The 144,179-nt window shown below is 41.3% G+C and overlaps 4 protein-coding genes across 7 annotated transcripts; 2 read left to right on the top strand and 2 right to left on the bottom strand.

Moving 5' to 3' along the window:
- Positions 1 to 11,974: 11,974 nt before the first annotated feature.
- Positions 11,975 to 20,146, bottom strand: RBP7 (retinol binding protein 7). Its single transcript, XM_065421374.1, has 4 exons — positions 20,074 to 20,146; positions 15,319 to 15,497; positions 14,889 to 14,990; positions 11,975 to 12,025 (listed from the first exon to the last, which is right to left on the bottom strand). The coding sequence occupies exons 1-4, from the start codon at positions 20,144 to 20,146 to the stop codon at positions 11,975 to 11,977; spliced, it is 405 nt and encodes a 134-aa protein (XP_065277446.1).
- Positions 20,147 to 27,559: 7,413 nt separating this feature from the next.
- On the bottom strand, positions 27,560 to 48,793 carry NMNAT1 (nicotinamide nucleotide adenylyltransferase 1). 2 transcript variants are annotated; one of them, XM_065421291.1, is made up of 5 exons: positions 48,715 to 48,793; positions 32,100 to 32,273; positions 30,222 to 30,405; positions 29,338 to 29,483; positions 27,560 to 28,143 (listed from the first exon to the last, which is right to left on the bottom strand). In XM_065421291.1, the coding sequence occupies exons 2-5, from the start codon at positions 32,215 to 32,217 to the stop codon at positions 27,731 to 27,733; spliced, it is 861 nt and encodes a 286-aa protein (XP_065277363.1). In that variant the 5' UTR covers positions 32,218 to 32,273; positions 48,715 to 48,793; the 3' UTR covers positions 27,560 to 27,730. The 2 variants fall into 2 exon arrangements, with proteins under 2 accessions (XP_065277363.1, XP_065277362.1); XM_065421290.1 differs by lacking the exon at positions 48,715 to 48,793 and adding an exon at positions 38,378 to 38,549.
- Positions 48,794 to 48,884: 91 nt separating this feature from the next.
- On the top strand, positions 48,885 to 61,661 carry LZIC (leucine zipper and CTNNBIP1 domain containing). Of its 3 annotated transcripts, XM_065421305.1 has the most exons (7): positions 48,885 to 48,973; positions 50,245 to 50,373; positions 53,303 to 53,438; positions 54,693 to 54,791; positions 55,521 to 55,616; positions 60,082 to 60,163; positions 61,264 to 61,661. In XM_065421305.1, the coding sequence occupies exons 2-7, from the start codon at positions 50,273 to 50,275 to the stop codon at positions 61,320 to 61,322; spliced, it is 573 nt and encodes a 190-aa protein (XP_065277377.1). In that variant the 5' UTR covers positions 48,885 to 48,973; positions 50,245 to 50,272; the 3' UTR covers positions 61,323 to 61,661. The 3 variants fall into 3 exon arrangements, with proteins under 3 accessions (XP_065277377.1, XP_065277378.1, XP_065277379.1); XM_065421306.1 differs by lacking the exon at positions 60,082 to 60,163; XM_065421307.1 differs by lacking the exon at positions 54,693 to 54,791.
- A 12,754-nt stretch (positions 61,662 to 74,415) lies between these two features.
- Positions 74,416 to 128,716, top strand: CTNNBIP1 (catenin beta interacting protein 1). Its single transcript, XM_065421475.1, has 5 exons — positions 74,416 to 74,542; positions 94,968 to 95,067; positions 99,587 to 99,705; positions 100,761 to 100,851; positions 126,470 to 128,716. Exons 3-5 carry the CDS (start codon positions 99,610 to 99,612, stop codon positions 126,526 to 126,528), a joined length of 246 nt encoding a protein of 81 aa, XP_065277547.1. The 5' UTR covers positions 74,416 to 74,542; positions 94,968 to 95,067; positions 99,587 to 99,609; the 3' UTR covers positions 126,529 to 128,716.
- Positions 128,717 to 144,179: the final 15,463 nt, after the last annotated feature.

Genomic DNA, 144,179 nt, shown 5'->3' on the forward strand with positions numbered 1-144,179 from the left:
TACAACCTCACTAGAAGCAAAGCTGTTTAACTAATGGCATGCGTCTGATTTCAGCATGGTCAGATCTTGTGGGGTGCAAGTCCAGTGCGTGGAAAAATCAATGGAAGTTTTGCCATTGACTTCTTGGGAGCAGGCCCTCATACCGCAGTGAATGGTAACAGTGAGCAATTGCATTCAGGTTAATCTGTCAGCAATAAGTGTTACTACCATGCCATAGTCAGGTTTCCAGAGTTTGTATGAAGGCCTTTCAACCTTTTATTGCCATTTAAATGGACCCCCACTTCTCTAGACTGCTTTATGGTGTGAACAAAAGGAGGAACAAAAGGATTAAATATTGCTCACTTTCTGTTCCATTATCTCAGCGTTTTTCTATTAACTAATTATATAAGTGTTATGACACCCCAGTTGGGTAGGTGAATTATCCCCATTGTACAGAGGGGGGAAACTAAGGCACAGATAAGTGAAGCAACTTGTCCTCAATCATGCAGCGAATTAATAGTGGAGCCAGAATAGAACCCTTGCTCTAACTTCTGAGGAAAAGTAATGGGGCAGATACCGTCTTTAGAGGCCCCTTAGCCATGATGCATTCTAACCCAGAGTTGCTCCAAAGAGACAGTCATGTTGAGCCAAACAATGGTATTGGTCTCTTGGGGTTAAATCCCATCAGGGGTTTCCACAGTGCATCTGAGAGAGGGCCTCCCACAGTTGAGGTATCAGGTGCAGTTGAGGTAACTTAGGCTGAGAACCTTAAATGGGACTGGGTCTCTTTTATGAGAGAAAAGAAAAAAGGGATTGCTGTCTAAAAACCAGGATAGAGTGGCAGAAAATCTGCTTTGTTTATGTATGGCTTATTTTGGAGTTTACAGATTTAAACTTCATAAAGAGAATGTGAGCAGGGTCTTGTGATTTATAAGTTTTTGATTGCATAAAAAATGTAAAATAAACTTGAAACCCTAGTGAGGGTTTTTCCTCTGCTTTATGTGAAATGCCTGCAAAGTTTCTATTGAATAGCATGGATCATGGTCTTGCCATGTCTATGCAGCGTCTCTTTTATATGAAATCAAAATAATCCCCATTCTATGGCCACTAACCATTCTGTCTGGGATTCTTCTTTAGAGGCATACCCAGGCCCGCCGACGGGGGGGGGGAGGGGGAGGGGAAGAAAGGGGGCAATTGCCCAGGGGCCTGGGCAATTTAAAAGGGCCAGGGGGGCCACCAGCCACCACCACTGCCGCCCGCAGCGCAGCAGAGCTAAGGTAGGCCTCCTGCCCACCCTCACTCCACGCCGCCCCCAGAGACAGCCAGAATGGCCCTATGGCCCCTGGGGGAGGGCAGGGGGTCTCCGTGCGCTGCCCCGCCCCAAGCGCCAACTCCGCAGTTCCGATTGACCAGGAACTGCGGCCAATGGGAACTGTGGAGGCGGTGCCTGCAGGCAGTGGTATGCAGAGACTCTCTGGGGCCCCCCACCTAGGAGCCGCTGCTAGAGGGATGTGCCAGTCGCTTTTGGGAGCCACCCGAGGTAAGCACCGCACCCCCTGGCCCCATCCTGCACCTCCTCCAGTCTAGAGCCCGCACCCAAACTCCCTCTCAGAGCCCGACTCCTCACCCCCTCCCACACCCAAACTCCCTTCGAGCCCGCAACCCCTCCTGCACCCAAGCTCCCTCCCAGAGCCCACACCCCGCACTCCCTCCCACACCCAAACTTCCTTCCAGAGCCCAACGCCTCACCCCCTCCCGCACCCAAACTCCCTCCCAGAGCCTGCACCCCGCCCCCCCTCACGCACCCCAACCCCCTGTCCCAGCCTGGTGAAAGTGAGTGAGGGTGGAGGAGAGTGAGCGACAGAGGGAGGGAGTATGGAGTGAGCAGGGATCGGGGCCTCAGAGAAGGGGTGGGGCAAGGGCAGAGTCTCAGGGAAGGGGCGGGGCAAGGGTCTTTGGATTTGCGCAATTAGACAGTTGGCAACCCTACCAGGCAGGCATGTGGAAGCCCTGGCCATGCCAGAAGAGCACAGGCGCAGCACCACCCAAATGTCAGGTGGACTGCATCCGTGCGGGCACGGATTGTGCATGCATGGGGGCCCATTGACTGTTCTGCCCTGGGGCCCAAAATTGCTGTTGGTGGGTCTGGCCATACCATTAACGTACTTCTAGCTTTCTGATAAGTGGCCTTTGTTTCAAATTAACATATCAGTGAGTTATATGTATAGGCGCACATTGATATTAAAATTATATAGTATTTAAATTTGAGATGTTTTATGAACATATAGTAAAATATATATATGCACACAATCATCTCCACCTCTACTTTGTAATATTGCTGGAAACAGCAATCCCCATCTGTCAAGGGGCCCTGAGTTGTTTCCTAGTAATCCCCTTTCAGTTTTCCTTCTTAAATATGGGCTAGTCTACACTACAAGTGCTACATCAGTGCAGCTGCACCACTGTAGCACATCTGGTGAAGACGCTCTATGCCAATGGGAGAGAGCTCTCCCATGAGCATAATAAATCCACCTCCGTGAAAGGCAGTAGCTATATGGGCGAGAGAAGCTGTGTCATAGCGCTGTCCACACCGGCGCTTATGCCGGTGTAACTTACGTCGCTCAGGGGGATGGCTTATTCACATCCCTGAGCGACCTAAGTTAAACCAAAGTAAGTTGTAATGTAGACCTGGCCTGAATAGACCTTTCAGTGGCTGTCCCTGATCTTTTTCCCTTGTGTAAGAATAAAAATTTACATATTCTCATCTACTTGTAGCTAGTCTCTCCATTCAGTCCTTTAATGGGGCTTTTAGTATCACCATAGAAGACATCCCCATTTTCCCCAATCTTTTTTATTTTTCCTGGCTTTGTATTTGAATAATCCTGCATTATAATGAGAACAAATCACTCAAGGTCTGTCTCTGCACTGGGAGACTGTGTGTTCATTTTCAGCTCTCTAGCTAAGATCAATCATTACTTTCCTAATCTATTTGGGTGGAAAAGAGGATTTAAAAAAAAAAAAAAGAAAGAAACCCAGCTCTTTTTGAAGAGGACAGAAGACAGGGAGTTTGTATCTTTGCGCTGACATTGTCTGCAGGTTGCACAGTCACTGTTCCCAAGGCTCTTAATAGAAAGCTGCTTGTAGCAGCCTAGCCCGAGTCAACTGATGACAGAAGCTTATAAAAGGAGGACAACAGGAACCTCCTGAGACAAAAGCAAGTTGGGCTACATGGACATAAAATAGAATTTAGCAAGAGTGCATATTACATGAGCACTATACATAAATTTCAAAACAATAAAAAGTTGCTGAAAATTGAAAGAAATCCTAGAATGTTTTTCAGATATCATGCCATCCCAATGCTGCAGCTGCAGTCCAATTCCATCATTCCCTAACTTGACTTATTTTAAGAATGTTTAAGAAAGGTGTTTCTCTGTGGAAACTGCTTTCTTTAGGAAATGCCTAGATCATCTTTTAAGAGCCACCACTGACAACCTGAAGACTAAACTCAGGAAGTCAGTCAAGGACTGCGTTATGGCAAAGCTACAGCTGGATCTCAGTCTCTAGTCTTTATGTATATAATCTGATTAGCTACTACATCATCATAATATCTAACTGACATTTATTATCTTAATAACTTTATTATATAGATTGACATACCTTCTAGAGTTGGAACTTGCTTTTGCTATCCAGGGCTCTTAGTGGTTATGTTCAAGAGTGTATTACTAACTATGGTAGGAAAAGGGATGATGTATGCCAGTGGAAGTCAAGTGCTAATGCCCAATAGTGTAATACCAGGGGTTACCTTGAAATAGAGAACCTTACAGTTGTAAGGTTGGGTCTGTAACTCAATGAGTATGTTGTTTTATATCTCATTCAGAATTGGTTTATTGGTCTTCATTCAGCATTTTTTTTTTTTAGAAAGGAATATCTATTTATTGCAGTGGGTCTCAAACTTTTTTACTGGTGACCCCTTTCACACAGCAAGCCTCTGCGTGCGACCCCCCCCCCCCAATAAATTAAACACACTTTTTTATATATGTAACACCATTATACATGCTGAAGGCAAGCAGGGCTTGGGGTGGAGGTTGACAGCTCACGACTCCCCATGTAATAACCTTGGGATCCCCTGAGGGGTCCTGACCCCCAGTTTGAGAATCCCTGATTTACTGTATTTTCTGCTGCCCTTTTTGTGGGATCTTTGTGCCAATCATTATCTTCATGTAGTTATTGGTCATGGATGCTGCTTAATCCTATATCCCCTTTTCTCCTTTGGATTATGTTTTTCATGATGCCTTTTGTATTTTTCCTCCAGGAAAAATCTTAATCTTTCAAATGTTCCTTTTAGGGATGTTTTCTTGAAGAACTGTAGTCAGACCTCTAGTTGTTTTACCTGATTTCACTTGACAGTTTGTTCGTATGCTGGTCTGTAAAGCCACCTCAACGTTAGCAACATTTTACATAATAGTATGTAAAGCATGTCGGAAAATAAGTAAGGGGCAATGGATTATCTCATCTCTGCACAAATTTAACATTGCTGGTTGTACTTGTGATAGCTGTTTTTGAAGACACAGTAAGAATTAACCCAAAGGACACTCCTAAAAATGGCAGGGAAAAAAGTTACCTGTTCTTCTTTGGTTTGCTTGTATTAATATCACTTGAAGCAAACTGAGTCCAGTGAAGAAGACTTTCTACAGTTCTGTATGCCATGCTCAACATTGCTTCCTTTCTGCACCTCCTCATCCTAGGAAGGGTTTACAAAGCTTATGTACCCTAGCCCTCTGCACAGTGAAGTGTTAAATTACTGTCCCTTTGTTTTTAGATGGTCTGTTTTCATTGCAAGCTCTGATGGGCGGGGACCTTATCTTCACATATCCGTATGTGATTGGTGTATGTGGAAATCATACAGTGGTCAGATACGGCACTGGCTTAGAAGCTGTCTCTGTCTTGGGGCTGTTGTGAAAATTTTGTATCCGCTTTGCAATTATTTTTGAACGACTGCTGCAAAAAGAGAAAAATTTCATCACCAAAATGGCAATCAGAAAATCTAAATGATCTACTGTGCCTACAAAAGAGACTGTTTTCTAATATTTTCACAATGGAGAGAAGGTAAATAGATTGTGTACTGCGACCTGTGCTGGAACAGAGGGTGAACAGTGAGGTGGCAAAATTTGCAGACTCTACAAAATTACTCAAAATAGTTAAATCCAAAGCTGACTGCAAAGAGTTACAAAGGGATCTCACAAAACTGGGTGACAAAATGGCAGATGAAATTCAGTGCTGAGTAATACACATTGGAAAAAATAATCTCAACTATACATACAAAATGATGGGTTCTAAATTAGCTGTTACAACTCAAGAAAGAGATTCTGGATAGTTCTCTGAAAATATTTGCTCAATGTCCAGCGGCAGTCAAAAAAGCTAACAATGTTAGGAACCATTAGGAAACGAATACATAAAACAGAAAATATCATTGTGCCATTATATAAACCCATACTACCCCCACAGCTTGAATAGTGCGTGCAGTTCTGGTTGCCCCATCTTAAAAAAGTATATTAGAATCAGAAAAGACACAGAGAGGGCAATAAAAAATTATTAAGGGCATGGAACAAATTCAGTATGAGGAGAGATGAAAAAGATTGGGACTGTTCAGCTTAAAAAAAGAGATGACTAAAGGGGGATATGATAGAGGTCTATAAAATAATTAATTGTGTGGAGAAAGTGAATAAGTAAGTGTTATTTACCCCTTCCCATAACATAAGAACAGGAATCACCCAATGATATCAATAGGCAGCAGATTTAAAACAAACATAAGAAAGTACTTCTTCACACAACGCACCGTCAACCTGTGGAACTCATTTACAGGGGATGTTGTGAAGGCCAAAAATATAACTAGGTTCAAAAGAAAATTAGAGAAGTTCATGGAGGATAGGTCCATCAATGGTTGTTAGCCAAGATAGTCAGGGATGCAAACCCATGCTCTGGGTGGCCCTCGAATTGTCAGAAACATCTGGCACTGTCCTTTGTCAGAGACAGGATATTGGGCTAGATGGACCATTGGTCTGACCCAATATGGTCATTCTTATGTTCCCTTGGGATTTTTCTCCTGCCCTTGGCTCCTAGAGCTCAACAACACACCTCTCCCATTGCAAAGAAAACATGCAGGAACAGTGTAGACTAGTTTATAGTGTCCTAATTTATTTCCTAGTCTGTTTGAGAGTAAAACTGTTTCCTTTCTCTTTTCACATAGTGACTCAAGCTGCTGAATTTTGTATCTAAAGGCTCTTCAGTCAGCTGGCATGTTGCTGAAAAAGTACAATCTGGTTAGGCAATTCTGTTTTTGTTGCTAACCAATAATTTCCTAATGTCTAGAATGTGCACGAGAGCTCTCAATCCTCTCATGAGTATCCCAGTTTGAGCTTCTGCACAGCAGCATATATCTGATTGCAACACTGGCTAAATAACATTTCTAAGTGAGCCTGTAGCAATGGGAGCGCCCCTAGCTGTCCTGGATGAGGGCTCTTTGGTATATTCAATAGTAACAGCTTCCCAAAAATGGTGCTTCACCGCACAAGGCCTGATTCTGCCAATACGAACTTTCTGATAGTAGTACTTTGCCACCTGGGAATCTTATGGGGGTGAGGAGGTCTGTGCACCAAAAATATTCTCAAGAATGCAATATCAGAATCCTCTTACATAATACAGACTGTCAGCTTCAAAGTCATTGCGGTTTATTAGTAGTATTGTAAAAAGAACAGGAGTACTTGTGGCACCTTAGAGACTAACAAATTTATTAGTCTCTAAGGTGCCACAAGTACTCCTGTTCTTTTTGCGGATACAGACTAACACGGCTGCTACTCTGAAACTAGTAGTATTGTGTTGCTTTAAAAAAAAAAAATCCTAATGCAAACCAAAGCCTTTTGAGGAAGATTCCGCATGTTGCAAAGATGCCACCTAGTGGAGTAGGGAATCCAGGGTGACTTGCAACCTCTTATTTCCATTCATATGAGTTGCTTACTGGATGTGACAGAGCTAGTTCACTGCTTTGAAGTTTAACCCACACTGAATTAGCGTAATGGTGACTTATCTTGACTTTGAATCAGTGTCTTTTTTAAATCAAATGAAAGCAGTTGTAGCTCAGCAATAGGAAGATGTATCAGGTTTTGTCAGCTACATGGCAGGATTTTTATGATACTTGTTTTTCCGCTTGAGAGAGAGGTTGAGGCAGCTCCTTTAGGGAAAACAAATGTACACTAAAGCTAATCACATCAACCTAACTAAAATGGGAAGGAGAGTTTTGTCTCGTGTATCCAACACTATCAATAAAATCTCAGACTTCCTCCTACTCTATGCTGCCTCAGTTGACTAATTTTGCTGTCTTTACCACATATTGAATAGTAGTGCGCTTTTCCTTGTTTTGATTGCCAGTTGAAAAGGACCGTCCTCAATGGGAAACAATTCCATGTAATTGTGTCTGTTTCAAACTACATCATATACACTGTAACAAACTTTTGTCTGTCACTGTAAAAAGGAAAGTCTCAAGGTCTTCAAGAAAAGTTTTGCCCACCACTCTTTGGCACACTCAGTGTAGATATTTGAAAAGGTGACCAAGAAAATGGTTTTGTACCATGTATGTTCTCTCTCAAGGATGCCAGATCCTAAATTTGCTGATGTTATATGTAAACAATGTTTTTTTTCTATCTACCCTACTCAACTTAGAGTGATAGTTCTTTTCTGCTCATGTGACAGCATAAGTAATAACTCTACCAACTAAATTATGGCTTAAGTGATGCCTCTGCAACCCATTTTTCCTGGTCCATCTGTAACCCAGGAAACAAGTTAGCCCTCCACTTATGATTTAGTTAACAATTCTGTTGATGCATAAGCCAGAACACAATCAAGCTTACTCTGCAGTAGCTGTTCTGTCTCTGTGCTACTAAAAGAAAGTCTTTTGTTAATATAGTGAGCTGAGACACGTGATGTGTCTGAAAACACATCAGGAGCAGAGCTGTTGAGTAAGAAAATGTCAAGTACAGTTCTAGCCTGAAAACTCTCTTTCAATTACTTTGCAAGCTGAAAACAGTTCGGATGTTCATTGGACCCCTCTTCATAATAGCCATCAAAGTGGCTCACCTATTGTAAAAATCCTTTTCCAGTACCACCATTTGGAGAATGGAGAAACTATATTGCAAATATAGAATTTAACTCCCTGGACTGTAGGTTGGTTTAGTCTAAAGCTCCTTGTTCAGAGTTCTTAGTCATGCTGATCAAATAATCAGCTCCCTTGTAGAAAGATTGGGGTCTTTGGATAGGTCTGGATTCAGACAGGATGTCTTAACTATTTGAGTCAAAGTAATATAAGCAGAAATCCAGTGCAATATATGCTGTTGCTTTGTCACTTGTAATTATGTACACCCACCATTAGCTAGTTATAAGTATTTACTAGGGCTGTCAAGCAATTAAAACAATTAATGATGATTAATCATGCAATTAAATAGAATACCATTTAAACATTTTTAGATGTTTTCTACATTTTCAAATATATTGATTTTGATTACAACACAGAATACAAAGTGTACAGTGCTCAATTTATTTTTGATTACAAGTATTTGCACTGTAAAAAACCCCAAAAGAAAGTATTTTTCACTTCACCTAATACAAGTATTGTAGTGCAATCTCTTTATCATGAAAGTTGAACTTACAAATGTAGAATTATGTAAAAAAAAAAAAAAAAAATTTCATTCAAAAATAAAGCAGTGTAAAATTTTAGAACCTACAAGTCCACTCAGTCCTACTTCTTGTTCAGCGAATCCCTCAGACAAACAAGTTTGTTTACATTTGCAGGAGATAACGCTGCCTGCTTCTTGTTTAAAATGTCACCTGAAAGTGAGAACAGGCATTCTCATGGCACTATTGTAGCTGGCGTCACAAGATATTTACGTGCCAGATGCGCTAAAGATTCAGATGTCCCTTCATGCTTCAACCACCCTTCCAGGGGACATGCGTCCAGGCTGATGACGGGTTCTGCTCGATAACAATCCATAACAGCGCGGACTGATGCATGTTCATTTTCATTATCTGAGTTAGATGCCACCAGGAGAAGGTTGATTTTCTTTTTTGGTGGTTCAGGTTCTGTAATTTCCACATTGGAGCATTGCTCTTTTAAGACTTCTGAAAGCATGTTTCACACTTCATCCCTGTCAGATTTTGGAAGGCACTTCAGATTCTTAAACCCTGGGTTGAGCACTAGCTATCTTTACAAATCTCACATTAGTACCTTCTTTGCATTTTGTCAAATCTGCAGCGAATGTGTTCTTAAAATGAACAACATGTGTTGGTCATCATCTGAGACTGCTAAAACATGAAATATATGGAAGAATGTGGATAAAACAACAGGGAACATTGAACTTCTTGGGGGAGAATTGCATTTTTTTTTTTTTTTTTTAAAAACAAGCATCATCAACATGGAAGCATGTCCTCTGGAATGGTGGCCAAAGCATGAAGGGGCATACAAATGTTTAGTATATCTGGCATGTAAATACCTTGCAATGCCAGCTACAAAAGTGCCACCATGCAAATGCCTGTTCTCACTGTTTGGTGACATTGTAAATAAGTAGAGGATAACATTATCTCCTGTAAATTTAAACCAACTTGTTTCTCTTAGTGATTGGCTGTAAAAGAAGTAGGACTGAGTGGACTTGTAGACTTTGAAGTTTCATTGTTTTGTTTTTGAGTGCAGTTGTGACAAACAAACAAAAAAAATCTATATTTGTAAGTTGCACTTTCACAACAAAGATTGCACTACAGTATTGTATGAGGTGAATTCAAAAATGCTATTTCTTTTGTTTCATTGTTACAGTGCAAATATTGGTAATAAAAAATATACACTGATTTCAATTAGAATACAATATATATGAAAAAGTAGGAAAACCACCAAAATATTCAATAGGTGTTCTGTTTAACAGTGTGATTAATTTTTAAATTAATTGTGTAAGTTAACCACAATTAATCAACAGCCCAAATATTTACTTTAATCTTAGATCTTCTACATTAGTCAACTAGAACTAATACTCTTAAAATACTTATTCCTAATTAAGTCTCCATGTAGTCTGTGGCTATAAAATCCATCCCAGGGCAGCAGAATTTATGTTCTTGAAAATTATGTCTAACTTTAGTGGTTGTAAGGGCAACCCTTCAGGAACTGACTAATCTGTGCTGTATTTTCAGTCTCACTCTGCCACTCATGTCTCCCCAGGAGAGAAATACCCCCACTGGTCTTCCTAATTGCCAAAACCTGCAGCTTTCCATTGTCAACAATATTTTTTTTTTAAACCACACAATGCAATGGTGTTTTCAGTATAAAAAATTCAATATGGTAATTCTACTCCTGTAGTAGAATACCACCAATCTATTATAAATTTTTACTGGACTGATTGCATTGATTTGAACATGAAAGTGTTGTGATCCTCCTTTTAAAAATTTGCATTTAGGGATGCTGCAGAAACCCTGCAGTTCTTAAAGGTTAACTAAAGCTTTGATCTTTACCACAGCTATTTTTGTTTCCAGTATTCAAATGAGATTTCAGAGTCCTGAATAGCTGTTAACACTACCTGCAACAAGTCCTGCCATAGACTTATTAGCTGAATAAGTTATTTGACATCACAATTGTTGAGTGTGTCAGAAGAGGAAAGAGTTTGTTCTTAAGCCTATTTTTAATGGGCAAGTAAGAAACTAGAGTAAAGGAGCTTAAGTATTATAGCATCAATGTCGTAGGAGGTCCACATGTTCCTGAAGAGTGGAAGTTGTAGTAGTAAGATATAGCTTTGACTGTTAGTTTCTATATAATATTTAAACTATATTCGTGTCTAAGAATACCTGAAAGGCAAATCACCTGCTGTCACCACCACATGATGCAAGCTCACTTATTTTTGTTGAGCAAGTCAAAGGGGAGGTTTGTCATCTCTGAGGGAAGGGGGGGGGAAATCCTCATGTGCTGAGTTTGTTTAAATAAAAGAGCCTCTGCTGCTTTTGAGGAGAATGTAGATGAAGTAATTTATTGGACCAAATTCTACTGGCTAAAGAGATTGATATCTTGGGACCAACACAGCAAGTCAAAAGTAGTTAGTTCATTTGGATTCTGTTCCTCATTGTCTCAACTGGAAGGGTGCAATTGAGAACCTCCATGAATAGGCTATTATTGAGTCAAAACCTTGAGAATGAGATCCTATGTTACCTGTATGAAGGTATACTAATCCAGACATGGCTCTTCATCACTATAAGGACAGCTAGTAAGTAAAAGTGGAACCTAGTCCACTTCCTTCCATGTCAGTAGTTTAAATCAAGACATTAAGTCTTTACTGATGTCTACAATATTCTATTGACTATTGTTTGATGTTTGAGTAGCCAAAAAGATGATTACTTTAGTCTACCACTCTTGCATACAATTAAGTAGTTTTGTTCCTTTCAGGTCATTGTTCAACCTCCTTTGAGGAGTGCAAGTACTTCTAGAGACTTAACTAAATGGCTGCCTCAATGACATGAGCTATTATCTGGACCCTCTGCACTGCCACAGGTGGTATAAGGCCATAGAAATTAGACCTTCCTAATATAACTGGTGATTTGATATTATCTTGACCTTTTGAATTCATAGGAGACTCTTCTAGAGGGCTGTGGGGATGCTGGCATAGTTCTGAGGGTTAGATGGGGCTTGAGTTACCCGACAGTCTCCCTTTCTTACACCCCCAAATGACAGCAGTACAAGTCAGACAGGATTGTTTTCAAGTGTTTATTAACAAGAGCAGAACTGCAACCCTAGTGCAAGCAGTTACATCTTCTCTTGATCAGAATACATACTGAGCAAGTACAAAAAAGATAGACATGCCTGATCAAGAGATGCTTAGTGTTGACCTACAGATATCATGTAGAAACCCATGTTCATGAAGAAATAAGTTCCATGAGGTCTGCTCTGTACAGATGTGTTTTTCAAGGCTGGAAAAAATCAAGCTCTCTTGTAAACCTGTTTGCATACTTGGTCCTCACAGCGGAGCTCCTAACAAGAAGGGAGAACAAATATGTTATTTAACTTGTGTAGCAACAGTCAACCTGACAGTTAGGTACTTGTGAAGTTGAATTGGCTTGCAGCAAGTCCTTTACAATGGTGAGCATCTTGTAGAGCTTGTGCCCTTGCTGCTAGTCTGCAACTAGTACCCACACAAGTTGTGGCTTACACTGTGCTCTATGGTGGGTTGTGGCAAGCGGGATTCCAGAACAAGAGCACACCAGCTACTTTTGAATTGCAGTGCAAGTGCAAGATGCCCCACATGCAGCTATTCATGCTCAGTGCTAGTCATCCCCACTTCATTCTGCCCCTTCACATGGAAGCCAGCGGGGGGGCCATGCCATTGCTTCCGGGAGCTGTGTGGAGCGACCCCCATCTCTGCTCCCTAGCTGGAGCAGGATAAGCCCTAGACCCTGCTCACCAGTGGGAGCTTGAGGGCCAGATTAAAATGGCTGGCAGGCCAGATGTGGGCTGTAGTTTTCCCACCCCTGTACTAGGGCAAGCCCCCCCAATGCATTTATGCTGCAGCTGCCTGGGGCTCTAGGGGTGTTAACCACTACAAATAAGACTAGAAATGGACTTTAAACAGGAGTGAAACTGACACGGTCTAGTCATTTTCATAGTATTGCCAACCAAGTTTAAAAAAATAAAATAAATAAATGAATCAGCCTCACCAAAAAATCATGATTGGCTTTAAGAAAAATTATGTAAAATAGATTGTGTTTTTATTTATATTCTGCTTTGAGCCTTTATAGAGCACAGGAGGGGGGGGTGTCACATTTTGAAGCTGTCTCCCACAGCCACAAGAGCTAGAAACTTAGCTTCTTTAAGAATGAAGGATGAAGTCATCACATCTCCAGCTCCTGGGGTCAAGTGGCTCTTTAAGGCTAATAATCATGAGATTTGGCAACACTGCCTTCTGTTTAGAGGCTAGTTACTTTCCAGAAGGGTCTTAAACACTACAGTTCTTCAGTTGCAGTTTTCACAGGAGAATATTTAAAACCAAACACCAAGAAAACTCCACATTTTAAGTTGAGGGGGGGAAAAAAATTGAGCCTTGAGGTCTCAGGGCCACTGCCCACAGGAAAGGAAAACAGCACAGGAACTCTGGACAGCTCTTCCTCTTGAAAGAGTAGGAGGTCAAGTCCTCTAGACAAATCAAATAAAACTATTGCCATCAGTGCCTCCACTCAGATATTAACATGACAGTGAACGTCAGGTCAACAACTATACACTTCATACTTAAATATCTGAGCCGTCTTACCCAGAGTTACACATCATATATGTATTGGCTCAGGGACAATATTTTCCCTGCTAGGTGCCTTTGAAAATCTGGCCTTTAGTCTGTGTGTCCTAGGGTGACCAGACAGCAAGTCTGAAAAATTGGGACAGGGTGGAGGTTAATAGGCACCTATATAAGACAAAGCCCCAAATATCAGGATGGACCCTATAAAAATTGGGGCACCTGGACACTCTAGTGTTTCTCAGTGCCTCATCTGTACAATGGGAATAACAGCACTGCTTTACCTGACTGCAGGGCTGTGATGTGAGGCACTCCAATACCATGGTGATGGGGCCACATAAGTGCCACAGGTAGAGTGGGAATTTCTCACTATCACTGCTATCCCTTTCCTGGGTTTTGGCCCACTCTTTTCACCTACCCCCACAGCTCTTTTCTGAACGTAAACTTGGCTCAGAGGGCTTGGCTGTATTTCTTCTGAGTCCCCTGCATTCTCTTCAATGCCTGCCCCCCCGCAGAGGGATTCCTGTTTTACAGGTTCATCTAATGCAGGGGTGGCCAACCTGTGGCTCTTCAGACGTTAATACACAGCTCCTTACATAGGCACCCACTGAGGCTGGAGCTACAGGTGCCAGCTTTCCAATGTGCCAGGGGTGCTCACTGTGCAAGTCCCCCCCCTCCCCCCAAGCCTCCTGCATGCCACAAAACATCTGATCAGGAGGTATGGGGAAGCACTGATTGGCAGGGCTGCTGTGGGTGGGAGGCACTAGGATTGGGGGCTACTGATTTATTACTCAAGTATCAGGGGGTAGCCGTGTTAGTCTGTATCTATGCATCCGAAGAAGTGATGTTTTTACCCATGAAAGCTTATGCCCAAATAAATCTGTTAGTCTTTAAGGTGCCACCAGACTCCTTGTTGTTTTTGATTTATTACTGTGGCTCTTTGGCAATGTACATTGGTAAATTCTCAGGCTAAGGTTGGCCACCTCATGCCAGACAATTATCTTGCAGAGGTCACTCGGTCTTTTGGAGGAACGGGGGGAGAAGGGGGGGGGGGAGGAGAAGAGAGAATACTACCCTGAGAACTAATGGAGCAAGTGAAGAGGGTGGAAGTTTACATACATTTCTCTTCCAAGGCTCATGTATCCTTCTTGCAATGCTTAAAGCAGGGCGTCTAGTAGCTTTTAATATTTAGTGTTATGTTCCAAGTAGTCTTTTGTCCCTGTTGCAATACCCAGAGAGAGACACTCAAACAATTGGGTGGATAGACAAGAGTCCCAACTCTAGAGGAAGTTCAGGAATGCCAAGCCCAGGTACAAGATTGAGACAGAAAACAAGTCAGATATTTTGATACTGAAATGCTTCCAAGCCATTTCAGAAGTCTACTACAGGAGAAGTCTCTTCTCCCAAAGAAGAGAGTCCTTGCCCTCTGTACCAACCACATGTATAGAGATTCTTCCTTTCCTGGTCATGTTTAGGTTAGTAGGCCCTACATCCACTGCACAGAGAATTGCATGGGAACATACCAGTTAACCCAAACCAAAGCAGTATAGAGCCCGATAGCCATCATGCAGAGTCATGAAGTGAATTCAAAATCAGAATACAACTGAATACCAGATATAGCTGATCTCCTTCAATCCAATGAGTCCAGCCCCTGTTGTTCTTGTCTCCAGTCTGGACACAAACAAGCTTGTCATTGTCCCAGGTAACCACACTCTGCATGTGAGAGAGAGACAGACACACACACTTAACTTTAGTCTTACACCACATTCTTGTAGCCCCTCTCCCTTACCTGGGTAAGTTGCTCCCCACAGTTAGTGCTTCTACATCATGCTCTGTAGAAAGTGGGCTACCTTAAATCTCACATGTATGCCATGGAGTAAATAAGCAGTCCCTATCCCCACCTCCCAAGAAACTTGAGGGTTCCTTCTTTAAGAGTTTCAGGACAAAATTTAGGTCCCAACACTAACAATTCATCATTGATCAGTTGAAGCAGTTTGGTGGATTTTTGCCTGGTGATTTGAGCAGGTACAGCTTTTTTTACCTTGCATTTTCTATGATCTAGACCTTTATTGTCTTCCTCAAACTCCTCTCCAATTTTGAACTGGACAAAGTAACTTCTGAAAGTGCTGGTGGTTTGGATGGAGAATGAATCACCTTCCTGTTCAATCACCTTCTGTGGCTTCAGCATTTTTGCTATCTTGCGAGTTGCAAAGTCAATACCTTAGGAGAGAGATTTAACATCATACTTTTTTTGGGTACTTGCCAGCCTACAAGACCCAGGCTACACTGTAATCAGTGCTGCCCACAAGAGTGCTTCCCAGAGCCAATCCAGGTTTGGGTGCTGCTAGTGTGGCTCTATGTCAGAGGTACATGAAAGGCCCCCTTCTCTCAGGCAGTTTTCTTCAACTATGTGTCTACCTAGTGTTTTACTCACAAGCATGGGACTGCAACTCCCAAGATAAGTTGCTGGGATTTGATTAGCCTGGTACAGGAGAGAGTTTCTCAACAAGATGGGTCACCTTACACTATTGGCCAGTCATAGTAGTATGCCACTGCTGGCACAGGTGTTTACTATATTGACTTCTGCTGTATTAGTACAACCTGATGGATGCTACTGCTGTGGTGGAAGTGAAGGTAAAGTTTGGCCTGTACTTAGTTATGCTGACCCAGATAAAGTTGACATCAGATGAGATATGCATGTGTAATAAAAATTTAAAAAAAAAATTTGGTCTTAGAGCTTCCTAACTGTGGGGTACAGAGCTCTCCATGTTATTGGTTATTCCTTTGTTACAAGGAACTGTTCACATCAACCTGTCCAACAGAGTATGCAACATGTACCCACTGTAGCTTAGACACCTATTGTGTAGTGTTATTTGCTCCATTAAGGAGCTGTTCAGCCTCACCTGTTCATCTTTGATGATTACCAGCATGATGTTTTCCCCACACATGTAGTATTTATAATCATGTAGAGGGCAAGGGGCTGTCAAAAGCAGAGTTAGACACTTATGGTTTTGGCAGCCAAACCAAGCCACTTAGCCATTTGTTTGAGTAGTTCAAAGAATAATCTTGCATTTTTAAGGTAAACGGTCTGTCCTTGCTCTCTAAACAGAGAGGGCACTACTGCTACCCATGCGCCACAAGAATCCTTACATTTCTTTCCCTAAGTAATTTTAACTGTTCACATGTCAGGACCATCACCAGGCTGATTGTTTAAACTCAAGCCATTTCCAGGGACTGCCAATTGCCATGCAACAGCTGCTGATCAGTAGCGAGTCTGCAAGATCAGACTCATTTCATATGGAGCATGAGACAACTACTCAGTGGCAATAGTCACTGGCAAGGGCCTGTATCCCTGAGCTGTTAGTTCAGAACACTACATGCATTAATGTTAAAGTTCACTGGCAATGGAGACATTCAGCTCAATCCAACACCCCAGAGAATGTTTCTTCACATGATCTTTTGAAGACACACATTTGTTTCTATACGTGCCATGTGGTCTGGGAGTTGAGACATGGCCTCCCAATTTCATGCTCAGAATACAAACTCTTGAGAAGGGGAGAGCCACAATAAGGCTTCCATTTCTACCCTGAGTGTAGACAGTTCAAGTGTTAGTTCTCTGCTGCCTAGGAACAGTGCAATTGGCATGGGTCACATGAAGCTCAGATAGCTTCACGTATCTGACCCACTGCTTTGGTTATATTCACCCATCACAGACTAGAGACATAGTCTGTCACCACAGCCAAGATAAAAAACCCACACAAACCCAGTAGGTCCATTAGATGGTCATCTTTATACCCACCACCACTTTACACTGTAGTTGTCCCTAAGTAGAAGGGTTAACTCTGTACTAGTAGCATATATTGCTGATCACTATGCTGCAGCATTTGACCATGTAACCTTAGGTATTAGAAGCAATTTTATTGAGAAGGAATGAAGAAAAGTTGCAGTTCAACTTTAACCATAAGATGTCAGGAGAAACTAGTGTGCTGGTATCCAGGCTTTTCTCAGCAGCATCATTCAAATTATTTTTGTGAAGGGATGTCCCATCATCCACCCTAGCCCTTGTTCCATGCTTTGGTAAAATTGCAGTTTCTAATTCTGTTGCTTAATTTTTTCCAGGGTCATCCCCCCAGCATTCTTCCCCTCTCCTTGTAACCCATGCTACAACCACTAGAAAGAGCAAACTACAGTTAAAAAAAAAAGTGAAGGAAAATCGGTTTGCGATAAAGGCAGAGAATCCGGATACGATTACTCTGCTGCAACAACTTTCTGGAGCCATTTATTGCAAGGGTGATTTCAACTCACTTCAGCACAACTTGGCTTTAATAAGTCTTTTGGGAGCAGCCATTACATTTAACTCAGCTGCTCCTCAGTCTCTTCAGAGAGACAAGACCAACTCCCATTCATCAAGGGGAGTCATGCAAGTTTCTACTCCCCTATTTAGGCAGGGTGAACATTCATTGGCAGGTTTCAGAGTGGTACCAGTGTTAGTCTGTATCAGCAAAACAAGGAGTCCTTGTGGCACCTTCGAGACTAACAAATTTATTTGGGCATAAGCTTTTGTGGGCTAGAACCCACTTCATCAGATGCATGGAGTGGAAAATACAGGAGCAGGGATAAATACATGAAAAGATGGGAGTTGTCTTACCAAGTGTGAGGTCAGTTTAACGAGAATTTAATTAACAGCAGGATACCAAGGGAGGAAAAATAACTTTTGAAGTGGTAATGAGAGTGGCCCATTTCAGACAGTTGACAGGAAGGTAGGAGTCACAGTAGGGGGAAATTAGGTCTAGGTTTTAACCATCCAACCACTCCCAGTCTTTATTCAGGCCTAATCTGATGGTGTCCAGTTTGCAAGTTAATTAGTTGCAAATCATTTTTCATCTATTGGCAGTTTCCCTGTAGGATAGGAAACAGGATGTCAACAACAGTATTTAATAGAAAGCATGGTATCCCCGCTCTGAGCTACTGAACTTCAATGCAATCTTCTTTGTGCTAGAGACAGTCCGAGGCAAGATAGAAAATAAACCTTCTCATTGCATAATTTGTGTCCATCCAGCTTCATTTAAAAAGGAGATTTAAAAATGTGTTAGACTCCCAGCCATGTGGAGAGGCAAGCAATAAGATACTTTTCAGTCTTCCTATGGTCATATTTTTGAGCTAGTAGACTCCAGTATAGGCTTTTATGCAGCAGAGGCTGAAAAGTCTCAGCCTACTTTATCTTGTTCCCTGCAACATATGGGCTTGCATGTGCAATGATTAAGACTTGGAGATAAGGACTTGTCTTCATTAAAGAGTTAGAGTATATTAGTCCTCAGAGGGGATTCAAGAACATTATCCTCAGACCAAGGATGTGGTACTACTACTAGAAGAGGATCCTTCAATATATTACCAATATTGGATAAAAAAAGTTCAAAGCCATTTAGAACATTAAGCAATGTCCAAAAGAGTCAAGTTAAGACCAACACCAAGCAATATATTTAAATTGAGTGCATAACTGTTGGAAGGAGTCAGGGCCATTCACCACACTTAGACACCTTAGGAGCTTACAAAAACAAAGTTTCCCAGTTTTGTTACAGGTTCTAAAGGCACAGCCTACACTTGCTGTTACACTACAAAAGTATTACAGCACTGAGGCCCTTTCTAGTTCCTCTCCCACATTCTCCTCATTATTGCATACAATTGGTCTGGCCCCATTCTTATCAGCAGTTCAGATGCTAGTTTCAGAAGTTAAAAAGGTTGAGAACCTTCTGCTCTAGGTTCTTTCTGAGGCCCTCCCCCCAACATGCTGTAAAAACTCCATGACCCACCTGTGCTACAACAATTGCTTTTCTGCATATAAAAAGCCAGGGCCAGCATTACAGGGTAGCAAGCCAGGCAATTTCCTGGGACCCCATGCCACAGGGGCCCCTACAAAGCTACATTGCTCAAGCTTCAGTGTCAGCCCTGGATGGCAGGGCTTAGGGCTTCAGCCCCATGCAGTGGGGCTTCAGCTTTCTACCCTGGGCCCCAGCGAATCTAATGCTGGCCCTGCTTGGAGGCCCCCCTGAAACCTGCTCACATCTCCACCATTTGAGAAACACTGACCTAAAGCATGGCAGAGAAAGGACTACTAAAGAGGATATGCTAATCATCCTATTCAGGGTCACCACAGTGAAAGTGATTTTGCAGCAGTGGTCTGCTAGACACGGCTCTTGCTGTATTAGAGAACTGGCATTTAAATAGTCAGATGTTTAGCAACAGGGAAGGTCAAGGACATTGTCACTGACAGAGAAAGAGTACCTCATAGCTTCCTTTTAGCCCTAGTAAGGATGTTACCTGGATGTAGAACATCTTATTGTGGGGAGCGCTTCTGAAAAAAGCCTTATTCTTGCAGATAAGGAAAGTGTATATTCAAAAGGAGTGACAATAGTGAGGGGACACAGCTGAAGAAGTCCCTCCCTCCCACTAGCAGGGGTCCACACACACACACACACACACACAGCAGTACTGCTAATTCCCCATGAGAAAGGCACCAACCAAGGACAGATATCAAACTTCACTACAGGGAGCAAGGACTTCTGAAAGTAACAGCATACTAGTGATTAGTTACATTGTATCCCACACCATACACTGATCAGGCAGGCAAGTGAGGGAATAGTCCTTTTCTTGCCTATGGGGAGGAAAGAAGGGGGAAAATCAGGTCCTCCTGTAAGGAGACAATAATTGCCCCCTCCCAAGAAGGAAAACTTCAACCACCCCTAGATTTTAGCAGAGTTCAAACCCCTAGGCATAGAATTCTATAATTTTCACCTACCCAAAGCCAGCATGTAACCTTCAAAGTTGTCACTGCTCATGAGGTTCCAGGTACCACTGAAATCCACAGGCATGGCTAGGCTGCTACAGCAAGAACCCCAAAGGGAAGTGCACACTGACCAGACAGAAAGGACTGAGAGGGTATCTCCCAGCTAGGCCCTATATGAGGGGAATTGTGGGAGGGGTTACAGCTGACAGCCTTGCTCGTGGGAATGTGCCACTGGCCAACCAAGAAGTGGAAGAGGGGGTGGAAGTACAATTAGCTTCAGCTGGGATTGGAGGGGAAAGTTCACACTGTCTGAAATCTTTGTGTGGAGCAAATGTTACTGACCCATGAGTCAAAGTGGGGAAACAAGTGAATAGTTTAACCTCTTCATGGTCACACAGTTTAAGAGGGGAATCAGGGACATATTTCGTAGTTAGTAAGTGAGGGCCAGTGCAGGTGCATCAGACCCAGGCTCCGAGATTGGAAACCTGCATGAGTCTGGGGAAAGTTAATCTCCTTATTATAAATATGACATGTGCTAACAGAGGCACAAACGACTGATCCTTATGCTGTGCATGACCTTCTTTTGGGGAGGAAGGTGACCTCCATACTACAGTATTAGAAACTACAGTGCACATTCCTCTTGTTTCTGAATTATGACAGAAGAATTATATTAATTCCTTTCGTGGATGTCTGGATGGGAATAGAAGGCAGTATAGTGTAGTGGTTAGAGCAAAAAAACTGAAATCTGATTCTGATTCTTGGCTCTACAGTGAATGATCTTGATCATGTAACCTCTGTGTTTCTCAGTTTCCTCTTCTGTGTTCTGAGGTCTTTTTATGCTGTGAATTATGTCCAAGACAACCTGGAATCCAGCTGTGTTGCCAGAGTGCACAGTGATTGCAGTAGCTTTGATCGCCACTTTTCTTGCTCAAATCCTTTCCCTGTCCTCAGTCTGGGAACATTGTCAGATGGGTAATGGGTCTAGTAGTCAGAGCAAGAGACTGGGAGTCGAGAGACCTAGATTTAATTCACAACTCTGTCACTGAATTTCTTTGTAACCGTGCCTCAGTTTCTCCATATGTGAAATGTGAATAGTAATATCCATATTTGAAAAACACTTTTAAACCCTCAGAAATAATAACAATAATTAATAATAAAAGTATAAAGTGCTGTCTTCTGTATAGATAGAAGACATGACCTGCTAGTTCTTTAATACATACAAAGCCTGATCAAGTAAAGGGAATGCACATGGTAACATGGATATGTTGAACAATTCATCCCTGTGATGCTACATCAAATGCCACATATGGAGGCACAGAACATAAGGATCAGAGCAGAGGGTGATTTCAGTAGAGAATTTCCTGTCTTCAAGTGGAGGAAGAGGGGTAGAGTGCAAGGAATCCTTTATCCTTAGGTGGTGGGACTTTACCTTTTTCAGTAGCTAAAGTAATCAGTATTCTGCTAAGCAAGTCTTTCTGCATGGAAAGGGGAATGTGAGTCCAGGCATGTAGTAATTGACTGACCTTGGGAGAATGAAGATGACAGAAGCCCTTACCCCTTTTACATGTGGAACTGAGGTGATTCCAATATTTTGATTCCTTTATTTTTCTGTTGTGAAGTGACCTTTCTCCATTGTGTATATAAATAAAAGCCAGGAGGCAGTATGGTCTAGCACAGTGTTTCTTTTCAGGTTATCAGCTTCTTATTCAAAGCAAAAAAATGTTCATGACCACCTTACATTTACTATGAGTATAAAACATATGAATTATAACAATAAACCTATATTATTTGTGTGTGTTTTGAGACTGCTTGACCTTGAAGAATAGGGCTGTATAGGGAGCAAGATTTTCTTGACTTTAGATTTAAATTTTTATTACAACATCTTGCAACTCCTCCTACTTCCCCGTGAGGGTCGCAGCCTATTGGTTGAGAACCTCTAGTCTAGTAATCACTAGTGGATTAAGCATGAGGCTAGGAGCTCCAGAGTTCACCAAAGATGTGTGTATGGGAAAGTCAGATCATTTTAACTGTTCTGCCTCAGTTTCCTCATCTGTAAAATGGGGATAACAATATTTTCCCTATCTCAGAGATGTGTTCTGAGGATTAATTTAGTCACAGGTGTGAGGTATTCAGATGCTATAGTGATGAGCGCCACAGAGGAACCTATAAATATCTGAAAGAAGAAAAATGATGTGGCTTTTAAACTTTAACCCAGACTGTGCTGCTGTTGTAGCAAAAAATAATGGTGAAATTGACATTTATATTAGTCAGAATCTTGAATGAGGAAACAGTCCCAACTACTATATTTATTTAGCTGCTGCTGAATCAATGAGTTCAGGTCAGGCTGAATTAAGAGCCAGGATTTCACAAACCTGGTTTCAAAACTCTGACCACATTTCTGGAGCTAACAATTGTGCCTACTTGACCCATGTGACCATGGAAGTAGAATACTGGGATGCCAAGCTATTCTTCCTCTTCTGAAAATGGTATTGTTCTCTAGCATATAGTGTAACAGGGAATGACCCAGACAAACAATTTGTAGTTTATAAAATAGCATTTCCCCCAGTCAAAGAGTTAAAATCTGCATATAATTTACTAAGTGGTCAATGTAGGAACCAAAAAGGGTTCTGTTCTTGCTTCTTAGAAAGATAAATGTTGCACAGATGAAAGGGTTATTTTGGCGTAATCCTTCCAGGCATCTCTCCCACAGTAAGGAGGGTTCAGCTGGGTCACTGCTTGGAAGGGCATAAGGCCCAGATCCGGGCTGGTATTTAGTCTCCTAGCCTCCATGGAAATCAATGGAAGTTAGGAGCCTAAATACCTTCAAGGATCTGGGCCTAAAATGTTATGCTGATGGGTGCTGCATAAGAACATAGACAAATAGGAAACTTCCAGAGAAAACTTACATAGTGTAGAAAGTTATGCTAATAGTTCAGTAGGTGGAGCTCTTCCCTTTAAATCAGTACCAAACTATAAGCCTAGGTATAGAGCAGGGGTAGGCAACCTATGGCACTTATGCCGAAGGCGGCACGCGAGCTGATTTTCAGTGGCACTCACACTGCCCGGGTCCTGGCCTCCGGTCCTGGGGGCTCTGCATTTTAATTTAATTTTAAATGAAGCTTCTTAAACATTTTAGAAACCTTATTTACTTTACATACAACAATAGTTTAGTTATATATTATAGACTTATAGAAAGAGACCTTCTAAAAACATTAAAAGGTATTACTGGCACGCAAAACCTTAAATTAGAGTAAATAAATGAAGACTCGGCACACCACTTCTGAAAGGTTGCCGACCCCTGGTATAGAGGCTATACTGCTTGAATTGCCAGCTTTAAGATGAGACATAAAAAAGTATCCTTTACAATTGAGCTCATTTTGTAAGCATAGCCCAGAGTGCTTGCCAAATTCCAATTTGAGCAATTTCATTCTGCCCCATAAATTTCCCTGTAGTTTCAAAGTTCTGTACTGTTGTGTAGTGTTGCTGTGCACAGCTAGGCAGCTGTTACATTCCACCATGGAGATGGTAGCATTTCAGTATTAGATAAAGTAATTCCAAGCAGACATATTGTTTGTAAAATATTTTAAGCTTCTTCTGGATGGATGAAATGTGTAGTATAAACATAATATTCTCATAAATGCAGTACAGCTGAGCACAATGAATAATTCATCTGACAAATTTAGCCTTTTTATCCCACTTGCAGCACATCTGTGAACAGATTATAATTCCTGTAAATGTATTTGTTATTTGAATTTATTCAGTGAACTGGATTATTTGTGTGAATACTAGATTTTCAATATTTTTGGGGTCTTTTAGGGCTGGTCAGCATTTGAAAATTTTACTGATATAACTTTTTAGGTTGGGGTGTGATATTTTGATTAAAATGGTTATACTTGTATAACTCCATGTGGACACAGAATTATGTATAAAAGTGACTTATACTGGAGGAGTAGTTATTGCCCTGCCTGTACAGGAATAGCAAAATAGCTCTCAATTTGGCAACTCCTCGGAAAGATGACATCTTTAATAGTTCAACACAACAGTGTCACATTTTGTCTGATACCATGTTTTAATGTGGGATCATTTTGCCCAGAGGCAAGAACGCAACCCACTGACCCATACTCACTAGCTACATCTCTGTTATTGTGGGGAAGGTAGCTATTCCAAAAAGCCCTCATAGCTAGGAAATTAATTATAAAAATGCCGCATCCTAGTCTCATTGAAGTCAACAGGAGTTTTGCCATTGATTTTATTAGGACCAAGATTGGGTAATCAAAGTAGAAATTGATGCTGTGTTGGTTTGTGGGTTCTAGTGGTACAATAGAAAGGAATGATCAGTATTCACAATAGAACTATGACTCCAGTCCAGCAAGCTGCTCTGCATAGGCAGACTGTTTCACCCATGCAGAATCCCATTGCTATTGGTGATACTCTGTGCTGGGTTAGGGATTGTCCCTGTGGAAAAGCTTCTAAGATTTAGGCTATCAGACTTTGATTAATGTTATAAATGCTAAACAAATTAACACACTTGCTTATCACCAAAATTTTTATTGAAACACCTATTACACATAACTGCATGAAAGACCAGCAAAATATAACATGTGTAGACCAGGCCACTACAGAACATTCTGTTTAGTGCACAATGCTTCTCTTGAATTATATAAATAAAGTATAACAAAACACACCAGCATCATGATTTACAAAGTAAATCTCAGACTTAAAGTACAATTTTACTCTGAAAAGTAACTATATAAACAGCACTCTCTCACAGAAAAGATCTGTTCTGTTTGTGTATTCAGGGTCACATCAGATGACTTTAATGACTAAAATAAATCTTTATTGCTTTTTATTCCTGTCAGCCCTGCAGAACCAACATAGCTAAAGGAGAGAGAGGTGAATTCTGTTCTTTCCTGGGCATTATCAGTAGAATTGTTTACTAAAGTTCCAATCTGTTAGCCCAGTTAAGGCAGTGGGACTGCCCAGATGTCACTGATTTGGACTACAGTATCTTTATTACCTATGATGATGCGTGAGCTAGAAAGAACCTAGCTTGACTGTCAAAGTCCAAGGTGAGTTTGCATAGCTGCCAGTGAGAAAAAACATTTTTAATTATAAACAGATCACATTTGATCTGGAAATCACTGAGAAGAAATAAACATGGAACCTCTTAGTGCCAATTTCAGTCACTTTTCAAAGTCAGAAGTGCACTTTAAGGTAATGTACTCACCTTATCACAAAGATTTTTTTTTAAATACAGTGTAGATGCTCTGAAGAAACCAATGGTTGCAAACTGGAACTAGCAGCAGCACACAGAGGCTCTAAAGCATAAATTAATTCCAGCATTTTTGTGTACATGTGGAGATGCCATGCATTGCTCACCTTGTCCAGAGCACTGAGAATCTCATGTTCTGATAGCATATCTGATCTGGTCAGTATGACAGATCTCTGTTGTGGAGGATGCAGTTCAACAGTTTTCTCATACTATCTGAATAATAGCTCCTCAAGCCCTGGAACTTTTGATAAGGCACTTAATTCACACACAAAATGGAGAGAGAGGAGTGTAGAATTCACCAGCATGACATTTATAGTGTTGTTCTAACTTACACACCCAATTTGCTATGCTCACTTCAGAACCAGACTTCTAGGAAAGAAAAATGACGTGTAGATTACATTGGAGCCCTAGTCTCTCCTTACCCTTCCTCCCCTCCAGTTACAGAAATTCTGGCTCAGAAATCAAATGTCTTCCTCATTCCAAAGAAAGGGCCCAAATGAGTAAGAATCACAGTGACACTCTTCTTAACGTTTAGCCATTAAACCATTCATTAAAATGAATCAGACTATTATATACTCCAGATTATGGAGTATGCTAGTTACTATGCATCAGTGATAGGAGAACTGTAACAATTGTGGGTTTTTTTTCATTTTCATGGGCAGACATTCCCAGGCTTTCAGTTAAAACATGACAGTGGAAGAAAGTGTAACTTTGCCTTGAAATGACCTTGTCTTTTGTTATAACACAATGAAGTGTTCAAAACATTTGTGTTGTTTATCACTTTACAGGTCATTCAGTTTGAACAGCGAAACTAAACAGGTCAATTTTGCTTTCTGTTTCTAGTAAATTTCACTTTCTGGTTCTAATGCACTAGTGCCTGGCCTATAGGTACACTACAGCTTAAGCTGACATAAATTATGTCACTCGGGGGTCTGAATTAGCTACCCCTTGAGTGACATAACTTATGCTGACTTAAGCGCCGGTGTGGACAATGCTGTGTCGATGGGAAAGCTACGGCTGCTCGTGGGGAATAGAGTAATTAAGCCTGATGGAAGAACTCTCTCCCGTCAGCTTAGAGCAGCTACACTAGAGAGCTTACAGCGGCACACCCCTGAACGACTAAAGTTTTAGTCAAGGATATCTGTAACATCAGAGTTTGTAAAACCCATTTTGTTTCATTTTATTATGCTCAGTTTTAGGTATCAAACTGTAGCACTTGATGCATAATTGTAGGGCCTGCTTCTCCACTGTCTAGCATCTTTTGTTGCTGTTCATGTGCAAAGAGAGTGTAAAACAGCAGCACAGCTGAGTGGCAGCATTTTGCACCCACTTTACTCTCAATTTGCACAGCTGTAAATGACAAGGTAAAGGACAGTGGAGGAATCCAGTTCCTAAGGCTTTGTCTTCACTGCTAAAAAATGTCTATTCTTAAATTTCAGGATAATGAATGAGTGTCAGCTATCCTTGAGGTAAAAACACTGTGAAGACAAGTTACTTTAGGCCTTGTCTACACTGCCACTTACAGCGCTGAAACTTTCTTCGCTTGGGGGTGTGAAAAAACACACCCCTGAGCGATGCAAGTTTCAGCATTGTAAAGTGGCAGTGTACACAGTGCTACAGTGCTGGGAGCTATTCCCCTTGCGGAGGTGGTTTTATTACAGCACTGGGAAAGCTCTCTCCCAGCGCTGCAGCCACGACTACACAGCCACATTAAAGCGCTGCCGCAGCAGCGCTTTAATGTCAGCTGTGTAGACATATTAGCTGTACTGTGAAGTAGACTTGGACTGTGTCTACACTGCCACTTTCAGTGCTAAAACTTTAGTTGTTCAGGGGTGTGAAAAAACACCCTTCTGAGCAACAAAAGTTTTAGCGCTGAAAAGCGCCAGTATAGACAGCACTTTATCGCCGGGAGACGCGCTTTGGGCGATAAAGCTACCACCGCTCATTCAGGGTGTTTTTTTTTATTTTTTTTAAATCGCCGGGAGAGCTCTCCCCCAGTGATAAAGTGTGACTACACTGGCCATGTCACAGCGCTGCCATGGCTGCGCGGTAATGGGGGCAGTGTAGACATACCCTTGGTGAGGTCAACAGAGCTGACCTTTCCTAGTTTATCTTATGGTCAAACTAAATGCCTTGTCCTCACTGTGTCTTTACCTCAGGATAGCTCATGCATGTTAGTTAACCTGAGGTAAAACATACTTTTTTTTTGTTTTTTGTTTTTTTAAAGATAAGACCTGTGCTGTAAAAGCTCAATCCCCATACGCACAAAACTCCCATTGAATTCAATGGTACTTACATACATACAAGGGCTACAAAATCAGACCTGATTTACTAGAACAGATTAAACATCTTCCCACGTTAAAGCATAAGGTTTTCACAGCATAACAATAGGCTAGATTACAGTGTCTGTTCCTGCTTACACCCCCTAGCATATTTCTGTAAAGGGGCCAGAATAACCTCAGCATTCCTGTCTTCACTTTCTGGACTATACAGGTTGTGTTTTTCAATGTAAGCCCGGACTGCATCAGGGACCAGGTAACGGACGCTCTGTCCTCTCCTCAGTGCTCTCCGGATCTTGGTGGAAGAGATGTCATTGGTGATCCACTCTTCTACCAGGTGAATGTTATTCTTGTGTTGCCAAAGCGTGTCAGATTCATAGATAAATTTCTGTGCATTGTTTCCAGCTCTGGTTATGCAGACAAGGCCATGGTTTGCCACAATTTCAGTGATGTCTTCCAGCTTCCACAAGTTGGGGATTCCAAAGGACTCCAGCATGTCAGCTCCGCAGAGCAGCTTCAGCTGTGGGACACCTAAAAAAAGGGAATGGAAGAAGATTCAGTTTTAGCCACTGCTATTTGCTGACTCAGCAAGGATGTTACGCTACCTCTCCATATCCTGGGTATACTGAGGTAATGGGATGAAATTAGGAAAAGGAACATTCGGACAGTGTATTAGAAAAAACATCCTAATAATAAGTTTTATTAGGCTATCCATAGAATAGTCTCCAAAGGGAGCAAAAAGCACTAGAAAATATATTCTAAGGAATGATCCTAACACTGGCCTTGTGACGAAGCAATCCACCACTGAAGATGAGAGAGGTCAAGGGGGGGAGCTACAAAAGGGTTAAATACAGAAGGATATCCTAATTTTATTAAAACCTTAGATGACATTCCAAAGGGATTCTCCTTAGAGAAAGAGAAACCAAATACAGAGCTGAAGAGGTCTGTGGACCTCAAAAGCTTGTCTCTTTCACCAACAGAAGTTTGTTTGGCTTGATAGTTTCTGCCCTTCATGCGTGGCTGGTGTTAGTAGGCTCTGGCCAGGGAAGACTAAGATGACAAATTATTTTTAAAGGATCAAAAAACCACACTGGAGAAAAAAAATCCATTGTGGAAAGTTGGAAGGGGCTTATTGGCTGAAACCAAAAGGGGGGGTGGGTGGGCCCAAGATACTAAGAAACTGGCAAGCTTGTTAGATCTTAGTTCATGCAGGTGCTCAGGTTAAATAGAGATGAATAATAAAATTACATCTTTGTAAGAAGTAATAATCAATCTGGATGTTAGCTGGAATTTATAAATCATGCTACTCCACTTTCATGGGGTTTTAAATTACACCTCTACCCCCATTTCTGGATATACAAGGGACTTCTGACTTATTGTCCTTCCTTTCCTCATTGAATAAAAAGAGCCTATGACTCACAATTCCTTAACTTCAGCTGTAGTGTGATAAATCTCAGTAAACTAAATGTTTTTTTTTCCAGTTCAGATTTCTGTTATCCTAAGGATTATTGTAAAACCCGATTACTTCACCCTGATAGTCTACTATTATGAAAGAGACTACTGATTCACGCCATAAAATCTAGATGTTTTATTTTCTTTACATTGTTCAGTAGGGAGGTCAGAACTGAGATCTAATATCAGAAAAATGCTTCCCAATGGCAGATCACCATGGCCTGGAAATAAGTGTGTGTTGCTATGGGGATTTCTTTCGCAAACATACTAAACCTTTTGTTTCTGGACTCAGTTGATTCTTTTTTACAGGAATGTATCTATTTGCTTCCTGTTTTCTCTTTCGGCCTGGCTTTATTAGAGGTACAGCATTCTGCAGACTGTTAGCAGGATTAGAAGATGCAAGTTTCTGATGATGGTATCTACAAAATAAATAATTTTTTAAAGAGTATTAAAGTTGTGCAATAACATAGGGAAGAGAACCACCTACTGAATCATATTTCATCACTTCCTCCTGCAGCAGCACCCTGAGTTTTTCATAGAGGTCTCTTGAGAACTTCCTCAACCATGGGCTGTGAGATCTGAGTCCTGTGACTGCCAACGTGCTGGCGCTAGACGCATCAGCAATTAAGTAAGTTTATGTTTTCAAAGGAAGAAATTGGATGGAGTTAGAGTGACACAAACCATATGGAGAGGAAGGGCAGACACAGGAGCATCATGGGGGTGAAGGAAGATTGAAAAATAGGCATTCCTTTAAGGTTCTCACACTACTTTTAAAAGTACGGAAGAGCAGCATTGTGCATTAGCAGAGCTTAGTGAGGGAAGCTTGGGCAGCATGGGCCCACTCTACTCTCGGCTCTAGTCACCATTATGAATCCCTCACTTTCTTCAATGCTAAAAAGTCATCAAAAATAAGTATGTAAATGATATGCCCTTAGAAATGTTAAAGTGTTCATAGTCTCAGCATATATGCGTGGGGGCCTAATCCCACAACCCTTATTTATGTGAAAAACTCTTGCTCATATGAATAGTCCCTTTGACTTCCATGGGACTGTTCATGTGATTAAGAGTTGCAGAACTGACCCTTAGCCATTTAAACCATTCCTGTCCTGATCCTACTAAAGGCATACGTGTCTTTTCAGTGTATGGCTATGCAATACCTTAGAACTTTGAGTGTCTCCAGCCACTCATTCTGGCTGCTTTCCCAGTCATCAACTTGCACCCAGTCTGAGCTTTCTGTAGCAAGCTTTGCCATGGTTACTCGGTGATTGGCACTGATCAAACTTTTCTTCTTATATGCATCACCCACTGGGGAAATGATTCCTTTGATTACGTTGTATTTTCCTGCGTGACAAACACACCCGCACAAAAACATAAAGAGTGACTGAGCAGATGTCAACTTCACTGTATTGTACATAAAGTACTTCATATGCATGGTCATTATGGTCTTTAAAAGAAGCTGAATGCCATTTTCCCACAGAGCCCCGTTAGCCAATCCACTGGAACTGGAAAAGTGCTGTGCACTCTGGCCGATGTATGGAGCACAACTATGCAAGAGAATTTGAATCATGCTGCCAAGTGTGGGTGACACAGACGACAAAAAGCTGGTGTGATAGTCTCAGGGTTTGGGAAGAAGAGGCTGTGATAGATTGACAATATGTCTGTGTCAAACTGTGAACTCCTTTTTGTTTTGTGGACCCCATTTTGTTTCTGTGTCTCTCTTTTGTATTATAACCTTTGTTTTGAAGTGTGACCTTCATGTTGTATTGCAGCCTTCTTTGTGGATTGGAGCATCCATTTTGTAGCAGGGGCTTGACACCTAGTGGAATAACTATGTCTGAGAAGCAATGACAGAGCAATCAAGGGCTATCAACATTGAATGACTCTTCCCTAGTAGAATAATGTTTTTTTCTATCATTAGGGTCTTTGACTCTGAATGACAAGGGAGAAGCTGTAGTCCCAAAACTTACCCAGCTGAAGCACATAGACAACAGGGAGACAGAGATTGTTTTAAAAGAGGGTTGCTTTTCTCCGCAATGGGCCAGGCCATTGGCACATGCAAAATGACCAGGCAAAAGAAGGCAGCAAAAGATGCATAGTTTAAAGATGCTGATCAAACCCAGGACTCACAGGAGGGATGAAATTTGACTTTGGGTTGGGGGGTGCATTCAGGATGTTGTTGTTTCTCAAAGATCTGTTACTCTTTAAAAGGCTAGAGAGTTAAGTGTCTGTGATTAAGAAATTCCTTTGCTAAGTCTGTGTTCCTTGACTATCTCCTGATTGACCCTGAAGGTTTTAATTAGAAACCAGGGCTACAACAGCCAGGTGGACTTGGGGGGAATATATCTAAGCAACTGAGGGCTCAGGAAGGCTGAGGCATTGGTTCCAGAATGTGGGATCCTACTGACCAAGAAGGGTGTCAGACCCAGAGTCTACCTCTGGGAGCTTGTCTGAAATACCCAGGGGTAGGAACAGTGACCAGTCACTACCCAGACCCAGGGAGGCTTAGAAACACATGGACCTAGGAGTTGGGGTTGCTTACAACAAACTGGTGCTGGTCCACAAGAGGGGACAAGAATACACTCTGACAGAGGCGACTGCCACAGATAAGACTGTGCTATATTCCCTGCAACTCTAGAAATTCTTCTTTGTCTTACCGGTAATTATTATCATGCATACACTCATACCCATCTCTACATCTTGTGAATTGGAATCCGAATATAGACACTGTCATAGCAAAACAATCGCAGATACTCACACATATGCACTCACCTAAATACACAACCACACACATCTCAGAAATAACAGGAGTACTTGTGGCACCTTAGAGACTAACAAATTTATTAGAGCATAAGCTTTCGTGGGCTACAACCCACTTCTTCGGATGCAGCCCACGAAAGCTTATGCTCTAATAAATTTGTTAGTCTCTAAGGTGCCACAAGTACTCCTGTTATTTTTGCGGATACAGACTAACACGGCTGCTACTCTGAAACACATCTCAGAGCTATACATTGAGTTAGCTAAGCTATTACTCCTACCTGTTTCATGCAAATAGTCTTTAGCCAGTTCAAACAGCCTCAGATGCATGTTGGTGATTGGATTGAAAGAACCACAGGCCAGCAGAACGACCTGTGTCTTGTTATCTGGATTCTCCATAGGATTTCCCTGAAGCCACAGGTCCAAATGAAGAACTTCAGAGTCACAGCCACAAACTACAGTAAGGGGAGAGGACAAAAAAGTTGTTTTCTGCTCCTATAGAGTTACTGAATAAAGCAGAAGATGGTTTGATTAGAAGTGAACAACCCGTCATGCTAACATCAATGTTTGCTCTAGAATCTCTTACATGATGCTCCACCTTTGAAATTAGGAGGTTAACACCAGATGTAATTCTGCTACCTCCAGAAGGTGTAACAGAGAAAGTGGGACCAGAGAGACTGGATGGGGCAAAGGTGGCTATCTGCCACAAGAAGAATGAGGACTCTTGTATGGGCCTTAAGTATGGGAAACGTACAGTTGGGGCTACTCAGGATGTAGAAGGAAAAGAGCAGGGGGAGACAACATGAGATTTGTGTGTAATAGATAGCAATGTGACTGTACTAAGGGACAGCTCAGAGCTTTAGTAAAGAGTACTAAAGTGTAAAGTGTATATGGTGAATAATAGCAGCACTGCCATCCCAGCATTCAAAAAACATGAATCAGGCCCCTCAAAAATGATGAGATTTATCCTTCTGGAATGTTGGTCCTTTTATTTGCATTTGGCTTTCTGAGCCATTAGGGTGCAGTCAATTAATGTTTTCAATACACTTTTCTCCACAACCCCGAGGGCTAGAAAACATACTTTAAAACCCCCCCAAAAAGCTAAGATTTTCATGCAAGCTCTTGATTCCAGTAGCTGGGGCTTTAATTAAAATAAACAAACAAATAAATAAATAAAAATCACAACACTCACAACAGAATTGTGAAAGTTGGCAACACTGCAATTTATCCCAAACCTGTAAACTCCTATGTTCCTGTCTAAAGACATCAGCAAGTCTAAATTATTGTACCACCACTCTACCAGCTGACAGTTAATGACAGAGGGAGACCCACTAACTTCCGCATTTCCCTCCCAGCATTAGCTTGCATCATAATCACGGTGAAGATAATACATTCTGTGGGTGGCTAAGGTTAAAAAAAACAGTGCTGTATGGTATAATTAAGGTTTAAAGGTCCCAGTGCTTATTTTTTGGCAGACTTGCTAGTAAATATTAGTTTAATCAAGAAAAAAACAGAAGCACTGGGTGTTTTAAACACATTCATTAAATACTGGCTTCAGTCCACAATTACCAATGTATAGTATTTTAAGCTGTAATTCTTTTCTATCAAAACTACTACTCTAATTTAGTACTCTCAAGAAATGTAGGGACAGATTCTTCACTCCATTACGCTGGTTTTACACCTATCGAACGTAGTTCTGTCCAGGGTGATCCATTCATTAGTGATCTATGACCTAGATTATTGCAACTCATAGTTAGGAGTGGAACCACACATCCTGAAAAAAGCTCCTATTGGTATAAAATGCCAGTCTGCTTAGCTGCGCAAGCTGCCATGAATGCATCACTCCAGTGTTCACTTTCCCACTTTCATGCTCTCTGTATGTGTGTATATATATATCTCCTCAATATATGTTCCATTCTATATGCATCCGAAGAAGTGGGCTGTAGCCCACGAAAGCTTATGCTCTAATAAATTTGTTAGTCTCTAAGGTGCCACAAGTACTCCTGTTCTTTTCACTTTCCCACTGTCTTCCCAATGAATACAGAAACTGCTTCAGATTGTGTCCTGATTTTCAAAATCCTCCATACGACTGATCTAGGTACTGAGAGATCGTGTCTCCCTCTGTGACTGTGACTTCCTACGACAGCTATATTCAGGTGAAACAATTAAACTATAGATCAACAGGAAGAGGTTCATGAGTCTCGGAAACAGAACTTTTGTAGGAATTGGACCTTGACTATGAATCCTTCTGCAAGAGATTAGAACAAACACATCCAGAACTAAATGCAAAATTCATTTCTTTAGGTTAGCTTTCCCCAAAAAAGTTATTCACACAGAAAGATACACAACACAGCACACATACAAACAGACAAACTATAAGCTATTATTCTCTTACACACTGTGAAGGAAGAGAGAGAGATTGTTATTTTAAAATATTTGGGAGGCATTCAGATACATGGGCCTCCATTGCTGTAGTAAGTATGAAAATACCAAATCACCACATTTAATACAGAAGGCAGCTCAAACATTACTACATTTGGACACAAAAATATAGCATCTAATGAACAATCCAATTTACCTGAACGTAGTGACAATGATGTCTATTAGTTGTATCATGAGGAACAAAATCTTTTCTAGTCACCTTTATCAGCTCTTCCTACCGAGACTGAGAGCACACAAAATTCCTTTGCTGGCAGCTTTGCGATTTGACCACAGGAAACAGAAGAGCTCCTCTTAGCTCTGAAGGTGAAGTTATCACCAGTTTACTTGTTCGCTTTGCTACTGTTCCGTTCAGACTGATCTATCAAAATTCTTTATATTACCATTCAGCTCCCTGCCTCTCATCTTCTATAATTTAAGCAATTTCGCTTTTTAAATTAAAAGAAAACAGAGAGAAAAAAATCACTGTTCCTGGAGACTCATGAATAGTTCAAAGTATCTAGACTTACTATTTAACAGCAATATCAGAAAGTAAAACAGGACAAACAAATTGAGTAAATATCCTTTCAAAATGAGGAAAAGAAGCTATAACATTAAGCCTAGTTTGCCACTAAAACTTAAATACATAATTCAAGATTCTTCAGGTTTTTTCCTGCAACTCTGCTAGTGGTTCCAAATTAAAGGATACATCTTGAAGATCTTATTCAGCTTTTACTCTACCCTTACTTGTGCAATACTTCCAAGGATTTTGTTAACGTTTTGTCTGAATAAAGATTTCAGGATTTTGCCCAACTGAGGAGCCTGTTTTCCCTCAAAATTTTAATGGAAATCCCATGCACACAACAAACGAATATAAAAACTAAATATGAAAGACAAAGGATCTGCTCTTAGCCACAGTGGTGTAAATCTAGAGTAACTCCATTGGTTTAAAAGGAACTGTTCCCTATTTACAAGTTTACAACCATGAGCAGAATCTGACCCACATAGACTGAGTCTGTTACAGGAACTTCCTCTACTGGAGCTGCTCGATCTTTGAGTGTGGTGTAGTGGTTTGGGTACAGCATGAAGAAGCTAGGGTTCCTGAGTGTGCCTCCAACTTGCTAGGTGGCCCTGGGCAAGTCTCTTGGCCAACTTTTTCAAAAGTGGGCTCTGATAGTGAGAGTCTGAGTTCTTGGTTGTCCCCGTGTATTTCCCAGGGGTAGCGTACAGCAGGGCAATCACTTGACCATGCTAGTGTCAGTGCCATCCCCGTGAAAGTGCAAGTCTCTTCCTTGCAGTGGTTTGCATCTCCTGTCTGGGAGCGTGTGAGCCGCTTGCACACACTAGCGTGACCAGGGACAGCTGCTGGTGAGCCTGCCCCAGTGGTTTCTCCGCTGTGCTTCCTGGCCCAGTCGCTGGCCATGGCCTGCCGGTCTCGCTTGTTGTGGCCAACTAGATGGTGGTGAAGGGCTCCCAGTGGTGCATGGTGTGCTTTGCAAGCTATGCAGATAACTCTCCATGCCTGGGGGCAGACACTGCCTGGCTGGGGTGAGCGGTGGCTGCAGGAGCAGCAGCGTTGGGCTCTCAGGGAGATCAAAGGGGATGGGGGGCATCATAGCCATGCAATTTGGGAGCTTAGGGGGCAGAGCACAGTGGAGGAAGGGGGGAGCCAGATTTAGGAGTGGCCCCCTTTTGCCTCCCCCTCCCAGCTGGAGCAACACACATGAAGCTCTAACTATGACTCACCCCACTAGCCCTGGGGAGGTAAATAAGGCGCCAAGAGCATAGGGGAGGAATAAGGTGCCCACCCATTGCAAAACTGCTACTGCTGATTGTGGTCGCCTGTATTTTTCCCAATAACTCCCTCAGAGCTGGAATCCTTATAGGGGCCACCTGGCGACAAGCTCCTGTTGCAGGCATGGGCACATGCCGAGCTAAATTCATCTCCACTGTAACTTACTTTACAGGATCATATTAGGAATGAATTTGGTCCAAGTATGTATGTGACAGCCACAGCCAGACAAGTGTCATGAGGTGAAGTAAGGCAGGATCCAGGAGCTAGGCTTTTTTTAATCTGAGGCTAGCAAATCACTGAGAAGCCACATCTGATTTTCAGATGTGCTGAACACCTAAAGCTCCCCAAGGCTCCCATTGTAGTTGTGGGTGCTCAGCACATTTGAAAAATCAGACATCAAGTGGGTATGTAAGAGATGGTGAACTGGTTGAGAAATTGAGTCCATTGCAAGAGAGTGAGGAAGACACTGTATGGAAGGCCAACTTGGGGAACAAAATATTGGCCCATCTGGGCTTCATTTAGGTTTAACCCATCCTTGCTTCCATAGATACCACTGTAGTTAAACAGCTGGAGGAAAGCTCTAGTTTCTGTATTGAAATAACTCCTTTCTATCCCATAAACTTTTTTATCTAAGCTGTGTCTCCTCTCTTTACCCCCCCACCCCCACCCCCCAAGAGTAGTGGTGCAACCACAGATATGGTTAGGATGTCAGTACAAGTTAAGATTTTTATTTTGTTCTTTTAAGGTGGGTTTTTAATTTTTTTTTTAACCTTTACTAAAATATTAAGAGGTGGGGGAGACTGCGGCATTATATTACCCCCAATTAAAAATTAGCTATTCTGCACTAATCCTGACAATTCTCATTACAATAAAGGGACTCCGTGCTTATGGTGACCTAAGGGAAGTAAGCTCCATTCAGATGAATGCTGGGCTTTTGAAATCCAAGGGCAATTGATAGCAGAAATGAACTAGAGGGCATAGAATTCTGTCACTCTTACCAGCCATGTATTACTGGAATTAAAACCTCTCTTAAATGGCACTTCTCCCAGATTCTTGAACATCTGATCAGCCCAGCTATGATTCATTACTGCCTGACTCACATGGCCTACCACCTGAGCTAATGAGTGCCCAAACACCATCACAGTTTAGATTGTAAGCACAGTTTTGTTTTAGGGCTATTTAATAGGGGTGTGTGTATCCATGGCAGAAAACAGGGCAATAGTTTAGAATCTCTTAAGTCTAGTAAAGGAGCAAAAATAATTAAAGCCTGAATTCTTTATCAAAAGGGTGAAGAGTTGTGTACAGGGTAAGTTGAGATATTGTTTATTAGCTTTTAATTATTATTATTTCTGAAAGGTGAATTTAGTGCTTCTGAACTAATAAAACTAATGGCACTGACTATAGCCACACAATGCTCCTCAATCCCGACTCACAACATCCTTGTCTTCTGAGCAGAGACCTATAACAATGTGGTACTTTTGTTAATGTGTTCAGATCCAGGTAGATTTCTAAAGACTAGGATGAGACCATTAAACTACTTTTACTTGTGAACCAAATTAAGATTCTAATCCAGTTCTCCAGAGGTGAAACTTCAATGTTTAATTCACTGAAACGCTTAGCCTCCATTGCCACTTAAAAGAGCTACTAATATTTAAAGGCAAATGTTGATTTTTACAAGATATACAGTAGTGCATACCATGTATCACAGGGTAGAATGGTGCTCTCAACATATATAATATAAAATACCTGTTTCCAGATACAGTAGCAAATTTGGCATAAACATCAATAGATATTGACTCTCTAGTGGGAAAGGAATAGAAGCTTGTGAAGAGAGGCCTACAAAATATAAAAATGGTCCAAATCAGGTTGGGACTAAAATACTGAAAAGCTTTGAAGGGAATATGCTCATAGGAGAGTACCTATGCCTTGGTTACCATGGGTTAGACCATGCTTAGACAAACAGATGATGGAATCAAATTTTCTATTATAACATCACATTGTCAGGAGACAAAGGCCTTGTCTACATTGAGAGGATCTGGATGATACAGTGGTAAAAATTCATGCAGCAATATGCCCTTCTGCTTGCACCATTGCTTGCAAAAGTGGAGCTGTGTTGGTGCTACATGGCAATGGGAGAACTCCTTAAAATTCTCAGTGCAGTTAAGGCCTTTGTCTCCAGATTAAGGTTTGCTGCTGCAACATCATGTAAAATACAAATTCAGTTCATCTGAGGCATCATCTAATAGTACCATGTCCCTTCCTATGAAAATGGTCCCCTCAGATCTTTTAATTTTGGACTTTCTAAGTTATTCCCAAACTGCTTGGGAATTGTTGGGTGCTCAGTACCTTTGAAATGTGGCTACAAGTCCTTTGCCAGCTTTAAATATGAGACCAAGAGTTGAATGCCTCAGGTAACCACGTAACAGAGTTGTGTATTGGTGGAATATTTTACTGTGTAGTAAGTAATGAATAATAATGTGACTCGTCATTTTCTTCTCATCCAGGTTATAGTGTTTGTTTTTGGAATCACTATTCCGCTCCTTCAGCTCTACATCCTACAGAGGTACAAAGAGGCTTAATTAGTAAAACTTGTAGAGGTTAATTTAATGCATGCATGATGAATTTTGAGAGGGAGAAATGAAGCAGGTGTCTTACCTAAAGAGCTGATTTGAGTATTCTGAGATGTTCTTGAGAAGAGCGAAATCATAGCCTGTCCCATAGTTTCTGTTCCCTTTTGACAAGGAGACTGGCAGCTGTTTTCACTCCCCTGAAGATCTGACAGCACAAACCTGAAGGACTGAAAACTCCAATAAAGGACATGGCAGGAAAGGCCTGTTGAAGGTTTAACTAGGTGGTACCATTTTCAACTCCTGTTTCTATATCAGCAGCCTGCTCATTTAAAGTAAAGTAGTGATGGCAGGGTGGTCCTGCAGCCTGTATTTTGGAAATCAGCAGCAGTCCAGTGTCACCAAAAGTGCCTGATAAGTATGTCTATGATGGGAGGGTGACAACTGAGATAAGTCAGGTATAAATGGCAACAGAGGGTCCTGTGGCACCTTTAAGACTAACAGAAGTATTGGGAGCATAAGCTTTCGTGGGTAAGAACCTCACTTCTTCAGATGCAAGTAATGGAAATCTCCAGAGGCAAGTATAAATCAGTATGGAGACAACGAGGTTAGTTCAATCAGGGAGGGTACATGTAACAGGAGGAAGAACATCCTGCTATTTCTTTCAAGCACATCTTCTGTTAGGAAACCTCTACTGAAGTTTCTCTGTGTTGGTGTGACAGAGATCTTTCTATTGAATAAATATAGAAGGATGAGACGATGGATATAATTTGGTACAGTGAAATTTCTACTAAGGTCCTCCTGTCTGATAGATAACTCCTTGTATTAAGCCATTCAATTATCCCCAAGGTTTTCAATATGGTTTTGTTGAACTTGCAGTTAAAATAACCTCTATTGACAATTGATTTTACTGGTCCATTGGGTGGCTACCTGAAGCAGCTTTCATTGTATATTTAAAAGTTGCTGGGAATAATACCATTCCAGGTTGAGCCTGGAGTTGCTACTCTAATGCTTCGCAGGCTTAAATCTAACATTCCTGCCATTCTTTGGTTTGTATCAAAACCTTAATGCTATTTTAGAATAATGTTCTCTAACAAGAGACTAATGTATACATCTGAAATTTGCAAATACAGACATTTGGAAACGCAATATTAGCTTTGTCTAGTAAAATAAAAATTAAAAAAGGATATTAATTCAGTGAATGTTTAACTGATTTCTTGGGGTTGCTTTTCAGACCGAGCTTGTCCCAGTACTGCAGCCAGCCACTTTTGAACAAGTTGGTGGTAGTATGTTTACTTTCTTCACCATTGGTGAGTTCTGCACGTGTCCGGGTTTTACAGTGAGATACGTGGGACAGCAAAGAAACAGGGCTTGATTCTCCTGTCACACTGGTGTAAATCAAGAGTGACTCCACTGAAGCAGGAGCGTGCGAAGGAATTTAAATTTGACCCTTTTTTGGGGGGTGGTGGCACAGAAGCTCGCTCTCCCCTCTCCTCACCTGGCCCCGGGAGGAGCTCACTTCCCGCCCCCCCCCCAGCACTTGGAGGAGCTCACTGCCCCCCATCCCCACCCAGACCCTGGGGAGAGAGGACTCCCCCAGCTGCAGGGCTGCAGCTCTTTCCCTGCCATAGCCCTGGGGTAGGGGGAGTCCTCTCTCCCTGCTGCAGTCCCAGGGCAGGGGAGTACTGTGTCCCTCGCTGATTATTGGGGGTGCCCCTGCTTGCTGCCCCCTGCGCACGCCCCTGCACTGAAGTCAGTGGAGATATCAGTGTAAAGAAAATTGAGAGGAGAATCAGGCCTGTGATACTCCCCTGATTCTCTTATAGGCAGTATACTCAATTATGTAATTCAAGGGTCATGAAACAGCACTGAGATGCCAGGACTGAGAAGTAGGCTGAGAAAATCTACACCCATTGTCAAAAAGAGTTAATGTATCTGACTTATCTGTCATACAACAGCTATGTTTATTACCACTTCTGTCCTTCGACCCTTCACACATACTTGGATTACATCAGATATCTGGCTGTTTTGGATCCATAGGAACACACCAATTATCTGAGAGAGATGCGCTGGTGTTATGAAGATAGCTTAGGAAGAGAAAATGAGGGTGAACAATATGTGGTTGATTAACTTAGTGGCTTTTTAACTTTTCAACATATTTTAGGTAGTTAGTTCTGTGTGTCAAGTGTAGTGACAAAATAATTTGCCTCTCTCTAGCTATGCTTTTTAGAAGGCAAAGGTTGTATAGACTGGTTCTGCAACACAGTGGACAAGATAACGATTTCTCAAAAGAGGGAAGCTTATCTTCTTGAAGTTTCTCATTGGGAAGGAGTTTAAAGAAGTGTTATCTTGATCACTCTCCTATCTTTCCAGGGCTGGGTTTGGTGCTTACTCTTGTGGAGCCAATTTCGTAGGAGCTCAAGGTGATCTGTGTATTCAGGAGTATAGGATCCTTTACTGAAGGAGTCTGTACTGTTGTATTAATTGCCTTGACTACACAGTATGTATGTATTCAAGCCTTCATTCCACTTCTGATTTTAAGTTTTCTAAAGCAAAACTAATTTCTACTTAATTTTAATAGGACCCTCTGGTTTCTAACAGCTCTTAAATGAAGGGACCTGAGTATTTTAACAAACTCCTAGTCTCAGCAGTGCCATAATAAAAATGTTGTTATAGTTACAACTGGTATACTTAGTTGAATAATTTTGTTTCATTATTATCTTTTATAATTAATTGCAGGCTCTCTGCATTTTTCAGTTAGAGGATGGATGGCTGGGCATATAAAATGGAACAGAATAATCAAAAACTAGGAAAATATTAGCTGATTTCAGAGTAGCAGCCGTGTTAGTCTGTATCCGCAAAAAGAACAGGAGTACTTGTGGCACCTTAGAGACTAACAAATTTATTAGAGCATAAGCTTTCGTGGGCTACAACCCACTTCTTCGGATGCATATAGAGTGAAACATATATTGAGGAGCTATATATACACACATACAGAGAGCATGAACAGGTGGGAGTTGTCTTACCAACTCTGAGAGGCCAATTAAGTAAGAGGAAAAAAAACTTTTGAAGTGATAATCAAGATAGCTCAGTACAGACAGTTTGATAAGAAGCAAGTGTGAAAATACTTACAAGGGGAGATAGATTCAATGTTTGTAATAATAACAGGAGTACTTGTGGCACCTTAGAGACTAACAAATTTATTAGAGCATAAGCTTTCGTGGGCTACAACCCACTTCTTCGGATGCATATAGAGTGAAACATATATTGAGGAGATATATATACACACATACAGAGAGCATGAACAGGTGGGAGTTGTAATGTTTGTAATGGCTCAAAGTGGGTTGTAGCCCAAGAAAGCTTATGCTCTAATAAATTTGTTAGTCTCTAAGGTGCCACAAGTACTCCTGTTCTTTTTTTGAAAATATTAGCCTAATTTTGAAATTAGTGAATTGGATTAAAAATGGTGGAAGCATGTTTTCTGCACCTTCAGACTTCTTCTAGTCATAATGTCAGAAAGAAGTATTGCTACTCCTTTCATTTATCAATTTAAAACACGGACAAACATTGCTACAATGATAACAAGAAGCCTCTCTCACCGTTGCTTTCTTACACAGGCCAAAACTAGCCCAAACTTTAGGATCTGTCTCTGATGCTGTCAGTGAGCACTGTGATTTCAGCAGGTACTTTTAAAGTTTCTTTAAATGAGAAATTAAACCTTTTCCTCCTTCATAGAATCAGGGCTGGCTCTAGGTTTTTTGCCGTCCCAAGCAAAAAAAAAAAAAAACTCCAGGAGCGCAACTGCCGAAGCAAAACAAAAAAAAAGATGGCCGGAATGCCGCCCCTGAAATTGTGCCGCCCCAAGCATGTGCTTGGTTTGCTGGTGCATAGAATTAGTTTTACACATTTCCCTGAAATACTGATCTACCTGACAATTTAAAGATATGGGTATCTAAATCAATTAAAGGGCACTGTCAAGCAGTTAGCCCAACATTTAGATTTTGTTTAAGTGAAACCTAAAAAGAATATGTTCTATTACATTCCTTTAAAATGTAAATGAAATGTTTATTTAAGTATTCTACTGAAGTCCTGGAAACCTAAACAGGGCAGCATGGTGTTAGCATGTAAGAGGAAAAGCTGATTATAATTACAAGTAAAAATGACCAATCTATTTTTGTTGTGGAAGCTTAATTAAGTGAAAATAATAAATCAATAGCACTGATGAAGAGTGATTCAGATTTCTTAAATGTTTAGTTTTAATCCAAGGTGTGGTGGGTAAAACAAGTAACTAATTTTCTTTTTGTAAGTGCTAGAAATAATGTCATGTATTTGCACTGCCTCCATTTGGAGTCTGGCTTTTGTGACTAAGTACTTAATAGGGTGGGTGAAATTGAAAGAAACTATGAATGACCATAAATGCAGAATAAATCCTTTTCTACTAATTCAATTTCTTTTCACTTGTCTTCCCATCCTTTCCTCACCCTAAATATGTCTTAGTGTTCTTTGTGGCAATCTGACTTGCCAGTATGGCTTCTCCTGGACTGATTCTGAACAGACTAAAACTGGAATATGTTATGAGCTAGTCTCCTGTTGTAGTTGTCTGTGTCCTCTATGCAAAGTACTGAATATTCCATCATTGTTCCCACAGCAACATCCCTGCCTGGAAAATTCTCACAAGGCCACTCTTCAGTAGGAAGGGGGTGAAGAAATTAGAAATGTATTGATCCTTGTAACAGTCACAGTGAGGAGAATTTCAAAATGAGAGAGATTCATAGCAAAGTCTTTAACTATCAATATATACAAACATCAGGGGGCTCTTGAATGGAAACTGCAGGGCTTTGGTGTCCTTATGAGGTTCACTCTGTGTCAGTACTTTTCAGTGCTTTCAAGAGTTTTTACACAGAATTTTTCAAATCCTCTTCCTTATTAGCACAAAACAGTTAGCAGGCAAGGACATGAAGGGTTTGGTGCCACTTTGAGTGCAGTGCTTGCACTGGCATCAGCTGGAAGAGTTACTATGGAAACAGCTATGGAACAGGAGAAGGAAGGAGCTGGACTTGCCTTTGTAATGCATAAAGCTCCAATTTCAAAGAAGAAAGTGACTCAGACTGCAGACCTGAATAGGGTAGATTTCCTGCTCCTAAAAAAAGGGGGGAAATAATCAGAAACTTAAGGATGAAAATATAGGGTGCCTTTTTCAGCAATGGGATCAAATGACCTTTTGCATCATGGCAGCTAATTTTACAGTCTAGAAAATCAGGCAGCTATTAAACTGCATCATAAACTTGCCTTCTAACTCGTGTCTCTTTACAAATTGAGGTATTTATAGGCAAGATCTGATTATTCACACATACTCTCAATTCCTGCTGACATCTGCAGTTTAGCAACATTTCCTCAGGAAACCTGTGTGTGCTGGCATAGAGAGCAGAAGGACTGAAATCTAATACCATTGTGTAATACGCATTTTCTGATCCTGTAATTTTAAAAACTAGTGGCACTTTCAGAACTGGGGTCCACTTAGTATGAAATGACCCTCACCTTTATATTCCAGCAACATTCTGATCTACTTTGCTGAAAAGTGGTGCCTTCTACAAAGGGAAATGAATTAGCTTTTCCTAGCAGAGAACAGTAATGTGGGACTCCAGTAATTCTTACAGCCCATCTACTGTCAGATTGTCACATTCAACTGTTCACTCTAAGTTGAAACTATTTAAGAAATTAATGTGTTGTTGAATTATGGACTTCTTATTCCTTAAGCTTTTTAGAGAAATCAACAAAAAGGATACAAGTTATTCACTGGTGTAACTCCATTGGCCTCAGGGTTGAATTTGGCCCAAAGGCTTTTTAAAAAGTCATTCTTATAAAGAGAAGTTAAAAAATTTCAGAAATTCCTGTGCTAACTAATGTAAATTATTTAATTTCAGACAACTTTTAGAGTACCTCACAGTTACTCTCATGCATCACAATTGTACATGTCTTTCCTCTAACTATGAAGAACTGCTCACTGCCCTGGAATAATCAGGAACAACTCAATTAATTTCAGTGTTCTTTTACAAAAAGGACTTATTTGAAGCCTTTACTGTTGCAGATTTCAAAGCCCCTTACTTCTACTACAAATCTGTGGAAATTATATTGCCTAATTTAGATTGGGTAGGGATTCAGGGTGACACTTAAAATGTAACTTGAGATCAATATGTCTTATGTCTTGGAAAAAAATGTTCCTAAAAACTTGTTAAAGGAAGCTAGCTAACACCTATCTTGTTTACATAAGTAAATCTCAAATGTGTACTGTTTTGTAACTCTCCAGAAAACTTGTGCTGGTTGAGGAGATAACTTGTATAGAATATTGGTATGTATTGTAAGAATAATCTTTTGAATCTGTCGCACAAAAACATTAATCCATTTCTCCTGATGTTTACTTTAACTGTTTTCATACTAGGGTTGCCTTAAGAAAATTTGGATAAAACTCTATATTGTGTTTTTAGGGACAGTTGATAATTAAAGAAATAAATTGTATGATTCTGTCCCAGAACATGCTAAACAACGTCTTCAGTATTTCTCTAGCTGTGATTTAATCTTTTTGACTCCAACATTAAGTGGGCCAGTCCTGTTCAGTAACTAACAGCTCATGCTTAAAGGAAGACACTGAGATTTTTAAAACTTATTCTATACTATTTCTAAATAGTAAAGAAGCAGTGCCTGGCACTTAGATCAGGCAACTGGATATGAAGACTCCTTGATGCTATTGCCAGTTCTTACTTGCTTTATGACCTTGGACAACTCACTTAAACTTCCTTTACCTCAAGTTTAGTCATCTGTCAAATGGAGATAGCAATACTTACTGAACTCAGAGGGGTTGTGCGGCTTCATTAGTGCATGAGCACCATGTGAGGGACACCTGGAAGATGCTATAGCAGTGCAAAGTATCATCAAGAGACTAACGCAGGCCTGTACTTATTCACTGATTTATTGTGCCCCTCTTGTAAATCCTTATAACACTCAAGAAACTTGCCTCTCAAAGAAGAAGTTGTTAAAATGATTAAAGATAACTAATGAAATTTAATATCATGTAGAGCCAGCTTACAGTGCTTTCTGAGGAGGGACCAGTGACACCAAGAACAACAGTATAGATGCACATAACCATTAATTATTCACTCTGAACTATTGTACAGTATATTAAGCTTCTTTTTCTCTTGGGAGGGATGAGGAGAGAAGCTGCTGTCCCCATTCTTCAAAGTCCACCCTGTCTTCCTGGACATGAAATATGTACATTGCTACCTTTGGAGCCTAGTAAAGCCACTCCTGGGTCATCCAGAGTGATACAACATGCTTTCCTCTTCCAAGAGCTGCATGTGCCGCCTCTGAGCAGTCCCAAATAAAGTTACACCTCTACCCCGATATAACACTGTCCTCGGGAGCCAAAAAATCTTACCGCGTTATAGGTGAAACTGCATTATATCGAACTTGCTTTGATCCGCTGGAGCGCACTGCCCCGCCCCCCCCGGAGCACTGCTTTACCGCGTTATATCCGAATTCGTGTTATATCGGGTCGCGTTATATCGGGGTAGAGGTGTACTTTTTAAACTATGTCTTGAACTATTTTACACTCAGGGATGAAAGGACAGGTATATGACCTGATTGTTTTCACTTTCCCCATTCATTTTAGTTTGTTTGCACTGGAGCCAAAAACTGAATATTTGTTCAGTTAAATGCAATTTAAAGGATTACTTATTGGAACCCCTGAAAATACAGTAACCTGATGTAGCTGCAGACTGTCTGGGTAACAGAGCATAAATTCCACTCAGTCATTTTTACCCCATTTTTCTCTGTCAGGTTAAATAATATGAAGTATCTCTTTAATGAACTAGCAGAAGTGGCTTGCCCAGCAGCAGAAGTCTAAAAGTCTAATAAAATGGTACTGGCTATCCTGGGGATAGTTTATAGCAGCCTCTTAAAGCCAGGGAATTTCCTATGGGATGGTCTTCATTATATTATATTTCATAGTAAGTGACCCCCATTTTGGCCGAAAAAGTCAGTCTCTTCTCTATAAACAAGAATTCCAATAAATTCTCCAGGGTTTTTTTTTTTTTTTTTTTTTGTCTATGTGAAAGAGTGAAATCATCACTAAAAAGTGTGTGAATCTTCCCCAAAATGACAAATACTCCTCCACTCCACCAAGATGGTCCATTGCTTGGATTAAATCAGCTCAGGGTTGAAGAACAGCTGTTTAAAGCTGGAGCTGAGCAAGATGGAGCAGAGGAAAGCACTATGGGAGTCTGCAGTCTCCTTTAGTTGGAGGAACGCACCCACAATTGGTCAGTTTGATCTGTAGTTTAGGATTCCTCCCTGACTCGTAAACTCTCACAGTGCTATGATAAACAATGTTGTCTACCATCTCTGGTTGCCGATAAGACTCCATTTCATCCAGACCAGATTATATGACCTGCATGCCTTTATCACCTATTTGCTGGATTGCAGCAATACAATATATCTGGGCATAAAACTCTTGGACTATAGGAAACTTCATATGGGTAGACATACATGCACTAGCTTTGCTTGAGCTAGTGTTCTAAAAAATAGCACTGTGGTCATGGCGGCACAGACAGCAGGTCAGGCTAGCCGCCCCAATACAATCTTGCTTGACCCCCCACTCAGTAGGTACATGGATTGCTAGCCCAAGCTGCTACCTTTGCCACACTGCTATTTTTAGGTGCCAGCTTGAGCATAACGAACGTATACGTCTACCCAAGCTGGGAATTGCACCACCCAACTGCTGAGTAAATGTGCCTGCAATTTCTTCCATGGGAAGAAGATGAGAGAGAAAATAAACGACATGTGACAAATGTTAATCACATAATCTAATGCAATACTAGAAGGCACTCAGATGCTACGGTGATGAGGGTGCTACAAGAACCTCTATAGAACAAGAGATCCTCCTACTCTGAATGTCCTTAGAAAGGTTAATCATTGTACCAACTCAAGTAATTTTTTTCCTTATAATAAAGTTTTGTTAAATTATATATTATCATTTAGGACTGTTAGGTACTGAATTAACACTATCAAAATTATTCCAATGTGACCACAAACAATATTTAAACACTCATACCAGTAAACAATAGTTCTTTGTTTTTTATCCACTTTCTCTCATTCACGTCCCCAAAAGCCAAATCCTTGGCATGTACTGATGAAAAAGGTTCTTATGCATTTGTATGTACTTAGTTTAACAAAGTTGAGGTGAGTTACACAACATCCAACTATTTTCATGCCCACTACTAAATAAGACATTGAAAATCTCTCTCTAAGGATATCTGAGAAGGATAAACAAAATGACTTAAATAATATTAGTTCCCATGGGGATTCTTTGTAAATTGACATTGTTAAGGTAGATGTTCAAAAATTCATTGGGGCAAGCAATAAAAACATCTATAGAATACACTCTGCTTTTACTAAAAACCTTGTTTTGCTAATACCAACAAAAAATTGTTTTTGTTGCCACTTTCTTTTACCAAGGATTTTGTATTTGGTTTCAGTAGGAGAAATTGACACAAAATATACGGTACACATGCATGCTATATAGATGACATTTTCAATAAGTGCAACCCATACTGGTAAAAGTCCAGGACTGTTGTATAGTGATGCTATGCGTTGTTAAACAGCTACCACCTTCCATCCCAGAGGTGGAGTACTTCAGCGTGGGACGAAGTGATACTGAGAACAGCCAGGCTAATTTAGGGCCCAGTCCCACAAACCTTATTCCTGCATGTAGTCTTTGCTCATGCAAGCAGTTCCACTGATGGGATTTACTTGTGTGAGTAAGGATTGCAGGAGTAACATACAGTCATTTGTAAATGCCTTTGGCAAAACAGGCTGTGTTTCACTATCCCGTGGCAGCGTTTGTTTTCATTTTAGTCATACAGAGGTAAGGGAAACGGACTGAAAAATTGGCGGCGCGCTGAGAGGGAAGTCCCTTGCCAGCTACAAGGCCACCGGGGGGGTTGAGGCCCCTTCTGTAGCCAGAGTTCCCCAGGTGGCGCCCTGCTCCCTTCCCCACACAGGGTAACCCAGGCGCGGCCCCTAGGCTCCTCGCCCCACCGAGGCACCCCTCAAGCTGCTTACCCGGCTGACAGGCGCCGCCACAGCTCCGCGGGGAACGGCCGAAGGGCCGGACCCACTGTGACCCGGGATGCCAGGCGCAGACGGGACCGCCCGGTACAGCACACAAGGAGTGCTTCGATTGGCTACTCGGCGACGGAAGTGGATATAGGTCCGTGCCTGGAGCTGTCCCCTTTTCCGGAAGTGGGTGTGGTTGGGTCTCCCTGCCGCCCTGCAGGCTGAGGGACGGATATGGAGTGAGGGAGCCCTCGCACGTCGTGAGGTGAGGCCGGTCCACGTCTCCTGCGGAAGGGATGCGTGTGAGGAAGGGGCTGGGGGCTTGTGAGCGGTGGTCATCACTTGTCACTCCAAAACAATAGTCAAGATGCAGTTTATCACTTAACTATGAGTAAGGGGCTGGGGCCTACCCCTTGAGTGCTAGGGGTAGGGGGTGCGTCTGTGTGAGGGTTGCAAGTAAAAGGCTAGGGTAAACTTGTGGGTCTTGTGGAGGTGTGGGGGGTAGGGCAGCCCAAGGGTGCATAGGGACTAAGGGTGAGTGGTATGAGTGGAGTCTGTGGCGGGAAGCAGATAGGAGAATAGGGACAGTCATAGAGGTGGTATTGGCTTTTACTGTGTTTAGCATAGTTGTGGTTATTTGGTGGTGTTTGCTATTTCTTTACCAGTTAGTGAAAAGGGAGTGGGTAGGAGCTAGATAAAAATATATTTGCTCACATCCATTTGAAGGGGGTTAGTTTTCTTCTCCCCCCTAACATTTAAAGCTCCCCTCTCCCCATCCAAAATACTTCCCTTACACACACACACCCTGTTGCTTTTAGTGTTTAATAATTTTCTAGCTAGTGCCTGGGATATTTTTCAGCTTCTTGTTAAGTATATCACAAAGGGCTATTGACTTCAGTTCAAAGTGTTAAGACCTCTGTTTTTGTTTTTGGGCCTAAACTGTATTTCAATCAACAAGTTATCCAAGAACACAAGTGTTTTTTATAACCCAGATAACTTGTTATTAGAGAAGTGGAGATTATTTAGAGTAGTGGAGGTTTGATTGGGAACACCACAAGTTTTTAAGATTGATAGTTGTAATAATGTTGTGTGTGGAAGCCTCAGGCATCCAAGCCTAGTCTTTCTCTAGCTTATCTAATTCCCAAAAGAATATGTCAAGAATGCATTCCATTCCATAATGTAGGGACTAAGGATTTTAGTAATTGCTTCTTGGTTTCAGTCATGTTTCCATTTTGATATGCTGTGGCTGTTCAACTTCTTCACTCTACTGACCATTTTAAGGGAAAAGTTATCCCATAGAGCACCTGTTCCTGCCCAGCCTACCAAATCCGCCACTGCTAGGGTCTCCAAATGTTTTTATTCCGGTATTCTCAGGCAAGATACTGCATATCACAGGTAGTTCATGGGTCGTCTCTTAAGAAACACTTCTAGGGCACATTGGTCTTTATTGTAGTGTAGAGTCCCTGCTTGCCAGGACACCTTTTAAATTCAGTTGGTACATATCTGGATATCAATAAAATGTGCTCTGTTTTATAGGTGTGCACTTTCCATATAAAGATTTAAAATGGCTTCAAGAGGAGCAATAGAGACCAGTAAACTAAAACAGAACTTGGAAGAGCAGTTGGACAGGTTAATGCAGCAGCTGCAAGACCTGGAGGAGTGCAGGTATGAAAAGGCAGGGTCTCCCTTTTAAATGTAAATATTTTCCCAGCAACAGCTGGCAGAAGAAAATGCTGCACCTTTCAGTATTCCTGTCACAGTTCTTTGAGGCTTTGTTTTTAAATCAGCATAAGGATGCTTGGATTAAGCAGTGCAGGACAAATTCAAATGAACTTTTTCTACTCTTTCCATGTTTAAGAATGGCCCCTACAGGAAAAAACAGAGTTCAGGAAAACTTGTTGCACTTTTCTTGGAGATTTGAAATTCTTAGGTGGAGTGTGACATTGTACTACTTTTGTGAACAATGGAATCATCACCTGTTCACAGAATTCAAAATTCATTGTTCACTATCTTTTAAACAAATGCTATTCTTGATGTTTGTCCCTATTTTTCATTATAATTATTTTGTTTTTGTGTGTAGCTTGGAAAACACAATCAAATGGTTCAGTGATGTCCTTGAATATTAACTCTTAAGGGATTAATAAAAAACAGAGATGGAAAACACTTTTAGCCCACCTCCATGCCACTGCAGAAATGTTCTCTACAGTGAATTTTCTGATGTCTTTGTCCAACCTAGTTTTAAAAGTTCCTACCAATAGGGCTTTACCACTTGCTTTCATGAATCATTACACAAACTAATACAGCTCACTGTCATAAGGTTCCTTCTGGTAAAATTTTCCTTTTCTTCATTTCATCCCATTGCTCTTAATGTAATATTCCATTCTGTCACCCTAAGCAGTTGCCTCCCACCTTCGTGTTTACAATTTTTATATAGCTGTAGATGGCGACCTTGTCTAGCCTTCCTTAACTATTGCTTAGTCAACCTACACATAGTATTTGTTCTTTCCTCATCAGTGAATTATCCCAACCTCCGAAGCATTTTTGTTCCTTTTCGGAACTCACTCAAATTTGTCAGTCACTTTCTGGTAATGAGGCACCCAGAACTGCATGCAGTGTTTTAGATGTGGTCTCAGCAGAATTCTATAGAGTGGGACTACCCTGCTCCATACTACTGTATTTTTAACAAAGCTGCACAAAATTCTAAGCCTTCTGGTAATCTAGAGGCCATTTCCACATAGGTATCCAAGGTCAGAACTTGGTCCTGAATTTCCAGCTTGGCAGGAGGTAGAAACCTGCCAAGCCATTGTACTTTTCACCTGAGGCAGTACAGTAGAATCTCAAAGATACGACCACCAGAGTTATGGACTTGCCAGTCAACCGGACACCCTCTGGAACCTGAAGTAATGTAGCAGCAGCGGAGATGCACGCACACAAATACTTTACTCCCTGGGGCTTTAGTCCTGGGGCTCAGGGCTTCAGCATGGTTGTGTGGGGGTGCAGCTGCAGGGTGAGGGGGGTCAGGGCTTCTGACTCTCAGGAGCACCGGTGCTCAGGGCTTCTGCTTTGTGGGGTGTGCTGGGGCTCAGGGCTTCAGCCCTGTGACTCTGTTCCCGGCTTCAGCCCTGTGGGGGGCGCCAGGGCTTTAGCTACAAGGGGAGCACTGGTCTCAACCCCAGCGCTCCCCCTGTAGCTAAAGCCCTGAGGTCTGGCGCTCCCCACCCCCAGGCTGAAATTGGGAATGGAACTTCGGGGCTGAAGCCTGGAGACCCAGTGCTCCCCACCCCCAACCATCCACGGCTGCAACCCCTCCCCAGTGGCAGAAGTCCATAACGTCTTGTTCAGAGTTAGACGTTTGAGTATGGACAACCTCCATCCTGAGGTGTTCTTAATTCTGAGGTTCTACTATATGTTTCAAGTTGCTCCTCTAGTGCCTCCTTGGGCAACTCAAGAAACCACACTGTCTGGCCATAGGCCTTGAGGAAGTGTTCAGCCCTCTTGAGCTCAGAGAGAAGGTTACTGTAACTGAGTATGAGAAGAGGAAGTACGAGTGTAGATAATGGGGCAAACTTTGGGGTCAGGAGTACAACTCTTTTGGGAAAGGGAAATAAATAATTTGTAGTACACCTCTACCTCGATATAACGCTGTCCTTGGGAGCCAAAAAATCTTACCGCGTTATAGGTGAAACCGCATTATATTGAACTTGCTTTGATCCACTGGAGTGCGCAGCCCCGCCCCCCGGGAGTACTGCTTTACCGCGTTATATCCGAATTCGTGTTATATGGGGTTGCGTTATATCGAGGTAGCGATGTATCATCCTCTGGAGTCCCCAGCTAAGATTATGGCCCATTGTGTTAGGCATTGCACATATACATACTAAGTGAGTCCCTTTTCCAAACAGCTTATAATCTAAATAGACAAATGGTGGGAGAAAGGAATGATTATTATTAAGAAAGTATGATTGTAAGCAAGCTACTTCTTTGAGGATGCTATTCCATGTTCATTCTTGAAATAAGCCTCTGGTATGACTGACCTTCAGGTATGTTTTAGAAAAGTAGTTCCCATTGGAACTGCACAAATGTTCCCTCGTGGTACCAAGATTCAAAGCCTCAGCTCCGTCCTTACCATAGCTAGCTATGGGTTTGGGGACCTTTACTCCACACATAAGTATTACTTTACTTTTATTTTTAATTTTACCCTGTATTACCTCATCTAGCACAATATTAAGGTTAAAAAATGTTCTTGTGGAAAGTGAAGAATTCTTAGTTTTTCAGCAGTGAAGTATTGAGACTCCTTTGTGAGGAGGCTAGAACTTCCTAGGCCACCCTTGAGAGAGTGAAATGTTGGACAATCATTATTCTCCTATTTCATTGTCTTCTGAGAGCAGTTGTTTCATTAACTACACTGAGTCCTAATGATGATCGCAATAATTTTCATTCTTAATCCAACTAATGGACTAGGAGCTATACAAGAGTCCTGGTACAAGCACACTAGTGTAGGTAGTGTCTATACTTTAGATATTTGTTAATAGATAATTAAATGTGTGTTTCTGGGTTTAATCCTGAGAGTTGATGTGGCTTGTTGAATTTCCTTTAGAGAGGAACTGGATGCAGATGAGTATGAAGAAACCAAAAAAGAAACTCTAGAACAGTTAAGTGAGTTCAATGACTCACTGAAGAAGATCATGTCTGGAAATATGACTTTGATAGATGAACTCAGTGGGATGCAGCTGGTAAGGATGATTCATACTTGGAAGTCTCCTCTGTGGTATCTTTCTAAAGATAGCATATGTCATACTTATAGTTTGTGAAAAAGAAGGTGAAAATACATACTGGTGTGTGTGTGTGTGTGTCTATGTATGTGTATATATGTGTGTGTGTGTGTGTGTATGTATGTGTATATATATATATATACACACACACAGACTGTGTACATGTATTTATACCTTTTTATTTGTCTGTTCTACACACACAAACTCATATATAACATATGAATATTCCACATTAATCGAGTATATGTTGATTTAATCTGTAGTCTTTCAAATTAAAGCTATGTTTAAGAATCAGGGTAATTAAATATGTAGAAACAGAGTTGTGTATCTCCAGGGTAGGGCTTAAATATAGCGGACACCTTATTAAGTGGAGTCTGATATGAAAGTTGGTGGGGAAGACCCCACCAACTAGGTTTAGGGCAACACATTGTGAGAAGTTCCTACCCCATCTGCTGGATGGCATAGCAAGGCTCTAGGGGACGCTGGTGCAAGAATAGATTAGGGTCCCCTTCCTGATTCCAAAATCTGCCCTTCTCCAGCTCCCCCATAACCCTAGTCCAGCGCCCCTCCCCCCCATCACCTAGCTCCTCTCCAGCCCCCCGATGTTCCAGACCCCAGTTCCTGCCTGGCTCCCTCACAGTCCCAATACAGACCTCTGTTCCCTAGCTCCTTTCTCTTCCCCCCCCCCCCCCCCCAGCTCCGCCACAGTGCCAATCCAGCCCTCCTGTCCCAGTTTCTTCCTAGCTTTAAATGATTTAAATGGAGTTTCAGGATGAAGGGGAGAAAAGAATTTTAAATTGAAATGCTAAGTTAGTTATGCAAATAAGATCAAAGTGTTACAGAAACAGAAGAGACACTTTTACTATGCCTCCTAATCCCATAAGGGGAGTAGAATAAGTAATAAAGCAAAAAAGCCCAAAAGTCAAGGAGGAATGATTAGAAAGTGTAGTGTTTGTGTTTGTTTGTTCCCATCCCCAATATATGGTTTGAAACTTATGCCGGCAAGACGTATGTCGCTCAGGGGTATGTGTTTTTCACACCCTTGAGCGACACAAGTTTTGCCGACATAAGTGATATTGTAGACATGGCCTGAATGTCTCTTATCTACTGAGGCAGAGGGTGCTGTTCAGCATTTGTGAATCTGGTGTAATGTGGCTGTATTTCATGTTTGCTATTAGGTGTGCTCATTCTTTTAGCTTATTCTTTTTCTTCCAGGCTATACAAGCAGCCATCAGCCAGGCTTTTAAAACTCCAGAAGTCATTAGAATGTTTGCAAAGAAACAGCCAGGGCAGTTACGGACAAGGTTGGCAGAGGTAAAGATTCCTGTAGACAGAATCTAACTCTAATAGATTTATTTCAACTGGCCTGATTTTTGTCCTTCCAATCTCCACAAATTAAGGGTCAGTGTGAATTTTGTGGTGACAGAGAATCTTCTGACGCCTTTTAGAATCTGGTCAGCGTCAAATAGCTATCTCACTGTTGGGCATGGGGGCTGAAAATGTTACTTGTGTTTCCTCCTTCCCCCCTCATTTTCCTAATACAGCCCCAAAAAATCTGGTAACCAATAGTAAACTGAGCACCAGAAATACTTCCATTATCACAAATATAAATTCAGAAGAAGAGCCATGATCCTGGAACTCAGACTGAGGGACTGGCTGGTGCACTAGCCTTTCATCTCCAGAGATTTGGATTCAGATTCTGGATAGGATACAAGTGAAATGAAGTGTGGTGGCGTTATCCTAGTGCATGTTTGTCCTCAGAATATTACCACACAACTTGACATAAATAGCAACCTCTGTTCAGAACTGGTCAAAGATTGGAATAGCCAAACATGCTGAAGTTAGGATTAAAAGGCACTGGCAGAGCTGTGAGGGGGCTTTTTCACAGCTCTTAACACACACTTTCACAATTGTCATATTCATTCACAGGATTTTTTAAAAAGGAATCTAAATGTAGGCTCTTGGGGTGGTCAGGTTGTTAATTTTCCACTCGTTTCATGTGAAATTTTCCACATTTGAAAAAAAATATTCTTTCTTGTTCAGATGGACCGAGATCTGATGGTTGGGAAACTGGGACGGGACCTATACATGCAGCAGAAGGGGGAAATCCTAACTGCCCTAAGGAAGCTTGGAGAGAAGGTAACAATATGAGCACTGATATCTGTCATTCATTGAGCTATGATTATGATTGTCCCTTCTGACCTTAAAGTCTATGAGAAGGGAATTGAAGTTCTTTCTTGCTAAACACTTCTTTTGTTTTCGTGTGCATTAAATATGTATAGAGAAAATGCAGTTATATTGTGTAATGCAGAAGCATCCTTATGGCTGCATCTACACTACGAGCTAGGGGATGTCAATCCCCTGCTTGTGTACACATACTTGCACTAGCTCTCCTTAAGCTGGCAAGAGCATAAATAGCAATGTAGCTGCCCGTAGCACAGGCAGTGGCAGTGGCAGCACAGTTGAGCTGTGCCAGATGCAAACCCTCCTGAAACCCAACTGTGCCTCTATTGCCTGTGCTACCGTGGCTATGTTGCTGTTTATACTTGCGCTAGCTTGATGAGAGCTGGGGAATCAGACTTCTAATTCATAGTTTAGACATAACCTAAATTTCAGTGCCACTCAGTCTCCCTGAAGAGTATGCTATGGAGAGTATAGAGAACAATACTGAGCATTTGTATAAACCCTTTCATGGATGGTTGATCATGGCCTTAATTTAAAGTGGACTCATTGATTGTCATCTGAGTGCATGACATATAACGAACATCAATTAGTACCTGCTTAAAACAAGCTGCAATACTACTCGTTCCCTAATTAACCACCCAGCCATGGAAAGAAAATATCAAAGGCTTACAGTAATACACTGTCTTACTTCACCCTCGAAAGGTAGGTATTATCCCCATTATGCAGGTGAGTAAACTGAATTAGGGACGTTAAGTGACTTGCTGCATGTATGGAATTACTGGGAATAGAACCCAGGAATCCTGACTCTTAATTCTTGTCTCTAACCACTAGAGGGATGAGGGGAACAGTTATATTTTCCTATTGCCAGTCTGTGAAGGAAATGGTCCCCATGTATGTTAGCTTTAAAAAGGAAGCAGTTTCCATTGAGGAAGATGCCTGTTCTTGTGATGTCAGATTCACATTAGCTTTCCAGTGTCTTGGTATGTGTTTTGCTGCGAGTTACTTGAATAATATTCCATTAGTTGTTTTCTTTTGATAGTGCCTGGGGTTTGGATATTTCGTGTGGAAGACATGACTTGTATTTTATGCACCTGTGTCCCAGTTACAGTATTCATTTTAATCAATACCTTCCTCCAAAAGATTTTTATTCCTGGTCTAAGATGCTGATGCTTAAAATGGCTTGGAAGAAATAATTGCAAAAAGTTACTTAAGATCTTAAATCATTAACAGACTACTTGGATAGACTTAGTTAACTATAGTTTAAATGGAAGACTTTTTTTAAGCTGCCAAAGTCTGAGTTCAAGTATCTGTGTTTCTCTTGTGAGAGTTAATAATGTCACTAACTACTAAAGCAAGGCAAGGAGCTGCACTCCTTACAATATTTTTGATATTGGGCCTGTAAATACAACTCTAACCAGTAATGCAGCTGTGTCCACAAAGTTGTGAGAAAAGCTGTACAATCCTTTGTCAGCTTTTTTGTGTGTACATCTGCCGCACCTCCCATCTTGTTTATATGAATTGATTATAAGAGAAAGTAATCAGCTGTCATTTACTATCTTAGACATTCCCAGTAGACACGTGAGGTAGAATATTGTTCCAGGTACAGAAACTGGGAGGGAGGAACCAGTTACGTACTAAGTACAGATAGGGAAGGTATCTGTGTATACTGCAGAAAGTGTTACTCCTGGGGGAATTCTGCGCCACTGCGCAATGCAGAATTTTGAAGACATTAACGTTGTGTGCGTAGAATTTCCCTTCTCCTCAGACATGGACTGCAATGCTGCTGGCTGCCACTAGAGGCCACTGGACCCGGCAGAGCACAGCTCGCACATAGAAGACACTGCTGGGGGAGGGAGAGGAAGCTAGAGGGTTCCTGGTAGTTGCAGTTCCCCGCCCGCCCTGAGGGAAGGAGAGGGCAGGGTAGGAAACTCTGTGCAAGCCTGGGACTGAGTATCAGACTGTTTCTCCCTCTGGATCCATGGGCTCTGTGAGGGGAGGGGGGACCACGGCTGGGCTCTGGCAGGGGGAGAGGGGGCAGGTGTCTGAGCTCTGAGGGAAGGGAATGTGGTTACCTGGGCTCAGGGTGGGAGGGGATGGGGGTATCTGATCTAGGGGGGCCCTGTGGCTGTGCTCTGGGGGGGGGAAGGGGTTTGGGTGTATTGGCTCAGAGGGGCGCTGCAGTTGGACTCGGAGAGAGGGGTTGTGGGTGTCTGGCCCTCTGGCTTGGCTCGGGGGAGGGAAGGGGGCAGAGAAACAGGACCTGGGTTGTCACAGGGGTTTCTTTAACTCTCTACTCCTGGGGGAATTTTAGTGTGTGTCTGTATTGTTAGACATACTGGCTGACAGGTATTTTGAAATAAATTACCAAAATAATTGAAACTGGCGTGCTTATGTAGTGCCATTTTGAAAATAAAATTTGCTGAATTTTGAAATATTGTGTGCAGAATTTTTAATTTCTTGGTGCAGAATGCCCCCAGAAGTAAAAGTGTGCTGAACATATGGCTGATTTTCAAAGTGCTAGCCATATATTACCATGTTTTCTGTGGGCTCAAACCGTGTTTTGAGTTGGCTCTAAGAGGCTAATTGGTTACAGTACTGATTTAAGTTATAGTGTAGACAGGACTCTGATTTCATCAGGTCTTAAAGGAAATACACAAAAACTTGAACTGGGATTTGGGTGGTTGAGAAGGATGAAGGAGGACATGATTTTCAAATACTTTGATTTAAAAGGCATTTATTTGTAATTTAAGTGTTTCCATCCAATCTGTTGTTAATTTAGGATGTTGTGTTGAAATGCATTTCAGTACATCTTTAAGTGTACAGCACTTTCCATGAGAGGCTGTGTGGCATAGTATATTGGACAGGAAGATAAGGGTCAGGGACTCTTGGGTTCTAATCCTAACTGGTACTCTGTATTTTGAGCATGATCTTTCACCTGTATTTCTTATTTTTAAAATTAAGATTAACCTACCTCACAGAATTGTGAAGATTAATTTGATGTCTGTACAACACGTTGAAGTGATAAAATGCTATATAAGGGCTAAAGATCATGAGATGGTCCTCAAAGCATTTGCATTGCAACAGGTTGCTAAATGAGTAATTATGCAGCAGAGCTAAGTTATGTAATTTATTTATAATAATTTTTCTCCAATTTTTTAGTTATTTTACAATGTTGACATCCTTTACCTGATGGCTGTAGTATATCTTATATTTTCAAGAACTAAAGCCTGGAAAGGAGTCTATAATGTTTAAAGGGAACTCATGCTCTCCATTATTCTGATGTGTATTCAGTTCTTCATCTAAATAATTATTTCACAAGTGTTCAATTTTTCCATTGGTACAGTGCAGTAAACTAGCCTTATCAGTATGTTAGAGCTACACTGTTTTTGTCTTTTGAAAGATTTTTTTTGTTTTTTTTTTAAATAGGCTATTTCCAGAATAGCATAGTTATAAGGGCTCATTTTCTAGGTGCAAACTCCCACTCCATTAGTAGCTGGGAGTGCTTCAAAGACAGGGCACCCAAACCCTGGGAAAGGAATCTAGGCGAGTTGGGTCCTTGAAGATGGTGGGTGTGAGGTGACAAAACAGGGAGGATGCTCAGGGCTCCCAAAGGAATGCAGCAGGCTTCACCCGTGGGAATTTGCCATATTGCTGACACCAACAGTTTGGAAGGCTCGTATCAGACACATCAATTTCTGTCTTGCTTTAATAATCATAATACAGTCTTGATGAGTTCCTAAATAATAAGTTGATCTTACCTCTGAATTTCCTGGCTTTTCCAACTTTGTGATGCTAATTCTTTATTGTATATTCATACAAATGTCACTTGTCACAAAGCATTGGAGTGCCACACAATAAAAACCAAAATGTGCACGTGACCAGATGGTTCAGGGTTGTAATGAAACAGACTGTCATCTCTAAGTCATTGCTTTAATATGGCCATGGCAGGTAGTGGCTGAAAGCTGTTAGTCTGTTCATTGGCCTATGTGAAATAAGTTTGGCCTGGTATCCAGTTCCTCATGGTTAGGTGTCCAAATCACAAAAACACCATTGTGGCTCGCATCCTTGTTGACAGCCTCAGCACAAAGATGAAGGGTGACCTCCTCTCCTAAAGGTAGTCTGTGCAGTTTGGCGTTGAGGTTCATTGATACAATTGGCTGAAGCTTGCAGCAACACTGCTTGTGCTCTCCCTTTTCTGTTGATTGACAGAAAGGTGCCAGATAGACAAAAATTCTTTCTCCAGTGCTTACTTCGCATTCACACCAGTCAGATAATGCCATCACTTTAAAAGCATATCCGATTCACAGGTCCTACAGGATGAAATATTTCATATATACACAGATACATATCCTTACAAAGTGAAAAAGATTATGCAATTAAGGTGTCCAGTTCATATATATATATGGTTTTTCTGGTTCAGCTGACTCCAGATGATGAGACTTTCCTGTCAGCAAATGCAGGTGCAGCCCTCAGCCAGTTTGAGAGAGTCTCTAGTGACCTTGGTAAGTTTCTTGATACCCCTAACATCAAAGCTTCTCAGCATCCCCGTGCAGTAGTGGAAAGAAATGGCTACATGACTCGGGATCTAAAAGGGAAAATCTGACCAAAAATATCCATGCCACTTAAAAATATATGTCCTAGTATAATGCTGGTGAAATTTAGATATACTGCTCTATGGAAAAATAAGTACAATGTGGAAGAAACCTAATGTGGAAGAAACCATTAAGTGTTCCACATAATGGGGCGGCCTTGGGAGTTATACCTAGTAAATAGGGACAACATTTTTAGGGATAAACATGATTTCTGCTCAAATTCCTTGTCCTCTTCCAGTACTCCTGAAAAAAAGCCTTTTCCCTTCTTGGCCCTGAGAGCCCTGCAGTTTCTTGCCATAGCAACAAACAGTACAGGGGTGAAACACATCTTCTCTCACCACTGTCATAACCAGACACCCCCCCGCCCCCCAAAAGTGGCAAGACTGAACGTGCATTCAGTATGCAATTAATTTTGCATATCAACACATTCCAATATTAAATATAGATTCTTCTGGGCCAGATTTCAGTCCAGTTGCTTCTCAAACTGGGGAGAAAGCAGTGCTTCTGTGAGCCTCTATTCTGACTACTCCTCTTTGCCACGTGCGTGCTTCCAGTGAAGCAGGGGTAATCGTTGTGGGATAGGCTTGTGAAGGGCCAGGCCAGGGTGTGAACTTGCTGAACTTGAGGCCTTACCCTGGAATGCATCTTCTCATGGCTCTAGCTTAAAGGTCCTGGGAAGCTTGGATCTTGTTAGGTTTAGAAGTGGGTTAGAATTGGGTGGATGCCATCAGCCTTGCAGCTACTTTCCTGGCCACAGCTTTTCAGGCATGCACATAATATAGCTGAAGCCAGAATATGGCCCCATTTTTTAACAAGTTATACCTGAAATGTTTTTGTTTTCAAAATGGAGGTTTGACTTCTTGCCCCAAAAGTACTCTTGTGGTGTTTTGTCTGATTTATCAAAAATGAACCCCTCCAAAACACAGTCCCTGCTAATAACTTACTGTTTCTCTAATCTGGGATGGTGGTGATGGGATAAAGACCATTTTTATTTGTTTTTTCCTCCATAGGATCTGGAGACAAAGTCTTTGCTCTGGCCAGTGTTGAAGTAGAAAAATCAAAGCAATGAAGAGGTGTGTGGGGCTAGAGTTTCTCCTGTTGTCAGCACCATTGGACTTCTATCATATTGTAACTGGGTTTTTTTGCTCATTTGATTTTTTTGTAAACTGTTGTGGGGGTGGGGGGAGGACTTCAATCTTAGTCACAAGACAACGTAAAGTGAACAGTCTTAAAGTGCACTTTGGGACCTCAGTGTCTGTACCCCATAGCAATGTATGCTCTGAGGCTAAACACTAAGTGGTATTTCAAAAGCTGACTATGATTGTCTTCTTTGAAAGGGATCAACTATTTTCCACTTTTCTGAATGTGTATTTCTCTAACTATTAAAATGTCATCTTTTTCAGTGTGATGACAGTGAGTAGATCTTTTCAGAAACACATTGAGTCCCAGCAAATGGGTCAGTTTTCAGAGCTATTCCTTAGCTTGCCTGTAAAATTCAGTCTTGTCTGGAGTTAGTCCCTACTGAATAGCTTAAGTATAAAAACACATTGTAACTTTAAAAAAAAAAAAAAAAAAAAAAAAAAGACTGTTTGTAGAAAGACAGGATTTCAGACAAACTGTTCCCAAAAAATCCAAAATGAGAGTACACATACCAACATTCGCTGCCTGCATGTTTGCTCTGGACATGAATGAATGCCATTGTATCTCTGAGTGTTGGTTGGCAAACAATGGAAGCCCTGTTGGGAGTCTTCTGGAGTAATTTAACCTCGTGTATTGAAAAGACAGGGAAGCACTAGGAAATGGCAGTGAGAGGCCCACTCTGTGACCTCTTGCTGTTGCCCAGGATGTATCGACTACAAGCTACCATTATTTCCCCACATTTCTGGGGCAGCATGAAATAGGTTGTAAGTAGAAACAAACAGCCCCAATCATAATCCTGGTCTATGCTATAACTAAATCAGAGGCGTCAGTTGCAATGCTGTTTTCTCGTGACCTGCTTACCACATGGTTAAAAGCTGTAGTGCAAATGGGGCCCGTGTGGCCAGAATTAGGTTAAAACCCAGGACAAACTCAGAGTTTAGGTGGAGCAAAATAAAACCTCATACTGTCCAGGTCTTAGCCTGGTTCTGGAAGACAATTTGGTCCTGTGCGCACTACAGCTTTTTACTGTGACAATCAGGCCTCTGACTCAGTTGGTATAGACTAAATAGGGCTTACAGCATTTGCTTTTGTAGATGGGTAGTGGTTGCTTCTTAGTCCAAATGGAAGAACTGTACTTGGTGCTTTAGATGTGTATTCCATTCATTGTTCTTGTAACTGTAAAATATCTGTGCACACTGGTTCTGTACATTCAATAGTGGGGATCATTCAAACAGTTACAATACAGGCAGTATTACTTTCTAGCTCAGTATCTGTAAATACTTCATGCCAATTTGAGCAGGAAATCTTTTTTCACTGGTGAGTTTTGCTTGACTACTTATTGAAGGCGTATGTGCCAGGTCTTCCTCTCAGTTTAAATTTGGATGTTGACCTAATGATACCAGGAGCTGTAGATGTTTCTCTAACAGCCTTTCATGCAATCTTCCTTCTCCTTTTAGCGCTGCTTATATCTGAACCTTTTCTCCAGCCATAAGAACATTTCTCAGATGCACATTTTACAGCTCTGTATCAGCTAGGATTTATTTTCCTTTCTACAGAAGAAAATAAGCTTGTCCAATTCCTTATCAGGTTCAGTCTGTCCTGCACCTGGATGCCAGAATCCTAAGTTTTCCTTATCGCAGTACATCTGGAGAGATTGTGTTTCCACTGATACAGTTTTATTACTTCTAGCTCATACAGAGAATTAATTTCACTTTAATCCTGTACAACTTAGATTCCGACATTTGATGAAGATTGTTATATTTTTTCCCCTTTTGACTAGCTGTTTTAGATACAAACTATCCCTTCCCTTCCTCCACATTTAAAGCTTTTAAAAAAAAAAGGGGGGGGGGAAAGTATATGAAATATCATTGGCAAATGGAACAGCTGGCTGAGAGTAGAGCGACATACTATTATTATACAGTACCCCACAGAGAAAGCGTGACTGTGGAAATCTGATGTGTTCATGAGTCACAGACGCAGTCAGTCCCCATTCTAACAAGCTTTTGATAGAGACAGAAATCTGGTAAGAGAAGAAATCTACCCTTTATTTCTTAGAAATTCTATGTATACTGAAATCATTTTTCTGATAAAAATTAGTTCCTTTATTAAATAAATGAAAGCTATTTACAGAATGGAATGATTAAATGCAGGGATTTGTTAGCATTGTAGTAGGGTAAATTATAAAGTAAGAAGGAATAAAGATTTTCAACTGTATAGTTAAGGAGGTGAGTGTGTGTGTCCAAGAGCTTTTAGCACCAGATAATATTCTGATCTTCCTAGGAGGTGGTACTTCATTTTTTGGTGACTCTTCAAACTGTTTGTTACTATAGAAGCAGTTTCCTCTCTGTGTTCAGAGTTGTTGCTGTGTGAGTGAAAGCAACTTTCTAAAAGCTTAACATCTTTAATTTTAGTTAGTTACTGCGGCCTCATGGGAAATCTTGACAACTTGCGAGTTTTCCTGAACATTGTTTATCTCCTTGCTCCTTACCTGAAATATTTGATTTCTATAGCAACCAGTTTTGCTGTCAAAGAGAGAGTGGTGACTTAAGATGGGCAAAGATCAGACAGAATTTAAAGAAAAATTGATCCTGTTTTCATGTAACTGCCCCTAATTATAAAAATTAAGAAGGGCAAATACTGAAAAAAGATAATATTTAGAATTGTTTCTAAACTAATAATGGTTCATGAATATCAGATGCTTTCAATCCAGAGTATGAGATTATGAAACTTTGGGACAAATTAATTTAAAGTAAAAGCAGGTATAATTCTGTTGACATCAGTAGAGTTGTGCCTGCTTCAACGAGCACTGAAATTGAACCCACAGTTTTCAGGACATCCTTCTCTGATGCACTCTGTGGAACATTAGAGTTTTACTTTTAAAAAGGGGATGATATTTTAGTAGGTTTCTACCAAACTATAGATTTGGTAGAAAATCAAACAATAGTTTTTTCAATTTAATGAAGTGTTTTTCTTATCTAAATTTACACAAATAATCCACTACAGTGTTGAAAACCCAAATGCTATATATACACTGCAGCTATCTAATGAGACTAGACAGTGATGTTGACTATAAATCGTAAGTAAAACTGGACCAGTCCAGTTTGTTTGGATAGTGTATAAAGTGTAATAAATAAATCCTAAACAAACATCATGAAGGATGAAAAGGTAAATGAGGCTTTGACTAATTCCTTTAGTTGTAAACTAAGGTTGTAATAAATAACCAGGAAGGGATTTCAAAAATAAAATGTTTATTTTGATAGACATGTTTCTAAAAGCCACTACCTTAATGAAAAAAACACATAAATCAATAGAGGCAAAACAATCCTCTTTTTTTAGGTGAGATCCTTAGTCCATAATATCACAACTTTTTGTTTTGGTGTCTGGGACAGTATTATCTTCACTCACACAAAGGCTGCTGTAGCTTCACAGCTGAGAAAGCAGCTTATTAAAGGGCATTATGGACAGTCTAAAATTATTGAAAACAAAACAGTCCATGGGGACTTTAACCTTCCTCTCCTCTGTCTTTTACTCTGCTCATTACTGGTGCTAAATAACTCTCCGCTTCCCCTCCCGAAATGCTTACAGCATTAATATGTAAATGAAATCTTTCAGAGTTCCCACAGATTCCAGTGAGCTTACTGTATGGCAACATGAAAATCGCTTCCCTTCTCTCCAGTACTAGAAAGGAGGTCTTAATTGCTAAAAGAAATGCTATTTTATATTTTAATTGATTTGCAAAAACTTGTGGGTTTCTTAAAGCCTCCATTCTACAGGAAGGTGCAAGATTGCTATCAAAATGGCTCCCTTACTCCGTATATTTGTGTGTTAGGTATGTGGGAGCAAGAGTGGATTTTTAATAAACACTAGTCATAGACTATCTTTTATAATTCAAGAGAGGTTCCCTACAGTGATGTTCAGTGCACTTAGTGATGAAATGTTCCAAACATGATTAGGAAGGACATGAACATTGAATTTGTCGAGTGGAAGCTTCCTCTCTTGTGTTTTTTGTCTCAAAGCATTCTGAATTCTCTGTTTGGGGGGGAGGGGGAGACTTTTCCCACTCCCCAAACAATAAAATATGAATTGCTGCAACAGAATTATTTACTGTGATGAAAGGTAGAGAAGGATGTAGATGGGTCTACCTTTTGTTTTTTTCCCCCCAGAAGTTCCCTGATTTAGGAAGGTAAAGGTGAGATGGGACGCATGCCAAAAGAGACTTCAAGATTAACTGTCAAAATCGTTGCAGGATACTGTGGGCTAAGCAGACATGCCTGGTCACAGTTTGGGTGGGGTCAAAAATGTGTATCTTAACCCTTGGGTTGGGGCCTTCCCACAGAATGCCTTAGCCATCGATGTAATTTACAAAGGAAGACAATGACACTATGTTCTACTTACATGTTGGCTACACAAACTATTTCTCTAAGACAGGGCCAGCTTTAGCAGGTGCGGGGCCCCACGCTGGGATGCAAATTGTCTCGTGCCGCCCTCTCTCTGCCCCATTGGATCCCTCCCCAAATCCCTGCCCTGGCCCCGCCCCCCAGCCCTGCCCCCTCACTGCCCCATTGGATCCCTCCCCAAATCCCCGCCCTGGCCCTGCATCTTCCCCAAGCACGCCGCATTCCTTCTCCTCACCCCTCCCTCCCAGACTTGCGCTGATCAGCTGTATGGCGGCGCAAGCGCTGGAGGGAGGGGGGAGAAGCAGGACGCGGCTTTTTTTTTTTTTTCCCGCTCCGCCGGCAGCCCCGGACGTTGCGGGGCCCTCTTAGGCACGAGGCCCCATTCCGGGGAATCAGCTTAAAGCCGGCCCTACTCTAAGAGATCCACTTTTTAAATGGCTACAGTAATATCAGAGAGACATCACAAAGTAATCATGTTACTTAGAAGTGTGCTATATTAAACATTGTCCCTAGTGATCTTGGTATCATGACTCCACCAGTACCCTATCCCTGATGCTTCTGTAGGTGGTGAAGATAAACACTTTGTCAAGAGTTTGCCAGAGCCTGGTGCCCCATAGAGCAGGCTTAGCTCAGGTTTTACTGAAAACAAATTAACATTGAACTAAGACTAGCTAGCTAGGCATTAAAGTCCACAACAGAAACAGTAGTCCTTCATAGAGGTACAACGCATACACTGTCCTGGGTAGGCCTTGACCATGCCAGATCACTTGTGTTATGGTAGACACAACCTTGTTTCACCCAGAACTGGCCCCTAGTAGAACCAGCCAACTGTTTTCATCTGAGCTGCTGGGCCCTGATTGGCCGCTGCCGGCTCTTGGCCCTTCTAGGTGTGGGAGGACCAAGTCTCACTCGTTTTTCCTGTGGCTGATCATGTGAGGCCTCTCTAGGCAACCTGGGGGGCTGGAGGATGGTCTGAATTCAGTGCTCTTCCTTTTTCAGCATTACTACTACTTTGGGTGGGGCGTGCCACAGTAGAAGGGCCTCCAGTAGGGGGCAGCAAGTGCCTGGAATGCCCCCTCATATCCATGTTCCAATATTATGGTAATCATTTGCTCAGCTAGGAAAGCATTAGACTGAACATCTAAACGTTTTTCTTCAATCCTGCGTTTTAGCAAAGTGTTTCCTCTTCACATCATCATCTTTTAATAAAAAACGTCTGGAGGAAAGGATGGTCTTGTAGTTAATAATTCACAGGCCTTGGACTCAGGAAATCTGGGTTCTGTTCCTGGCTCTGCAGTAGACTCAGTGTGTGACCTCCAGGCAAATCACTCATTCTCTGTCTCATTTTTCCCCTTCTGTAAAATGTGGATTTTAATACTTACATGTTTCATGGTGTGAGGTTAAATCATTGTTTGTAAAGTGCTTTGAAGATTAAAAGCATTATATATGTTTATCATTTTTCTTCTAAAGCCAGAATTATAAAATGCAAACAGCTGTAAACCTGGCAGTTCAGCTGCCCAAAGTTCATTTTGGTCATATATAATTTTTCATTTTTAAATCTTTTTTCTTTGTAGGGCTAGTGTGGTGGTTGTAGGATCAGAAAGAAAAGGGACAGGGAAAAAATTGCTTCTATGAATACTTTTGTGTGTGTCTTCCTTCCCTTCCTCCCCCTGTTGTTTTCCTCTTGTTCATGGGTGATCTTGAATGGAAAAGTAACAAATTGTCATTTGTATTACCATTAAAGGAAAAATATAAAATTCATCGAAGAGATCTCTTAAGAACCCATCATGTTATCTCAGCTGAGGAAAATCTATTTCAGTTGGGTAGGGAATTTTGTGTTAGTGTTACGGCCTTTTTAGCTGCTGCCTTAGTAGGATGTTATTAGTGGTAGAAATAGTAGGCAAATTAAAACTTATCCCTTTATCTTTTTCAGTCACTGTGCAAACCCTTTACCACACTGATTTTATGTTTCTCCCCATCCTGTCCAGAGAAAAATAATTGCCTATTGAAAATTAAAAAAGCTGTAAATGTCACCTAGATGCTGTTCCCTACTTTCCCGCCTTCCTTCTCTTCTCTGTCTCTCTCCCTCATCCAGTCCTGGAGAAAGCCTCTCTGCTTATTAGGGAATAAATGCCCCTTTCTGTTTTGTGTCTACTTAGCCACCAATTATTAAGATAAGTAAGAGTGCTCCCATGCTGAGCTCTTTAGTAGGATCCATGGAAGAAGCTGACATTTTGCTTTGGTACAAGATACTCAAGCTCCCCTCTGTCCTAGAAGTCCTCAACACAGTTGGTCTAGTCGTGCCTGGGGTCTGCAACTGTTTCATCATTATAGCTCATTATAGCAAGTTCTGAGCAGTGCTGTGGCCTTTTAGTTAGAGGAGTGAATATCTTCTTGTGAATCCAACTAGCCCGCATCTTCCACACCCTTCCTTTCTCCTCTGGCAGACCCTGCCCCTTTCCATAAATATGGACATCATAAAAGGTCACAGGGAGCAATGAATTTGTTTAAGTAATTTCTTTGTGATGACTTTTTTGTTTCTTGAGATATTACCAGTTCCATGTCCTGTGTGAGATAGCAGTAGGCCTCCATGGCTAGAAACAAGACCTGTTCTCAGTGGAGAGGGAATTCTAGTAGTCTTGATATGTTAGGAAGCAAAGTCAATCCCAAACATAAGTAAATTGGGAATTCCCTTCTCCCCTTATCCTCTTCCAAAACTAACAGCCTGATACACAGAAAACTGTACAGGCAGTTGTCTGACTCTGTTGCCTCAGATCTCTCTTTTCTAAGAAGCTTTATGCCATAATTATTTAAGACTTTAAAGAGAGAACCAAGGAAATGTTGGCCTGGATCACAGCAACCTTAGGAGAAACAAATTTGTTATTAACAAATAACAGCCAAAGCAGAGAATGACAGTCGATTCACCACTGGAGTAGTAAGAAAACTGTCTCATTAACTCAAGTAAAAACTTCCAGAGCTGCTACTGTCTTATGCAAGGGAATGTCTAAGTATTATAATACATTGCATAGCTATGCCTTCTTCCCTGGGAGGATCTCAAAGTATAAGCATTTAATTATAATTGTGGTAGGTAAGATCAGGAAACAGGCACAGAGAATGAAAGTGACTTGCCCATAACTGCTTGGTGACTCAGGTACATAGGTGGGAACAGAAGCCAAGATGCCTCATTCGGTGCTCTAACCACTAGATTTTACTACCTATATAAATTCAACATTTGACATCTGTTATAAATGAACTTACAATCAAAGACTGTAGAAATCTTATTAGTCCTCATGAGAGGCTCCTTCTGGCCTCTGCAGGAGGAAGGCTTTACCACAGTGCCACCAAAAATGCCTAGCTTGAGTCAAATGCTGTAATCACATAGGCTTTAGATTAGCCAGTTTAGCACATATATTCTGCCTTGTCTGCCCTAGACTTTTACAACATGTTAGTTAGAATAAGTAAGCCAATGTTCTAACATACCTTTAAATCCTAGTATAGACAAAACCCTTGATAGGTGATTATATTTTCCTATTTCATGAAAATTTCCTTCAGTGTAAAACACAACCTTACACAAACAAGGTCACATTTTTCAAGAGGGGACCCATAATTTTTGGTGCCTGAGTTTTTGTGTTTCCAATTTGACACATTTTGGACCTGATTTTCAGAAGCACTAAGCACCTAAAACTCCCAACTGCAGTCCCAAGGTGTCTCATGTTGGATATCAAAAATGTGAGCATCCAAAACAATATGCTACTTTTGAAAATATAGCTACAAATAAGTAGGTTTGGAAATGGAGATTTAAGGCCAAGAGGTATAGTAATATACATGGTATACAATATCATGTGCTTAGCTGAAATCCCTATGCTACGCTGGAACCATGGGGTAAATTAAGGATAGAGTTTTAATCAGCTCAGAATTTTTTGATTTTGTGATTTTTTTCTAGTCATGGAAATTTCTTTCCATCATTCAGAAGACTGGTTTAACCTCTTTACTAATAAAACAAAATATTCAATACCCAGTTTTCAACAGGCCTCCAAAAATGGGTCTATAATGATTGCAAGTGCTTTGTTCTGCCTGGGGTTTTCCCCTTGCAAATTTTGTTGGCACACAGTCCTTAATATATAAGTAATAAAGCTTTTCTTCTGATTGTCAAACTGGCATCCTAACAAGATGGAGACCATTTGCAGTGCCTGATATTAAATCCCTGTGCCGTTGGTAAGTCAGTATCTAGCAAGATAATGACTTCAGTCAGGAGGGTTGTAAATATAAAATTTTATGTGGAAACAACATTTTATTTTAAAATACAATTAACAGATGAGACTGAGGGGAAAAGAGGATTCTCAGCATCTGAACTTTAAGCACAGATTTCATAACAAAATGGGATTTTAAGCCCTACCCTTGTACTAAACAGCCAGTGGTGCATGTCTTTTTTTGCCCACCTCATATAATCTTTCTGGGAATTTCTAGTGCACCCATCACAGTGGAATCTAAGCACTAAGTAGTGCAGCAAAGGCTGCTGAATTATTTAATTTGAGATATTAAATATTGTTCTGACATAGTATAGAGGCAATGCCAGAACTCTGCTAGCCACTAGTCATGAAAAATTCTGAGATCACTCTTGATCCCAGCTTGGCTACAATAATGTCCCCAAAGACGGAAATTAATAATACCTTGGGTGGCCCTGAAAGTGACCAGCACATCCCTTGGGGAGGGGTGGGGGGTGGCAGGGGGTCTCCACGTGTTGTCCCTGCCCGCAGGCACTGCCCCCGCAGCTCCTATTGGCCACAGTTTCTGACAAATGGGAGCTGCAGGGGTAGGGCATGGAGACCCCCTGACCTCTCCCAGGGGCCGCAGGGACATGCTGGCCACTTCCAGGAGCGGCGCAGAGCCAGGGCAGGTAGGAAGCCTGCCTTAGCCCCACTGCATCAGACTTTTAGCACCTAAAATCTCCCGGTTTGGCACTGGGAGGTGGGGAAGAGTTGAGGGAGGGGGAGGAGTTGGTCAGCGGGGCCTGCGGACCCCTTAGAGTACCCTCAGGGATCCCCAGGGGTCTTCGGACCCCAGTTTGAGAAATGCTGCTTTAGAGAATTAAGCATCACAACATCCTTCCAATATTGATAAACTTTATTATCCCCATTTTGTGGATGGAGAAACCCAGGCATGATAGAGACTGGTTTTCAGAGGCACAGAGCATCCATATCTTCCATAGCCCAGGTGGAGTTGTAGGTGCTTAGCACTTCTGAAAATCAGGCCCTAAATGACTTGCCCAAGTGAGTGGCAGAGCTGGCAAGAGAAGCCTGGTCTCCTGATTGCCTGTCTTGTGCTTTATAAATAATAGGATGGCAAACTGGCAAGTTGCCTAGTAGCAAAAGGTCTGTAAGATCTTAAAACCTGTAAAACTCAGTGATCCCAAAACTCAAAATTGTTGTTGGAGATAGTAGGGGAGAAGGGAGCGAATTGTTTTGAACCCATCATTTTAAGAAGAGGACCTTGAGAATTCCCAAAAGGTCCCCAAAACACTACAGATCCCTCACTAAAAAGCTTTCTAGAGGTATGCATTTCAACCTGGGTGCTACACTGATACTATATAAAATTGCTATAGGATATGTTACACAACCAAGCAATCAAATGAGGATAGGAGAGCTAGAGCCTGTACAGTATTTTATTTTTAAATTACACTTTGCCCATAAATGCCTTCAGAAGCAAATCCATCCCATTACAAATGAGAAAATTGTTTCATTGTGGAGCTGCCAACTCCTCACTACCATAAAGTACTTTTGGATCTTTCCCTCAGACTCATGTACTGTGCTAATTAACATTATTCCAACTGGAGGATCCCAGAGCGATGCTTCCGCATTTTTCTTTCCAGTTTTTGTTGGTGCTCTCATGTTCTTTCCTTAAATAATTAATAATCATTACTGCCTGCTGTGCAGTATGTATGTGCTGGTAATAATCTCAGAACCCATCATGTTTGCACCATTTCTGTTCCTGTCTGCAGCTTGGGTTTGCTCTTTGGAAGGGCTTTCATGTTAAGACCTTCATTAACTGGCAGTGGGGTACAGATTTCAGTGTCATTAAGCTTTGATGTCATTAAATAAACTGTCAAAGGACAGGCCACTCATTTAATTGCTCTGACTATTTTTATGTAATTGAGATAAAATATAAAATAGAATAAAGATATATTTACTAAGTAACACTTAACACTTATAACCCTTTTCATCTAAATAATTTTATAAATGCTTAGACCCAGATCTTCAAAGGCATTTAGGCACTGAACTCCGAATGGTTTAAATGGGAATTGGGCACCTAAATACCTTTGAGCCTTAACTCAGTGTTCCCCCAACTCCTATGTGTGGAAGGTAAGTAAGCAACTTAACCACAAAAGAAATCAGTGTCAGAGCGAGTCTCAGAGTATCAGAACTGAGATTTTTGTCTTCCAGTTTTGTGTTAACTTCTCTCATCAGTCAAAATCTCCATCCTACTTTTACTGAAAAAATATCAGTTAACAATTTTCATTAAACTATGCATCCCAGTGATTGACACTTTTTGTAGCGCTACAGGATTCAGTCATTCTGGCTGCATTAACAGTTGGACATGAACACCTACAGTAGTCTGTTAGTAGTTTAAGCTTGTGCCATATTTATTTGGAAACATAATTTTCCCAAGGCATGAGATTTGACTTTTGACTTTATATCGTAGCTACTTCAGAATGGCTCAATGGCCATGTGACTTCCTCTTAAAATTATAGGAGTTGAAGGTTGTGGCATCTGTGCTCAGAAAAGCAATTTCTCATAGATTTGCAAAAAAGACCTATTACTTGAATGTCACAATAATTTGGGCATTCTTAATATATCAGTTTCTTGGCAAGGTTAGAACATAGCTGGTTATGGTGTCTGTATTTTAGTCTTAGTGAAATGTGTTTTAATACTGGGCTGAAGATACTGTAATAGCTAGGGCCCTACCAAATTCACGGCCATGAAAAACGCATCATGGACCATGAAATCTGGTCTTCTGTGTGCTTTTACCCTATACTGTACAGATTTGATGGGGGAGACCAGCATTTCTCAAATTGGGGGTCCTGACCCAAAAGGGAGTTGCAGGGGGGTGGCAAGGTTATTTTAAGGGGGTCATGGTATTGCCACCCTTACTTCTGCACTGCCTTTAGAGCTGGGTGGCTGGAGAGCAGTGACTGTTGGCCAGGCGCCCAGCTCTGAAGGCAACGCCCCACCCATAGCAGCACAGAAGTAAGCGTGGCAATACCATACCATGCCACTCTTACTGTTGCGCTGCTGCCTTCAGAGCCGGGTGGCCGGAGAGTCGTGGCTGCTGACTGAGGGCCCAGCTCTTCAGGCAGCAGCACAGAAGTAAAGGTGGCCATACCATACCATGCCATCCTTACTTCTGTGCTGCTGCTGGCGGCAGAGCTGGGCTCCTGGCCATCAGCCACTGCTTTCCAGCTGTCCAGCTCTGAAGGCAATACCGCCACCAGCAGCAGCACTGCAGAAGTAAGGGTAGCAGTACCACAACACCCCCTACAATAACCTCGTGACACCGCTTTCCCCCCTCCCCCCACAACTCCTTTTTGGGTCAGGACTCCTATAATTATAACACTGTGAAATGTCAGATTTAAATAGCTGAAATCATGAAATTTACCATTTAAAAAATCCTATGACAGTGAAATTGACCAAAATGGACTGTGAATTTGGTAGGGCCCTAGTAATAGCACAACCACATCCGGCTGAGTAGGATGGTTAGAGGGAAGGTGAGGATGAGTCCACAACATCGCCTGGCACTGCTTTATAATGTCAGAGTCTGATTTATAATATCTGTCCTAACAAGGTGGGTGTCTAACTTCATACCAGGACGTGGACTTAGAGCCAACTCTGCTAACAGTACTAACCTTTCAGCAAGAAGCTTAAATGATAGTATCAGTGGATTCCTGCCTGTACTAGCAACCTTGCAATGAGCCGGTGTTTAGTCCACTCCTGTTCTTCCTTCCCTAAACTCCAGTTCTTACCGTCTCCTCCCTACTGCTTTTGCCTCCCTCCCCTTTCTCAGACTGACTCCTCCCTTAGGCGTGTTGTCCACACCCCTTTCTCACTGGCTCCTCCTGCTGAATCATTGACCACACCCTTTCTTCTAGTTCTAACCTCCCACCCCCTTCCCAGCCAGCCATCCCCCTACATTTTAACTCCTCCCACTGGTTATTTGGCCACTTACACCCCACTCCTTTACAATTCTGCCCTCTCGTCTTAGTTTTAATCCCATTCCTAGTCCTTTGGCTATTCCCTATGCTGGGCTCCCCCCTTCCCCTGGGTTTAAACTCATTTTGCCCCCCCTCCCCGTTAATTGGTCCCGCCCCTTGCCTCTAGCTCCACCCCAAACGTGGCCACACCCCTTTCCACCTCTCTGGCCCCTCCCTTCCCTATGGCTCTAACTCCTCCTCCTTTGCCACGATGGCCCCACCCCCAGGTTCTGAGGCCGCCCTTTGCCCCTCCCCCCTCGGGTTGTGCCTGAGGCGCCACCGCTGCCCTGGGCGCTGGGACGCGGCGGGACCCTCCCCCGGAGCCGCCCAGGCGCCTCCCTCCCTGGGCCGCCGCGGTGAGTCACGACGGAGGAGGCGGCCGCTCTCGCTCGCTTTCGTTCTGCCGCGGCTCCGGATCAGGCCCCCGCTCCTGCTGTCGCCGCCGCCCGTCCCGCCGGGATCCAGCCGCCCGTTCGCCTGCCCCGGGCGGTCTGGCCCCGCACCCAGGTGAGCACCGCCTGCCTGCGGGCCCGGGACTCCGCACCCGCCCGCCCTTTGTTCCCGGGGCTCGGGCTGCTGTAACAAAGGGAGCTGGGCCGGGCCGGGAGCCGCTTGGTGCGAGGGAGCCTGGGGGCCAGCCCCCCACTGCCCCTGTCCCGGGCCCCTCTGCCAGACCCGTCACCCCCCGCCCGGGTCCCGCTCCGCCTGGCCTCCTCAGCTCCAGCCCCCCGCACCACCTTCTCCCCTTCCTGGGGCCTTCCCTCCACCCCAGGGCTGCCCCAGGCCCCCTCCTGGGGCTGCCCCGCTCCGCTCCTCACCCAGGGCGCCTCTCCGCTTCCCCGTTCGCTGCCTCCGTCCTCTAGGGCTCCCCCAGGCCCCTCCACCCCTTTCTCGGGGCTCCCTGCTAGGCTCCAGGCCCTCCCCAGGGGGGGCCCCGAATCCCCCCTGCGCTCTGCTCTCGGGGCACCCGGACCCGCCCTTCTCGAGGCTGGTCTCAGCGCCCCTCCCAGGACATTCCTCTGCAGAGTCCCCCGTCCGCTTGGTCCTCCCTTACCTGCACTGAATCCCTGCCCTCCTCCATCCTCCCCGATCCCCTCACCTCGCTACTCTGCCCCACGCAACCTTCCCCACTGAGGAGACTGACTGGTTCCGCCCCAGCCAGAGCTGCCTGGCGAGATAGTCACAGTCGTAAACTGACTGATGAAGATGACACTTCGCTTTCGGTCAGGTCGTATAGCCGATAGCTACCGTCGCCAACGTGCTCTGCAGCCTTTTACTCTCCCTTCTCTCTCCTTCTGCTGGTGGTGCAAAAAATCTTAACAACTGCTGCTGTGGAAGGTTGGGTAATAGCATGTGATTTCTGTCTGCCTTGAGTCCAAGTGGTTTTAGGCATTCATGTCTTTTAAACCCCAACTAGTAATGGATACTTAGTCACCACAGTCTTTTAAAATAGATATGGTATTTTGCTTTACTTCCTGACTGCTATATAGTGTTTCTGTGCACTATTAAACAGCTGTTATGTCCTACCCCAGAAGTGACTGCATTTCTGTGGCAGGTGAGGTAATTCCCACATAAAGCTGATTAATGTGCTTTAAAATCTTCAAAATGACAGGTGGGGAATAAAATTTTAATAAACTGAGCACTTAAGCTTACAGCAGTGTATTCCATGCAATCTGTTCATGTGTATAGTATGCCTTATAAAAGTTACACCCAGCGTCATAGCTGGTAGAGACAAATACGGTAATTTAGATTGAATGGCATACAGGTAGAAGAAATTTGAAGAGCTTCATTGTGAGGCTCCAGGAAGTATTTAATAGAGATTGAGATGGAATTTAGTTGCAGATAATGTCTGTATAACCTTGAATGTTAATAGATGTGCTCTTGATCATTTCTGTTAAAGTAACATATCATTGCAGGGTGCACAATGTTATGGTAGCCTTAGGCCTGAGCCAGTGATGCAGTTGCAGTAGGGTTCTGTGCTTCCAGGGGTCTGTTCCTGTACCACATGCATGCAACTGGACTCCCAGCACCATCTATTCTGCTTCCACTCTTCTGACTTTGGTAGGCTTCAGTAGAGACTTCATTCCCCAGCTTCCTGCTCCCCAGTTGAATATTGAGGATAAAGGTGGACATCTGTTGGCTCACAATATATTTTTTTCTTCACTTTGATGGTAGACAGCTGCTTGTGACAGGGACAATGAATGATACTCCGTAGAGCAAATCATTGTCAGAGGCCAGGGAGAGAGGTATGTCAGTAGCTGAAATACTGTTTCTGCTCTGGGAAATGGATAAGAAATTAGTTTGGGCTCTGCTTGCCATCTAAATGTACTTTATAAACACATTTCTGGTACACGCTGAGGAAAAGTAAAAGCCACGTCATTTTGTGGACTGTATAGATACTCTGTTGTGGGACAGAAGAATAGAATAGTTTGCTCTTTTGTGGAGGGTCTTTTTGAGGATTTCTGAGCTCTTGACAAACTAATTAAATAAGCTTTATAATGCTCATATGAGGCGAGGTAAGGTATCCCTTTCTTACAAATGGGGCAAGTGTGCAAAAACTGAGACACAAAGAAGTTAGGTGATTTGCTTAGTCTTTTGAGCTAATCAGGCTACATCATAGTTTTCAAAAATCTGCAGGATTACTGGCTTTGAATCAAGTACTGTAGAAAGTTAGACAGCTACTGTCCTGTTATACCCAAACAGCTATCTTTTCTGATAAATATTGAGGGGAGCACAGTTTAGTGTATATAAAGTAAAAATTACCTTTAGGTAGCCCACTAAACTACTATGTTGTGCATTAATTTCTCTAGCTTTGGTATTTTATTGCCAGTGTCTGACATGAAGTGTGTATTGATGGATAGCCAGTAAATTGTCATGGATTGGACGTGCATCACTGTAATTTAGTGTAAATCCACTTACTTTGAAAATAGAAATATTGAGGTGTGTGTATGTATAAAACTTTTTCATACTATACCTTTACATAAACAGACTTATCAACCACAAAGCTAGTGCCCTATTCTCATCCTTCCTTTTGCCTCTGCCAAATTGGCATAGATGGAACACAGTAACGGATGTGCTGTAGAAACCCTGAAGTGGTTTCATGATGCTATAAGCTTGAAAAAGTGTTTGTTCTTTGATATTATTTGCAGCATTTTTGTAAAAATTAGTAGATTCCAGAGTATAACTGTAGCATTTGTATGTGTGGATTTCTGTACTCTTTCAGTTGATGTAAGCACATGTTAATTGGATAAATCTAAGTAGCGGCTTCTAGAATTAAAAAATAAATCATGAAGTGGCAATGAGAGAAAGGGAGACTTAAGTGAGTTAACTGAATATATATAAGCTGGCCATTTAAAGTGCTTGGGTCCTCATAAAAACTATTGTGAAATAAACTATTTAAAAATGTAGCGTCATTAAAATACAGATTTCAGCAAAATCCTGAAAACACCTCAAAGTGGGCAGAGATTGAGATTTCCAGTGGAAACCCATTCAATATTCTGGGGATGGCACCCACAACATTTACATGAATCATGTTTGTCATCTTCCTGGACACGTAATTATTTATTTATTTGTTATTGCAGTAGCACCTAGGTCCCCTAGTTATGGACCAGGAATCCATTGTGCTAGGAGCTGTACAAACACAGAGTAAAAAGTACAGTCCCTGCCGCCAAAAAGGAGAATGGAGCAATTCTGCCTGATAGTGATGCATGTGCTTTAGGACCTCATTCAGAAGGGAGAGGAGTATTTTTTTAAATGTAAGTGTCTGGAGTTTCTGCCAATGTTGAATGTTCATTACAAGAAATAATTGGTTAATGACTGTACAGTACTTTAAAGATATGAAGTGATATTTTTAGTATTAAGTAGTAGTATTAGGGGAATGTGAAAGGCAAGTTCTGAATGAAACCCATATATGATATCTATACATCTGTTATTTACAAATTTAATTGCCTTGTGTGACTTTTTTTTTTCTCCCCCTTGTTGTTCCCAGTATATGTCATTCTGCACTTCTTGTTTTGCAAGGAACAGAGACAGGACTACAAGAAATTTTATTTATTTCCCCTCCCTCCCCCAACAGCAAAAACCATCTCAAATTTCAAATGCTTCTAGTATTAAATGTAAGTTCAAAACAGTATCATAGATGTATATCATATTATGTGGCAAATATAATGTCCATCAGGGGTTTGCATACACATGGTTATTCTTATAAAATATTAAAGAATGGTAGGTGCAAAGGAAACAACTCGTGTAAAATAAATTGGTCATGGCTATTTGCTATGAAATGCTGTTGAGTTGCTAACATCTCTAAAGTTTCATTATCATCTGGAATTAGAACCTTTCTGTAAAATGTAAATCTATTCAATTTTTTAAAAAAATTTTCATTTATACATCCAATATTATTTAAATAGAAAGTAGCCATCTTCATAGACTGACCTAGTTTGCGATGCCAGAAATACAGCTCAGCATTGAGTGCATATGGGAGGCAAGAGACTTTCAAAACCCACTGTTGAATTTATTTAGAAAAAATTCATTACAGCTTTCTTCTTAACAACTTTGATAGCTCCTGAACATTTTCCATTTATTCAGATGCTGCCTTGCATTTCCTCTGTTGCAAACTGTTATCAGATTGGATTTCTAGCTGAGAGGTATCAGTAAAATAGCAGCTGTCACTGATACACCAGCACCAGTCATGGAGTTGAGATGCTGAAACAGTAACTGGTCCTTGTAGTAACTATTTTGAAAAACATTTTAAAAATAGTAAAATCCTTATGGTTATGCTGAATATTTATATAATGGGGAGTCAATAGAACAGGAAGATGTGCAGGAAATTAATTAGACAGTGAAAGTGTTGAGTAATTGAGATATTTCTGTATTTGCAAATGTAATACTTTAAATACTAAAACTAATAGGTCATGTTTTTAATTTTGAAGTACTGTCTACTATGGCATGCTCCTCTAGAATGCTATCTGTGGCTGAATAGGCCTACTATAAACCACAAAGTCTGAAACACATAATAAATAGAGGCTTACAAGAGATAAAAACAATATTTAACATTTAGTAGTTTCTACTGAACACTCTAAAAGAAACAGTTCTTCCTGTCTCTTCCCCCCACAAGATAATTAGATTAATCAAGATCCTTCCTTTGTCCCCAAGTATCATGCAGAGTGCTTCTTACAAAGAAATGCATATATAAATATTTAGGTGTGCTGTTTAAGATATTATCTAATAATCTTACACCCTAACTTACATATTGCATGAGAACTATACATCCTTCATATTTAAGGAACCAGTTTTGGAAACCCATTGTAAATGGCCTCTTCTGTGTCTCTCACAAAACTTTGAGACTATGCTCTATTTTCTGTCTTTTCAGTTTAAGAATTTTGATTTGCTGAGACATGAAGTGTGAGCATTAATTTCAGCCCTGATCCAAGAAAGCATGTTTAACTTAAATGGTACTATGCACATACTTAAAGCTAACTGAGCTACTCATGTGCCTAAGTTAATCACCTGCTTAAGGTTTATGTAGTATTTACAGGTTAAGAGAAAGCAAGGACCAGAAACAATTCTCCTTGGTAATTTTATAGAGCGAGCACTTCTGAGGAGCCGGGATTAACTCTGGGTTTGTGTTGGCCAAAGAAATATAAGATGGTGTTGCATATTGCATACTGCAGAGAATTAGAAATGAGGATTCCTTTGTTCTGTTCACTGCTCTGCATTTGACTTTGTATATGATGAGTTGGACAAATGCTGAAAATACTTTGAATATCGGTTTGAATTTTTAAGCTAGTTTAAGTATTTGGCTTTTTTGTGCCTCTTTTGCATTCACTTTCTGTGAATATTCTATAAATGAACTTCATAGACATGAATATTAGCAAAAAAATGAATTTAAAACTAATATGACTGGAAGCAGATTTTGTATTGAAAAACTATTCAATAGTATAAATCTTGAATTTCAGATTTTCTCTTGACTATTTAAAATTCTCTTGGGTTGTCACATAAGTCACCAGTCAGAGAACAGAAATAATAAAACTTGACTTGCGTAAGTAACTAACATCACTAAATATTAAAAATTTGCATGGGCTCTTTGCAGATTTGCTGCCCAAGAGTTATTTATCAGAAATTCTACATTTTCTCAATTTGTTAGAGAATAATTAACAGAAAAATAGAAAAAAAAATTGTCAATTTTTTAATTATCTGCTTAGCTCTGTTTGTCACCTTAGGCAAGTCAAGCTGAGTCACACAGAGCTTTCTTATCTTTCTATAAAATAATAAACTACCCTGTAAGAATGTTGTGAGATTTAGTGTTAATACGGCCGCTGCACTCATAAGGCCTGATTCAAAGTCCACTGAAATAATTGGGCATCTTTTCATTAACTTTATGGGCCTGATTCAGAGCTCACTAGTGCTTTTCATTACACAAGTCCCACCATGTACTCTATGGCAAACATGACCTACATTTTTTTAGTAAGCTCTCTCCAGTGCTGCAAACTGAAAATACTGCAGCAGCAAAACAATAAGTGGAGGTCTTTAATTAAAATATGAAAGAATAATACCACCAGCACAATATTCTCTGGTATTTAATATATACATTTAATTTTAGGTGGTCCCTCAATTATCAATGAGACAAATTTTGTTTTGAATGCTGATAACTTAATTGCAAATTGTGGGGGAGTGGGGGGTGGGGTTGTATAGTTAGGGGATAAGAGACTGTGGGATAAACACAATAGTTGGATGCTTCTGCTAAAATGTCTAGTAGTGATACAGATACTAAAAATATATTTATTGTCTTATAAGTTTTGACACCCAGATTGAGATGAGTTGGGAGTGTTTATATCTCTGAGCTGCTTTTTTTGGCTGTCAGCAGATTCTGGAAACTACTCATCAGTCTATGCAGGATTCGCATTTGGAAGATTTTCCTTCAGTCCTGGAAGCTAGAGATTTTTTTTTTAATGAAAACGTAACCAGTGATGCAAAACTTACAGTAATGTATTGATTCAGCATTAAATTTCACAGCAACTGAAATGCATGGGGCCCTGATTACACAGTAGTTTACTCTGAACTGTGGAAGATTTCTCTTGTATAATAGTACTTGTGATTATTGTCTTAACCAAAAACAAAACAGTATGTTATATCTAACCATCATTCTACCTAAAATATTGAACTTGTAATGGTGAAAAAACTTAGCTTTTGACCCTAACTACATCATTTCTGAGGGACAGATTATAAAGTTGATAATGTTCTTAATGGTTATAACTAATATAGTAACTAATATAGTAACCTCCATCTAGTTTTTCCCTTCAGCTGGGAATTTCGCTTCTAGAGATAGTCTGTAATTATGCTAAATTGTTTGGGATATGCAAAAAGCCTGCTAGAATCTCATTGGATTTTCCCCCTTATGTGATATGGTTACACTGTAACAGTTGATCAGTAAAACCTCTTAAACAATAACTAATTTGAGAGCTCAAAACAAATCTCATTAAACACTTGCAAAAATATCTGCCTTGTATCAAGTGTGTGGGTTAATGGTCCCAGGGTTTCTGAAACACTTATTATAATTACTGATGTATAATAGCATTTTGGTTAAGCTGCTTACGTTGGTTGATCGGGTATGTACTCTTGGTTCTGTATCCCTCTTCTTTGCTGTGGGTTAGGGGTGCAATCTATCTGGTAAATGCTCTGCTTCAGATGCCTCTATATATCACAGAGGCCCCATCAGTCTTCTTGAAAAGCGTTCAGTGTTAATCCCTGACTAAATCAAACTTTTGGGACAGTTGAGCATGGAGTCCCATATGCAGCACAGTCTAGTTATTTTCTTTACTGATGTGAGTATATTCTCAGCCTCTTAGCGGCCTGTCTTTCTCACAGTCTCCAAGATTGGCTCCAATGCAATAAATTCAGTATTGATTGGGGCACTGTTTAATCCACTGACACTGAAAGTTTTTAGGGGTTATTTTTTTACAGCCCATATGTTAATAGGTTTCTGCTAAGGGGAAAATTCTGTTGTCAAGCTAATGAGTTCATTGAGATTATTTCACAGTTTAGTGCTAATATAACTAACTTTTCACATACAAGACTGTGTCTAGGAAGGAAGGAAATTGCATCCCTGCTTCCTGAGAAACAGGGAGCCCCTTGAGGGCAAGATTTCCTTCCCTGCAATCCCACCTTCTATCAAAAAACCTTACATAGCATAAAATTACAACAAATGAAAAACTACAGATGGTAAAACATCTGCATCAAAACCAATATGTAATTAAGAGTTTGTGTTTTGAATTTGTGGATGGTAGAAGTCTTACTTGTGAAAAGGATGACAAGGAATCAAATCCCTTTCTTCTCCACCTCTTCTCTCCCCCCTTCCCCCCCAATAAATCCCTTTGAAAACTGGGCTAGTTCATTTAATGATCTAATAAACAAAATGGAAAGTTTGAGGCTGTTTCTGCTGCTTTTTTAACAGAAGCTTCAAAGAGAGTAAGAAGGCAGGAAAATTGCTTGCATAAACTAACTATGGCATTAACACAGACCAATTTATAACATGCAGGAAAAAATATTTCATATGGAGTACATTCTTGGTAAGATCCTTGGAGCAGGGAACTGTTTTGCATAGAGCAAAGTATGATGTTAGTGCTATCCAAATAATAAGGGGGTATAAATGGTCTATGCTGCAACTGGCTACAACACATTCACCTGCAATATAATTGTGCTAGGTAAATCATTAAATTGTTATAGATTTTGAAATCTAAATAAAAAATTAATTATTGTGAATAATGTCTATTTGGCTTGAAATCTAGATCTGAACATAGAAAATAATACTAGACTAGTTCTCCACTAGTGCAGTCTTGATTGCTGATGTTTTCTTCCTAGTTCACCTTCTGGCCAGTAAAGAATAGCCTAATGGAGCTGGAAATCACCTACACTTAGGCCATTCATACATATCTATATCAAGTCCTGTAGTATACTTTGATACATATATGTGGTAGGCTTGTTTTGATTAAGCTCATTGTGAAAAAATTACATTTTACTTATTCAATAAGTGTGTAGAGTGGCCTAGCAGATGGTCAATTTGTCCATTGCGACAATGGGCCAGTTCTTTATCGCTAGGCCTACTACATGGAGTTAAAGTATTGACACCATGTGAATGGTGGTTGCTATTGCTAGTGCTCTGGCTTCTGTGTAATAAATAGCAGCTTCATGCATATAGACTGGATTCTTCTGAAGAAAAGGTTCATAAGTCTTTAGACGTAAGAGCCTCGGTTTTTTTTTTTTTACTGCTTTGAGTCTAGCACTTACTAGCTCTTGTAAAGCCTCAAGTGAAAGATCCTCTCCTTGGAAATGTGAGAGAATTCAGGGACAAAGATGACTAAGTCCATTATGAGTTATGTGACCACAGTTGTCGGTTTTGATCTCCATATGAAAATTCTTCCTTTAGCCCCTGAATCAGTTTCTGAAATATGTTCCCTAAGATGACTGCCAAATGATTAGTACCCCAGAATACATGGGTGGATACATTACAGTTGCCTCAAGGGCATCAACAAGAACTTGAAGTAGGTATCCTCTTTTGGGACTGAAGAATAAAGTTGTGAAAAAATTATTTCACATTAAATTCAAACTTTTAAAGTTAGGGATCTTTGAGATCCTGAAAAGGCAGCTCAAGGTTCTCTTTGATGGAGTCCACAACAACATGTGGAGTAACTTTGTGGTCTGCAGTTGGAAATCTTTTTTCTCAAAAAGCAGTGGGAAATTATGGGGGTTGAGGTGGTTCACACAAGGAGATTTAGTTTCTTCATTTTGTCAACTTTTTTTGAACTGTGAAACAATAAGAAAACTGAATTTCAAGAGTTTACAAGAGTAAGGTAACTGTGGGCTTCAATATGTTAAGTCTGGTCCCTTGAGAAATTAAGAAAAAGAGGCACCGTAACTGGTTACAACTAAAGTTCTGGGGTACGTCTCATTTTTTTTACATTCTGTATAGTTTCTGCTAGGTATCTGTCTTCCTATCCTACATCTTTGTACTGTTCCATATAAAACCACGAATCATCTAATGTTCTTGCAAGAAGTTCTGTCATTTGGCAGAGATGAAGGTTCTTTCCGACTTCTAACAAACAAGTACTAAACTATCATGAGAAATGAGTCCTAGCAACATCTTATTTTTCCATCTTTCATAGAATCATAGAAATGTAGGGCTGGAAGGGACTTTCAGAATACGTCATGCCTGGGTCCCCCCCGTGCTGTGGCAGGGCCAAGTAAACCTAGACCATCCCTGTCTAACCCGTTTTTAAAAATCTCCAATGATGGGGATTCCTCCATCTCCCTTGGAAGTCTGTTCCAGAGCTTAACTACCCTTATAGTTAATTTTTTTCCTAATATCTAACCTAAATCTTCTGTGCTGCAGATTACGCCCCTTACTTCTTGTCCTACATGGACATGTAGAGCAATTGATCACTGTCCTCTTTATAACAGCCCTTAACATATTTGAAGACTGAGCAGAGATCTGATAAGTCTTCTTTTCTCAGGATTAAACATGCCCAGTTTTTTTAACCTTTCCTCACAGGTCAGGTTTTCTAAATCTTTTATCATTTTTGTTGCTGTCCTCTGGACTCTCTCCAATTTGTCCATGTTTCCTAAAGTGTGGCTCCCAGAATTGGACACAGTACTCCAGCTGAGGCCTCACTAGTGCTGAGTAGAGTGGGACAATCAGCTCGCGTCTTACATATGACACTCCTGTTAATATACTCCAGAATATTAGCTTTCTGAGATACTAGTTTTATAGACTTCTTATTTCCAAATTAGTATGTCTTGGTTTGTTTCATTTTGAGTTAATATGATGATAATATCTGTTAACTTGGGCATTAGTTGAAAAATGTAAATCTACTTTAATGCCTGTACAAAATGCTTTTACTTAAAGGCATGTGTTCTGGGAGTGAATTAAAGTGCCTAATTCTTTCTATTTTCAGCATACCTTTAGAGATCCTACCAAGACTTGGCTAGTGTGTAGTAAAAAAGAATAAATAATTTGCTTTCTTACAGTGCATAAATGTTTATATAAACATATTGACAGTAAAATGTATATAATCCTAAATACAGGTAAATGCATAATATTTTTGTAACCACTGTCACCCCTTCCATCCTATTGTTTGCTGTCACTTGCGTCATCTTTTCTAAAATTGTATTGCTTGTAAATTTTTCAAGGAGGGTACTGTATCTCTCTTTTTTTTTTAATCCGTCTGTAAAGCCGCTAGTTCATTTTTGATAATGTAAAAAGAATTATAATATTAAGTGGAGTTATATAACCGGTATATCTTATTTACTCACTATAGCCTTAAATGCTTTGGTCACCGAGGGCAGGTCTATGCTACATTGGCACAGCTGCAGCATGTCCAGTGAAGACGCTCTATGCTGATGGGAGAGTGCTCTCCCATCAGCATAATTACTCCACCTCCATGAGAGGTGGAAGCTATGTCCGTGAGAGAATGCTCTCCTGCTGACATAGCACCAGTGTGGATGGCGCTTAAGTCACTTGGGGGTGTCTTTTTCTAATGTAAGTTAGATTGAGTTAAGCGGTAGCGTAGACGTGCCCTGAGACTGGTGAATCTCATGTAACTTCCCATTCTTTTGTATACTCTGATTCCTATACCTTTATCCTAGGAATTTATTTTTCCCTCTTTCTTAAGAGGTTGAGGATATTTACAAAGTAATCCACAGAAAGGACTCCCATAGAATGTTCTTTTGCTGCTTAATGTATAATTATTTTTACAGATGTAACTCTTTCTCAAATGTGCTACTGGTCATTAAGATGAGCAGCACTCCATTATTATATTTTTGGACAATTTCCTGTTTTGAAGGTATGTAGCTGTGTTATAAATATGTGGTTGAGTGTATGACGACCTGCAGAAGACACTAGCTGTTGAAATGACCGATAGAATATTCCTTTATCAGCTGTTAAAGGTCATCTTCTATTTTATAATATTTCTTCAGAATTACATTGTTTTGGTGACTCTAGGATTCTATAGTCTCTCTTGCAACTTTTTCAGTTACGTTTTTGGTCATCTTTTAAGTGGTAAATGTGGTTTAGGTCTGGTGTACACTAAGACCTATGTCAGTATAACTGCATTTCTCAGGGATGTGAAAAATCAACACCCCCGAGCGACATAATTATTCCGACCGAACCCCCCGTGTAGACAGCACTATGTCAACAGGAAAGCTTCTCTGATAGACATAGCTACCGCCAATCGGGGAGCTGGTTTAACTGCCAACGGGAGAGCTCTCACTCGTCAGCATAGAGCATCTTCATTAAAGTGCTACAGCAGTGCAGATGTGCCGATGCATGATTTTAAGTGTAGATTTGCCCTTAAACATGTGAATATTTTGTTTTGAATGTATATGAAAATAAGCTTTTGCTACAGGATTTTTTCTAGTTTTAACAAACATTTTAAATTAGGAACATGTTATCAAAGAGAGATTTGAATATCATTTCAGATACATAATGTAACTTAAAGGCACAACAAGACTGAGTACTTTTTCTGGAATTAAAAATTGCCTTTTTAAAAAAAAAAGAATTAACTAAAAATATATGCTGTTTCATTTACCTTTATGAGGCATACCAGATACTCTACTTCATATGTTGCTAATGTGATATTGCAAAAATCTAATTCAAAACATGGTTTTTGTATGCCTAAATCTCAAGAGATAGGAAACAGTTGTGTAAGAATAATGGTTATGTAGCTAGAATAGCTTCTCAAAGTTCATGTTAGACCTGACGTTCAGAAGTACATACTCATCTGGGTTGTTCTTGCAACTTGCTTCATTAATATTTTCAAAGTGCTTTGAGATCTTCTCATGAAAGGAGCTATAGAAGTGTAACATATATAACCAGGAAAGGAAGTTTTCCCAGTTTGGTTTTATAAATTCTCATGTTTGGGTGGCTGCAGTTGTGGGTTTGTTTGTTTTTCCCCCAGAGGGAGGACTGTAACTGCTTTTTCTGAATTCTGAATTGGACGAGACACTCGGGGACCTCTGAACCACATTTAGAGTTCTACATGAAGTGTAACTAAAATCTAACACCAGGAGTCCTCAGACTCCAAGACATACTTGAAGATAGCTCTGTGCCCAGAAAATGAGATATAAAAAAGGCATTCAGGAGTTCAACGTTTACTGTTCACTTATAATTAGATAGCTGTTATGGGTTCTGGATTGTTGTATCCTTCTGGAAATGGGAATTAATGTAGCCTCCAGCTGCCTGTGGCTGAAGGTCAGATTGAATTAGAGGAAAATGTTGTAGCAGGATTTGTAGATTCTGATTCCTGACTTCAGGTTTCAGAGCGCCAGCTGTTAACTGGAAAATCTCATTGTAAATCAACAAGGCTTTAAAGGTGCAGCGTCCCTCACACTTATGACTTGACCAGTGTGACAATGATGTCACCAAATGAAATGCTCCGTGGTGTAGTTGCTGAGGCCAGTGGCTTAACCTTGGATAACATCACAGAGTTAAAGGGACTTCATGTTGGTTGTTAACTTATATTTGCATAATTCATGTGAAACCTGCGAAAGCTAGGTTTGTTCAAGACACCTGGTCATTTGAACTTTTATTGTCCTCTCCCTTTAATGTAGGTCTCTAGATTGAAAGATGTCTTCATATAGATCCAGCAAGGATCAAAGAGAAAAATATTTTTTGTAACTGAACCAGCTCCCATTGGGTTTTTATTTGTTGGAAACTGTTGGAAAAATGCAACCTTCTAAAGGACGTTGTCAATCTACAACTTGAGAGATTCCCATATGGCTGACATTAATACTTTACATTATTAAAACGGAACTGATAAAACTTATTTTAGTCCATTATTTGTGTGGGCAGTTTACTCCTTGCCTTTTGGTCAGCCTGCACTATGCTAATAGTGAAATAGGACAGACTTTTATTCTTACGCACAAGTACAATGTTGGTGTTTGGATATACAACATTACAGAGGAATACTTATCTGAAAGAAGAAGGGGAAAAAAAAGAACCTTAGACTTGGGGGGAGGGATAGGTCAGTGGTTTGAGCATTGGCCTGCTAAACCCAGGGTTGTGAGTTCAATCCTTGAGGGGCCATTTAGGGATCTGGGGGAAAAAAATAAATTAAAAAAACAACTGTCAGGGACAGTACTTGGTCCTGCTAGTGAAGGCAGGGGACTGGACTCAATGACCTTTCAAGGTCCCTTCCAGCTCTATGAGATAGGTATATCTCCATATATTTATTTATTTTTATTTTTATTTCTATTAAGGTTTGTATTAAAAACAAATATGCTTTTCAATCTAAAATTTTGTGGGTTTTAGTTGGGTGTCACATTCATGCAGAACCTAGAAATTAATTGGAGGATTATAGTTTTGATTCTTTTCTTGGATACAGACTAGCTGCTTATTAATGTACCTGTTTGTGACACAGATCTATAGTGTTACTGAAGACAGAACCAGAATGCTCTTGATGTTTTATATCATGAACCTTGCTTGTGATATTACCTAGGAGAGAAGCACCCTCCAGGGTTTGGGATGAGAATGACTTCCCTACCTCACTCTGAATTTTGAGGTAGAATGGGCAGAGTTGACGGAAGCATGATGCAAAGGGAAAGCTTTCAGTAACTGTTCGTTGTAATTGTTCTTTAATTTGAGGCAAGACCACTCTCAGTGGCAAGATTCACTTTACCTAAGGGGTTGTTCTTGTAGATTTAGAGAGAAAAAATATTTTAATAAACTAAGTGTGTGTCTGGGCAGCCTGATTCTTCCCTTCTCCCACAACAACTCAGGCTCAAAGACTTGCTTCTGAGTAGCACAGGGGCTTCAAGAGTTACACTGCAATTGACTGCCTTCCCTCTCCACCCTGTGCAGCACCAGCAACAAAGGAGAGTTAATGCTGCTTGCAGCAGTATACTGACCTTCCAAGCAGGAGCATGCTATGGAGAACATTTGCTCCCCCACCTGTTGCTCCTATTCTAGCCCCCCAAACTAGTATGGCATAACTCTCATGGAGCTCCCGCAGAAAAGGTTCTGTGGGGTTGCTAAGAGGGGCAGCATGTTGTGGAGCCAGCATTTGCCCCTTCCTGTGGCTGCAGCTAAGTTCTTGGCCTCTGTTCCATTTGAAAGTGAACAGGCAACTGTAATGTTTAATTTCTTCCCTCTACTACCAGGATAGGGTCTCCTATTTTTATTAGCTGCTTCTACACTAGCAAATTCTGAAAAATTTGTATTTTCACTATTGTAGCTCTGCTGGTAATAGCAACCATGGGATCACTAGTGTAGATAGTAAAAAGATCTTTACCGTGGCAGAGGGGGGTTCTTGACATGGTAGTTAACAATGCCTAATTCCAGTCTACATTAGCATCTCAGTGATACTGCTTAATAAGGATAGTAACTTCTTACTGTTTAGGTGCACCCTCTATAGCCAAGACTTCAGTTCGTCCTGCTCACTCCCACCTCAAATTTACAGGCTGCTAGAAGGGGTCCAGTAGCTTTACTCTGTCACTTCCTTCCTCTCTTCGGGTGGTTGAGGATGGTACTGTTTTCTTTCTCTTGGGAGGGAGACAGCACATGCACGTAGATTGGTTTGGTATGGAGACAGCGGGGATCAGAACTTGGATGACAGGCCTCCTCTGCTCTGCCCAGTGCACATGTTGGGCCTTGCAGGACAGAAAGTGTTCCTGTGATCCTCACTCTGCCTCATGTACTCACTATGTACTTCAGGCAGAATGAGGAATGTAGTACTGAAGTGCAGGGCAGTTTTGCATTTGTCCACTGGCCAACTTTATTTGCCATTTGGGAGAGGGTGAGAACATTTTTCAAGCCTGAAGCTGTTGCTTTGGCAAAGCTGTGCAGGCGGTCTTAGATGTAGCCTACAGATCTTCATTTATTATTCTGTTTTGTGCATCATATTAAAAATAAATGAGAAGTAACTGTCACTCCCTGCGAGTGCCAAACAAGCTTTATGCTGTCCAGAAGAAATTAGATGCACAGCTTTGTGAAAGTGTTCACTCTGTTTCAGACTAAGATTGCTATTGAAATAATTGAACTTAGTTCCCTTCTTGTAAGAGGTGCTGGCTGATGGCATTGGAGAATGAAGACCTTTGTTTAGCCACAGAATAGATACAACATGGGTATTGGAAATGAACATTTTTCCATTTGCCTTGCGAGTCTGTCTCACCCTGACCTAGAGTGAACACCTCCAGGTGTGACAAGGCAGTTCATTCTTGATGGCCCATCCAGTTCTTGGCACCTCAGCTGTGACTGCTACTGAGGGTTTCAGTGGCGGTCATTTCTGGAATATGGTCACTTGATCACTAGGACCTGGGTTGAGACTCCAATCTAACTTCATGTAGGCCAGCAAACATGTTAGGTCATAGCTGTGATTTCAAGTAACTCTCTCTGGATTCAGTTCTAACCTAGACCTGAAAGGCTCTATCTAGGCTTGGAAGGTTTAGATTTTTATCTTTGAAATTAACTGAAAAAGACAATATTCAATTATCTTGTATATTTTTATATTTATTATTTCACTAGACGGGAGAAATATTTCGTGTTGAAGATATTTTAATAAAAAGTAGTGAAGAACAATAACTGATTCAAAAGTATAGATTTTATTTTCATCACATTTCGTGTACAGAAAACAATCCCTTATTAGCCTTTCCACCCCCAAAATAGTTTAGAATGTTTTCTTCTTTTTTCTTTGCTTTTGGGGTGGAGGGGGATGTGGGCAATTATCCCCACTAATTAGATTTTAATCCTTCCAAATCTGTCTTTATCCCATTCAATCCTTTGAGCCGTCTAGTCCCCAGTTAAGTTTTATTAGATACCAGGACTCCTGTGGTACAATATATGACACAGTCCATGTTTATCTGTCTGCATGTCTTCCTAAGAGATGTTAGAAACCCTGCTTAAACAGCACTCTGTAAAGCTAATATTTTCTGATGTGTGGTATGAAAACAAACATCTGGCAGAAATAAGAAAAGCAAACTAAGCTACTGTGTTTAACCAATAAATATTAGGGTCCAAAAGTGCAGTGACCAAAGTTTAATTATAATTAGTGGGGTGTGTGAAATTATTGTTGGTGTTTGTTTTCTCTTTTTGATGCTGATAAAGTATCAGCGCTGCTATTAAACTCCCAAGATGCTGCAACCTGGTGCGTAATATCTCAGCATGACTCCTGATTTCAATTTGCTGTTTTTTCTATGTTGTCACAATTCAGTGATATTGCTAATGTTTTTCTGATTTAAAATGTGTTTCCCCTTTCAACCAGTGTGATTTTTGTTGTTCAGCTGAAAACCTCATTTGATCTAGCTTTATTTACTGGGAAGTATTGTGATTCAGCTGATAGGGTGTGAGGGAGACAATTGGTACTATTTCCAGTTCTGCTGTGGACTTGTGCTGTGACCTCAGGTGCATCATTTTGCTGTGCTTTTGTTTTACTAACTGTAAAACAAAATGCTCACCTGTGTGAAACACTCTGAGATTTATGGGTGTAAAGCACTTTATGAAAGTGGCATTATTTGGTAGAGAACTGTTCTCTGGAGAGGACAGTAAAGGGATGAATTCCAGATGCCTAGAAAATGTTGGCGTGGGAAGAGTTTCCATTCTGTCATCTGGTCCTGCTAACCAACCTGAACTCTGCATTGTGGAATCTGTCAGACATGAAGTTTAGAATAAAAGGCCCAGCATAACCTTAACTGTTAAGTCTTTCTTGGAAACATATGAGTAAGCTTGGGGGTAGAGGAATTTTGTGTGTAAACCAGAAAAATGGCTGTATTCTCTTCCACATTCTATTGGCAATGAAATTCAATGCATTTGATTACTCTTATCCACACCTGCAGTAGCATATAGTAAGAATGAGGCTTTGGATGGATCTCTTTCAGCCAAAGAGAAATTAGAAGCTTGCCTTAAAAGGGATGTTGACTGGAAAGAGAAGCTCTGAACAGCTGTTTTCAGTACCTGTGAAATTGCAGAGATGCTTCTGTGGAGGGGGATGAACCTAGATGAACCCTCAAAGTATTTAATCTGTTAACCGAAGCAGTTGTCATGTGTTTATAGACCTATCCATAGGGTCAAGTAATTAGAATAGACTTGGAGCAGAATGCACAGCCTTCTGACCTTTCCCAATCTGCACATGTCTGCTGACCCACAAAAAAAGTAAAATAGCATAGTTCTGAGCTAGTATTCTTAATTGAACCAGATAATTACCCAACCTCAAGAATGCCCCTGGGATGGATCATTGTGGATCAGATGGATCTACTGGAACATTTAAGATGGTGAGCAAAGCTACGTGCTCTGATGGTAGCTCAGCTGTTCCTCAGCTGTTTAGCTAAGCGTGCTCTCTCATATTTTGGACCTCAGTTGTCATCTTCCTGCCCACCCCCAAAATATCCTGTTGCAGAATATTTTTAGATCATATTTCTTAGGGTCCATTAAAGATGATCACTCAGGATTCTTAGTTTAAAAAAAATGTGAGAGGCAGCATTGTCCAGTGGCTAGAGCAGGAACTTAGGGTACCTGGGTTCTATTCGTGGCTCTGCCATGAGTTGCTATGTGATCTTGGACTAGTCAGTGGACCTCTTGGGACTTAGTGTCTCCATCCCACCTCTTAAAGGACAGTGAAATCCCAACTTATCTATTCCAGTCACCCTGTGCCCTTTGCAGAAGAAGGGCTGATTATTTACAGAGCACTTACCCCAACCTCTCTAGCTCAGCGGTTCTCAAACTGGGTTGGGACCCCATTTTAATGGGGTCACCAGGGCTGGCATTAGACTTACTGGGGACCGAAGCCTGAATCCCACCGCCCGGGGCCAAAGCCTGAGCCCCACTGCCTGGGACCGAAGCTCAAGGGCTTCAGCCCTGGGTGGCAGGGCTCAGGCTTCAGCTTCAGTCCTGGATGGAGGCTACAGGCCCCTCTGCCTGGGGCTAAAGCCCTTAGGCTTCAACTTTGGTCCGTCCCCCACCCCCTGCCTGGCGCAGCTTGGATTTCGGCTTTGGCCCCCTCTGTCCCCCCCGTCCCTTCCGCCTGGGGTGGTGGGGCTTGGGTGAGCTCAGCCTTTTGTCCCCCCTCCTGGGATCATGTAGTAATTTTTGTTGTCGGAAGGGGTTCATGGTGCAATGGAGAGAACCCCAGCGGGGAGTGACAAAGTGAAACTAACCAGGGTTGTATCACTTGCACAGTGCTGCTGCTTCTGAGTTGTAAACTTAGTACACTTGTTCTGAAAGCTGGTCTCCATGGTTAAACTTTTCTGACTAGGTGTGCTGTAATTTTTACCCAGACCAAATTTCAATCTGCAGTTGAGTTCAGGTGGGATTTGTAGTTTGTGAGATGGTAACTACAATGCCTGGCCAGGAAAATGTTCTCTTTTCTGAGTTACTTGATAATGGATTATATGCATAGATTGCCATTACTTAAAGCTTTTTGGAAGGGTCTGGCATTTTAATGGTAAGTGTGAGAGTGCTATTGTTGGCTGTTAATAGAAATTAGTGCACTTCAGAAGTGGTTAGTTCCTGTGCTTTAATCTTTTTTTTGAAGGAAGGAGTTCCCACAGTTCCATGTGTATGTAATGATGGAGGGTGGGATGCCTTTGAAGTCTATAAAAATGAAAAGAGCAATTAGTTACTGTAAATGGTTCTGTTGTCAGTGCTGTAGGTGATGGGTCATTGGGCTGTATTGCATTTTAGGGGGTAAGAAAAGTGGGAACTAATTAGTGAAGGAGGAAGGTAAGGCTTAAATAGTCCTTTCATAACAGACACTTTCTCTCTTCTGGAGAGGTGCAATGAATGGCTTTTAAAGCAGTTGGTATAGCTCCTCCACTCCCAGCTCTTCCTAGTAGGAGCCATTGTAGAGTGCTGTGGGTGAAGCTTGCAGTTATTTCAGCCCTGGTCTCTCTTGGACAAAGTTGGTATAATGGTTCAGGAGATCTCAGGCATTCCAGGCTTGGCCGTCTCCCAGCATGGAATGGTGTAGGGCACTGACTGGGAGAAACTCTGAGCTACTCCAATTTTGCCTTCACCTCCTGATTGAAAATAACAAGTGTGTATCTCTACACTTAACCAAGAACCCTGGTCTCCATGCTGGCAGTTTCATTTAGGTGGGTAGTGCAGGTGTGTACAAATTGGCTCTTCTAATCAGAGTTTTAATTAAAACCTGGCCCTTTGTATGGTAATGATGATTGACATGCTTCAAGTTGTGGAGCTGTCCTGAGCAGAAGCTACTCACACTGTTGTGCCATATTATGTGAAAGGTTTGATGACCAGTAATCTCACTTGAGCTAGCCCTGATGTGTTTGGTCTCTGGTGACCAGTGATTGCCCGTTAGGGAATCTACTCAACCTCTAGTTCCTAATGATAATTATAAAATTGGTTTAGAAATACCCACATCTTGAGCATTCAAAAAATGTAATCAGTATGTGACTAGCCAATGTTTAAAATTTCTTTTTGAAACATTAATTACGGTGTAAAAGAAGCAGGGGTTTTTAATTAATCATTTAAGTGCTATATTCAGATGCCATATGCATAATTAAAAACATAAATTTTGGCCATAAGCATATATTTTTCTACCCCACCCTGAATTTTTAAGTGATGAATCATGCTTGTTTTTACCCAGAGGAGGTTACACCTGGTTATTCTGCTGCACTTTTACTTGCTTGTCCAAAGAGACGGGTCTTATGTTGAAACCTCCCCCAACTCCCAAAGAAAGCAAGACTTGAGTGTATTCTCATCAACAGTGATGCAGAATTCCACCAGGAATGTAGTTAGTGATTCATTTTTATCTTTAATCACTTACTGAAATAAGTACATAAGGAGTATTCTACAGATTTCTGCTTCACGTAGCCTGTCTTCAGTTTTACAAACATTGGCTAGATGTAATGGTATAAGACTGAGTGAAAAAAATCTTAATTGTATTGCTATTTTTCAGTTTATATATTTCTCTTTAATATTTTATCTTCACAGGGCATTTTCGTTCCCCTTTTTTTCCAGTTGTGATCACTTATCAGGACTGAGCACTTGGGTTATCTGATCTTGTGTGGTTCGTTTTTTTTAAAGCAGGTAAGTTGTATTTGTTTTGTATGTAATAAATATCCTTAGATTTTTAAAAAGGGAACCTGGGATGGGGGAGGATTCCATCATGTTGAACCCTATTGACTCCCACATGGTTCATCAGCAAGTTTGGGATCTTTAGACCCAAAGCACAGCCCTCTCCCTGTCTTCCACTTGAGCTAACAGAATAACTGGTGGTAGTAAAAGGCTGTTATTCACTGTGGACCAGCCACTAGAATAAGATGAGAGACAGTTGGCGTCACAACTTATTTATTAGAAAACAAAGGAATCCTGACGTGAGAAACATGGGTTCGATTCTAGGTTCTTAAGGGGAGTGTGCTCTAGTTGTTATAAACTCTCTGCTCCTGTGTATGTGCCCCCTGTCTCTCCAGCTCCTGCTCTGTTTCCCCTTTAGCTTCTGATTTCCCTACATTCAAGTCAGGCAGCTTCTTCCTTCACCACACTGCATGGGCAGCAGCTCAGGAGGGTGGACAGGGAAAAGAGCACAGTGACTGTCTTCCTGGTCTTAGTTCCAGTGCCCAGCACCAAAGCAGGCCCTAGCAGCCAGGAGGGAACAGATCCAGGAAAAAATCTGCTCAGCCCCTGCAGCCCTAGAATGGAGAATACTTTGTTACTCCAGGTAGAGGGGGTGGAGTAGTGCTTGCACAATTTGGTTGATGCATAAGAGCTGTGTGGGGATGGAGCATGCTCAGCAAAGACAAAAATCTTAAGAAAACTTAGCTGTCAAACTCTTAACAAGCTGCTCTAAGCATGTGCGCACTGTGATTTTCAGGAGCTTATAACTTGGTCCAAATTTGGCCAAATTTCATGGGGACAACAAAAGGCACATCCCTAACATTGTGGGCAATCCCCTGCCAAATTTCAAGTCACTGCTCCAATGCTTGGAGGCACTACAACTTCTCGATGAAATAGTTGTAAGAATTTTAATAGGCAAAACAACATATTTTCTTCTAACCTCATTCTTGGAAATGGCTCAACAATTTTAGCTGATACTTTAAAAAAAAATCAGAATTAGGCAAATAGCTGGCATGGAAAACTTCGGCATGAATGTCTAAAATTTGACAAATTTATAAGCAACTGAAAAAAGGGTCTTATAATGGAAAGTATTAGGTATGGCTATAGTTAAGATTCATCCAGGCAGGGTTGTCAGGCAGAGTCAGAATTGCTCCTTATTGTTAAACATAAAGTCAGCTGTACTACTAGAGAAATAATTGCTTTTTATTTAAAAGAACAACAGCACAATTACTTTATGAAAATAAAAAAAACTAAGAGGGCTAATATCTAAAATACTGGACTAATAGAATTGCTGAAATTTCTTTAGTAAAAGTTCTGTTATGGAGTCCCAAACTTGCATCTCCACAGAAAATAAGTCCATTGAAGAGCAATGAATAACATGAGAGCTCACACTTTGTAAAATTCTAATTCAGGTATCTCAGCCAACTACATCAAGATAAAATCCTAGTGCCTTGCCTGCACTAGACTTTTACAGCATTAGCTGTCTTGTAAAAATGCATCTTTTTCCCCCCTCAGTGTTGTCATGACCTAATAGATCTCACTGCTGTGGGATCTTTTTTGATACTCAGCTTAAATTTTCATTTGCTCAGTTTCATCCCATGACTCTTCAATATGCCCTCATGGCTCACCTTAAACAATTCCTCTCTTGGCTTAGATAAAATGGATATTGTGTTCTGGCACCGTTCTCACGCATGCTTGGTTGTTGCTAAACCAGGCTCTGTTTAGTTTTTCCCTTTTATCACTTTTGATGCTTTTTAAATTCTATATTTTTTTACCTTTTTGAGGCAAGTTAAGTGACATGCTCTACTGTGTAAATGGTCTCTCAAGTGCAGAACAAATCTAGAGATAACACTGTTAGATTGTTTACCTTTGATTCAGTTCTGACTTTTTGGAGTCTTAAAAGTTGGGGGTGCGATTGTTTATAATTACTCCAGCACAAGCACTTGTGAGTGGGAAAACTCATTTATGGCATTGGGTTGGAAGTGTTTTTTCTACACTTCTTTTTAGTCCTTGGTATCAAACCAACTCAATTTCTCTGCTGCAAACATATAGAATGTTTGCATTCTAAATTCAGAAGTTTGAAATGGTGTATTCCCAACAATTCTCTTGGTTTTTGTCCTTGATCTTAGTGTGTTTTTCTCCCCATTGCCCTCAACCTTCTTCCTGTTTCTCTTCAATTATCTCCTTCCTTTTCATCCTATTCTATTTTTTTCTCCCTGTTTTGTTTCCTTTGTCCTCTCTCAGGTTGGGGTAAAGTGAAGAGGAGTTGTCACCCTTCCATAGTTAAAGATAAACTGTTGAAGTGTGGGGGGATTTCTCTAGGTGGGAGAGTGGGGCAGAAGTGGCGTCTCCCTGGATGTTTGTGCCACCTACTGATAGATAATTGGTATAATTTTATCCACATTTAATATGCTTGAGTGTTAGCATTTCTTGGCATTTTTAGGCTTTTGTGGGGAGATTAAACTCCTTTAATTTTTGGAGGATTTCTTGCTTTCTCCCCCACTGAAACATCTGATTTACCCATTCAGGGGTTCAGATTATGAAGGGACACTTGACACCCTGGATAGATGAAACCTCTTTCTGTACTGACCTGCTACAAGCTTGCTCTGTCGTCGTCTTCCAGGTTATAAATGAAGTCAACATTGCATATTTACCAGTTGCTGGTTTTCAGATATAGCCATCTACATCAAAATCAGCACAATGCAGAACCTCTCGCTGGGAACTTTTTCAAGTAGTGTTGGTGAAATTATAGTTAAATCTCAGGCCTGCATTTTACCGGCACCTTGGCAGTACTGAAATAAAGTGGGTGGTGAGGTTTCTCCATTACAGCTACTGCTTAAGTTTGAATAATTACTGAGTCATCCAGGAATGCCAATATGTAACCTGAACTCTTTCCACATCCTAATTACTTTTTCTCTTTAAAAGTTATAATCAAGGAGAAAAGGAGAAGTCTGACTTGCTTTAGAAAAAAATAAAATAAAAAAGCTTGTCTAAACCTGGTGCTCCAAAGTCTTTAGCAGTAGTGCCTTGATGAATCTGATGTGTTCCCTGGATTACTGAAACCTGCCAGGAATCACAAGGCTGACAACTCAGCACAGGGCCGAATTTAGAGAGTGAAAACTAACTGCAGAAGGTAGTACTGGGGACCAGTCTGCTAGATGTGCAGTGTGGAGCAATACCAGGCTTACATCTCCATGAAGGAATTCCCTGGTGGGGATTTTTTCTGTGATGCACAGGTCTGGAGCCAGTGCACAGTAGCTGTTAGTTTGCTAGTCTGTTTCATGAGTGAATATTGTGTGAAGCATCTTAATTTTCAAAACAACTTGTAGTTAAGAATTTATTGAATCTTGACTCTGAACGAACTGGTATGCAGTGTGTGTATTCATAGTAATAGTGGATTATAATTGAAAACATTTACTCTGTGGGTTGGTAAAAGTGCCAGATTATGGGATTTAAGCAATTTCCACCTACTCCTGCAACAAAATGGAGTGCTACTGTGGGCATACACGGTGGATATAAATCTCCAACTGCTATTTCCATAAAACGCTTCCTTCTGACAGAAAACATAAACAAGTAAGTAATATTGGGAAGGAAATTTTAAGGTATTCCCCTCCACTTCCTACTAAAAAGCAACACATCAGTTTTAGAAATTTATGAAGAAGGATTATGTATGGATTTTTTTCAGATTATAAGAACAGAAATAGGGAAAATGACTTGGGGAATAAATTTCACCTGACTTATGTTTGACTGTAGAGCTAAATAAACTTGAATGATGTACGCGCTGCATCCTGTCTCCACCTTTAGTCATGGTTATTACAAAAAAGTCTATAGGCAGGTGAAGTTAAATCAATTGGTATTATAGAGATGATTCTTTCAATTTTTCTTGAATCCTATCCTCTCCCCTTAGATTTAAAGTCATGACAGGTGCTAAGTGAACTGATATTGACATGATCAGCAATGTGGTGTTGTGTTTGAGTTTCATACTTAAGGCTCAGTCCTGTGACCTGCTGAGCATTCTCAACTTTTTGAAGAAAATGAGATGGAGATGCCCAGAATCTTGCAGGGTTGAGACCTCTGTCATGAGATCAGTAGATGAGCCTTTTTCTATCATGGTCTCTCTGCCCGTATAATTTAATCCCACGTACGTGGTGTGAGGGGATACATGGCTACTCTGTGCCCTTCCCCAACCACACTCAATGGCGCAAGTGTTATGGAGGTGCAAACTCTGCTCAGCCAGCTCCTGCTGCCAGACTTGTGATGGGTTTATTTTCCAAATCCACTGTCTGGTTTGCTTTTTACAGTGGAGTGACTCGGGCCTCTTCTCGCCTGTCAGAAGTTAGATTACCAAGCCATCCCAGCCTAGTTGTCAAACCAACTCATGAAGTATTTTGGCCTATGGTGAAAAATAGGTGTTTTGGAAATAGAACTCTCCAGTTATGCATATCAAACCATAACTATCAGTTCACTTCATTCTGGTTTTTTTACATCTGCAGGAGTCCCAGGAGCTGGGAGGAGGGGAATGAACCGTGAGGGCGTCCCCGGGAAGAGTCCGGAGGAGATGTACATCCAGCAGAAAGTGAGAGTTCTGCTCATGCTTAGGAAGATGGGATCAAATGTAAGTTTAATGGAGTCCTGAAAAAGTATCAGAACTTAACCACCTCCTTCTTCCACCCCGTCATGGAATTTGTGACCAACTGGGATGTTCCCATTCCCTGTCCCCAGGGTTAAACTCTGTTAAATTCTTTTAAGATGGGTGGAGGGGCCACTTGTTCTGGAATTCACTCTTGCAGGACACATTTTGGACATGTCTATACTACGGGGACAACAGCAGCGTAGCTATGGCATTGTAACTATGCCAGCATAACCCCATAGTGGAGAGACAGTTTTACAGCAGCAGAAGGGGTTTTTCCATCATTGCTAACTGACCCAAGATCTAAGTGCATGTAGAGATCACTGATTCTAGCACTAGAATAGCAGGGCTGCAGTGAATATAGACATGGCTCATACACCCAAGTTTGTATAAATGGGTTTATAGTTTTCATAATTTTTCAGGGAATTCATATAGTCTTTGTAAAATTAAAAATTGTAGATGAAGTGGGTCTGATTAAAAAAAGATGTTAAAAATCTTAAAAATTGGTTTTTTTAAATCTGGATTGTGGGATTCTGTATTGATTGGGTCCCACTGATTTCTATGTACAATTCACTCCATTAACAAATAAAAAGAAGTCTCTTCTAAGTGCAGCCCCATAAATTTTCCTTGGGCTCTAACATTCAAGCTAAGTTCTTTCCCTCTTGCATGTCATCAGCAGTAATAGTGTACTCATACTAGAGGTCATACTTCAGGTATACTGTACAATTAACCTCAGTTAGGTTTGCACAGTGAGGATATAAATCTGAAGACATTGAGGAAAGGAAAAGTCGCTCCATCCATCCTTGTGATAGTCCACTTTTCAGTGAGTATGGGTTGTGGGATTGATACTCTCGGCTTTTGAAGTGTAAGACTCTGAAAAATCAGAATATGGTAGCAAGGGAAGAGTTGGGTCCAATTGGAGTTAGATGCTTTAAATGAATTAAATTTAAATTGTACATGGACTGATATGGGGAAGGCAGTGGTATTTGTCAATAGTCTGTTTCCTGCTATTCATCCTTCCTTTTTTTGCACATTTCCAGTTGACTGCCAGTGAAGAGGAATTCTTGCGGACGTATGCAGGTGTAGTGAATAGCCAACTTAGCCAGCTTCCTCAGCACTCTATTGATCAGGGTGAGTACCAGCAAAGGGGAAGATTTACCAGTGCTTTCAATCTGTACAGCAGTTTTTCCTGTTTGTATAGGGCTTTCACACAGCAACACTGGAAAGAAAAACCTTTCTTTAAAAAAAGAAAAATGACTGTAAGTTCCCCCTCACTCCCCCCCCCAAACTGGCAAAACTACTTCGTAGAGGGGAGGTATAGTACCTGAAACTAGTTTTAACTCATTTCCAGCTGATGCTGTTCCTGAGGCATTTTGGTCTGATACAGGGCCGGCTCTAACTTTTTTGCTGCCCCAAGCAGCAAAAAGAAGCACCGAGCGCCGCGCCGCCGGAACACCCCCACCCCTCCGCCGAGCGCCGCGCCGCCGGAACACCCCCACCCCCCCGCCGAGTGCCGCGCCGCCGGAACACCCCCACCCCCCCCGCCGAGCGCCGCGCCGCCGGAGCCCGCCCCCTGCTGAGCGCCACCGGAAACCCCCTCCCCCCCCCCCCCGCGCCGCGCCCACGCCGCCGGAGGGCCCCCCCCCCCCCCCCCCCCGCGGAATGCCGCGCCGCGCTCCCCACGCCGCCCCTTACCAGGTGCCGCCCCAAGCATGTGCTTGGGTGCCTGGTGCCTGGAGCCGGCCCTGGTCTGATGCATATTTTTGGACGATGTACATGTTGAACAAAAAGGAAACCTTAATTCGGATACAATGATCGACCATCAGAAAAAGCATGCATCTATCTCCCCAGGTCTCTCTATCAATGGATAGATAAGTGATCTGACTTGGTCTCAAATAAGGGAGATGTCACTTGAATTGATTAGGAACTGCAGAAGTGGTTTACAGCCCACAGAAAACTGGCCATTGTCATAATTTGGTACATCTTCATTCTCTGAAGAGGCAAAAGCTGAATGATCTTTGCTGTCATGGAAAGAACTGTCACATTTTGCTTGTCGTTCATGTCACTGGTCATGATCTGCATATCCTGGTGGATTCATTTGCCCTGTGCCTGCCAGGCTTCTAATGTCTACTTAATCTTTGAGCATAATCTCGGTAAGCATTGAGTTAGGTACCTGTATTTGGGTAATTACATTCCACCTACATAAATCCTTCTTTTAGTCTGAGAAATACACAGTTCATTTTCTGACCTAAACTGTGGAGGAGTGTTACCATGCACTGTTAAACAGGTGGCTGCATCTCAGTGATGAGTGAAGTGAATCCTGGATGTATTTGGGATCTTTTAGGATGAGCAGTTTTATAATAAATAGTATTGTTCATTGCAGTGTTGGTCCCAGGATATGAGAGAGATAAGGTGACACCTGTCAGAGAGCGCTATAGATCTCAAAAGCTTGTCTCTTTCACCAACAGAAGTTGGTTCAATAAAAGATATTACCTCACCCACCTTGTCTCTGTCAATATTATTCATGACCACTTAGAACACTGAAGGCCAAATTCTCCCAAATTGACTGTAGGCCATGACCGCCCAATATCTTCTGTTCATTCTTATAACTGTATTTGTTTTTGTTCTTTTGGGGCCATGGTTGAATTCCAGGTATGTGTGGTGCACCCAGCATCTCTGAATCTGCATTTACCATACATGCTGTGGCTCATCTGCCTGCGCTAGCTGTGGTCTGAATTTTGTCACTATCTCTCTAGCTGGGAATGATCTGTGGACTATGTTATATGTGTTAAAGTGCACAAACTGCAGTCCTCCTTTCTGGAAAGATAGAAAGGAGATATCCTACCAGAATGTGAGCTCAACGCTTCTTTGTTCATCCCCATACCTAAGGAAGTGCTAGCACATCGTGAATTGCCTTCTCTCACTGACCATTTTACCTTTCTCAAAGTCGTGAGCAGACTTCTCTGGTGGTAATAATCTTGCGGAAAGATTTTCCCTTTAAATTGACAGTGTCAAGTAGTGTATGCCCAGAATGGTAGTGCTTCTCTTCTCCTGCCTACTCCAGAAAAAAAGAGGTGAAGGATGTTCACAGAACAATAATGAATGGAAATACTTCATGACTTTTTAAGTAAAAACTTCTTTAGTGGGAAATTTAAACGTTTTCCTGTAGTGATGCAAACTCAAACACAGCAGCATGGCACTTATGCAAGAGTATCAGCAGGAAACTGATTAAACAAAGTCAAACAATAAGAAGTGTATAAAAAGTAAATAAGCTAAGGTGTGTCTAGAAAAACAGGTAAATTGTTTGGGATGTGGGCCCTCTTTTAGTTGTGTTTTATCTAATAACTAACACAGTGGTCTTAGATTACAGTAGTGCATATAAATATAAAAACGGGTATAGGAAACGCTTTAGAAGGGGGTACTGGGAAGATGAATAATTTAATGTTGAGGTTTATTCTTAAATGGAACAGTGCTTTTATGTAATTTTGTAGTTAGAGGAACGTGGGATTCAGTAGTTTTCTCTGTTCTCCAAACTGTTTGGCTGTTGTATAGGTGAAAATAAAATGGGAAAGTAGAAATAGATTTCTAACCCACACAATGCATTCCTATCGCTTGTGATGTTTTAATTAATGTACCTGCAAGCAGATGTTTGATCACACTGAAGTGGGGGCTCACACAGAATAAATTGGAGTCGTTTAGCATCCATTCTGTCCTTCTCATTTACCCGAATATGTGAGCGGAGTAAAATGTTTGTCAATACAGGAGTCCATTATAAGACTCTTCAGGTAACTCAGAGCCAGCAGAATGAGGTTGAATGCTGAGCAGTATGAGAAATCTTCTTATCTGATTGGGTTCCATATTGTATTTCTGTAGTTCTGTGTGGCAAAACCTTCTTAAAAGAGCTAGGATACCCTATTGCACAGTATCTCTTATGCAATAGACGAATATGGCTATTAGTTTTGAGGGCCCAGACAGGTGCAATGGTCCCCATGCTTCATGTTAGAGCTGTTTTAATGTATATTGCACATTACGATTCAATACGTTTCTAGATTACATTAAACTATTTCCCTGTTTCCATGAAGAACTGTGAAACATGATGATGATGGAGAGGGACACGTTGCAGTAAAACTTCCATATTTATTTTGATATATGCTAAACTATTCCTTGTGGTGTTTTCATTTGGTCATGCACTGTGTGTAATCTTATTTGGATGGTCAGGTTGCCTTATTTTTTTGTTTACTCACTGGGTATGGGGCTGGCTCTTGGTCTCTTGAATCTTTATCAGAGTTTTGGTGGGAGGGAAATTGTCTGGCACTGGTGTAGTTGTCTAAACCCAGACCATAAATCTGTTCTGTATCTCACTGCCTCATTCTCCAGCACTCCTTTTGAAGGGTTCTGCACTGGCTCAACTAAGTTCATATTATGAGATCTGGGTTTGATGGGGAAGTTGTTGACAAGCCCTGTTACCAGAAAGCCCAGATTTTAATATAGAATCAGACAGACATTTAATATAGTTAAGTCACTTAGAAAACAATTCCAAACACAACCTGCATAAACTTGCTCTTCAGTTTTAAATCTCCATGTTCATTCTTTAACAAAACAAAACAAAAAAGACCAGCAATTACTTCATTGCATTAAACCTCTGTCCCATGTTGGAACAGATACCTACTGACTTCTTTGCAGCTAACCTCCTTTATGCTTCCTGCTGAGTCCCAGGAATCTCTGGCCATAGCCCTTCTCTCCTGGAAGTAAATTCCTTCCCACTGGTAATCACTGTGATCAAATGAGAGCTAGTTCTATCTTTAAAGACCAAATCCGCCTGACCAGTTTTCCCCTTCAACTTTTGGAAACCTGACCACAGCCAGAGAAATCCACCTTTTGAGAGGAGAAAACAAAATAAAGAGAGAGAGAATGGCTCACTAGCCAGAGAGTGAGGTGGCAAATTTGAACATGATGAGGTTAAGTAAAAGTGAGTAGTACGGAGAATAGGAGTTAAGTAAATCAGGCGTCCTAACCGACTCTCATTTGCTTTGAGGAACGAAGAGGGAGCCCTAATCTATCATATTGGCGTGAGTGTTGTAAAATTTATTGGTCTAGACTTCGACCATCCCAGAATTAATTTCTCCAGTTAAACTATCGCACTTAAGTATGTTACCACAAGGTTGGCCTTTGTTTCTTCTGTGGTATTATTTTAAGGGTACATGTCAGTTGTGATGGATTTGCCAGAAGTCACATCAGACATATTTATCTCATGTTGTCATGTTTAGTGTTGCTGGAAAAAGGAAGATTTCACTATGGCTTCAAAAATAAATTGATACAAATCCCAATGACACTAATGGCTTACTTAAAATCTAACATCTTGAGGGAAGCTCCCTCTCCACTAGATGGCAGTATCTCTTGCTGAAAACTTCTATTCTAGACACACAGTGAGGTACTTTAAATTGTAATTTATTCTTCAAAACTTCTTAAAGGAATTTCTTTCTTCAGTTCTCCTCCTTCTCTTCTCTTTCATGGGATCTTCCTTGTCATGTGTTTTTTCAGCCTTTGCAAAGCACAAGCAAAAAGTTTTTATTTAGGAAAAAGTATGTACATTTTTGGGCCCACCTAAAAAGATTTGGCAGCCAAGTGGAAGTCCTGATTTCTTCTTCCAGCAATAGGACAGAAGAAAGGTACCTCTCAACCTGAATTGTCCTATACCATCTGTACCATCTCCTTCTCGCAGCAGACAGACCAGAAGGGGTTGGAATTCATGGCCCAACTTCTCCCCAGCATATGGAGCAATGTGTTAAAGGCAACAGGAGTCTTAGCATTCTAGATGATGCAATAGAACCAGAGAAGCAGACCTTTAGTGTTATACAAAACTATTTGCATCTCTAACCTAAGCATGCTGTAGAATTATGTACCATAGTTGGAATTTGTGAGAGCTGAACTTGCCAACAGGCATGTTGTTCTTAGAGGTTTGAGACAAACTCCTGGTTCTTCCTCCCTTCTGCCTATTTCCCTTGGAGATATGACTCTTCAAATGTTGTACAGACATTAACTAAATCTCTTCATGCTTGTGAAGCAGGGCAGAAAGGATCCCCATTTTAGCTGTCATGCAGTGGAGACAGAGAGGTAAGTAATTCTCCCGAGGTCAACAGAGGATATTGAGATTAGAAGTTCTTAAGTCCTGAATGATACTTTATTTAAAAAAAAAAAAGACAAGAATTTAATACCTGTCCTAATATCTAATTTGTGTACAGTATAATCCAGTAATCAAAATGGAATAAACTGTTAAAACTGTACTTGTATTCTGCCTTTCATGTGACGATCTTAAAACACTTTGTCCTCTCAAATCAAGACGTGCTAAGAGGACTGTGGTCAACCATTGTTGTAACAAGCATGGTTCTGGTGCGATGTGGTCAAGACTGGTTTAACTGGAAGGGGCATTGATATCAACCCCATGTGTACTTTGCTGCCAGCACTGTATGCAGAGCCAATACAGATACATAAGTTAACTGCATTCTGTTCCATCACCTCATACTCCACAAATTGCCAACTGAAGTCTGTTTTCTTCCAGATCTTAGTGATGGGGATATCAAGCAGAAAGAAAAGATCATGATACATATTAAGCTGGCAGTTAAAACCACCTTGCTTGAGCTTGTAAACTAAGCACACACAGCATTAGACATTCAGGGAAAATAAATATGGGATCCTAAGGCTTAATTTTGTTCGTCCTTAGACGTGTAACTATGATACCAATAAAAGATTTAGATCAACTTCCCACGCAATTCTAATGCCAATGAAAGTGGAGGCACCTATTTTCTCACCCAACTGCAATCCTGGAGCCTTAAATTTTCCCCTGTCAGGTGAGTATTTTTTACAGCAAGTAGAGATTATGCAATGGAATTCACTCTGCAGAGCAAGAAAATCTCTTTCCAACAAATGGAATTATAAGGATCCAGAAATGTAATGTGGTGAGAGAGAGAACACTTTATGGCCAAACCCTTTATGAAAGGGGTCCAGCCTCTGCTTGAGGATGGCTGCTCAGTCCAGGATGCAAGACTATCAAGCATGCCCAAGAGGAGAGCTCTCCCCATCCAAGGAAGACAGAAGAACCTTGTGCGGGATCTGTGCTAAGAAGAATGGGAAGAACTGGCTTCAGGTGATACCTTGTAAATTAGCAACAGAGAGTCCTGTGGCACCAGCTTTCGTGGGTGAATGCATGCATCCGACGAAGTGGGCATTCACCCACGAAAGCTTATGCTCCAATACATCTGTTAGTCTTAAAGGTGCCACAGGACTCTCTGTTGCTTTTTACAAATCCAGACTAACACGGCTACCCCTCTGATACTTGTAAATTAGATTACTTCAGAAAACTCAGAAGTATGCTGAAGGAGTGGAAAGTCCAAGTGATCTTCTTAGAAATCCTTCCTATCCCACGAGTGAAGACAGAAGATTCTGGAAGTGAACCTTTGGCTGTGTAAATGGTGTAAAGGTAGAGGGTGTTAGTTTTGTGGAACATTAGTTGTCCTATGGGGACAGAGGGCTGTACAGTTTGGATGCCCTTCATCTCAGTAGAAGGGGGAACCAGTTTGCTGGGGTGACAGGCTGGCTAGACTAATCAGGAAGGCATTAAAACAAAAGGGATGGATGAAAAGAACAAATGAGCACTCATTTAGCACAAAATCAAGATGTCAAGAACAAAATTAAGGCACCAAGGGACATGAAAAGAAGAAATTCTTTAATTGCCTATAAACCAATGCCAGGAGCCTGGGTAATAAACAAAAGGAATTGGAATTTCTCATTGAGCATAAATTTGATTTAATTGATATTACTGTAACCTGGTAGGAAGATTTGCATGATTGAAATGTTTGTCATTGGTTCTGAACTCTTTAGGCAGGATCCAGTGGGCAAAAAGGGGAATGGAAGAGGCATTCTGTCAAAAGTGTCTACCTATTTTTGAATCACTGACAACCTGAAAACAAATGATCTTGAATACTTATGGATCAGTGTTCTAATAGATAAAGCACGAGAAGTTGCAGATTTTTAACAGTGAGGGTAATTAATCATTGGAACAGTTTACCAAGAGTTGTGATGGATTATCACAATGGTCCCTTCTGGTCTTAAACTGTATGGATCTTGACACAGCAGTGAGTTGGGAGTCTGTATCAGTTGTGAAACAACTTTTTCATATAGAGTTTTGGAAATTCTTTATTTCCAGTTCATTGTAAACAAAGGTTTCTAGATGGAAGAGGTACTTAATTAGGGCTTCCTGTAGCTGCACTAGATAAAGACTGCAGAGGAGATGTCCACAATCCTGTAAGTAGGTCATACAGTCTCAGTCATATTGCAGTTTGTGTTAGTCTGTGTTTGGAGCAGTCTGTACCTGTGAAATGCTCTCCTAGGACAGCTAGCTTGGTTGCCGTACGTTCACCTGAGACAAGACCACTGAGGTCTTCCTTTTGTTGTGATCCTTGGTAGCTTTCTTAATAAGGACCTGTCAGCCCATTTGAGCGAGGCTATTTTTGTGTCTGCTGAGAATCACTCTACAACCAGGGTATCTAGTCTTGTGTGATGTTTACTTGCAGCAGCAAGACGGTGCTTCGGAGGGAGTAAGCCCTGCTGAATACAAAATTGTTCCAGTCATAAACCTCCAATGAGCCACCATTAATAAAAACTGAAGTTTAAATTACAACCTTGATAGTCGGCAAAAGGCTTTAGGGGATTACAGGATCTGTCAGAAATAGACACTAATAATCTCTAACTGTAATCAAGAAACACTTTAAAATTCCCATAATGTATGTATTTAAAAGCTAGCCCCAAAGGAATAGACTCAGAATTTTTTCTGCAGTTTGCTCTTATATTCCAAGGGGGAAAAACAGATCAAAATCTAGCGCTCACTCTGCTTTCCAAAAACTATCAATTTATAAAACTTACAAACTCCTGTTCTAGGCTTAGTCATGTACCTCATTTTACATTTGTGATTGCTGCTCCCCTGAGATGCCTCTGAGGGGATGTGCTATAAGGATGAATTTTGCTTTCTTGACAGGAAATTGTGCAAGCCTCAAGTTTAGTTTGATTCTGTGTTGTATTTCTCTATGCAAGTCAGGCAATGAACTTGTTCCAATGATCTGTGATATACCACCCTTGTTACTCTAGCAAATGTCAAACCCAATAGCATGCAACTGATAATACTGACTTGATTATTCATAATTTTACTGTAATGAATGCTATGAACAAATAAAATGTGCCTGGCTATAGCAAACAGTTTTATAAAGGTAGCTGTGGGTGTGATGAATTCTAGCAATCAGATTAGAGTTCCTCATTTCAGTCCTTGTGCTGGAGTGAGAGTAGTCTAGGGCTAGTTCACCACTCTGTGCACTTTGACAAGCACCCCCACATGGCCAAAATTGGGAGATAATTGATTAGAACCGGATGATTTAACCAGTTAACAAAGGGATTCGGCTTGTCAGCTGGGGACGGTTAAAAGGGAGACAGGGAGAGGCGGAGGCTGGAAGGAAGGGCAAAGAAGCCCAGGATCTCAGACGTGAGACCTCTCTCCCCACCCTCTCATCTTGTGACTAGGGGGTATGTTAAAGCTTGGTGATGGGATATGAAGCTGCATAAGGTGTAAATAAAGGACACCATGGGTGAATTGACATAAAAGTGTGGGACCACTTGCAAAGAGAATCTAGGGTGAGGGAGCAAGCTCTGAGACAGTCCCCTACAAGACAAGGGTCATAGAGGAGGCTACTTCCTGCAAACTCCTCATCAAAATCTTGACTGTAATTGCAGCACATCTCTCCAGGTGCTGCTTCCTTAACGTGGACCAGGGGCTATTACTGGTTAGAGTACAGGACTGAGAGTCCACATGCATCTGGGTTCTAGCCTCAGCTCTACCACTGACTGCTCTGACCCTTGGGCAAGTTCCTTAAAATCACTCTGCCTCAGTCTGCCTATCTGTAAAATATGATAATTCTTCCTTATTTCACAGGCGTGTTGTGAGGTATAACTAATGTCCGTGAAGTATTTTTGAAATGTGCTAGAGAGAGGTGAAGTATTAGTGGAAGGGATGGAACTATGGGATGAGATGTCTCTTATCAGGAAAAACAAGTATGACTGTATGAAAGCACCAGAGTTCTCTACTCCCTGACTAGGTGAAAGAGACTAAACTTTTTTGAGCTTCATGTCTCCCCCTCCCCACCCCTCACCATTTACATTAATGAGAAAAAAAGACTGCAGTATTCTACAGTTACGGTACTAAATGCAGCTGTAACAGTGTTGTAACCATATAATGTTGGCACCATTAGTGTAGAGTTTTTATAAGTGTACATTATTCCTCTTTCACCACTCCAAAACATTTTGTAACTAAGTCTCAAGGTTTTTCTTCATGGGCTCAGAAGTCCTGAAAGATCTAAGGAACTAAGTAATTTCCATCCATAAATACATGCTTAGGAGGGATGTTGGTCTCCCTCTTCTCAGTTATCTATTTTGATCTATTCCACACTAGTCCCTCTCCCCCCACTGCAGCAAATACTAAAGCAATTCAGATTGTAAGCTTCTTGTGTTTGAATTTGTGAATTGATGGCTTTCCACCAAATCTCCATCACTCTTCAAATGTATCTTGCAGTGAAGTGTTCAGCTAAACATATCCTTGTAAAAAATACAGTATTTCCCTTTTCTTAGCAAATTTTGTTTTTAAATTGTGCTTGGCTACTGCTGTGTGGTTGAACTGGAAAACAGAAGCTGTATAGCTAGTAAGTACAGTACCTGGATTTCACTTCTAAGGCCTTGGGGACTACACCACTGTTCCTATAGCAACAGGAATGCCATGCTCTTCTTAAAGAAAGCAGGCCCCTTGGGGAGGACAGAGCTGAGCTGCAAACATACACTGGCTGGGTTAGACACACTATCTGGGTGTTAGAGTATTAAAAATAAACCCACAGTGTAAATTGAGGTGAAGAGATTATTGCCATGAGATTTGGGGTAGTTGCTGAGGAGGGATGGAGTTGTTGGCTAGAGCATCTCTTCAACTGAGTGCTTTTCTCTTTCTGTACACACATAGCTTGTCTGAGTCTATTCCTTCTATAAAGTTGCGTATTAGGGTGCCAGACCTGGGATTTAGGGAAAGGGCTAAACGTTGAAAGGTCTTTGAGAGTAGGTGGCGGAGACAGGAGAAGAGGATGTGTAAAGGGTTTGAGCCAAGGAGAGAGACTTCTTTTTCCAGTTCTGCATCCTTCAAGTAAGCTGCTTGAGATATTTAACCCTTTAATCCCTAAAAGCTCCTTAGGTGGCTTAGTTTCCTTGTGGTTGCAAAGCGTTCAGGGCAAAGGGGGAATAGATTTGTTACTGAAAAGATACTTGAAATAGCTCATTAGATGTTGTAAAGTGTTAAATACACTTTTGTATCACTTTTTAAAATGCAAGCTTCGTATTTCTGACTCAACTGAATGTCTGGACAGTGTTTTGGCTTCTGTTATTGGCAGGGCTGAACCACATTACACAACACATGATACAGAAAGTATGACTGACTCATGCTGAAGGGGTCTGTGACAGCAGCCTAATCATATTCGTGATTTATAGGTCCGGAGGAGTGTCATATTGAGTGGACTCTCTAGTAGAGCTTACTTTCTAATGTAGACACAGCTTGTGTCTCACTAGAACAATTTACCATGCATCACTTATGAGTCACACAGCAAAGATGAACAACTCAGGTAAACCTTGCTAAGGTGGAGTTTCCTGTGCTGAAGGACAGTCCACTTAACAATGTTCTTTGTCAGTCTTTTTGCTATCACTTCTTTGAAACTGATTCCCACTGAGTAGCAGATGCACTTGCTGGAGAGTGCTGAGCTCAGTGGCTGCCTGCAGCCTTCCCTACAGTTCGGCTCCATTCACTAGTTGCTTGACCTTCAAGTAATTTTATTTGTGTTTTAGGGCATGTTTTGCCTGCCTTTTAAAGGGCCAAATGAGAAGACTATATGAATTTATTCATGCAATCAAAACAGAGATGTTTCCATATTCAGCTGAACAAGCTGAGGTTCCAGAAGTTACTCCGTCTTCCCACCAGCTAGTAATCTTCCAAATTAAGTGCTGCAATGGTGTTAAATCCAAGTACCATCACTGAGTGAGAACCTGCAAACTGTGCAAGATGCTGGAGAATGGTACCCAACCACATACGTGGACAGGATATTTTGCCATTCTGGTTCCATCCATCCTCTCTCCCTGCCACTTCTATTCTTATGTGTCAGCAGTCTGAGTGAAAATGACAAGCTCCTGTCTCTTTACTGATGTGGCTGGGAAAGCAGAGGCTGCTGTAATAGGCATGTATCTGCAATTGCAACAACTCCTGCCAGCCAGCAGGGTAACTTTCTTTGGGTTCAATTTTGAAACTGGGATTTTAACGCTATTGCAGCAATCTATTTGGAAAGTTAATAAGGGGGAGACTTATCACTAGTGCATCTTAACGTAGAATATATGCTATTTAGGGGTACTGTTTAAATATTAGGGCTATCAACCAATGTGTATAAGAAAACATTTTAAAAATAAAGTAATGGGGGTGCATACACCTACCTCGGCCCTGAAAAACTTTTGTTGATAAAGGCTCTGAATGTCCAGTCTTGTTTGATGGGGGTGGTTTTGGGAGTGGGAGGGTGGGACATGGAACAGGGCTCTGGAGCTTATATTCCTATCCTCAAATACAGATTCATAATATGAGTTTGTATTTGAAGGCAGGAACGAGTGCCCAAGGACTCTGGAGGGTCTTGAAGAGAGGGGTTGCATGAGCAGGAACTGGAAGGTCAAGTCTGAGTATGTACCTTTTCATTGTTTGATATACCTTAATTACTGGAAGTGTAAATGCCTAATGAAGGATGTGCTCAATGTAAATATGGTTCAGGACCCTATTGTCTGGATCACAGGCTTTTGGCAAAGGTCCATCTTAACTTTGAAAACTCTGTGCTGGGGTTTTTTCACGTCAAAGAAAACGTCCATTGTGAGAGCCAAGTTAGTTTGGGGCTGAGGGTCTGTTCACTAAGACCTCTAAGCCTTGTTGTCCTCATACCAGATGGAAGCCCTTGCTCCATTCTCTAGAGATACTTGTCATGGTATGTGAACACAGGCTGCTTAGCAAACTTGTTGTGTTGTGGGTTTTATTTAGTTCTGGATAGCTGGGATCATTGGAGTGGACTTCAACAAACACTGCTGTCCCTTCTAAGAATGCAGGTATGGTATGAACTTTCCCTGGGCAAGTGTGCCCAAACTTTCTGCTGTAGTATCTTCATACAGTCTAATGCTCCATAAGCAGGTTGTGAAGGGTGAAAGATCTCATGACAGGGTCCACTCCAGTTCTATTGCATATACGCTAGCTGTCCCTGTTTAGGAAGGATGCGTTCTTCTTCAAGTGCTGGTCCTGATGTGTACTTCACACATGGATATGCATGTGTGCCATTAGAGTCTGGAGCTTATTAACATGTAGTGTCCTTTGGCCCACACAAGTGCAGTTGCTCTCCTCATGCTCCAGACAGAGGTCGTAAGAGGTGGTGCAGGCCGATACCTCTCCAGTTCCTTTTTACCACTGCAAGGCCTGAGTTGGAATCCTCTGTATCCAGATTTCTGCAGCTTCTTCCTTCTAGCCTGTAAATAGATATTGTAAATAGTTTTTATGTTAGCAGAGTTATTTTTTATATTATAGTTAGTATAGCTTGTTCCCTTCTCCTCTTCCTGCCTCCCCCCCTCCACCTTGATGGGGAGCCCCTCCTCACAGTCTGGGACTATGCCCAGAGTCGCAGGGTTCAGGAGTTGTCTCTTGCCCTTGCTCCTTCTGAGTGACACCACCAATGCTGCCTCTGTGAGGGTGAGATGCATATCTCTGCGAAGTGCAGCATCTGCTGCTCATCTCCACTGCGAACATGTGAAGGCTGTGAGCATATGTTGAGGAAACAGATCTAGTACTTGACACTTCAATACTGCCTTCTATCCAAGAAACTCAAAGTGCTTGGCGCACACACACCTCCCCCAGGAAGTAGGTCTCTGTTTCAGAGGGGTAAACAGGGCATAGGGGGTTGAAGTGAATTTCCATAGGGGACCACAGCTGTCTGACACAACTGGGACCTAGATGCAGTTTTACATGTTTTTTCCTTCTTTCATTCCTTCTTTCATTGTTGTTGTTGCCTCTCTCTCCCTCTAGCTCCACAACTGTGGGCTGATTCTGGGGAGATCACCACCTTTTAATAGGCTTCCTCCAGTATGGGTATCTTGTGTTTGCTTCTGAGCACAATTTGAGTCTGGTTCTGTCTGGTCTCTGATAAGGTCTTGCTGATGAACAAGGTCTGCCCCCTGCACCTCGGTGCCTTACCGTGCTTTTACTATTGTTTGCGGTGTTGTAGCTGTGTTGGTCCCAGAATATTAGAGAGGCAAGTTGAGTGAGGCAATACCTGTTATTGGACCAACTTTTGTTGTGGAAAGAGACAAGCTTTTGAGCTTATAGTTACACAGAGCTCTTCTTCAGGTCTGAACTAGAAGAGTTCTGTAAGCTCAAAAGCTTGTCTCTTTCCACAACAGAAGTTAGTCCAGTAAAAGATATTACCTCATTCGCCTTGTCTCCCTGTTTTGACATGCAGGGCCTCAGGCCCGTATTCTGCCATAAACTCCATTAAACCCAGTGGCAGAATACCTAGACAGAGTTGAATGAAACTGAAATGAGAACTTTGTGGGATTGAACAGTATTTTGCCATTTATAGTTACTTTCAAACATGGATCTCAAAGTGCTTAGAAATACTCATTAAGCCTCAACCTCCCCCCCCCCCCATAAGTTCTTCCCATATTACAGATTAAGAAACTGAGGCAGAGAGGTTAAGGCCATACAGCAGTTTTTGGAATGGAAACCTAGGCTTTGGAGAGTCCTCTGAGTCCATTTGAATCATTATTGAAGGCAATAAACTATAAAGCTCTTTATGAATGTCAAACCAGCATATGAAGTACAGCAGCCAGAGGGCACAATTGTGTGTTGGAATTGACTAGGCCTGAGGCTGTCTAGAAACCTGAACCCATTGTGAGAAACAATCAGTTTCAAAGTAAGGTGGGATAGTTACGGGGTTTAAATTCAGCCGGAGACGTCCAGAGCGGAGTGCCGGTAAATATTTTCAAACCTGCAGTAGCCCCGGCGCAGCTGAAGCCTGGAGCCCCTAATGGGGGTGGGGTATGGGGGGCTCCAGGAAATACTTTGAGAATTTAAGCCCTGGATAGTTGTGTGCTCATGGCCGAACATGGACATACAGCTTCAGATTTCACAGCCTGTCAGATAAATTATTCATGGCTAGTGCTGTTTGGACAAACAGTGGCTCTCTGTAATAATGTATCTCCTCCTGCCTTAGCTACACAATTTATTAGACTTTATCGTTGGGAGCATTGGAATACAGCAGAGGCTTGCTTCTGTTGCAGGATAGGAATGTTCTGTTTTGTTTTCACTCTCTGGGCCGGCTATCTGTGAATCAGTATTACATGTCTGCAAATTTCTTTGTGCTGTATATTATGTTTCTGGGTGTCATGTGGTGCCGTCTGCTCACTCACCCATCCACCTGGCTGCCCTGGGGGGTGTTACCTGTTTTTTGATGGATTATTGTTATGTTTAAATGCAGTTGCTTGAGACTCTTGCAAACAGTGATTTGGATGTAACTACCACATATTTACACATCACCACCTCAATCAAAAAGGAATGGGAGGAGGAAGTAAAGCTGTTAAAGTTTGTGTAAAAAAATTCAGTGTTGATTAACTTTATCAAAAACTGTACTGGAAGGGTGAGAGCAATAGAGACCGCATATGCACTACCATACCAGAATGCTGAGCTGGAAAAACACCTCATGACAAGATGAGATCCATGGAAGGACCTCAAAGGCTGCCTCTTCTCATGCTTCCCTTCTTCTCTCCCCCCTCCCCCCCAAAAAAACAAAAAAACCCCACCCCATAGCTCCTCATTCCAGCTCTGCAACAGGCTTCCTGTGTGACTTTGATAGTCATTTATTCTCTCTGCTTCACTTTCCTAGGTGTTGAAAATGGGGACAGTTTCATTTTGTAAAGTGCCTTTTACAAATGTATAACCAAAGAATATTACAATTGGTAACTTACACAAATGTGATTTTTTTTTTCATGAGCACAAACAGCACTTTACAAAAATATAACTTAAAATAATAGGATAAGATTTAGTCGCCATAAAATAATTTTTAAACCTCATTTTAAAGGGAAAATGGGTAAACAAATCAAACGAGTTAGAATTACATGGGTAAGGGACTGGTATTTACAATTATTATAGATTTCTAGCACTAGTAGGAAACAGCTAGATTGGAGAGATCCCAAATTATATTAGGTACATGAAAACATTTTCAAGCTTACATTTAACTTGTAGGAAAAAAGGGATAGATATTGAAAGTGCTCAATGAGCCACATGCAACTGGTTCAGTTGCAGCTAGAACGGGGAAACTGCAATATAATACAAAAGATGCTCCTACATATAATTACAAAGAGCAAATCAGTCAAGTTATATAGAATGTATTAAAGAATATCAAAAAGGCAGCCATACTCTTGATGGTTAATGTAATAATAAAACCTGTATGTACTTACTGTGTTTCATCCAAGGATCTCAAAGAATTTTACAAAGGTGGTTATTTTGTTTATTTTACAGTTAGGGAAATAGAAGTTCAGTGACTTGGCCAAAAGCTAAGTTAATGGAACCCAGATTTTTTTTACTTAAAGGCCCCTGCTGTTGTCACTAGACATACTGCCTCTTCAGGTCAGGCCACAAGAAATGAAGCTCTAGTGAAATTAATAGCAATTGAGAATCTTCAGCATAGTTATACATATTTTTCCCCCCCTCAAAATAGAACTTACCTTATGACTTTCTTAATGTTCGATTTTTGTTTTTGTTTGTTTGTTCACCTCATCATTGGAATACATGGGCATTTCCTGTGCCCCAGTCTGTTTCCCAGTAGGAGGTTCAAGTAAATGGCAGGGTAAAGAGAAGCTCCTAGCCCAAGAGAGACCCGCACAATTCATTGGGTGGGGCTGCTGAAACCATGATGTGTATTTCCCCAAACTGTCTTGAATATTTATTTTTACTGCAGCTGTTTAGAACAGGAGCTAGCAAGCTGTGAACATGCTATTCAGAGAGCTGATTTGACTGAGAAAGCCAATGTGAACTGCAAAATTCCCAGCATCTGCTGTGTGGTTAGAGATATTTATTGCTCCTGTCGTGCTTTGCATACTGCTCTATGCTGGCCACAGTGAGCAGTGCAAGGGAACAGCATAGAAAGCTAGGACTGTTGGGTTGTAGAGATAAATCAGTTGAGGGATTTAAGGAGCTGGTGGATAAGTCTCTCTACTTCCATAAAACCCACCACAAGAATTTTTTAAATTTTGAAAAGAGAAGAAATAAAGAAAACAAACAATAACTGTTAGCCAAACTAGCTTGTCTGCTGTGCTGGGTGTGATATCATCTGTGATATTACTGTTGCTAGGAGACCTTGCTTGCTCTGGAACTACATAGCAAAGGCACCTTTAGTTTAAAGGGGGATGTATATTAAGGGAATAGGAAAGTTGAGGCAAATACCAAGACATGGGATGCCAAGATCAAGCAATGTCCTGCCCGTTCTGTTTAACCGTTTCAATGTTGCACCAACTATCAGGAGCTCTCTGCATTTAAATTTCTCATATTATGCTTATTAGAATCCTTACTAGTCAATACCTATTTGATATGGAGGGTAATAGTTAAAAGATGCACCTCTTTATTTTTAAAAAAGAAAACACAAGCAAACCAAAATGACTCCTTAGCCCCTGGTTTTAATTCCCTTCTTGGATATACAACTTAAAACAAATTGCCCTAGAGTATAAGAATTATTGAACATAAATATCATAAGTAGTGCTTTTGTTCTTTGAATTACATTAGCAGGAGGAATTGTGGTCTAGAGGTTTAAGCATGAACATGGGAGTCTGGACTCCTAGGTTCGGTACCAGGCTCTGCTACTGACTCTGTGTGGTCTTGGGTAATTCCATTTGTACCTCAGTTTCCCCAATTATAAAATGAGGATAAAATGTACTGTGCAAGCCTCCAATAAAACTGGTACAGTACAAACTGTATTTTAAAGAAGTCTTAAACTTGGTTATCATCCTGTCTTTGTGTTTTCTTTCCTTACCCTTTTCCAGCTCGCTGTACAGAATTTTGTCTCAAAACAATTAGCCTCTCTTGTTCTCCATTGTCTATTCATTAAACACTGTGAGCGCAGAGACTAGCTGATTCAGCTTCAACTGAGATGTAAGAGTTTCTTTACCAGCCAAGCCGAGCTGAGGTATCTCAAGGGTGAGAGGGGGGACCCTATTCAGTATAACGCAGCTATTAAAAACAAAAATAAATGCCATGGTACAGAAGCTGTAATATACAACTTCTGTCGCCAGTTCAACATCCCTAAGCTGTTGTGGATAGACTCACAGCAATATGAGACACCTAATTTTATGTGGTGTCAAGTATGTTTTGCTACAATGCGTACTGAACTTGGAGCTGGTCCATATCAGCTGAATGACCGGTTTTGAAAAGGGGCTAGAAGGACTGTCTTATTCAGTACCCTATGTCAAATACTGTAGTTTCTCTAGTATAAATGCAGGCTGAATGTATGGCTGTATTTTCATTTCACAACCTCAGCTGCTGTTTGTCAGTGCCACTTGCACTGTTGCTTTGCTTCTCTGTGTAAATCCTTCAGAAGTTATTTTCCTAACCTCAAATACATTTGGAAGCAACAGAGCAACTTTTTGGTTGGTTTTTGGGGAGTGGTAGCATTGCTGCCTTCTGAGACCAGAATAAAGGTTGAATTAAACCAGCTTATTGGAAAGTAAAATTTTGGCTGAGAGTTAATTTACAAAGCACAGTAGTCATCGTTTACATCGGTTGGTAGGGATCAACCTCTAAAATTGCCCAAGCTACAAACTTGAGATCCACACCTGCACCTTCTCAAAGTTCAGGATAAACAATATTAAAGAATATTAAATTATCCTGATGATGGGAAGCAAGTAAGAGGCTGATATGACTGCATCAGCAGTTCTTTAATGACCTGAAAATCAAAAGAACCCTACAAACAGTGGAAACATGGACAATTTGCTACAGCTGAGAACAAAAGACTAGCACAAGCATAAAGGGACAAAATCATAGAAATATAGGGCTGGAAGGGAGCTTTAGAGGTCATCTGGCCCAGCTCCCTGGGGTGAGGCAGGATCAGGTATATGTAGAGCATCCTTGATCGTCTAACCTGTTCTTAAAAACCTCCAATTAATGGGGATTCCACAGCCTCCCTTGGAAACCTTCTCCAGTGATTCTAACTATAAGGATAATTTAAGTTTTTCTTAATATCTAACCTAACTCTCCCTTGCTGTAGATGATCTATTCTTGTCCTACCACTGGTGAACATGGAGAACAACTGATCCCCGTTGTCTTTATAACAGCCCTTAACGTATTTGAAGACTGTTGTCAGGTCCCTGCTCAGTCTTCTTTTCTCACAACTAAGCATGACCAGTTTGTTTGTTTTTTTAACCTGTCGTCATAGGTCAGGTTTTCTACACCTTTTTTCACTTTTGTTTGGTCTCTAGCCTCTTTCCAATTTGTCCACATCTTTCTGAAAGATAGTATTCCAGCTGAAGCCTTACAAGGGCCAAGTAGAGTGAGACAATTACCTGTTCTTGTATCTATGACACTCCTATTAATACACCCCAGCCTTAAATTAGCCTTTTTCACAACTCCATGACATTGTTGGCTTCATTCACTTTGTGATCCACTATAACCCCTAAATCCTTTTCAGCAGTACTACTGCCTAGCCTTGAGGGAGGGGCCAACACTTTTAGCATTTCCTTGTCCTTGTTTAGATCCACAGTAACTGGGATCCAATAGACTCAGTTTGCTGGTTATAAATACCATCTCACTAAAATAACTGAGAAAATCAAGAGCAGAAACTCTCCCCCAAACAAATGGGTAGGGTCCACCTCGGGAATTATTCATAGATTCTAGGACTGGAAGGGACCTCGAGAGATCATAGAGTCCAGTCCCCTACCCTCATGGCAGGACTAAATACTGTCTAGACCATCCCTGATAGACATTTATCTAACCTACTCTTAAATTAATGCATAAACACTTCATAGTTTGGGGCTCACTCTCTGCTACTCAGTTGGCAAATATTGTGCCTCAGTTTGGTTAACCCTTGCCCACACTAGACTAGCAGACACACAGATTAATCATACTATGAGAATTACAGGCAACACTGAAGCCAACAAAACTTGTATGGTTACCAGTCCTAGCCAGTATTCCTCCACCTAACAACCAGTGGTCAGAATGCAGCCAACAAACTGATTACCAAGATACAGCAAATGCCACTGTTCAAAGATGTATGGGATCCACCTCACCACAAACTGCCTAACAGAAATCCTACCTGCACGCTTTCCATCCAGCTGATAACATCACTCCCTCACTGTGGCAGACACAATGGGAGTGAGCCTCTGCCATTACCAGGCACTCTTACATCACCATCAGGCTGGATGAACAGCTACCTTGTTTTGGGATTCCACACCATCTTTGAGCCCGCTTAGCAGGTTCAGAAGTAGCGTGGTTAGTTGTGCCAAGATCAACCATGCTTGGTACATTTAGGACAACCCTGTGCTGCTGTGGAGGATGTTGCAGACATACTGGATGGTTGCGTTTTTCATGTTGGGCTCCCCAGAGGTCTTCTCAAGCTGAACACCGATTCAGAGGCCATTGATTGGCTCAAGACAATTGAGATGGTGGTTTATTTGTTTTTAAACCTTGCCTTGCTTGTTTTGCTCATATGCAGTTGCTATGTATATACTGCCTAGCCAGTTATAGCCTATTTTGTATTTGTGCATTTGATTTTTTTTTTTCCTTCCTAAGTGCCTTATTAAAATCTTATAGGTGCTTACGAATTGATTGTTTAATAATTTGTTCCAGTACCTATCTTTAAACAGAGGAACAAAAAGGACCTGGGAAATTATAGACCATTCAGTCTGATACCTGGAGAGATACTGGAACAATTATTAAACAATCCGTTTGTAAGCACCTAGAGGATAATAGCATTATAAGTAGTAGTCAACATGGATTTGTCAAGAACAAATCATGCCAAACCAACCTAATTTCCTTATTTGGCAAGTTTTCTGGCCTAGTGAATGGGGGGAAGCAGTAGATGTGATGTAGCTTGATTTTAACAAGGCTCTACACTCCCCTATTACATCCTCCTAAGCAAACTAGGGAAATGTGGTCTAGATGAAATGGGTCCACAACTGGTTGAAAAACTATAGTCAGAGTAGGTAACAGTGGTTCACTGTTAAACTGGGAGGGTGTATGGTAGTGGGGTCCCATAGGGCTCTATCCGGGGTCCAGTACTATTAGCTATTTTCATTAATGATTTGGATAATGGAATGGAGAGTATGCTTATAAAATTTGTAGATGACACTAAGGCGGGAGGGGGGGTTGCAAGCACTTTGGAAGACAGGATTAGAATCCAAAAGGACCTTGACAAATTAGAGCATCGGTCTGAAATCAACAAGATGAAATTTCAGTACAGATAAGTGCAAAGTGCAAACATTCTTATGTTCTTAAGTACTACACTTATGAAGTTGTACTACAACTACAAAATGGGGAATAACTGACTAGGTGGTAGTACTGTTGAAAAGGATCTGGGGGTCATAGTGGATCACGAATATGAGCCAGCAGTGTGGTGCAGTTGAGAAAAGGGCTAATATCATTCTGGGTTGTGTTAACCGGAGTGTTGTACGTAAGACACAGGAGGTAATTGATTCACTCGGCTCAGCACTGGTGGGGCCTCAGCTGGAGTATTATGTCCTGTTTTGAGCACTATAATTTGTCCACGTCTTTCTGAAAGTGGAGAGAGTCCAGAGGAGAGCAATGATAAAATGTTTAGAAAACCTGACCTATGAGGATGGTTAAAAAAACTGGTCATGTTTAGTTTTGAGTAAAAAAGACTGAGTGGGATCCTGAATAACAGTCTACAAATACATAAGGACTATTTTAAAGAGGACCATGATCAGTTGTTCTCTGTCTGCTGGTGGTAGGAAAAGAAATAAAGGGCTTAATCTGCAGCAAGGGAGATTTGGGTTGGATATTAGGAAAAACTTTCTAGCTATAAGGATAGTTAAGTCCTGGAATAAGGTTCCAAGGGAGGCTGTGGAATCCCTGTCATTGGAGGTTTTTAAGAACAGGTTAGATAAACACCTGTCAGGGATGGTCTAGGTATACTTGGTCCTGCCTCACCACAGGGGCATAAACTAAATGGTCGCTTGAAGGCCCTTCCAGCCCTACATTTCTAGGATTCTATTATAAGATTCTGGTCTTGGGTTGTGTTATGTATGGAGGCCACCCATGCACCTCTAATCCAAACTTCCCTAACATTTAATTTCACAAAGGGGAACTACACAAAAATGAGGGGGTTAGTTAAACAGAAATTAAAAGGTACAGCACCAAAAGCAAAATCCCTGCAAGCTGCATGGAAACTTTTTTAAGACACCATAATAGAGGCTCAACTTAAATGTATACCCCAAATTAAAAAACATATTAAAAGAACCAAAAAAGAGCCACTGTGGCTAAACAACAAAGTAAAAGAAGCAGTGAGAGGCAAAAAGGCATCCTTTAAAAAGTGGAAGTTAAATCCTAGTGTGGAAAATAGAAAGGAGCATAAACTGTGGCAAATGAAGTGTAAAAATATAATTAGGAAGGCCAAAAATAATTTGAACAGCTAGCCAAAGACTCAAAAAGTAATAGCAAATTTTTTTTAAGTGCTTGAGAAGCAGGAAGCCTGCTAAACAACCAGTGGGGCTGCTGAACAATCGAGATACTAAAGGAGCACTCAGGGACGATAAGGTCATTGCAGAAAAACTAAGTGAATTCTTTGCATCGGTCTTCACAGTTGAGGATGTGAGGGAGATTCCCAAAACTGAGCCATTCTTTTTAGGTGACAAATCTGAAGAACTGTCCCAGATTGAGGTGTCATTAGAGGAGGTTTTGGAACTATAACAGGGTTCAAAAAAGAACTAGATAAATTCATGGAGGATAGGTCCATCAATGGCTATTGGGCAGGGATGGTGTCCCTAGCCTCTGTTTGCCAGAAACTGGGAATGGGCGACAGGGGATGGATCACTTATGATTATCTGTTCTGTTCATTCCCTCTGGGACACCTGGCATTGGGCATTGGCCATTGTTGGAAGACAGGATGCTGGGCCAGATGGATCTTTGGTCTGACCCAATATGGCCGTTCTTATATTCTTAGTTTGTGGTGTTCTGATACAGCATTTTGGTTCACATTCATCTCTAGTAAGAACACCGAAGAGCTGCCTCTGAGTCTTATTTAAGTTAGGGAGGGGAGTGAGAACAATCAATGAGAAGGTTGCACTCAAAGCTTCCTCCTCTGCAGTCTAGTCCTTTAGTTAAAGGCTTCAAAGGAAATCTAAATAAAGGAAATAATTAGCTCATGCAGACCTAATTAGTTCATGAAGGAAAAAAATGCTGTGCGTGTAATCGGTTCCACTTAAATGGCAAGGATCAGTTTAATGGTTGGTCAGATATCAGAAATTGTGTGGGTTGTGGCTGTTAGAGTATGTTCTTTAAAAAAAAAAAAAAAAAAAAAAAAGTTTGTGATTTTTATAGTTGGAGCTATGGGATCCATAGATGAAAGCAGCATTTGCTTTTATTTGAGTCTCTGGGGGCTGGAAGTTCTGAAACAGATTAAAAATCTTGCACAGTTAACCCCTAGATCGCTTTTTTTATGGCCTTATCTAGACTAAAGGGATTTATTTATAGCACTGCCTTACGACCAGTCCACATGCTCTCATTTCCCCAACATTCTGAAGACATTTAACTTTTACATGTCACCTTGTGCTCGTCTCTGAATATTTAGGAGTCCAGAGAGCAGATTGGTTTGTGGATGGCCCAAGAGGAAATGTCATTTGAAGAATGAAAATAATTTAGAATGGAATGTTTTTCATGGGACTGGATAGCTCATGTGGGTTATAGTTAACTAAAGATTCTTTTGCCTATAAATCACAAGTTCAAATCCTACCCAAGTCAGTGCTGAGTGAATGAGGCTATTCATGGCTTATGTGAAATGAGCTAGGTAGGTCTCAGTTCAGTTCTCCCCTCATGTTAGGCATGAGTTAGGTGATCATCCACAACTGGCAGCCTCAGCCAAAAGGCCAAGGATTGAATAAGTCATGGAGACTGAACCTTGCAGGTGGTTCCTTCAGGTCTTGGTTGAAGCACTTTGGAACCGCAGTGTGAGAACCTTGTACAGCATGGCAAGTCTGTTTTGTGGGTTAATAGAGGCCTTCAGTTTCAAAAAGAGTGTTCTGAACTACTGTTAGGGGTGTAACAAAAATGTTTGTCTCTTAATATACTTAGGGATGCTCACATATCAGTGATGTCCAGTGCTATCTAACTCTACAAAATGAAGAGGAAAGCTAAACATGGCTCACAACTTACGTTCCTAATAACGTAGCAAAGTTTGCAGATGACACAAAATTACTCAAGGTAGTTAAATCGAAAGTTGACTTGGAAGAGTTATAAAGGAATCTCACAAAACTGGGCAACAAAATGGCAGATGAAATTCAACGTTGATAATGCAAAGTAATGCACATTGGAAAACATTACCCCAACTATACATGTAAAATGATGGGGTCTAAATGAGCTGTTACCACTCTAGAAAGAGATCTTGGCAGCGGTGTGGATAGTTTTCTGAAAACATCTGCTCAGTGTGCAGTAGCACTCAAAAAAGCTAACAGGATGTTAAGAACCATGAGGAAAGAGATAGATAAGGCAGAAAAATTCATAAAGCCAGTATATAAATGCATGGTATGCCCACACCTTGAATGCTGCATTCAGTTCTGGTCACTGCATCTCAAAAAAAGATATATTAGAACTGAAAAAATGCAACAAAAATGATTAGGGGTATGGAACAGCTTCTGTAAGAGGAGAGATTAAAACTGAGACTGTTCAGCTTAGAAAAGAGAAGACTAAGGGAGGATATGATAAAAGTCTGTAAAATCATGAATGATGTGGAGAAAGTGAATAAGGACGTATTATTTATCCCTTCATGGAACACAAGAACAAAGGGTCACCCAATGAAATTAAATGGCAGCAGGTTTAAAACAAACACAATGAAGCACTTCTTCATACAATGTATAGTCAGCCTCTGGAACGCGTTGCCAGGGGATGTTGTGAAGGCCAAAAGTATAACTGGGTTAAAAAAAAGAAATAGGTAAGTTCATGGAGGATAGGTCCATCAATGGCTGTTAGCCAAGATGGTCAGGGATGCAACCCCATGGTCTGTGTGTCCCCAAACCTCTGACTGCCATAAACTGGGACTTGACAACAGGGGATGGATCACTCGATAATTGATGTATTCTGTTCATTCCCTCTGAAGCAACTGTCACCTGTCACTACTGGAAGACAGGATACTGGGCTAGATAGACCATGGGTCTGACCCAGCATGACCATTTTTATGTTCCTCAATTATACACCTTACCAGGTGAGAATCCAATGTGTCTTGAGTTTTGGATCATCTCTGTTTGGCAACACTTGGACTCATGGTGAGCCAGTGGACGTGCATATATGATACATATCCCCCACTGTTATCTGTTAATATAAACAACTTCTCAGTGAAAGGACATAAGATATTGACAACTATAACTGCACTTATCAACTGCACCATGTAGCAAATACTGAATTTGCTCAGCTGGCCAGCATTAAAAATATCTCCGGCCAGCCAGAGAGAAGTGAGAGGAAAGCGGCCTTCAGAAATAAATTTGAGAGAACATCAGGATGGTGTCTGGGACTTTCCATCTTTGGAATAAACAAGGAGTGGTTTACATGGATGCAGTGGGTGACGGAGGGCTGGAAAACAATAGATCTGGGTTCTGCTCCGTTCCATGCCACATTTGGGAGGTTTTGGCACATGAGACCCTAAGCAAGCTATTGAACCTCTGTGCTTCAGTTTCTACATCTTTAAAATGAGAATAATATTTACCTTCCTTACATGTGTTGAGGCCGAATTAATGTTTAGAAACCACTTTGATTCCCTTGAATGGAAGGTGCCATACATGCTCGCATTATAACCATGGACAATGAAAAGCCTCTCAACAGGCCTAACAAAACAGTGTAGTCCTAGTGTGAAGGAAATTCCTGTTAGGAATAATGAAGGCAGGCTGCAAAGAGTAACCAAAATATCCCGTTAAAGGAGAAAACGACACATAGGGCAGCAAGTCCCAAACATCTTTTTATTGAACAGCCCCATTCTCATGCTCCAGGATAGTTCAGCAAGGCCCTTTTGCAGTGCAGGGATCTGAAGGATGATGAGACCAGCAAAGAATTTGCAAATTTCAGTGTTTCCAACTCTCTCAATATTTGATGGGTTTTTTTAAAGCTCCTGCTCCTGGAGGTATGTGAAAACTGGAGAATATCAGCAGCCATTTTTTAAAAAAATGAACACAAATTCTAATCCTTGCGATTGCAGAGAAAAGCTTGAAAACATGAAGCCTAAATCCTCCAACACCAGAAGGCAAATAGGAACCTAAAATGTATTATTTTTAAAATCCTCATGACTTCTGGGATCCTGACTCATGACTTTTGAATTTTGGGGGTTGACAATACTGAAATTCAACCCACCCCCTATTCTCTGAATGCAGTACTCTTAGCTCCCATTTTTTTTATATGTACTTACAGGTGCTGAGGACGTGGTGATGGCATTTTCCAGATCAGAGACGGAAGACAGAAGGCAGTAATTAAAGAGTGTCTGAGCAACACAGAGCTGGAGAGGGCAAGGAGATTCCTGAAGATAGAGGATGGCAGAGCATTAACAAGTTCCTTTGCCCACCCCTAATTTTCCATGGCAGCCCTTGCCCTTTTCCTTTTAATTTTGCTTCCCTTTGCCAACTCTCTGAACACATCTGACAGCCATCTGTTCCTATACACTGTTGCTTCTCATCTGGGCTGTGTTATCAAGGACGAAGCTAGCGATGCATTTACAATTGGTTCAAAGGGACAGACTCTGTTTATGATTGGCTAAAGGAAGACCACTTTTTAAACTTGACCAATGGAAATCTTTTATTTTAGTTCTGATTTTATTTTATATTTTAAAATAAGTCTCTTGACATCCTTCTTCTAAAGAAGCTTTTCAAGCTCCGGTGCTTATTTAGGTCAGATTTGTGAATTTGAACAGGGTTTGGTTGGCTGCATAGAACTGGAATTGAATTGTGATTGGCTGATAATGCTAAAGCTTTCTCTAGATTGCTTGCAGGTATTTTGCTGACATCAACATTTTCATTGCAGAAAGTTGATTTTTTGGTGCATTGGTTTACTTTTCACTTATTGACCTGAGGGGAAAAAAGACGAATGTTCTTTGGAATATTTATTACACACCTAACACACGCACACACTTTGCTTTTGTTGATTGGCTTAAGAACTGTTTTTAATTTCCTATTAGCTCCAAGGTCTCCCATGCAATCAGTTTTTCCATACTTATCTGCTCTATGGCCTCTGGCTCTCTTGGGAGCATGTCAAAAACATATTTACTTTAATAAGTCTACCTGTTGCAGCTGGAATGTGGAGTTCTGCAGCCCTCTGCTTAGCTATGGGCTGTATCAATGAATTGCTGAAAAAAATTGGCATTTGGGTCGCTTTTCTCTTTGCTTCTTACAGAGGAGCTGTAGATTTGCAGGAATTGGAAAAAGATAAGATCTGTGGCTGTGACATTAAATTGCCAAATCTGTATAGCATATGAATGAATTGTGTAAAATAGTACATACAGCTCCACTTTAACCCTTTAATTGCTGCACAGGATTTAGCTCTCAGATAGGGGAACATTACCACCCATGATCTTATATCCATGTTGCACTGGAATACAATAAACAAAGTTTCTTATCACCTGCAGTATTATGTGCAGTATGGCTCTAGTACCTGCAACAATTCAATGAGATGGAAGTCATCTGTCTCCAGGATTAATCAATTTTTCTGTGGCCATTGCTGTATTGGTGGCAGTGGGAATGCACTAAACTGCCCAAACATGAGTGTACATGTGACATGCGCAGATTCACAGAGCTGGGAGAAGAAGTAGGGCCTTCATCTGCAGTGAAATTTTAAAACCATGCACTCACTCTTCAGGAATCTGCACAGTGAATATTAAAATCCTGAGGTACCTTGTGCTGCTGCCTAAAACCAAGCACTTCATTCTCTATTATGTGCAGTGAATTTTTACAATACTTCTAGACTCTGTTGTGGGTTGCACTGATTTAAGATATTTCAAACCGTATTTAAATAGAAATCCGTTCACCTGTACCTAGTTTGTTTCATGCGATTGTTAATTATTTGGAGTAACAGCTCAGGATCCTGGCTGTGACTACTTGACTGTTCTCATGACATGCAATTATGATGATACAGATGTTATTAAAATCTCAAAAGTGAACAAACAGGAGAAACCATTGGAATATGTGTGGGAGAGAGAAGTGGGGACTTTATCTTGAACAAATAACCATTGTGTAAATGGGAACAACTGTAATTCTATCTATGAAAAAGATCCTTTTGATTCAATTGCATCTTTGTAAAGTTTCAATGTGAAAGTTAATCTCTTACCTCAGTTTATTGAGGCTGGATAAGATTTCCCTGTATTAAAATGAAACCATCAATGAGCCCAATTGGTTCTTGTGATTTGAACTAAGAGGCACTTTGATTTTAACTTTGGTGCAAAGGGGGCAGCCCTTAAAGGGTTAATTTAAGGTGATCTGTGTTTTCAGCCACTGGCTGGAATGAGGGGGCTGGATTGTAGTGGCCTGTCATTGTCAAAGCTAACATGTATACTCCATGTGTATCTATGGCATTTCTGAGCTGTTACATCTTTTTAAGAAAAGTGAAGTGTTTCTGTGGTTTAATCTTTTGACTAAAAATGTAACTGTTGGGGGGAAAATACAGTTTTTAATAGCTATTCTTGTTTCTTATTGATTTATTATATTGGTAACTCACAAAATGCAAAATATCCATGTTGCTCTTGTGAAAGATTTACCTGTAAAGTCCAAACTGGAAGGGTTCAGTAGGCATCTCTGATGCAGATACGCTGAAAACAGGATAATGTGGAGTTCAGATGCCTGAACAAATATATTCACATCAGGATATTGCTGCCATCTCTTGTATCTGTATACTGAACCCAAGTTGCCTGGCATCCTTATTATACCATTATTCTCTCTTCTCTTCCCACCTCAATCTCACTAATTTCCATTGGCTACAGGTTTTAGAACAGTGGTTTCTTACATTGAAATGGGGCAAGAGGATCTGTGATAAATTACTTTCGTATGTTGGGGGAGGCAGAGTATGGTAGAACACTGGAAACCCTCTTAATCCCCTATGGCCAAGTCCAAAGTGCTTGTGTTGTCCCTCTTCTGGAAACCAGATTTGCCTGTTAACCCTGGAATAGTGAGGGATGGAAGAAAGGGCACAGAGCAGTGGGGACTGACTTTTTTAGTGTACAGAACACTTTCTATAGCTTCCCTTTCATGCTTCAGTCTGTCTTGTGTAAACAATTTCTAATTAAAGGTTGAGAACTCCAGCTTCATGTGGGCCAGAGGTGGGTGTGACTCTAAACTGAAAGACATAACTCATGAGCCAGTATTGCCAACCCCAGATGTTCAAAAATCATGAGTCAGGCTCACAAAAAATCATGAGATTGGCTTTAAAATCATGAGATTATGTAAAATAATAGATTTGGTGTTCTTTTCATTTAGCTTCTGCTTTTTGAGTCTTTTGGGTGCACTGGGGTCACATTTTGAAGCTTTCTCCACAGCCACGAGGGTCAGAAACTTACTTTTTCTGTAAGAATGAAAGCTGAAAACATCACATATCCACTTGACTCCAGGAGCTGGGACTTTAAGGAAAACTATAATTATCATGAGACTCATGACAAAATCATGAGTTGACAACACTGAGTATAACACAAAAGGTGACGCCAGAGAGCCCACAAAAGATGTACTTAAGGCATTATGTAAAGTGGCAGCGGGGGTCTCTAGGTGGCTTCTCGAATAGCGCAGATCTGAAATCCTTGGGTGGAAATCTTTGGGAGAGTGCCTCGTGATCCCCATATACTTTAGGGTTTTTTCTCTTTCAAGAGCTCATAACTTACCCCAACAATGTAGGCAAACCAAACTAAGAAGGAACTAAATTGAAACCTGTGGTAATGCTAATTCAGCATCCTCTGAGAGCCTGGCTGAGCATGAAGGACAATGGTTGAGAGAGAAAAACAGATTCTGCCATTCACTTCAGAGTTCAGGGTTGCTGCTTGTATATGCAGCAGGAGTAGAGCAGATTAAAGACCTCTCCTTACCCAGTTTAAGCACAATGTGCACTGGAGTTTTACAGACTGGGGGAAGGGAGGGAATTTAGGAACTGAAGGAAACACTCCTCCTGTCTCTTCAGGTGGGTAGCAATTGCTGTAATTTTTGCTGAGGTCATTGCATCCGTGAGCATTGCCCATTGTAACTGAAGAAAATGAGACTTCTTATCTTTCATGTCAGCCTTTAGACTGATTCTTCCAGGTCCCTAAATAAACCTTATAGTAAGAGAGCATGTGAGCTGTTGGTGAGGCATAGATGTCAACCCGTGAAGATTTAGTAATAGGGATTCTTGGAGGGAATGGTTATTTGATATAGTGAGGACTGGTAATGGGATATATAGAGCCTTTCACCTTTAAGTTGCTTATTCCAATCTATCCCAGGTAAATAGTGATCAAAAGTTGTCACTCTCTCATGGCTGTTCAGTGGCCTGTGTGAAAGGAGTTACACAGTCTCAATGGCAGTGCACTGCCCACTTCACAGGTGCCCATACTGCTAAAATGCCCACCTTAATAGTCTTGGGAGAAACTAAGGAATAAATAGCTTATGAAAACCTCCCTCCCTTGGTCACTGCTTGTCAGGGTGGGGTAAATTTTTACAGCCACTGGTGATGCTGTTCTGAGGATAAATAGAGAAATTCAGTCTTCAGGGCTGTCAATATTTTAACTTTTTTTCAATCATTAAATTCTCATGACAAATTAAGCAGAGAAAAATAAGGACCACTAAGTGGGAGGTTGCAAGTCAGTGTGTCTTGCAAATCTGACTTACAAATGTTATGTAAGATATTTGTTTTATACGAGGGTTACTGAATAATTGAGGAAACTTTTACACCTTTAGAATATTTTAATATTAATTCTCCAGTTTTCTTCCTTTTTGTATTGCTTGCCTCCTCTTTAAGGACTGTGGTGTGGCTGGCCACAAGTAAAACTTGTGGCACAAGGGCCAGTACAATGCAATTTGTGACCATTAGAGTAACTGCCTCTCAAATCCTTGATGGTTTGCTGTGTACTCTGGTGGTTAGCAGTCAGAAATTCTGGGTTTTATTCTAGCCTCTGCCACAGATCCACTGGATAACTTTAAGCAAGTTTAACAAGGAGTCCGGTGGCACTTTAAAGACTAACAGATTTATTTGGGCATAAGCTTTTGTGGATTAAAAAAAACCTCACTTTACCCACGAAAGCTTATGCCCAAATAAATCTGCTAGACTTTAAGGTGCCACCGGACTCCTTGTTGTTTTTGTGGATACAGACTAACACGGCTCCCTCTTGATACTTAAGCAAGTTTGTTAGGCATGTCTGCCTCATTTTTATCCCACAGAGAAAAGGGTATATTAGTATCTTCACAGAAGTGTTGCAAAGCTTAATTGTTTGTAAGGCGCTTTTAAGAACCTTTGCTAAAAGGTGCTGTTGAAATGCAAAGAAATAGTATTAGACAGAGGAACGACTGGAATACCAAAGCATTGCTATGTAGCATATGTAGTATGTCCTGCACTGGTAAGATTTTTACTGTGTACAATTGAGCTTCATGTTGGATTTGGACCAGTGCTATTGGCTAACCCAGAGACCCACCTGTTCAATGTAGGCAATGCTGAAATCAACGGTGGGGTTGGAATAAAGGTAGAAGAAGTTAGAAGTGTAAAAGAAAAGGAGCCCTTTAAATAGTTTTCTCCTGCCCTATTGCATTTGAGTTGGTGGCTGCTGCTTTAAAAACACATATCAAGCTTTTACCTTTCAGAAAATTTAAGGAAACAAGATTTATTTTTAAACTCATTTTTTTTAAAAATGTGGTGTTGCTTTCATTCTGGCCTCTTAGTCTTTCTCAGTAATTTGCTTCACATGTCTTGTTGATTAGTGTGAAAATTCCCATCAGCTGGGCCTGTCGCTTCAGTAAACCTGGTGCTGTACCATGTAACTATAGTTAAAGTTGCATTTTAAATGCATTATATGGGATTGAATTTGGTGCTTGCGCAAGTGAATAGTCCTGAGTTGAACCAGGCACAGTGTTGGTAACTGTGTCTAGGCTAACTTCTTCCCTATAGCCTCCCATCCACTAACACTCTAAGTTTAGTACCTTATTTGAATACTGCAGATTTTGCTCTCACCTGCCTATGTGCAACCCCTTCATAGTAAATTGCATGCTGATGTGCACCTCCTGAAGTTCCATTCACTTTAGTATTCATGTTACGTTGCACATGTCCCAAGTGTACCTCTAGGGTCATGCAAGTGAATTGACAGCCACAGTTCTGGATGATGAAGATTACACTCTATCAACAGCACAGTGCCACTGAAGCTAATTTGGTTAACCCCATCAATGAGGTAAAAGGCACTGAATTTGACCAATTGCTTTCAGTGTGATTGCACAGGGATAACTGAAAGAATGTGGTGTTGGAAGGGCAAGAATAGAATAGGTGGGCATCAGGAGAAGGGCAACAGCAGAAACCATGTTCCAGACTGCAACATGTGGATTAAATTGTGACTTTAGCATTCTTCAGGGTATCCCTTTTAGCAGAGAGGTAGCCAGTCCCAGTGGATAGGACATTGGACTGGTAGACAGGAGAGCTGGGTTCTATTTCTAGATCTGTCCTTGATTTGCTGTGTAACCCTGGGCAAGTCACATAACTCTGTAACTCAGTTTTCCCTTTCTCCCTCACCTCTTGGACAACACCAAAACCTAGGGATAACAAGTGTTACAGCAGGGTTACATATTGTTAAAGACATTATCAGGGCAAGGAGATGGCCTGGCTGCTCCAATCCATGTTAGAGCCTTCTAGTTTCTGCAGTTGATATCATCTGGTGAGTGAGGGATTCTTTGTTACCCTGCTATCTCTTCTGGCCCTTCTTTCATTTTCTTTTCAGCTGATTTGCTCCAGACAGAATTATTGCAACATGTAATAAAACAAACTGGCTAATTTCCCACTATAACCTGGATCACCTCAACTTTATGGATTGTGTTTGGGGAAGATAATCCTGTTTTGTTTTTTAAAGCTTTAGCATTTGGTTGCTTACAAGCTGCATCATGTATGGGCATGGAACAGCTGTATGTGCAGAGCTTCTTGCTGCCTCACCATTTCCCCACATTGAGCCTCCTAGATGCGAACTGTGATTGAGATCAGAAGCTCCATGAAACCCAGAGAATGAGTTCTCCACTTATGTTACTCTTTAACTTGCCTTTCCCCAATATAAAGGCCATTCCAAGTGTGGACTGATGCATCTGCTCCTTCCATTGCTTTTTCACTTCGCTCAATTATTCTCTTTTCTTTTGATGCAAACATAAATGCATGCAACCCCCACTGGGACAGACACTGCAGCCTCTTCTGTATTGTTTGTGGGAGCAGCTGGAGGCATTTATCCAGTGCAGAGCAGACATTATCTCTCCACATGGTATGCTTGTCACTGTCACATTGCACCTGAGCACCATTGGCCCAAGAAAGCAAGACACTGTGCTAGAACCAAGTTTAAAAAATGTTTAAACAAGGTTTGAAAACAGCTTCAATGAAATTTGTTACTTGCAGTTTGGCTGGGTTCAGGCCCTGAGGCTTAACTGTGTTCTAGCAGAGCTGAGGTAAGACTGGTTATGCTTCATGCTCCTCACTCAAACCACATGAGAAACCAATTTTACTGGATTTGTGTTTAGACAGATCCTTAACACTGTTCCTGGCCAAATGTATAGGACCTTACAACATCGTAAGTCTGCAACCTGGGCCAATTGCTCTACACACTGCTGCACAGGTATTCCATCAGGTTTTGAGCTACAAGGCCCATCTAAAGGACACAAATATGATTGGGGAAAACTAATAACAACAGTCCCTCTGCCATGGTTAATGTTTCCGTCTAACAATGTAGTTGAACTGAACTGTCTTTTAACAGTTCTTCTCAAATCAGGCTAAAGTCCAGGGCATGATTCGACACTCTGCTGCAGCACCTTTACAAAGGCTCATCTGGAGTAAAGGGGCTGCAAAGGTGGCTTAACTAGCCCCCAAAGTTTAGAGGGCTTTGCTAGGTGTATCCCCTGATGTAGGGCTGTGTGAGGAGCAGAGGAAGTTGCCAAAGTGTCCTGTGCTTTGCTTATTCTGGCCTAGAAGGGGTCTGTTCAAAGCAGTCATAAAAGCTTAAAACTAGCTTTGCTCCCACTTCCTGGGCTGCTCTTCCTGAGAAGCAACATACAGAATTCAGCTACAAGGCTGCAGTGCAACTTCAGAACATGGTTAAAATATGGCTTGATCATGTCTAGTCTTCACTCTGGAGGCCAGCTTTAGTTACACTGGTGTAGGATTAGAGTATTATAACTAAATCTTTGGCCTTTGCTGTATAGACAGGACCGCTGCTATATTGTTTGCAGACTCTTAAAATATGACTTTGTAAGAAAGGACTCTACAACGCAAGTACAGCATTACCATATTCAGCAGTGGCTTTTATATACATATGTGTACACCAGGAGGAGGGAGGGTGCATGGAGTCATTTAATCATGGAATGAAATGGAAACCTGTGTCACTGCTGACTATGCGCAGTAATCCATTTTCAACTTTACTAGTGATCTCCTAATTGAGGGCACTAAGGAAATTGCCTTGAACGTGATTGGAATAGTCAGTTGTAGGCAGGCATTCTCCCCCATTCTCTTGTCTTGTATCTTTCCAAATGCCTGGAGCAGACAGCCATAGCAAAGCTTTGCCTGACCAAGGGTCCTGCTCAATGCCTGGAGCCTGATGCTCAACCACAGCTAAGCACTGTGGTTTTCTGCTGCAAGCAACAAATGTATTATGTAATTCATGCTGTGTAATTAGAAGTGAATGTAAATAGAGACCATAGTGAACCTCTGTAGTAAATATAAAGTGGGTGAATCCCTTTAGTTGGAAGGGTAAGGAGAGAATTTTTTCCCACTGCTGTGTTCTCATAAGCTTCTTTGAGCCTGGAGAAAGATTTTAATTAAACTGGACAGAGCCTTAAGCTTCCTAATAGCCTGCCCTAGCCAGCAGCACCAAGTCCTAAAGTGCCCTTCTGAAAGGGATTGTTCAGCATGCTGGTTCTGTAGCATGCTGAGCTGCTTGTACCGTATGAGTTTACAGTAGAGTCCTTTTGTGTTTCAAGCAATAACACTGTCCTCCTGGCCTTGCACTGACCTATGGTCACACCCTGCTGAGAATGAGGGAAGGGCTTGGGTTCTCTCCTTCTGGTTGTTTCTATGTAAGTATTTGCCATAAGAAAATGGGGCAAGCATTTGCCATAAAAAAAAATTGTTTTTATTTGACTTTTCAAAATGGCATCCATGTAGGAAAGTCTACATGGCACATAATCAGAGCAGCGCAGAGAAATTTAAATAAAATGTCTTCAGTTCCAATGCAGTTATCAAGTGCAAGGAGGCAGGATCTAGAGGTTAACCTAGTCCCTTCTCACTGAGCTAACAGCATGTCACTAAGAGATGGGAAAGGCTTTCAGAGGTACTTTAATACATCAGAATCAACACACAAAGTAGGTCTTGTACCAATCTCTGATGACCAGCAAACTGAACCATAGTACAGCTACTATAGGCGCTATGCTGCACAAATGAGGGTCCTCCATAGCAAATGCCCTACCTCACATCCGTGAAAGTTTGGCTATAAGGTCGGTCAGATTTGTACTGACAAGATAGGTAGAGAAAGAGGTCTCTGATGTAGTCAGGTACCAGACCATGTAGGGCTTTATAGATTAAAATAACACCTTCAATTGAACTCACAACAGATGGGACATTACATTCAACCCCATCTGGTGATGGGCTTGTTGTAGAGCAAGTTGCACAAATGTGCTTAATGCACAAGCCCAAAGCAGCACACAGATCCTCAAATTTCCCTAGACATATACTGACCTGGGACCATGGGCCAAATTCAATCATTGTGTAACTCAGCTGACTTCAGTGGAGTTGCACTCATGATTATTTTGACCCTATGTGTCTAGAATTATGAAGATTGACGTTCCTGTAGGAAAGGCCCTGCTGCCTTTTGGGATGGTGCAACCTGCTTTCCAGGTGGGAAGAAGAGCCTATTTTTTGTAGCCTCATACCTTGGAAGGGTGCCTTGAGTGGGCTCCTGTCCAGGGCTGAATAAGTCTCTATGGAGGCAGTTACATTTCATATTACCCATCTCACTTAAAGTTGCAAAGAGAAGGGGGAATGAGATCAAGGGGGGAACCCTATGGATGTTAACATACTTTCCATCTCCTCTGTGGGTTAAACAGCACCTGATGCATTAAAGTGGGAGATGGTGTTTGGGAAACTGTCAAAGGGAATGAGAGTTAGGCAGCTCAGGGGCACAGATGTCTGTGGCGAGAAGGGTATAAAGAAGCTCTAATGCTGAGTTCTTACAAGCCTGTCTGGTGGATAATGTACATCTTTCTATCCTTTTCACTGAAAGCGGCTCAACTCCATCAATGCTCTCTACTGCTCCATGGATCTTCTCCCTCTGGGGTGTCTCCCTGTTAGCATCAACATTACTTTTTAATAAATACAACACCCCAGTAGCTAGGACTATTGCTGTTGAATACAATAGAATTATTTCATAAATGAACCATGGATGAAGATCTGGCTCTATTTCTCCTTCTATTTACTTTCTGATTCCTTCCCAAGAAAGGCTACTTCCAGTTCCTTTGGCTCAGTTGAGGTCTTGTCCTGGTCAGTGGTGGCCTGATTTTCAGAAGTGCTGCACACCTCTTCTTCCTGGTCATGCCAATGGAAGTGTGGGCGCACAGCACTTTTTGCAAATAATGTAATTAAATGTTTGACTCTGGCCTGAGTTCTGTCTTAGCCCAAAAGTGAAATCCACTTCCTGTTGGTGTGGAATAAACCCTAGTCTAGGCTATCCTCTCTGTACCAATTTTCACTTATCCCACTTGTTCACTTTCTAGTATCCAGAATTTTGCTGATACTTCTTTATGACCATTATACTCTGCTTTTCTTTTTCTTAATTATCTAATGTTATGCAGCTACCCATCGTTCCCAGAGGCTGTTCTTGCTGCTGCAGGAAGTGGCCTGTGTAAGATGAGCTCCAACCAGGATGATGGGCCTGCCTCATCTCATAAGTATTTTACTTACACCAGGTGGGTAATTTGTCTCTGGAGCAGCAGTGAGCAGGCAGACACATGTATGCTGCTGGAGCAGAGTGAGAGGGACTGAATTTCAATCATTTAGTACAGCTTGGGATCTGCAGCCTCTTAGGTTTTCATACAGTAAGCACAAAAAACACCTTTCCACTAACCAGGCACTGAAAGAGGCTGGCTTTGCTAGTCAACTTTTGATTAATTTCAGCAATGGGGGTGAGGGGAGAACCAACCAGTCTCCAGGAACAAATGAATCCTCTGCTGAATGCAGAAATGGCAAAGGTGAGAAGTGCTATGTCGAAGAAGTGCCTGGCATGGCACTTAGAGGGAGTGGGAGACCCTGGATGTCAGTCTTGGCATCTTTTACACAGCAGCTCAGTGCCGGCATTTTCTCCTCTTCTTCACTGCGTAAAGGCAAACATGAAGGAGTTAAAAGACTAAAGAACATCTTAAAATGAAGCATGTCAAGAGGAGCCTCATTTTTCTGAGTTACGTCTGGTTCAGTTATATATCCTATGTTCTGTTAAGGAGAGAATCTCACCCTGAGATCTGAAGCCTTTTTACAGAAGTTGCTTTCTCGCACTCTCCTGCCTTTTTTGGGGTGTTTCCCACTTACTGCTACTGTGAGCTCTGTAGAGACTAGGGGCAGGCCTATCCTGATTTATAATCAAATATGACATGATCTTTCCCTGCTATTTCAAAGTGGCTCTGAAGGCACTTTGGGGTGCTAACTTCACCTGTCCATTTTTTCAGGAGCCTCCCTGTCAGTGCCTTGCCCTGAGAAGGGGCAAAACCATTATGGTCCTTCTCCCCAGGTTGGTTCCCTTTAGTATTCCATATATTGCCCTCTCTTTCAGGTGAACTTGGGCAAGTCACCTTCTCTCTCTGTGCCCCTGATTCCCCTCCCACCCACCATCTGCCGTGTCTATTGAGGCTGTAAGCGATTTGGGGCAGGGACTGTCTCCTACGATGCGTTTGTACAGTACCTAGCACAACTGAGGCCTCTAGGTGCTATTGTAATACAATTGATGATCATCCTGGGGTGTATTTTAATCCTACTTTTGGGTGTGTCTTTTTTTTGGTCCATTGATCTGATGTAGCTTTTGCTTCTTCTCCAACCTTCAGAAAAAGGCACCTTCCTAGTGTGTGTTTAGCCTAGAGAAAAGCCTCTGAACAAAATTCTGTTCTATTTTTCTATTGGTGGTAAATTTTGTGTCAGTGTATGGAGAGCAACTGGCTGAGTCAGTGATAGAAACCTGTGTGTGTACACACGTACGTACATACACTGGGAACAATGTTCCACTGAAAACTGTATTATCATCCCTCGAGGGTTTGCTTTTGATGAAGAAAAGGGGTTGATATTTAACCCCCTTCTCTTCTTCTTCTGAGCAGCGGCTTGAATTAAAGAAAAAAGAGACGCGTCCTTGGCAGGGGAGACTGTCTGCCTTGGAGCTCCCCATAGGGAGGCAATCAGTCCTCACACTCAGCAAGGCGCACTGGCTCAGTCTGCAGCATTAATCAGGGTTGACTGTGCCTCTTAATCCCCTGATCCCTTCCATAAGGATGAGGGCATGAGTGCTGCATCCACATGTAATGCTCTTCCTCACTGCAAATAGGCCCAGCTCTGTGGTTTGCTGCAGACAGTGATTAGTTGGCTGGAGGATCAAAACATAATTAGCAAATCTGCAATAAGAGTGAAGGCCAGGAGGGCAGTGGCTTAATGAAGGGAGGAGTCACAAATGGTGTCTGAAGGAAGAGAAATACATTAAATATGGAAGGATTTAACTGCTCTCCTGTTTAATGGGATTGTAACGTACATAGCCAGGGCACTGCGAGAAAGAAGTTGGCAGCTCTGGAGTTCTTAAAGGCAAAACTATTATTATTTTATTTGTTACCATAGTGCCTAGGAGTCTTAGACATAGACCAGGATCTCATTGTGATAGGTGCTGTACAAATACAGAACAAAAAGACTACCCCTAAGTAAGATGGGGGGGTAGTAGTCTTAAGAGGAAGCTCCCACTGCTATCAAGGTAGGATGGCTTGGTGGTTAAAGCACTGGACTGTGAGTCAGGTTGCCTGCATTTGACTCCCAACTCTTTCACACTCCCTGCACGACCTTGGGCAAGTCTTTGATTCTGCACCTTAGTTTTTCCCATCTGTAAAACTGTGGTAATACTGACCCGACCTCATAGTGCTGTTGTGAGGCTTAATATATTAATGGGTGTAAAATGCTTTCAGATCCCCTGAAGGAAGGTCCTTTATAGCTGCAAAATATTATTATTGTCTGTGTTGAATTTAAGCAGGGCACCACTGGAAGAGAGTTCACATTACAGAAGTTATAAAAATTGTTTCTCTTGCATGGCTGGATTAAGCATGAACAGCACAGCAAGGAATTTCATTGGTTGTAGCTTAACCAGGGCTGTTCTAAAGCAATAAGCAGAGACACAGGGAGAGTAAAAACAGCTAGTTTTAAACTGATTGTGAGACAACTAATGAAATATATTTTTAACAGACATTTGTATTGTCCTTACAAAGCCAGTTGCGCAGACTGTGATATAGAAAATAAGAGCCAGCCTTCCCATAGATTAGAACCATCCAATGGGCCTGATCCTGCTGTCATTCACCTCAGTGGCATAGCTCATGTGGACTTCAGTAGCAGCAGGACTGGGCCCAGGTATAGTGTCTCACAGAACATATCAACAGTTGTTTCAGGATGCGAGCATGCAGTGGATGAAGTGGCATGGAAGATAGTTATTTTTTAAACTCAGATACCACCTTTCACTCTCATGGAGCTCACAGAGGTTTACAAGCTATAGGCCAGGCCTTGCAATTGGATTCATCTGGGAGGACCCAGTCAGTTGGGCTCTATGCATATGCAGGGATCCCCCCCGATGGATACAGTTGTAGGACTGGAGCCGACATATACACAGTCATCTTCAGCAACTACCCAGCACGCTGCACAGTGATGGGAATGGTTTGGCTAAGGAAACTGGGACAAAATGTGGAGTGCTATTTAATGTTCAACCAGAGCAGACAGGACCTTGGTTCTTATGTAGCTCTGAGCTGAGTGACCCCAGATATTACCCTGCATAGGTCTACATTTATCTGCTGCAGGAGGACAAAGGGCTGACTTAATCCTGTCAGGATTCAAATCTGTGCTTTCAGTGGGTCAACCTGGAATTTGACACGTAAGCCATTAAGCCATCACGTCTGGCTGAGATGCAAACCCAACAAGCCTCCTGAAAATGTATATGGTTTATATGATTGAATTATTTTACATGCCCTTTGCATTACATCAATTAAATGCACAGTGCATTGGGTCAAATTAGGTTTTGATGTAACTGTTGGTCACTGGAATTATACCAGGACTCATTACATCCCTGTAATTTAAACTGCTCACGTATAGGCAGCAAAACAACTCTCCTTCCTGGACAGTTCCAATCAACCATCATAAAAAAGCCAGTGGTGAGCAAATAGATGTCTAAAAACAATATCTTCAAAAGGTATGCTCTGAAGAAAACTCAAGAAGGTAGGGGAGAGAGAAATGCATTCTCTGAATCTGGGCTTGCTGACCTGATAAACCCTTTTGTCCATTGCACCATCTGGTTTTTGCGTCTTCCAGTTGCTGCAGAGGGGAATAGTTATATTTCAGTTTCCTGTAAGCAATTAGCTCTGACAGGCCCCTTGTCTTTGTCTTTCACAAACCACCTTCCATGCAGACCTTTCTTTCAGTCTCCCCCGAGAAGAAGATGGACAGCATATGTTTTGGCAATAGGCGGGCCAGGGCCAATTCTCTGTCCTGTGATTCTGCTATACATGCTTCTTTTCTGCTTTATTAGATTCTGTCTGCTAATATTGCTCGCAGGAATTGAGAGAGCCAGTTTTTCCCATTTAAACTGACTGGTGGTGTAGTAGCAGTTGTGAGGTTTGTCAGCTAATGTGGAAGAAGAAAATACTATCCCTTTCAGAGGCTAATGCCCAGAAGCCCTGTCTTGTTTCACAAGCTATTGTTTGAAGATTCAAATTGGAGTGGTATTGAAATAGTTATCCCAAAAGTTGTGGAAAGGAGCAGCACTGAGGATAAACCAAGAGTTGAACCAACTGTGCATCTGGGACCACAATAGGTGTGGAGCAACTGACACAGCTCCTTCTCCTTGTGTCTACTTTACATCAGCAGCAATCTGAGCTGCCCCTGCTACTGATGCTCAGGGCACCAAGTCGGTCAGGCCTCAATGAAGGTCCCAGCTCAAATGCTGTCAGGTCATAGCTAGCCATGGTTTGATAGAGTCAATGATTCAAATTAAAAAATATTCCAGATGGGGTTTTCTGGAAAAGGCAACGCAAGCTCTTTCTTCATATTGATAGTTACCTGCTTGGGTTTCATTTCTCTTCTTCCCGAGGGAACTCATGGGCACTGCAATGCAATCAGCAAAACAAGAAGTCCCCAGTAAAAGATTGGAAATGGGCCTGGTTAAAGGCTATCTGCCAGTGTAAACAGTCCAGTCTCCTTACTGGCAAAGTCTATGCCACATCCTGTAAGATGCTGTGGCCACTGGGGAGGTGTGGTGACATACACCTTGCAGGACTGGCCTTCTACTTCCACTACTCACAAGCATCACAGCGGGACCCAGAGGATGTCTGGCATTGCTTTTTTGTTTGTTAGTTTTTTAATAATCTTGGAGTTTAGTGAGACTTTTTACTTTAATGCAGGTTGGTGCTAACGGTACAGCAGATGTGAAGTCACTAGTGCTTTCCCTCCTTTCTCCCTTGCTTTCTTGATTTTTATCGTCTGATGTAATTTCCTTTCCATAGATTCTCATCCCTTCTGTTCCCTCTTTCCTTCTTTTGATTTAAAAGTCATGGGAAAATGTTGCCTTTGGTCATCAGAGCTGTGTTGGGTTGTGGGGAGTGGCTAAGCTGAGGCTTCCTGAGTCATTTTTCTTGCGCTCCTTAGTACTGATCTCCTTACTATTGCTCCGAAAAATCAACTTCTCTTCTTACTGTTTGCCCCTAAAAGGATCAGCATGTGCCCCTGCCAGTGCCTTCTTCTGGATGACAGAAGTTGTATCTAAGGGGGCTGGAGACGTGGCATTGCCCCCATATCAGCTGGTCACCTACCCTCATGGGACCATACAGCACTCCCTTGTGCATTAGTTAAACCTCAGTTTAGTACTTGATGCAGTACCAGGTTCCCATCCTGCCCTGTTTCTGCAGGGATGTGCTAAAGGGAGAAGCAATGGCCTACATCCTCTTCCACCCATCCCAAACACCCATGTAAAGCACCTACGATAGGTGCTAATTGCAGGTCTCTCTTCCCCATCTTGAACTATCTTTACCTTGCATAGCAGGTGAAATCTGATAGTGTCACAGTATAAGGTGGTCACATGGTTGTAGGCACTTGGCTAAAAAAAAGCTCACTTCAAGAAAGAAAAGCAGAAGGTACCTTTGAGGCACACATTATACCAAGTTATCTACTTCACCTGCTGAAAGAAAGCTAAATACAATGTGACATTCCATTCTATAAAGGTTCTTATACCACCCTCCTTACTGTAGTATCTGAGCACCTTCCAGCAATGCAGTAAGTGACATGACTCATGGAACCTAGTATTTGCTCTGTGTCCTTTCATGACACAAAGCAAAAAAGGGAGTGAGGCTTTGTCTAAACTGGCACTTTCATTGTTAAAACTTGTGTTGCTAGGGTGTGTGAAAGAACACTCTCCTGAATGACAAAAGTTTTAATGATGAAACGCACCGGTGTGGGCAGTGCTTCATTGGCAGGAGCCACACTCCTGGCATCAAAGCTACTGCCCCTCATTGGAGGTGGTTTTATTTTGTCAGCGGGAGAGCTCTCTCCCGGCGACAAAGAGCGGCTACACTGTGCACCTTACAACGGCGCGGCTGCAGCGGCACAGCTGTGCTGTTGTAAAGTGTGCAGTGTAGCCATAGTCTTACAGTGCTGGCATGAAGACTTCTGCACATGGTGAGCTCTCAGGCCTGGGATTTAAATTACTGCAGAGCTATTCATCACTGTGTCTAGTTAAAACACTAACAAGCTCCAACACCTGTTTGTTTTGGGATAATCTACCCTGGTATAAACAACCCTTGTTGGTTCATAGGTACGCTCTTGTAAGGTGACGAGCATCCTCATTTCTCACTGACTGATGGGAGTTGGGAGCTCTTGATGCTTGGCAGGAGTGGGTCCTTAAATAGCTACAGCATTCCTGGTATGGCCATGTGTGGCAGAACCAGCATAGTCCCCCTCCTCTAGCCACTGATTAAAATGCCAGACACACAGACAGAGGCTTATAATTTGGTTTCACATTAGAACTCTGCTAGATAGACTGCAACCCAATGGGAGAGAGCCACCAGCTTTTATTTTTGCTGAAGAACGTTTGTGGCACGTCTCAGTTATAGCTCTAACTCAGGGCTCTGTTGATTTCATTATTTTTATTATATAAATAATAAATCATGAGCCTTCTTATAGCTACTGAAAACAGCTTGTCTGAATAAAATGCAAGTCTTCATGGTCTACTGAAGGGGGCGGGGGGAGAGTATAATTGTGTTAATTACCAGAATACCAGACATGCAATTAATATGCCACAGGAACAAAGAGCAAATGCACTAATAGCACATAATTGGACTTAAACTATATCCTTCGTAGAAGGGAGCTCTCATGTTTAGGCTCCTTTTTGAATTAGTAATAAAGAATAAATTAACATCCATTTTCTTCAGCCTAAAAAGGAAGAACCTTGTTGCGGGGCAGGGCAGTGATATGGAGAATGCCTTTACATTCCCGCATGACTGTTGGGGAGGGAGTTCTCATGCCATGGCTCTCCTCTCCCTGCTCCCATCCCCACCCCTGCACCCACGCAGGCAGACAGGCACAAAATGGAAAGCCTGTTGCACATAGATACTTTGTACCATGACATTGAAGAATAAAAAGCATCAGCAGGTTGTATGATTTCAACAGTGATCCTAGGCTTTGCAGCTCTCTA

This window comes from Emys orbicularis, chromosome 22, assembly GCF_028017835.1.
Source record: "Emys orbicularis isolate rEmyOrb1 chromosome 22, rEmyOrb1.hap1, whole genome shotgun sequence".
Classification (NCBI taxonomy): Eukaryota; Metazoa; Chordata; order Testudines; family Emydidae; genus Emys; species Emys orbicularis.

Excerpts from the sequence above, each read along its gene's own strand:
- RBP7 (XM_065421374.1), bottom strand. The coding sequence starts at position 20,146 with ATGCCTGTGGATTTCAGTGGTACCTGGAACCTCATGAGCAGTGACAAC. Across the intron at positions 14,991-15,318 it reads TAGATCATAGAAAATGCAAG|AGTGTGGTTACCTGGGACAA; the intron begins GTAAAAAAAGCT and ends TCTCACATGCAG. Across the intron at positions 12,026-14,888 it reads AAGGAGATCAGCTATATCTG|GAGCTCCGCTGTGAGGACCA; the intron begins GTATTCAGTTGT and ends CCTTCTTGTTAG.
- NMNAT1 (XM_065421291.1), bottom strand. The coding sequence starts at position 32,217 with ATGGAGAATCCAGATAACAAGACACAGGTCGTTCTGCTGGCCTGTGGT. Across the intron at positions 30,406-32,099 it reads AGACTATTTGCATGAAACAG|GAAAATACAACGTAATCAAA; the intron begins GTAGGAGTAATA and ends TTTGTCACGCAG. Across the intron at positions 28,144-29,337 it reads ACTGAGTCCAGAAACAAAAG|GTGTCCCACAGCTGAAGCTG; the intron begins GTTTAGTATGTT and ends CCCTTTTTTTAG.
- LZIC (XM_065421305.1), top strand. The coding sequence starts at position 50,273 with ATGGCTTCAAGAGGAGCAATAGAGACCAGTAAACTAAAACAGAACTTG. Across the intron at positions 50,374-53,302 it reads CAAGACCTGGAGGAGTGCAG|AGAGGAACTGGATGCAGATG; the intron begins GTATGAAAAGGC and ends AATTTCCTTTAG. Across the intron at positions 55,617-60,081 it reads TAAGGAAGCTTGGAGAGAAG|CTGACTCCAGATGATGAGAC; the intron begins GTAACAATATGA and ends TTTCTGGTTCAG.
- CTNNBIP1 (XM_065421475.1), top strand. The coding sequence starts at position 99,610 with ATGAACCGTGAGGGCGTCCCCGGGAAGAGTCCGGAGGAGATGTACATC. Across the intron at positions 99,706-100,760 it reads TTAGGAAGATGGGATCAAAT|TTGACTGCCAGTGAAGAGGA; the intron begins GTAAGTTTAATG and ends GCACATTTCCAG. Across the intron at positions 100,852-126,469 it reads TCAGCACTCTATTGATCAGG|GTGCTGAGGACGTGGTGATG; the intron begins GTGAGTACCAGC and ends ATGTACTTACAG.